The sequence below is a fragment of the Drosophila eugracilis genome, unplaced genomic scaffold, assembly GCF_018153835.1.
Source record: "Drosophila eugracilis isolate 14026-0451.02 unplaced genomic scaffold, ASM1815383v1 contig_2154, whole genome shotgun sequence".
Lineage (NCBI taxonomy): Eukaryota > Metazoa > Arthropoda > Insecta > Diptera > Drosophilidae > Drosophila > Drosophila eugracilis.
Window position 1 is genome coordinate 13,376,437 of NW_024573038.1, and position 140,592 is coordinate 13,517,028.

The 140,592-nt window shown below is 37.3% G+C and overlaps 13 protein-coding genes across 43 annotated transcripts in view; 5 read left to right on the plus strand and 8 right to left on the minus strand.

Annotated features, from left to right (window-relative positions):
* The first annotated feature begins 25,606 nt into the window (after positions 1–25,606).
* LOC108118197 (transcription elongation factor 1 homolog) lies at positions 25,607–26,259 on the plus strand. Its single transcript, XM_017230758.1, has 2 exons — positions 25,607–25,977; positions 26,031–26,259. Exons 1-2 carry the CDS (start codon positions 25,862–25,864, stop codon positions 26,161–26,163), a joined length of 249 nt encoding a protein of 82 aa, XP_017086247.1. The 5' UTR covers positions 25,607–25,861; the 3' UTR covers positions 26,164–26,259.
* A 448-nt stretch (positions 26,260–26,707) lies between these two features.
* Positions 26,708–27,387, plus strand: LOC108118193 (nucleosome assembly protein 1;1). Its single transcript, XM_017230753.1, has 2 exons — positions 26,708–26,996; positions 27,059–27,387. The coding sequence occupies exons 1-2, from the start codon at positions 26,963–26,965 to the stop codon at positions 27,349–27,351; spliced, it is 327 nt and encodes a 108-aa protein (XP_017086242.1). The 5' UTR covers positions 26,708–26,962; the 3' UTR covers positions 27,352–27,387.
* A 185-nt stretch (positions 27,388–27,572) lies between these two features.
* On the minus strand, positions 27,573–34,115 carry LOC108118211 (calcium channel flower). 3 transcript variants are annotated; one of them, XR_001772921.2, is made up of 6 exons: positions 33,979–34,115; positions 33,610–33,730; positions 31,073–31,280; positions 30,901–31,008; positions 29,977–30,469; positions 28,167–28,245 (listed from the first exon to the last, which is right to left on the minus strand). XR_001772921.2 is itself a non-coding variant. In XM_017230778.2 (5 exons), exons 1-5 carry the CDS (start codon positions 33,979–33,981, stop codon positions 28,101–28,103), a joined length of 585 nt encoding a protein of 194 aa, XP_017086267.1. In that variant the 5' UTR covers positions 33,982–34,113; the 3' UTR covers positions 27,573–28,100. The 3 variants fall into 3 exon arrangements, 2 of the variants coding, with proteins under 2 accessions (XP_017086267.1, XP_017086268.1); XM_017230778.2 differs by lacking the exon at positions 29,977–30,469 and having other exon boundaries at positions 27,573–28,245; positions 33,979–34,113; XM_017230779.2 differs by lacking the exon at positions 28,167–28,245 and having other exon boundaries at positions 28,767–30,469.
* Positions 34,116–34,707: 592 nt separating this feature from the next.
* Positions 34,708–36,465, plus strand: LOC108118210 (zinc finger protein 26). Its single transcript, XM_017230777.1, has 2 exons — positions 34,708–34,938; positions 34,995–36,465. The coding sequence occupies exons 1-2, from the start codon at positions 34,813–34,815 to the stop codon at positions 36,141–36,143; spliced, it is 1,275 nt and encodes a 424-aa protein (XP_017086266.1). The 5' UTR covers positions 34,708–34,812; the 3' UTR covers positions 36,144–36,465.
* Positions 36,466–36,579: 114 nt separating this feature from the next.
* Positions 36,580–43,999, minus strand: LOC108118208. 2 transcript variants are annotated; one of them, XM_017230776.2, is made up of 5 exons: positions 43,040–43,999; positions 41,218–41,963; positions 40,931–41,149; positions 40,098–40,844; positions 36,580–40,037 (listed from the first exon to the last, which is right to left on the minus strand). In XM_017230776.2, exons 1-5 carry the CDS (start codon positions 43,176–43,178, stop codon positions 39,477–39,479), a joined length of 2,412 nt encoding a protein of 803 aa, XP_017086265.1. In that variant the 5' UTR covers positions 43,179–43,999; the 3' UTR covers positions 36,580–39,476. The 2 variants fall into 2 exon arrangements, with proteins under 2 accessions (XP_017086265.1, XP_017086264.1); XM_017230775.2 differs by having other exon boundaries at positions 36,580–40,040.
* Positions 44,000–44,468: 469 nt separating this feature from the next.
* Positions 44,469–48,514, plus strand: LOC108118229 (kelch-like protein diablo). Of its 2 annotated transcripts, XM_017230812.2 has the most exons (7): positions 44,469–44,705; positions 45,608–45,713; positions 45,898–46,616; positions 46,733–47,424; positions 47,630–47,819; positions 47,887–48,074; positions 48,190–48,514. In XM_017230812.2, exons 2-7 carry the CDS (start codon positions 45,665–45,667, stop codon positions 48,212–48,214), a joined length of 1,863 nt encoding a protein of 620 aa, XP_017086301.1. In that variant the 5' UTR covers positions 44,469–44,705; positions 45,608–45,664; the 3' UTR covers positions 48,215–48,514. The 2 variants fall into 2 exon arrangements, with proteins under 2 accessions (XP_017086301.1, XP_017086300.1); XM_017230811.2 differs by having other exon boundaries at positions 44,470–44,705; positions 47,887–48,514.
* A 1,207-nt stretch (positions 48,515–49,721) lies between these two features.
* LOC108118231 (zinc finger protein 26-like) lies at positions 49,722–51,490 on the minus strand. Its single transcript, XM_017230813.1, has 2 exons — positions 51,410–51,490; positions 49,722–51,347 (listed from the first exon to the last, which is right to left on the minus strand). Exon 2 carries the CDS (start codon positions 51,341–51,343, stop codon positions 49,874–49,876), a length of 1,470 nt encoding a protein of 489 aa, XP_017086302.1. The 5' UTR covers positions 51,344–51,347; positions 51,410–51,490; the 3' UTR covers positions 49,722–49,873.
* A 478-nt stretch (positions 51,491–51,968) lies between these two features.
* On the plus strand, positions 51,969–53,797 carry LOC108118250 (CDAN1-interacting nuclease 1). The gene is made up of 3 exons (XM_017230839.2): positions 51,969–52,393; positions 52,465–52,950; positions 53,046–53,797. Exons 1-3 carry the CDS (start codon positions 52,128–52,130, stop codon positions 53,293–53,295), a joined length of 1,002 nt encoding a protein of 333 aa, XP_017086328.1. The 5' UTR covers positions 51,969–52,127; the 3' UTR covers positions 53,296–53,797.
* LOC108118251 (zinc finger protein 706-like) lies at positions 53,798–54,982 on the minus strand. Its single transcript, XM_017230840.1, has 3 exons — positions 54,791–54,982; positions 54,326–54,475; positions 53,798–54,170 (listed from the first exon to the last, which is right to left on the minus strand). The coding sequence occupies exons 2-3, from the start codon at positions 54,467–54,469 to the stop codon at positions 54,081–54,083; spliced, it is 234 nt and encodes a 77-aa protein (XP_017086329.1). The 5' UTR covers positions 54,470–54,475; positions 54,791–54,982; the 3' UTR covers positions 53,798–54,080.
* A 628-nt stretch (positions 54,983–55,610) lies between these two features.
* On the minus strand, positions 55,611–56,677 carry LOC108118181 (zinc finger protein 706-like). The gene is made up of 3 exons (XM_017230740.2): positions 56,493–56,677; positions 56,052–56,201; positions 55,611–55,892 (listed from the first exon to the last, which is right to left on the minus strand). Exons 2-3 carry the CDS (start codon positions 56,193–56,195, stop codon positions 55,803–55,805), a joined length of 234 nt encoding a protein of 77 aa, XP_017086229.1. The 5' UTR covers positions 56,196–56,201; positions 56,493–56,677; the 3' UTR covers positions 55,611–55,802.
* A 325-nt stretch (positions 56,678–57,002) lies between these two features.
* Positions 57,003–63,208, minus strand: LOC108118249. Of its 2 annotated transcripts, XM_017230837.2 has the most exons (5): positions 62,491–63,208; positions 59,698–60,071; positions 59,012–59,171; positions 58,677–58,822; positions 57,003–57,943 (listed from the first exon to the last, which is right to left on the minus strand). In XM_017230837.2, exons 2-5 carry the CDS (start codon positions 60,025–60,027, stop codon positions 57,026–57,028), a joined length of 1,554 nt encoding a protein of 517 aa, XP_017086326.1. In that variant the 5' UTR covers positions 60,028–60,071; positions 62,491–63,208; the 3' UTR covers positions 57,003–57,025. The 2 variants fall into 2 exon arrangements, with proteins under 2 accessions (XP_017086326.1, XP_017086327.1); XM_017230838.2 differs by lacking the exon at positions 58,677–58,822 and having other exon boundaries at positions 57,809–57,943; positions 62,491–63,203.
* Positions 63,209–66,560: 3,352 nt separating this feature from the next.
* Positions 66,561–120,527, minus strand: LOC108118204 (glutamate-gated chloride channel). Of its 23 annotated transcripts, XM_017230763.2 has the most exons (18): positions 120,302–120,438; positions 115,039–115,380; positions 100,056–100,119; positions 89,455–90,438; positions 88,814–88,834; positions 88,067–88,155; positions 87,530–87,604; positions 87,002–87,066; positions 86,711–86,931; positions 85,351–85,433; positions 83,898–84,035; positions 83,250–83,402; positions 78,613–78,827; positions 76,879–76,929; positions 74,352–74,945; positions 71,158–71,160; positions 70,591–70,701; positions 66,561–70,447 (listed from the first exon to the last, which is right to left on the minus strand). In XM_017230763.2, the coding sequence occupies exons 4-18, from the start codon at positions 90,426–90,428 to the stop codon at positions 70,301–70,303; spliced, it is 2,940 nt and encodes a 979-aa protein (XP_017086252.1). In that variant the 5' UTR covers positions 90,429–90,438; positions 100,056–100,119; positions 115,039–115,380; positions 120,302–120,438; the 3' UTR covers positions 66,561–70,300. The 23 variants fall into 23 exon arrangements, with proteins under 23 accessions (XP_017086252.1, XP_041674126.1, XP_041674117.1 ...); XM_041818192.1 differs by lacking the exon at positions 74,352–74,945 and having other exon boundaries at positions 66,562–70,447; XM_041818183.1 differs by lacking the exon at positions 71,158–71,160 and having other exon boundaries at positions 66,562–70,447.
* Positions 120,528–123,146: 2,619 nt separating this feature from the next.
* The window catches only part of LOC108118220 (serine/threonine-protein kinase BRSK2), a 25,419-nt gene continuing 7,973 nt past the window's right edge, over positions 123,147–140,592 (minus strand). The window contains exons 2-17 of one of the 4 annotated variants that reach the window (XR_005993720.1): positions 133,517–134,008; positions 132,814–132,908; positions 131,026–131,252; positions 130,807–130,957; positions 128,811–129,026; positions 128,302–128,501; positions 128,014–128,238; positions 127,473–127,957; positions 127,004–127,162; positions 126,763–126,929; positions 126,578–126,682; positions 126,442–126,517; positions 126,208–126,380; positions 126,015–126,145; positions 125,359–125,529; positions 123,147–125,303 (exon numbers count right to left, since the gene is read on the minus strand). Coding sequence is in view for 3 of the 4 variants with exons in the window: in XM_017230796.2 (XP_017086285.1) it covers positions 125,445–125,529; positions 126,015–126,145; positions 126,208–126,380; positions 126,442–126,517; positions 126,578–126,682; positions 126,763–126,929; positions 127,004–127,162; positions 127,473–127,957; positions 128,014–128,238; positions 128,302–128,501; positions 128,811–129,026; positions 130,807–130,957; positions 131,026–131,252; positions 132,814–132,908; positions 133,517–133,604 (2,583 nt within the window). In the remaining variant the exon portion in view is untranslated. Of the gene's footprint in view, positions 125,530–126,014; positions 126,146–126,207; positions 126,381–126,441; positions 126,518–126,577; positions 126,683–126,762; positions 126,930–127,003; positions 127,163–127,472; positions 127,958–128,013; positions 128,239–128,301; positions 128,502–128,810; positions 129,027–130,806; positions 130,958–131,025; positions 131,253–132,813; positions 132,909–133,516; positions 134,009–140,592 lie in introns of all 4 variants that reach the window. The other 3 variants (XM_017230798.2, XM_017230797.2, XM_017230796.2) reach the window with 3 other exon arrangements.

Genomic DNA, 140,592 nt, shown 5'->3' on the forward strand with positions numbered 1-140,592 from the left:
TAGCGTTGAGTTATTGTTGGAAACCATTTTTAAGGTTGGTTCATATAATGTTTTCTTTGTATTTTACGATTCAGTTTTTCGGGCGTGTCCTTGCCAGCTTTTGGCCGCATTAAGTGCACAGTTGCGTGCACACACGCCCAACCCGTTCGAAGGTGTAAAAGTGGGCGTGGTCGGTTGAAGGTGACGCCACGGGGGGTCGTCCAGTAAGCAATTTACCTCAAATTGTTGCCATTTGTTTGCCCGGCGCTTAGGCCAGAGAGCCTCGAAACACAAAGTTGCATTAATATTGTTCTTGTTCTGGTGTGTCGGTGTTTAAATTGTTCATCAAGTTGTGCAAATTATGGAAATTGTGAGGTAAGTGAGGTAACAAAAAAAAAAACAGGGCGACAAGTCGACGGGAATCTGGGATAATAGCTGGTGGAATGACATGGTAAGGAATTTCTGTGAATGGAATTTTATGCCGGTATTTGCATTTCAATCGATGCAGGACAAAGATACTTTCACCAATGGCAACCACTTTTGAATAAAGATATTTGCTGGCTTGCGGGAAAATTCTTCGTTCAATCGGACTTATCATTTTTATTCATTGAACTTTTATGCTCAATCAAAAGTGCATATATCTTAGAGTGTCTAAGAAGAATAAATATATGTTTAATGTTTCATAAGTTTGCTCAGATTTCTTTGAGTTAAATAAAAACGCAATTTATTTGCTATTTGACTAAGGAATATAAGTTTTCCTAAAGATTAAGTTTGTAAAGAAAACCAAAAAGCAAATAAATTTGTCTTTCTTAAACAAAGAAAACTTATTTTATGATTATAATCCCCTTTAAATTTTAACTAATAGTTTGAAAGTGCAGCCCTTAGGCCAGGGGTGCTCAAAATCGTTTAACGGCAGAGCATTTACAAACATAAATACAAGAAAGACTGCACATATGTATGTAGTGCCGCTTTGCTGTTGGTTTGCCTCTGTGCACTGAGAGAAAGAAAACTACCTTCTTTTTGCTTATCATTTCATCACTCAGTTCAACACTCGCGTCGATGGTCCACTACGAAATAAGCTCCAAAGTGCAAACAGAAATTACCAGGAATGAGTTCCAGTGTAAGTACTCAAGGATGATCGAGAAAGAAAAAATAACAGTTAGCGACGGAATGAGGCGAAAGAAGAAAACGAAAAATTTTTACTGTAATATCGCCGGGAGTGCTCAAAGCTTATAGGCGAACAAGCACAGAGAGCATTTACAAAAACTAATCAGCACTCAAAGCAAAGACGTTGTGCACCCCTAGGCACCTATTTAATCTCAATAATCCTTTAAATTTTAAATAATAGTTCACAAATTTAACATTTAGGCCTTAGAAACTTCCCATATTAAGCCTTTCTTTTGCTTTATTTTCTAAATCAAATTCATGCTTGATCCTTGAACATTTTCTTTGTACATTTTCTGTAATTTCTGGACTTTGAGTAAGAATTATAAAAATGTTTTACCTTGAGCTTAACAGCCCAGGCAAGCCCACTTGTATTTATCAATAATAATTTTTTTGCCCGAGCTACCGTTAAGTGAAATGCACTTCAGGCTTTTGCCTCTTGGCCAAGTCCTTCATGGTTGAATGCACCCGTTTCTGTTTGGGCTTAACCTCGCCTGACCTACTCCAGCAAGAGCAGGAGCAGGATCCCGAGCAAAAGTCTACAGATGGCGGCTCCGGGCAGAAGGAAAATGCAATTTCCTTTCTCCATTTTTCATATGCGCATTAAGCGCCTTTTCCACATTTCAATTTGCCGAGCAACCTGACTACTGCACACGGCACAGTTGTGCTTTTGGCCTGGCTCACAACTATTGCCACCTGGGCCTGTAAGCATATAAAAATTAATATTTGAATGAGTAACCCGAGAGAAGCTCAACTGACTGGGCTATGAGTCCAGGACCTCAGGATCCTGAGGCTTCTCAGAGGCACCTGCCTCCAGAAGTAGCACTCTGGGCATATATATGACCGAAATGTGGCTGCTAAAAAATGCATGAGAAGTCAGTCGGCTGGAAAAAACTGGGTGAAAGCTACGGCTGCACTGACACAAACAACTTTATTTCCACTTAAGTTGTAAATTATAAGAAGAACCTGGCGCCAGGTTGGCCACCCACCAGAGCCATTTGCCATTGTCCTTGCCCTTTGACATATTGTTTTCGCAATTGTCTGACCACAGAAAAACAGAAAGGGCGGTCATTAAATTAGGCGAAGGCCGAGGCCATCAAACTGTCCAACAGAAAAAAAACAAAAAAAAACCCCATAAATATAATCGAGGAAAATTCTCACGCATTCACCTGTGGCTCCGCAATCACGTCCCCTTACTATGGTATATAGTAGATATAGAAGGAGATCTATAACAAAAGCGAGTTTCCCCTTTAAAGACGTGGGCACACAATGAGGCACAAACAAAGGAACTGAGACGATGTCTCGCGGTGCTGCTGCCACAAAAGTATAAGAAGAAAATGTACAAAACTCGAACAAAAAGATGACACAAACAAAAATAATTTCATTTCTATTTCTCGTTACCAATTTCTATTCTTCTTCTTTGTATTGTGATAGTTCCCCTTAAAAATGGGTTTGACATTGTCTATGGCCAAAGTGTTGGGCCAGTGGCTGGCTACAAGAAAAAAAGTCTTACGAACACACGAATATCGTGTTAAGCACACGTCGTTCTATTGTTTTGATAATTTTTTTGGGGTCTAAGGATCGTGTTATAAAATTGATTATACACACTTGCCCCGAGCACAACGAGATAATACAATAGGACAGTCTATAAATATAATTTATTATATGATTTCTTTGAATATTAAAGGTAGTTTTGTGGGAAGACTCTCTACAAAAGCAGGTCTAGTTGGTGTGTGACCTATGAGTAAGCGGAAGTTCGTGGGTAGTTTTCTACTTTTTAGGTTCATTTAAATATGCCAAATGACTGCCACTTCCTCTCAATTGAGGTCTCAAGTAAGCAAAGAATCCGGATAAAGTTTTAACTTCATTAGGAACTAAGCTTAACCTCTTTAACCCTAGAAAGGCCAAAGAATCTTTATATTTACTTATCTAACTTCAATCTTAACGCTTAAAGTATTTTGTTAACCTTCTAAATCAACAAAAATTAAACTAAAATATTTATAAATTACCCAACAAAAACACAAATTGTACTCTTATAGGGTTAACTGAAAAGTTTTCTTTAGTGCAGACTTTATTAGTTCCACTCACTCACCTGAACTTGGGTTGTATCTTCAAAGTTTTTTTCAAGACCGACCCGAACCGAGCAATCATCGTCAAGTTTAGCCCAGGAATCCTGACAGTTTTTTGCCAACCACTAAATGTCAAAGTTTGTGAACCACCAAGTTACCAGGCAGGAATGAGACAGAATGAGAGTGAGTGCTGAGTGAGAGGGACAGCAGCCACGTCCTGTCTCATATGTGACATTCAAGTGTCATCAAAGGAAACGTGATGGTTTGCATTTTTATGAGAATGACAGCTAAATGTGTGTGCGGAATCCCAGTTCCAATGACTTGAATGACTTTCAATAACAGTAGACGACTATACTACAGTAGAGCCTAAGATTTAGCATAATTAAATTTGGTAAAAAGTTTTATGTCGGTTTTTTTTTTATTTCTGTATCCCCCAAGCAGACAAAGGATCTGCGTTGACTGGAAATCAGCATAAAATAATTGAAAATGTGTACGGTTCTGGTTCTATTTGAATAAACGCAATTTGAATGCAAAAGCACGAAGTGCAAACAAGATGCCAGACGTGAAAGGATATACAGGATGGGTGGTTATTTCGGGTGAAAGTTAGGATCCAGAATGGCAGGATGACAGAGTCACCTCTTGTCTGCTGTTGATAGATGGATGGCATCACTGAATGGAGTTTCTTTTTTTTTCAACAGCAAGGTAAGGTAAAGTCGGAAAAAAATAAGGATGGGCGGGTAATCTTCATCTTTGGTCATCTTAAAGTGCCTTAAATCTCAGTTCGTCCTCCTCTTACATTGTGATTTTCCACGTATTTCCTATCGCTAATCAGTCTCGTTTTCCGCCCCTTTAACCCTATACTGAAAACCTAATCTAATCTCATTTGCCACTAGCAGACATGAAAAGACCAGCTGTGGGCCTAGACCTAAGCCTATTGTTCCCCTATCAAAATCGCACATTTTCCGCACTTTCCTAGTTTCCACTCTTTTGGCAATTCACAAATTTCCACACCTACGCACACACAATTGAGCGTGCGGGCAAGTGCAAAGAGCACTGTGGCACTGTAGCACTATGGCAGCAACAGCAACAACAACAAAAAAATTGTTAATGCCATTTGACAGTTGACAATTATAGCAATTGTCATAGCATTTAACACGAGAGCTGAGCACTATACGAAAAGGCGGAAAGGGATGGATGAAATAGTCCATTGTTGTATATACACTGAGAAAAAAGGGGTAAAACTTCTGTAAGTAAAACCCTAACCTTTCCTAACCTTGACTAATTTTTGTTCATTTAAATACTTTCTATTAACATTTTAACTATTTTCTAATAATTTACATTAAAATATATATTTTATAAAAATAATAATACAGAATTTTTTCCCAGTGCAGACCTAGGCACGGGACTAGAAAAAGCAAACGAGGGTTAAGCGACAGAGAGAGGCGGATGTTAACCCTTGGTGGGCCGTTCTCACCCCACTATTCGTTTTGTCCTGTCACTCATTTACCCTTTTTTGCATGTCAGCGGGCATTAGTTGTCCTTGCTGCTGCTGCTGCTGCTATCCCTGCTGCTGCTGCTGTTGTTGTTGTTGTTGTTGTAGTCCTTAGTGCTCTCGGACTATGCTTATCTGCACCAAATTTGCACAGTCATTGTCAGGACTCGAGGTCCTGGCTCTAGCCTCGCCACCCCTCATGAACCTTCATTTTCGACCAACTATCCTTTCATTTTTGCTCTTTCTCGCTCGCCCTTTTGTTGGCACTTTTTGCCAACTTTGCATATGTGCAAATAATTTAGCATCCCAACTACAGCAAAAACATCAACAGCCAGCAAGGACAATTGTGGATTTACTCGAGATTAGGGATCTTTGTTAGTTGGTCTGCGGGTCTGTTTGTTTGTCTACTCCTTTGCTGGCCAAATAAAAATTATAGTTGGCCAGTTTCGCAGAGAATCTCAATGTTAGTTGCTTTGTTAGAGGAGGAGTTGATGGGAGTTACTGGTTTAGGACAAATACAATTTGACTATGGAATGAGTTTGGGCCAACTCGCAAGGGGTGGTGATGAGCTGGTTAGTTGTCCAAAAGTGTGATGAAATAAATGTGCTGATGATGGTTATGTGATGTGGGTGCTTCGAAGGATAAAGTCTCAAGGGAAATCTTATAAGTACTTATTACCAATAATGGGTTTTGGCTGCTTTTTATGCAAGTAAAGCTTTAAAAATTCAGTTTTTAGTAACCTAATTTGAAAATCTAAGCTCACTTCAGCAACTTTTTACTTTTATTTCTTAAAAGAACCTTTAAGACGCTCTGGTAAATAATTGGTTCACTTTTTCAATGCATTCTTAGAGAGATACTCAAATGCAGATCCCCTTAAGAAGCTCACTTTTAAAGCCAAGAAGCATCAGAAAATCCTTTTGGCTTTTCCCCCCTCCTTTAGCTTATTTTCCTTTATATTTTTACTGTGGATTTTCGCACCCTTTCCTTTTCAAGTTCATCATTCCGTAAGCCAAAATCGCACAAGAGCCGCCTTGAGGGCTTTGCCTTTGGGGCTTCACAAGAAGAAAAGTCGTGTGAAGTCAAAAGTGTCTCATCGCTGCTTATCTATACTGCAGAAATTGGCTGCTCAAAGTTCGACGAGGCGGGGCAAATATGAAAACTTTCGGTTCAGCCATGCGAAATTCCCTTTTCCAAAGGCAATCTCTCATCTTTATCTGCACCGTACGGGGAGAGATGAATGCAGCTTTCATAGCCCTTCGCTCACATATGCGACTCAGCACTCCAACTTGTGCCAAATGCATAAAAATTCAGAGGGCGCGGAGCCTGGATGGCAGAAGATGAAGAACGGAGAGCTCCTTGACAGCAAAACTGCATTCGGAACAAGAAATAGAAAGCAGAACAAAAGTTACACGGTGAGAAAATTGTTGGTTCTTTTATGTTTAAAGATTATTAATCTTAACCATATTCATTCGTTATACTAATATTTGGATTATAATAACATTTTAGGCATATTTTTTTGATCCTACAATATAAAACCTATCAATAACATCTAACTTACTGTGTAGCATAAAGTAGGTCAGTTAAGGGAGTTGCCACAGAGGGACTTAAAGCACATCCTTGCTTATTGTGCAAACAACAAAGTGTTCGTCCATTTTCAACACCCACTGGTGTTCGGTGTTTTGGTGCTTGGGATTCTGGAATAATGGCCGAGCGTAGTAACAACATTTCAAATGCAAAATCCCATTTTCCTTCTAATTGCTTTATCGCTCAACAAGCTGTTGGATGTGTTTCACTCACACCCTCTCATCGCTTCGCTCATTTCTCACTAGCTCACTGCTCACTGACAGGATAATACCAACACACTTTCACAATTCCAAGCGATTAAGTAGGGTGGCTCGATATGTTCGGATATTTCGGAAGACTATTTTGTGATATGTTTGGTAGAATGGCTTATAGCAGATCAAGGTTTAAAACTAAACTATAAAGTTTAAATTAATTTTGTAAGATTTTATATAATTATAATTTGTAGTTGAACGATTATTACGACAAATTAAAACTACAAGTTATAACTTCCAAGTTTTCCTATAAAACCAAAGACTAAAGTCAACTCAAACTATCAACCGTATCGAACCACCCTAACGATAAGTCCCGTTTTTAAGCCCCCCCAAGTTTCTTGTTTACGTTTGTGCTCTGTCAAATATGTTCGAATTTTCTAACGATTACAACTACATTGGACGCCTGGCTCTGCTGACCTGATTTTCCATTTTTCGCTTAGCCGTTTTGGAACATGTGCTCCTGTTGTTGTTAAGACCCTTTAGGGAGCTAGCTGGCCAGGCTTTTGTTTACCAAATGTCCCAGGGCTAAACGGATTTGTCCAACCTGCCATCGTCAACGGAGTCAAGGGTACAGAACCGGCTGCAATCCCTCGATCAAATTGTTTGTTAATTGCAAAAAATTTTCGAAAATTGCGCATATTCTAGTTTGGCATGGCCTTTGTTATCAGAGGGGGAGTCAGCTCTGTGTACGTAGTGAGTGGGTGTTTTGTGGATGAGGTGTTTGGTCTATTGATCCGATGTGGTTAATGGCCGTTCCGCTTTTCGTAACAGTTGTCAACTGCAGTTTAGCTAATGACGGAGGCAATTTCCTGTATGGGCTCAAAGAGGAAAATTGCCGGCGGAACATGGCATTTGATGGTTCAAAGTCTAAACTAGAGCAAGGCATTTAGTTGGGTTTTATTGGGACCAATACTGGCAATTAACAAAGGCAAAATTAAGTTGGGCAGATTTAAGAATTTTAGATTGTATATGGTTATGGGTTTAATGGAAGAAATCTTAAATGTAATGTAAGTAAAGTTAGCAAAGCTTAATCTTATTAACTTACAAAAGAGGATCAAAATATATTAAAATAAACCCTTAACCAGATACTCTTTATCTACTATCATCACCCAATTAAACCCATTATTATCATTCTAAGGATAGGATACATCTATCAGCACTTCCCCAGCAGCATTTGTTAATATCATTAGGGAACCCCCATAAATCCAGACCTACACTAACCATCTCGCAGCCAATAATTGAAATGTCAAATCCCTGCTAATGACAAATGTAAGAGCCAAAAAAAAAAAAACTTTCCAAACCGCAACCAAGCAGAACCCGGACAGAAATTAATAAATGACACAGATTTTAGCACTTTAGTCGAGAAGGGAGGAGGAGGAGCAGCACTTCGGAGACAAAACTGCTATAAAAACATAAGTGACAAGTGTGGCAGACACATGTGAATGAGATTTTCCGGGGTACCCAAAAAATGAACCATGAAAATCTGAAATGTAGTGGGAATTTTGACACTTTTGACAGGCGAGCTGGGTCTTAAGTAAGCGGCCATTTGATAGCCTCATTAGTGCAAAGAGAGAGAGAGCCACCACAGAAGGAGCCCACCACTGAAAGTGGCTGTCAAAGTGCTTAAGGAGGCTCCGATTCCTTGAGCTGTTTTGCGTAACACAAAACCGAAAGGATATCGACCATGACGCACATGCGATACACGACCCCCGCCAATATTCAGAGAGCTATAAATATATACGTACATATACCAACCAACCAGGCCAGAAGGTAGGCGTTGTTGCTTTACAAAAAAAAAAAAAAAAATTATTATTCCCGAAAAACCAAAACCAAAACCAAAACCGAAACACGAAACAGAACACAGAAGTGGGTTGGTCCCCTACACAAATTCAGAGGCTGACACAAACTTGGCTCCTCGCCCGGGGGCATTTAGTCATATTGAAACATTAAAAAAGTCAACACCCCCACATGGAAAACTAACAAACAGAACTTGACCGTATGGCTTTGCGGTTTCTGGTTATAATAAACAAGTCAAGGGGTAGTCGGTCGCCAGGCACTGTCCAAATGAATAATATGCCACAGGAAAGGAAATCTGGAGCAGTTTTTGGGGGGGCTTTGTGGGGAATTCTAAATGCCCTGCAGGTTGGCTACGGCAAAGGGAATATCAAAGGTTAAACTAAATGGTAAACTATGAATGGGTGTTTGGGAAATTGAATAATAAAGTATTTTCAATAAGAGTTAAATGGTTTTTAAGGGCCAGAAAAGGCCAGAAATTAAAGAAATTTAAAGATTAACCTAAAAATGAGAAAAACTCAAATAAAAATTATGAAATATGTAATTTTCTTGACTTACTGATTACCATAACCTTTATCCTTATCTAAGGATAAGTTCCTATATCTCTTATCCTTATCGTCTTACCGCAACTAAACGTTTGTAACACGATCAGAGCTATCATTTAGTTGGTGACTTGGCCTTTTAGTTTTCGTGGGAGGGGGGGGACATGAAACTCAGGGTAAGGCAACGCAGCAAATGCCCAAAGCACCCATAAAAATGTCAAAAATTTCTATGTATTCATAAACACACACACACACACACATGTTGTGCTGGCAAAGAGGAAACTCAAAGTCGATGGCAAGCGACCCCAAGGAGTAACCCAAAACCCCAAAAACACGCCAACGCAATCCAACCACAAAGTTGTCCAGGACACTCAGCACTTCAGTCCATATATATATTCAAATATCTGTATAGGAGTATGTATGCTTGTTAGTTTATATATGAAGTGTACATAACTTAAACATCCCAAAAACCGAATGTCCATATGTGCATTTAACATGCAAACTACGCCCGATATGAAAGGCAGCTCTTTGTGGGGGGGTTGGGGGAGGGGAGACTCTCAAATTTCCGGTCAAGCAAGTGAATCCTTACAACCAAACAAGGGACATTCCATACTTTTTGTTCGCTTTTTTTTTTCCTTTGCTTTATTTTTTGGGGTTTCCTTTTGCTTGACGCCCACAAAATTTCTGCTAAATTAAATTATAAATACGGGCAAAAAGTCGACGATAAAGTGGCCCGAAGGCAAAGAGAGAGTCTGAGGGCTTCCATTATGATTCATGGCCATGTCTGGACAGTCCCCACAGCCCCACTTCCGTGAGTTAGTTAAAGCTGGCCCAAAAGGAGATATCTTTCGCTTTTGGCCGGAGTGCGTGTCAAATTGGTGAGGCGAGCCATTCAATCCTTTGACAAGTCTGCATAGTTTTTGGCCCCAATAGATAGATAGATAGATCCTTGATGCTTGTGCTTGAGCATATTTGCTGGTCGGGATTTGTGTGTTTTGTGGGTTGATTTGGGTAAGGCCATTGCCAATAGGGGTGTTTGGATAAGCCTGATGTGGGTTGATAGTTTCGGAATAGGTTTTTCGGTGGGTTTAAATCAAGTTATTAAAGTGAAATGGTTTGGCTAAAATTGAGGAAGCTCTAGCTTTAAAATACAGAAGTCTTTAAAACTTAAACTTAAATTAATTTATTTTATGCCATTTGCAGTTATAAAACTCTGCTGTAGAGAAGGAATTTTATATAAAATATGAAAATACTTTTAAATTTTTAGCCAACAATTAATTCTGACACAAATATGCAAGAAAAATCAATTTGGAGACTCAACAAATGCAATTTACTCTCTTATTTTGCCATAAAAACATTTTAAATAAATTTTCCCGACAAATTTAGTTATTTTTCTAACAACAAGAAATTTCAATTGTTAGCCTAAAGTATTGTTTAAAACATATGTTTATATTTCAAATAATAAAAATGCCCTGAATTCCCCTTTTAAAAAGAGAAAATTGGCATATCAACATAGTTTCCATACCCATTGTTCCCCTTGCCCACCCAATTTGCCTGTCAATCATCAACAAAGTTGGCAATCAGGATCATAGAACTCTTTTAGAAATCCAAACCGTAATCCTTCCACTCCATTGTGTGTCACCTCAATCAGCATTCCAAACAACACCTCAGAACCCCAGCGCACCCACACCGAAAATTTCCGCCAGGAAGTGAACAATTTTCGCACCAATTAATCAAATTAAACAAGGACATTCAGCGTTGGTGTAGAAAGGGATAAAAGGTTAACCTTTTACAAAGTTAATTGAAAATTTTGCGGTTGTAGGTTATCGCCGGAATAGGGGACAATCGCAGAATGGCCAAAAGGATAAATGTCGTGGGTGCAGCTGCAAGGATTTTGAAATGAAATGCAGCCCCCGACTGGATTCCAGACTTCGCATCAGGATCAGGCTCACGCACTGCGGCAGGACAATTACGCAGACGATTAGGCACGCCGCTAAAATCCAGAGACAGCAGCACTGGAACTTAACAACGTAAAGGACCTTCCCAGGACACCCTCGCCGCCTACTCCTCCTCATTCTCCTTTTTTGGGATCTGCCAAGTTTTATCAGCTGCAAAACAGTTGCCATTGAAATGGCGCAGAAAGTCGTTAGATAGATGGCCCGAAAGCAAAACAAAAAAAAAAATAAAGGAGCAGCCAAGGAGTCGAACAAAGGCAGGGACCACAAAGCCATAACCCCAACCATTCGAATCACTTTCAATCCGCAGACCTATCCCATGGCCACGCCCCCGTCCATCAGGATGCTGCCGCTGCTCTCGTTTATAGAAAAAACATTGCGAAAATTGCTTTACAACTGATTAAACATTGAGCGGAACGCACGGCACGTTTAAATTTGGGTTAAACAGATTATATGAACTGGAAGTGTTATGAAATGATGTGCCCAGCCCAGCCATAGATGCGTTCGATAGTTGCTCCCTACTCCCACGAGGATACCCTAAGCTATGGAAGGGGATTGCTAAGATGGGCTAAAGTCCATAAAATCGAACGTGATTGAGTTTTTAGGAATTAGTTTTAGCTTAATTTTGATGTATTAAAATTAAACAATTAATTTGCTTTATCTTCTTTTTAAAGGGTAAAGTTTAGGACTTTATAACCGAACTTTCTTAATACTTTAATAAATAAAGTTATTATTATATTAATTCTTTAAAATTAGTTTATTCAAAGTCTGTTTTGATGTTAAATCTATAATCTATAATTTATCTTAACTCACTTCGACTTATAAAGCTTTTTACAAGCTTCTTAATAGATTCCCCCAAAAAGAGTATCCAAGAATCGCTTATTCCTACTTCACATCTTCTCTTTATTTTCTCCATTTTTATTTTGCTGTTCTCGCACTGTTGCTCAGCTCAGCTCAACAGGACTCAGCCACAGGACTGAGCTCCAGATCCAGGACCTTGGTCCTTGGGCAATCCTCGCAGCTGCGGCGCCTCTTTTCACGCTCGAAGGGTGCAAGTTAATGGCCGGATTCGATTTGCTCGTGTAGATGTTAACCACAGTTAAGGATTTTCGGGTTTTCGGGTTTCTTTTACTTTCCTGGTCATTCTCATCGATGGGGTGTGGGGAATTGCAGGACCTGGGTTAATGTGACCTTGACTGGTTATCCGACTTTGGAAATAAATTTCAATTCAATTAAGCAACTCGCAATATTCAATACTTTTCAAGTTCATTCAGATATATGGTTTTATCTAGCCCCCCCGCGTAGAGTTTGATTAATGAAGTCTTAAACCGCAAAACCGAAACTCAACTTTTCCGCGCAGTTAACAACAAGAAAAAAAAGACAGAAGGAAAAACTAAGGAAGTTTTAAATTCCCTCAACGTTTTGCCATTAATATCGCATTTATCAATATCACAGTTTTTCATTTTGTCGTCCGGTAAAACGTATTTCACTCTATCCACACCCATTTACCCAACGGCCCCCGCTAAACTCCATTTTCCTCTCCAGCATTTGTGCAATTTTCTTCGCTGCCAGTGTTTGCCAGGCGCTGGAGGAAAGATGAGAAAAAAAAAGCAGAAAAAAAGGGAAAAACCCATTTCCATTATACAATGCCACATTTCTCTTTTCCGGTTTATACCGTTTAGATCGATTGCATTTTATAGTTTGTTTTAATGTTTTTTTTTTTCTTTCTTCCTGCGTCCTGTCCTTTGTGATTGCTTTGGAATCGGCGGTGGCAGGGCTAGGAAACCAGGATGCCATAGGACGAAATTGTCTCCAGCAGAGGAGGCCTTCTCCTATATCTTTTTTTTTTTTTTTTTTTTTCGGCCGCCGGAAGCGCTACAAAAAATATATTTTCTGAAGTCTAGCAAAAATTATTTTATTGCTTCCCTCGATTTTTCCGTCTCCTGATTCATTTAAAGTGAATTTAACTTCCGTTTTTGTGTGCGGACACACAATGCCCCATTGTCCTGACTTCTTGTCCGAGAGCATCAAAAGATTTTAAGTGTTTCTTTGCCCAATTTATGTTTCAATTTCATCTTATTTTTCATTTCTTGATTTTTTTTCTTACAATTCAATTAGGCAGTGCTCTGGGTGTGTGTGTTGAGTCAAAAGTGAGAGGACTTTGCTTTTTGACCATTTCCTGTTATTTAGATACCTCCCTTAATGGAAGAAAATGTAGTTAAAATTATATAAATAAAGTTGGCAATTCAATTTGTTAAATTTGAGGGAAGGGACATGATGAATATACATGTACATGTTGAATATATACATACATACATACATACATACATGCTGTTCTGTGGTTCAAAACGTCTTCATTCTTCATATTCTTTCTTCTTTCTTATTCCATCCTAGCATAATTTCTACTAGTATTGGTGACATATGCTGATCGTGCGAACAGGACACACATAGTGTCCGTTAGCAAGGGCTTTATGCAATAGTAAGGGAGAGGAATACATTGTGCTTACAACTAAGTGTTTATAGAAAAGTTAATGTGACTGTTTGTTATACTTGCTAGAGTGACCGCCCGCTACATACATATATTACTTCTGAACTTAATAACAGTTTGTTTCATTTTTAAGAGAATTTTCTTCTTTCTTTCCTTCAAATTTATTTTTAAAGAATTTTTCTTCTTAGCAACCCTCCACTAAGAAACCACAAAACTCCCATATTTTCACATTTTTCTATCTCATACGAATATCTCTACCCATAATCTCAAGTTTTTTGTTATATGTTGACTCCATTAAATAAGCAAAAAATCTCCTCTTATCTTTGGCAAAACTTTTCCTGACCCCAAACGCAATATTGTTTATGCCCGTCAATTATCTCCAACCCCACGAAAAAAGGACACAAAAACCCACAAGAAGAAGCTGAAACAGCAGCAAGCTAGCAGAAAAAATAGCAAACTAAGTAAATCTCTTCCATTGCTAACAATAATCTGACATAATGTTTCAATTATGCGTCGTTTAGCATTATATGGATGTCCCAAATCCCCACACTTTCGCCATACCATTCCAAGGAATAAACAAGGCTCCTCTGGCTCCCGGAAGAAACATTTGAAGAGCTAAGCAAATCTTAGTAGAATAAACATTTTAGCATTAAATTTACATAAGAAGCGACAATGAGCGAGGAGGCGTGCCCTAAAAAGGGCGGTGGAGGAAGGACCCATCTTACTTACCAGACATTTTCATAAACATCAGTAGCAGAATTTTCTTTTTTATTTTATTTTTTTTCTTCTTCTCTCACTTCAGCTTCAGCTTGATGTGTTTTCGCGTATTTGCATAAACATTAGCAAAACAAATTTGCACATTTGACTCACACCCCCTGCTCCACGCCCCCCTTTAGCCATCACTCTCCACTCGACATATGCAAACAAGCCGCAAAACAGCAACAAAAGTTCACGGGCGTCAAGGAAAATGAAGTTAGAGAGCAAAAGAACGGAAGTCTTTAGGCCAACACGACTGTGGAAAAAAAATCCAAACAAGACGGAAGCGGAAGTGCGTTAGGAGCGGAAGGGCAAGGGGAAGGGAAATGGGAATAAGGAACTCCCCAGTGAAGAGCCAAATATGCTAAATCAGCCAAAAATGTTTATAATCATTCAAAAGATGAAGGCCATAATGATGAAGGCGGTTGGGATGAAATGATATCAAGGGGATTGGGCTAAGCAAACTATTTGATGATCTGGATGAAAGTTTTTATTCTTAAGTAGCTTAATTTGAAGGATAAACCATTTAGGAACCGTTTTTATATATTAGTGCCTAAAATAATATAAATACGTAAAAATCAGTTCTAATAATAAATGTTAAATGTTAAAATTTGCATTCAGTAAGAGATTCTTTGGAAGAAATTTAAAAATAGTAATAATAATATTATCTATTAGACTTCATATTAAATGCAATTTAACCTTAACTTACCATGGAAACTAAAATTTACTAATAATTTTCCCTAATATACCCTACAATCCTCATTCCTCCAACTTATGACTGCCTTTCGTCTATTTCATCTGTCTGCCTCTCCCCAGTCGCTTGGTTTTCCGCGTTTTTTCTTTTCCTCATGTTTGTGTGTTTTCTTTAGCAACTTTAGCGCCATTTTCCGTTTGCTTCTGTGGCAAATTTTGTGGCACTTTGGCGCCCAAAACTCGGAACAAATGACAGCCAAATATGCGTTTTATTGAATTTTATGTGCTGGGCTCTCTTAGCCGCCGCTTTTTCGCACTGCGCCTCTCCAAGGATAACACTCCTCGCTTGTTGACTTGCCCAGACATTATTTCCTTACAGCTTTTTTGGCGCTTAGCCGGCATTTTATTTTTCCGATTTTCCTGCATTTTTATTTTTTGGCTACGGATATAACACGCTGCGAGAGTGTAAAATATATTTTTGGAAATTTTCGGTTTTGGCCTGCCAAGTGAGCATGAAATGCGCCAAAGGACTTTTGTTTTAGTCTTATTTAGTCCCGTCGTCGAGAGCCCTTGAACTTCATATTCGAGGGAAACTTCATGACTTTTGGCAACGAACTTGGTAATAAATTTTGATCAAGGGAAATTGCAGGATGCAATACGGAATTTGGCATTTCAAGTGGAAAATTCTTGTAGTACAATTGTGACTATAAAAGGGAATGTCTGGGATAAGCTTAAAGTTTATATTATTATACAAATTTGTACATAAGCCTGAATTTTAGGATCTAAATGAGAGGTTCTATACGCCTATGCTTTGAATGCTAATTTGTTTTTGTAAATGCTCTCTGCTCTCTGGGCTTGCGGTATTTCATCAACAATTTTTCGTTCTCCTCTTTCCGCCTCATTCTGTCGTTGACTGTTCTTTTTTCTTCCTTGGTCAGCCTCGAACACATGCACTGGAAATCATTTCTTGTAACTTCTGTTTCGCACTTTGAAGGTTATTTCGCAGTGGACCATCGACGTGAGTGTTGAAATGAGGGATGAATTTGTAAGCAAAAAGAATGTGTTTTTCTTTCTCTCAGTGCACAGCTGCAAACCAACACAAAAGCGTCACTAAATATGTGCATACTGTCTTACTTAATATGTGAACGCTTTCTTATATTCGTGTTAGTAAATGACCTGCTGTAATACGAATTTGAGCACTCCTGATTTAAATATTAAATATTCCTCTTAATAAAGGAGTAAATATTGCGGTTGAACTAAGTTCCATTTTGGGAAAGACTTCTAAGTAATTTTCAAAAAAACTTTTACAACATAAGCCCATTTAAATAAATTGAAAATGCCCAAAGACTTTGAAAACTAACGCCACTTGACATCAACCAATCGAAATGAAACCTCAAAAACTAATTAGCACAAGTCAAAGGAAACCGAAAACATTTTCATTTGGACATGTGTTCCGGCATCTTCTGGTAATATGTAATCAATTAATCAACGCCTGAAACGGCACCCACAAAAACCAAATTTTCAACAAATTTCCAAATCCTTTCGACAGTTGACCGCATCTGGATGGAACTTTCAAAGAACAACAACAAGGCCGAACTCTGAAGAAGCCGTGTTTCTGGATTGGGAAGGGGAGGAGGTTTTGAGGAAATGCATAAAATTTCAATTTTCTGTAGCATAAACAAGGCAAAGGATCAGGCAGCTGAGGGAAAATCAAATCAAGCCCAGAGGCAAAATTTAATTGCGTTTAACCTGAAATCAAATTTTCAAGACGATGCTGACCAGGCCTAGATTCAATCAGTTCACAGGACATTCTAACTGGAGGCGAAAGGGCTAAACAACAAATCGAAAGGGTTCCTTGTTTATCCAAATATTTATGCACTGAGAGAAATAAAGGTGTAAGGGAAAGACAATGTAAGGTTGTCTTGGGTTTCTTACCACATTTTGGCTCTTGATGAAAGTAATATCATTTTGCCTGTTATCACTTTTTATCCCTAACTTATAATTGAAATATATATCGTTTTAGTTAACTTTTTTCACTGTACCTATACATCTGGTTATTCTTTTTCCCACACAAGAAAGGATAATAAAATGCCTGAGGCGAAGAAAAATAAACAACATGCGTACGCCCGGCTGGCTGCATCCTTCAAGGATGGATCCCTTTAGGGAAGTCAGTCGTCGACATGGGAACGAAGTAAAGGCTTAGACTTAGATTGTGGCATTGATTTCATTTTCAGCTGTCTATCAGGCCAAATGGGCAAGAACATTTAACACAATCAGAGGCAAGGATGCCCGTCAGGCACTGTTGGCTTTTCCCTTTTTTTTTATTTTTATTATTATTTACTTTCATTTTGATTACTTTTTGGCCTCTGGCAAAGTTTTTGCCCATTCACACTTCATTTGATAAAGCCCCCAAAGGTCTGCAGGAGTTAAGGATCAAGATGAGAGAGCATTCACCGAAAGTTTTCCCTGGCAACATTTTGTACAAATCATCGACTAATTTGCTTTACTCTTACACCGAAACTAAAGGAGGAAAAGTTTTTTATGGCCGGCAAATAAAATTAGCCGCCTTATCAACAGGTGTAGAGGAACCTAACAGATGTCCCACTGCCCCCGCTGGACCTTTGTCATATTTGTGGTTCCAGGTAAAACTACATAAAAATGAAACCTTAATTCCTTGTAGTACCCTTTTTCTAAACCGAGTTTGATGTTTATCTTTGGAGAACCAATTCCTTTATTCCTTTTTAGAAATCATAAAATTTTTGGTATTAATAAACGCGCGCCTGTCAAAAGAAATCTAATGGATTTTAGGGTTTCGCTCGAGATACAAATCTGTGGCCTGACATCATTGGTGGATAGTTTATGGTTCGGTTTGGGCTCTACTTCAGTGACTCACATATGATCGTTGAGTCACAGGCGAAGACAGCTGGAGGATGCAGGATGGAGAATGTGAATATTTTGTTAGATATTTTCTACAGGTGATGCGGGCAGAAAAATTGAGGAAACTTCGGTAAAAACGATTAAATCTGAATAGCAAGAAGTTGTAGAAACTTTCCCACAGAAAAAGGATAAAGGAAAAATTCCTCACAGAACCTAAACTTAAACTTCTCTGATATTAAATGCTCCAACTATCCCCCCAATTAATCCAATCAACCCCAGAAAACTATAACTACTCCAGCATCCAGCATCCAGCATCCAGCACCCCAAATATCCCCTTGAAACACTCCACGCAAATGCAGACCCAATTAAAATTAATTTTATTCAATTCGAAATCAAGTCCCAGCAGTGTCTTTTCAATTTCTTGCGATTCTTTGTGCTCTCGCTTAAGGAACGATTATTTAATCTAGAGCTATTAATGCCGTGGGGTCCTGGTGGGAGAGGGGAATACTCCCCAGTTGGCCGTATCCTTGGGTTTTGTGTTGTGCCCGGAATGCGAATCCAGTTAGTCAATGCTTATTGATGTTTAGTTGCTGCTGCTACGACTGCTGCTGCTGCTGCTGCTGCTGTGGTATTATTTCACTTGCGTTTCCGCTTTTGGCTTTGTTTACTTTTACGCTTGGCCCCAGACAAAAGCCCCCCAAAGATCCGTATACCGCCATTCTGATCCACATCCCAGCATCCTCATCCCTTCAATAAACCGAAACAAGCCGCACTATGTTTTTGGCATTTGGGTTGCTTGTTTTTCCCAATGTCTCTCGCTTTTTTTCCTCGTTTGCTTTCGTTTTCCTCCTGGCTTTTCCTCCTGCGAATCCCTTGACAATGCAATAAATTGCGCAAAAATTGGAAAAATAGAATTTTAGCCGCACCACCATTTCCAATAACAGTGGCAACAGTCAATACAGTTGGTATTGGAATAAACAAGAATATGAAAATGAAAAATTAATAAGTTAATAAAAAATTTCTAAAAGTTTTTCTTACTGATTGTAGTTTAGGTAATCTAATATTCTACATTATTATAAAAGATATAATTTTTATATGGTGATTTACAAAGACAATTTTTTATCCTTACTTTTTTAACTCTAAAATACAAATTAATTATATTATTTACCTTTCCTTTTCATTAACTAAAAGACTTCTGGGTTGTTGACAAAAGGAGACTTTTGTTTGTCTTAAAAATCCTTCTTAAAGAAGTTCGCCTGTACGCAAAGAGGAAAAGCTCTTCTGGCTTTCACGCAATATATCCACCTCTTCCCCCCTGTGTCCACCTACCCCGCTCCCTCTACGGAAATCAAGTGCTAAGCTTCCCACAACGCAATCAATTGATTTCTATTGTTTTGTTAAAATGTCGTGCCGTCGTCCCCCTGGCCTTCTCCCTCCCCCCTATACCAACCCAAAAATCTATATATATATCCCCATACCCCACCGATATTTCTGTTCTATTTGAGCTTTCATTTGTTGTCGTTGTACTGGGCCCCCCCATCCTTTTTTGTGGCATTTTTATAAATTGCTTTGTTGTGGTCTTTATTGAAATTTTTGAGGTTACTTTTGTGATTGCTGGCCCCATTCCGATACAGAAAATAACGAGAGCAACACCAATAAAAACAACTTCTAAATAAAACTGTCTATTATTTTTGTTTATTTGTTGATTTTACATTTGCCGTCTGTCGTCGCACTTTTTGCATGTCTATTTTCTAGCTATTTTTTTTTTTGGATTCTTTCCTTTTCTCTTCTTCATTTTTTTTGGTTGAAATATTCATGAGTTACGTTTTGGGTTGTAAATGAAAAACGTTCTTTTGGGGATTTATGGTAGCGACTTTTTTTCCCAGCGCTACTTTCAATGGCTTGATAATTTATAGTTTCGGATATTCGGCTAAAAGGTTTCTTTATTTTTTATTCAAATATTTTTTGGTAGCTGCGAATCGAAACATTGAATCTGGTTGTAAAATGTTTCTTTCCTTTTTTGGTTTTATTTAACAGGACATAAATGTTCGGGATATGGCAAAAAAATTGAAGGCTTTGAGAGAATGAAATTCATATTGATTGTAGGATGAAGTGGTTAACAGAGTTTTTTATCAAAACTAACAAAATTATTGGTATTTATAAAGTTTTTAATTGGTTATTAAATTGTGAAATTGAATCAATTATGGAATGTTGTTATGCTGTTTTTCACTTTAATTTATTTCGGTACACAGCAGGGGTGCTCTACGCCTATGCTCTGAGTGCTCATTTGTTTTTGTAAATGCTCTCTGCATATGCGCTGGCTCTCCTATAAGCTTTGAGCACTCGCGGCGATATTACAGTTACATTTTTTTCGTTTTCCTCCTTCCGCCTCATTCCGTCGCTAACTGTTCTTCTTTCTTCCTTGATCATCTTGGTACACATGCACTGGAATTCATTCTTTGTAACTTTTGCTTTCACTTTGGAGCTTATTTCGCAGTGAACCATCGACGTGAGTGTTAAAAAGAGTGATGAATTGGTTAGCAAAAAGAAGGTGTTTTTCTTTCTTTCAGTGCACAGCTGCAAACCAACACAAATACGTCACTTAATATGTGAACGCTTTCTTATATTTGCCTTAGTAAATGCTCAGCTGTAAGACGATTTTGTGCACCCCTGGCTTAAGGATTAATGTCAACCCAAAAACTACCAAATAATCCCGAAAAGTAGCAAGCAATTTTCCCTAAAAAAAACATAAAAAGAACAATCCCCCAAACAATATCAACAACAAAGTCATCATCTACTGTTGCATCGCAATTCCCCGATATCAGTCCCTAACTCCGATAAAGATGCAACATTACAACGATTATATCGTAAGGTAAAGAAAGATCTTCTACCAAGAAGAATGCCTTGAAAGACAAAAGGGCGGGCGAACAAAATGTCATGATTATGGCAAATTTTCGAAGTCCTTTGTGGCTTTTCAATTGCGCTTTTTTCTTCTTCCACATCCACACGACACACAGAGAGTCGGCGGATCGGCCGAGTCTTTAGAATTCGAAACTGACAATGTCCAGCATTGAAAATCATCGACTGCAAAATCTCGAATGTCATGGACGGCGCGGGACAGGGACGGCCCGTTGCTCTTTCTAAACTGTAGGCAAGTTTCACAAATTAGAGGCTCTGGCCGCCTGCCGTGTCGCACTGCAAGGATGTCCCCTTCAGGGGCGGTCCTTTTCTTCAGTTTTATCTCCCATTGTCCAGGTCGGCTAGTTTTATGGTTGACGCGAGCATCTCTTTGACTCCGACCTGACATCATTGTCCCCGTTTTGCAGCTGCCTGTATATCGGCTGATGTCTTACTTCTTGTCAGCTTCCCTGGTAGCATTTCTTGAAAAAAAAAGAAAAATAAGGGAATAAGATATCCTTTTTTGCGCAATGTTTGTTTGTCGTTCCGATGTCCTTTTCTCAATCCTCCTGTAGGTGGTTACTAATTGGGTTATTGTCAAATATTTGATAAGATTAGGCGGCAGCTGCTCCTACTGCTGCAGCGGCTCCTGACCAATTAATATTTCTCCTGGCGTAATCATGAGCTGGAAAATTTATAGTTCCGTGGAAGCGCCGTCGTGTCTTGCTATCCTTTCCTGTTCCCTACCACAAAGAACACTACGAGAAACTAGTTAGGACCCAGGAATTTAATTAGAAAAAAATATTATAAAAAGCTAATTAGCAACTTTGATGTAGAATATAAAGTTAAAGAAATAGCCAAGAAATCCTATACAAAAATTATCCTAAAAACAATTCTTAATTTCTTTAAGTGCCCTCAAATATTAACTAAAAACTGGGATGTAAATGAAGGCCCACCAGCGGGTCGAGGAGGCGCCTTGGCGTCATCATAATTTAAATCGCGGCACGCGCACTGAGCGGTTGTAAATATGGAAAATGGGGAAAACTATGCCCAGGGCACATTTGCGCCAACGTCAGACATAATTTTCCAACGAAACCGAATGAAAATGAGCATTACCCCCGCTCAGGTCGGCGGTCCTTCTGCCGCATATCAAAACAGTTTTTACCTGTTGATCGGATGGGCTGGGCATGGATGATTGGGATTCAGATTGGAAATGGGTTGGATCCGAGCCTGCGGATAGGGCGCCTGGCGGAAGGTTATGACAATGTTATACGCTAATTGGGCACAAAAACATTTTTGAATTTATGGAAATTTTATTACACTACCGAGCAAGGTAAGGGTTGTAAAGGAAATGGTTATTGGTAAGGTTTTTAGGGTTAGAGCAATGTTATATATTAGCTGATAATGGTAGATATATATATGATAATGGTGAGGTTATTAGGATTAGGGCCATGTTAGCTGATAGTACGCGATTTATATAAACTATAATGGTTAACAGATTCAAAATTTAACATAAATCTTGACACCTTCAAAGGAAAAGTAAAAGATTTTTGTTTTTAAATTAGATTATTTTTTCGATTTTAAGCAGCAGAAATTGAGGATATATCTAAGATCGTGCAGCTTAGTGTAGCAGTTTAAAATATAATATCCATTCCTACCTATCCCCTTAGTAATATTCCACTATATCTTTGTCACACATATGTCCCCAATATGAACATAATTCCCGATTCCTTGCGGGGTCGCCTCCTCTCGATTTCGTTGGCAGCGCCTTATGACAGTTTTATGGTTTTGGTGCAGCGCCCAGCCCTACGCTACTTTTGTTTAAATGCAGGCAACAAAATCAGAGGAAGACAACGAGGAAAACAACAAGGGAAATTATGCATAATTTAATTTGTATATAATATATGCATTTTCCGAGCCCAATTCCTACGCTACAAAAATTCCTAGAAGTTTGTGGCGACGGAAGCCGCTGGCGACAGTCAGCCTTCCCCAATATATATATTTCTGTGTGGGGAGGAAAATTTATTCATGTTTCTCGTTTTTTATTGTGTTTTACTCGTAATTTGATTTTGATTTGGGAATTTTAATTAATAATCATGTTTTTTTTTCTCTGCCTTTGCAGTGGGGGGGACGCTTTGAATTTTTGATGAAATATTGTTATGAATGCGCTGCGTGTGCCATGAACATGTAAATGGAACTCGAATTTGACTCGGAATTATAAAATTTTTGATGGTTGGGGGCGGCTAAAAAGTCACCAAACAATATCATAATAATTTTATGGCTTTTAGAACATCTAATTGGCCAAAAAGAAATTTTATGGCTGAGCTATTTTAATTGTTAGATTTTGGTTTAGCGGTTTATTGGGGATTCAGTGAGGTGTGCAGTAGATTTTGATATTTATTTAATAACAAATATTATTATAAAATGAAAAATAAACCAACAAGTCCGAAAAACACTTTACCATGAACCATAATAATTACAGAAATTTCAGGGAAAATACCAGAAAAGAAAACAATTGTCGTCGACTTGAAAGCGGAACTCGTGTATTGCATTACCCGTATTGAAAATGAGAGAAAAAAGAAGGAAAATCTCAATTAGTGTGCACTCGAGAGCGTTCTGAAAAGAACAGAAGACCAGAAGCTGAGAAGGAAATTTGCAAAAAAGATCAATTTTCCAGCGAAACGGAAAGCCGGGGCGCACATTTTAACAGGATAAGATGCGTTTAAGCAAATGAACGGACAAAAAGGACAAAGGACGTGAGTCCGTCGGGCCAGGCCATTGAAGTTGCAGCCAGAGAAAAGCCAAAGCAACAAAGCGAAATGGTCAAGCCACAAAAGGCAAACGGTGCGGAGCCAGCAGCTGGCCAAGATGTGAGCAATAGAGATTAGCCAAGACGAAGAAGAAGAAGAAGAAAAAAAGGAGCAGCATATCCTGAACACAATACCTTTTAAGCAAGGGAAGCAAAAACCAAAAACGGAAGCAAAGTCTTAAGACGGTTACTCGCTTTTCGATTTAAAAAACATCTCAAATTAATCCCATTTGGCGGAAAATGTACATACACCGGAAAAAATATCAAGAGAAAAAAGCATAACGAATGGAATAAATGCGGCGGCGAAAAAAAAAAACCAGCTGGGCATTCTGTAGAGGCGGCATCCTGCTGCCAACTTTTAGTACAAATTTCATGCTGGCTTTGGGTACCAAATTTTCGTCTGTCAACTTGCCGACAGTCATTTTTGGCCAAGAACTGTTGACACTTTCAGCTGTCTTTTGATGTCCTGGTGCTAATATGTTAAGCAGCAGGCCATCCAAAAACCGGACCATTTCAAAATTCATGCTGCGAGCTGCAAGCCGAGAAATTCCTTCACACTCCCAGGATTGAGCTGTCATCGCAGAGTTTGGTCCTGCGGCGCTTTAGCCAGAGAAAATTCGGTATCTTGAAAGCGTTTCGCTGGTTTCCAAAAAAAAAAATATGATGTGGGAATATATATACAAGAGTATATATCTAAGGTCTTTTCATTGGAAATCTTCACTGTGTGGAAACACTTGACCCACATCTTTGGGCCCAGAACTAGTTTGCCTGCTCAATCAAATTGCGTAATCGATACTTTGCCCCAAAGGCAGACTTACGATCTAAGATACAAAAGCGGGGACAAAAGGATTTTCTGCTACATTGAGTTACGTAAAAAGAGAGATCTTAAGGTATTCCCTAGGATCTCTAGGCAGATGCTCAGCTTATGTGGGCTCAATCAATTGAGGATCCTCTCCATCAAGAGGGATCAATATCAAGAATGGTTTGGAATTTTTTCATCTGGAAACCTCAAACAAAAACAGACAATCTAGAAGAGAATATTAAACGGATTATTGACATTCAGTGAATGCATTAAAAATTATTTTATTTTAGGGAAATCAATAAAGTTTTGCTTAAGAAAACTAACAAATTAAGTTGGTGAAGAAATTATTTTTATTTATTTTAAAATATAGATTTTTTAATTCTGGCAATTGTCAATCATTAAGTGATTGAATTTTCCTGCAAATTTTTGGAAAGTTTTATGAAAAGTCGTTAGGAATTTATTTATTTTTATAAATCTACGAAAATATTCAAAATATTAGTTTGTCAGAAAAGTCCTGCGGTACTTTCGCTAGTTGGCGCTGAAAGCGCTTAGTTCTTGTTTTATTCGTCGCATCAGGTCATACTATACCTTTTTGGAAACCTCATTTCACTCGCTAACACGTGTTTGATTGATTGTCTTTTCTTTTAAGTCGATCGTGAGTTATAGCGTCGCAATCATGGAGCAAAATAAAGAGAAAATACGGCATATATTACATATATTACAGGACGATTTTATGAAATGAGCTGAAATGAGCTATCCAAAAAGGTATAGTATGACCTGATGCGACGAATAAAACAAGAACTACGCGCTTTCAGCGCCAACTAGCGAAAATACCGCAAGACTTTTTTGACAACCTAATATTATATAATATATGCAAAGAGAGACAATATTATTAAAAAGGTTTATATATATTTTAATGTTTTGTTTTTGTGAGACATTTCAGCACTAGGCTATAAAAATGAGACAGTTTTCAAAAACATTTTTTAGTTCTTTCGGAATCGTTCGCCCAACACAATCGAGATGAGATTTTTTAATTTCTGCCTTTTTCTCGTGAGTTGCTAAATACATATACTAAATTCTTATTATTAAATTGAATTTTCTGTGACAGTGCCTAGTTTTGGCCTTGTTCACATCGGTGATGACCTTTCCATCGTATTATGACGCGCCACAGACAAACCCTCAGGAATATTATGATCAACATGAAGATTAAATTTAAAATCTTTAAAAGAAAACAAATAAAATATTTAAATAGTTAAAACTATAAAGACTATTGTTGGAAAATGTTTAAAAACTTGAATAGTTTTAGTTCAATAAATAAAAACAAAAACGTGAACGTGTAAAGAAAAATATCTATTATTCAGATTATTTTGGATTAAAAACTAAGTGAAATCAGCTCTGAATTTTTGATCAATGACATTACAAAAAAGGTTTTAAGTAAGTTATTTTTACTAATTTCTTTAAGATTAAAAAAGCCGAATCTTAACTAGCTTATGTTTTGTTGTAGGGTTAACAAATTCCAGGTTAACTTTGCTATTAAAAAGCAATTTGAGTGCTAAATCTGATATGGGAAAATAAATAACTTTAATTGAAGGAACCATCGAAAAATCTATCATAAGTACTTCAGCAATGAAGTGCATTAGAGAGCTGTTATAAACTATTATTTCAATTTAGTTAATTTATTGAAATTCAAATTTCTAAATAATTATCAATGGGTCGTCGCAAGTCGAAACGCAAGGGAGCCCCAAGGCAGAAAAATATTGTGCCGCTGCCCATACTCTTCGACTGTCCTTTCTGCAATCACAAGCAGGCCTGCGAGGTCAAAATGTGAGTTAGAATACCAGCATAGAGTTGTTATATCACTAACTTTTTAACTATAGAGATCGAATCAAGAATTTAGGCCGAGTTAGCTGTACTGTTTGCCAGGAAATGTATCAAACCTCGGCCAATTATCTAACAGAGCCAATTGATATTTATAACGATTGGATTGATGCCTGTGAGAAGGAGAATTAATATTTTTAGCGATGTTCTAAGAAACTTTTTATAATTAAGAGGGGGTGACAAGTCGACTGAGCTTATCAAGAATAAATATTTCACGACTTTTTATACTTATATTATACATTCTACATTCTATGCATTATATTTTACTTATACTTCATATTGTCTCTAAACATACTGCATACTTTTAGGTTGCAGAACAAATTTTAAGGGTTTACCAGCCATTCAGCCTTTCAGCCATTCAATGCGAGTTTAAACAAATTTTAGATTAAGATTTCTTAGAAGGCCAACCAAAAAAAAGTCAAAAAACTAAAAAAAAATGTAAGAAGTAAATCAAGATTTCTTACAAGACAAATATGACAATTTTGTAAAACAATTTAATCTAAACTATACACAAAGACAACCGTGATTTTGCTTTCAAGCCATACATTTGGTCAATGTCAGTACAAACATATATATTAAGTATCTCCAATTAGTACATATCTGTAGTCTTATAAATTAATTAGGCAGGCCAATTTTTAGCATCAAGAACTCTGTTCTAGCTAGCCAGAATTCCCAAGCATGCCTTGAAAGTGCTGACCTTGATCACTCACTAGAAACCTCAAACTCAAACTCAATAGCTATGCTAATATTTTGTTAGTTGCTATTATTTAGAATTTTAGGGCAATTCGTTGATCTTGGGTTAGTCAAACACTGTCTTTTGGGTCGAACGATTCGCCAGACATTTTGCCAACAAATTTTTGGGTATATAAGCCGAAGCTAAAAGTTAACTTAACATCGAAAGCTTCTCAAGCCACAATCTCTATTATCAAACATGCAGTCCAACAAGGGTCTCCTCCTGGTCTTCGGTGAGTTTACAAGGAAATACGCAGGATTAGTTAGAAAATCTAATATAAATCCTAATATTTAGGTGTCCTCGTCATGGTGATTGCCGCCAGCCTATCTCAGAAAGTTGTGGATCAGGAAAACGATGCCATCAGTGATCGTCGCTTCCGTTGGGAATTCTCGCAAGATTCCGATGAGTCTGCCAATGATTTGCAAGAAGACGACGACGACGAGGATGATTCCGAGCTGGATGATGATGATGATGAAGAAGATGATGAAGATGATATCGGTAGTGACGAGTCTGACGACTTGAATACCGTGGAGATTATTACGTACACTGAACCAGCATCATCTGAAAGTGCCTCCAACGAAGCTTAAAAAATAATTTATCAACATTTGTTTTTATAATTAGTATTTGTTTTTATGTTGAAAATTTTAAATAATAAAAAATATTTTAATTTCATAATTTTTACTACCCCACAATGACATTTCATTAACAAAATATTTTGTATAATTAATTTTATTTAACATAATTTAAAGTATGTATAATTCAATTTTAATATGGTTTACATACAATATTTATAGTTTTATTTGCATTTAATTTAAACATTTTAGTATTATGCATTTAAATATATTTAAGGTATATTTAAACTATGACTAAACATAAATTTTACATGATTTTCTTTGTCATCTCGCTAGTGATGTCGTTCAATAATTTATTTGCAATTTCTACTTAGTTTGAAACCAAATATATTGGAATGATGGGACACAGGCAACACAATTTTTTATAGGATATACAAAACGCAAAACGCTCAATTATACATTTACATACATTTAATACAAAGTTGTTTTTTGTTGATTTTTTTGGGGAGGGTCATCTGATTAAATAATTTTGGATTGCTCTAGAAAGAGATCAGAGCTAATCGGTTTTAAAAGGTGTTATCATAAATTTGCATTTGGTTATTAAACAATTGGAAATTGCACATGATTATGTAGTTTGCCTGCTGATGGTCTCTTGGTTAGGTTTGCCCTTCTTCAAATGTTGCGTTTTGAGTCTTGTTTTCTCACGGCACACCCAGCTGCTCTCCAAATCTTTTGATATCGCAAAATATCAGCTAACTTCCAGATCACACATTGCTATCCGTGCCCACGGCTCCAGTAAAAGAGAAGGGCTGGGCATTGTTAACAATCCCCGCTCGATCGTTAGTCTGGGCAGGTGTGTTGCCTCCAAAGGTTTGCTGAGCAGCTGCCCGCATATCCTCAGCGGATGCTCTGTTGATAAGAAAATGAAAAAAGTATTAGATTGGAATTTGGAAAAGTAATAAATTTAAAGAATTTACAAAAGTGCTCAACTAAAAACTGTGATGTCGCCTACATAGAATGAAAGAAAAAATGAAAAGAACAGCCAGAATGTTCAATGTTTTTGTTTTTTGCTAAATCAACGAAAAATAAACTAAGGCAGCATAAAATAGAGTTTTGAAATTTGTACAAAAATACCAGGATCTACAGGAATCAATCAATCTAAATCTCAAAATACAAAAATTAAAATACATCTTTACTACTCAAAAGTGGTTTAAAAAAATTCTACGAAAAAAATGTACAAAATCGTTAGGATTAACAAATAGGAAAAGCTCAAAATGTATTTGCCTTTGGTGATCTCTTGGGCGCAGCTAAGTTATTAACGTAAATCGTATTTCGCTGTTGGCCGCCGTTGGTTGTAACTTGGCTTTAACGGCAGGCAGGTATTCTTTTTTGGACAGTTTTCATGTGGCATTTACAAAAAGTCTTTGATATTTGTTTCATGCGTTTGTATTCAATTGCTAACGAAATATTTTACATGATTTCATTTTTAGTGTTGCGTTCATTGATTAACAAATTTCAACAAAATTTATTACGTTTACGTTTCATTATTAATTCAGGTGAGATTCTCAGTTGCTGGCGAAGGCTACAATTGTAACAAGTTCTCGCGAGTATTTATCAAAACAAACTTTTCTTAAATTTATGCTAAAATAAAACATATACAATAACTTAAGTGTAAATAAATAGCTTTTTTGGAATGCTTTACTCTAGTAAACCAAAAAAATAAAAAAAACAGGCCAATAGGCAACAATAATTATTAATGTAAAAGGTTTTCTCTCAGACTTTCAAAGTTAAAACGATTGGAATAAATACTTAAAATTAACTTAGTTTTAAAATAACTTTTTTAATAAAAGCATATACTTTTAGCAAATAAGAAATCATACGAAGACCCGAAAGAAGCAAACCTATTAACAAAGTGATTGTCTAAAATGAAAAACGTCTAAGTAAAAAGGCTACAAATTGAAATGGACATTTAGTTTTGTTTACAACATTTAAAAAATATAACTGTTAAATCCTCAACTTGTTGTATATATATATATATTCTATTTTTTGTATGCTTTTCTTGATTATGTTCAATTTCAATTTGTGACTATCTTGCGAGCAAATTTTAATCTCAAACAACTTTTTAACATTTAATTTTATGGTTTACATCGAAGCAAAGCATATAAAGTTAATACTTTCTGAGTTGTACATATTGCTCTAGGTTCTCGACATTCACTTGTCCATATCTATCATCATCAGTGGCTTTTTTTTGTATTTTTTTAATTAGCATTATTTAGCTGTTTGTGAGAGAGAGTGTGTGTGTGTGTGAGTCTGGAAGCTGTGGTTTACTTATAGGTTTCTCTTGCATTCGGTTAGCTTTCAAATATAGTTTCTCACTAAAAATATATGCTTGCTGCAGTTTGACATGTGTATTACATTATTGTTATCAGTAGTTTCTCTATGCATATAATATATATATATATATGTATATATATACTGTAGTATTCAACAACACCAACTGCTCAATCGAAAGACATTTGTTAAAAAAAAAAAAAAAATACAAATTTGAACACGAATACGAATACGAATTTGAATGACATGCAAAAAGGGAGGGACGAATGACGAAAATGCATTTGCCCAAAAAACACTTTGATTACTAACACTCTCTGGTTTCAACAATAATGAAAGAATTTCGTTCAATTTCTTTTTGTAATTGGTGGGGTGTTCTGTATTCTAGTTCTCTGATGCCCTACAATGCTGCTTCTTTTTCTTCGTGATTTTGGTTTATCTTTTCCTTCTCCTAGTTACATATTTTTTCTCCTTGGAACGAACACTAAAAACTAGGCGCCGTAAAATATTTGTTACTCGATCAATATTTTGCATCATTTGCATTTCTAGTGTGGAGTGTGTGTGTGTGTGAGTGTATCTGTGTCTTTATCTGTATCTTTATCTGTATCTGAGGGTGTAAGAGTTGTGGTTTCTTGTTTGGCAGTTACTAATCGCGCGGCTAGGAATTTATGTGGGACGCCAGACATCGGGATCTTCCATGAGTGTGATATGCTGATCGCCGCCCATCTGCATCTGACCGCCCGCCTGACTGCCGGCCATCTGTGTGGGCGATGTGGCAGCGGCGGCCATGTCCTCTCGCGAAGCTCTACGTAACGTATTAGTTTTATATATTTAGTTAAAGCGTTTTCACATTGGCAAGCACATCGTGGGAAAATATAGAGAAAACATTTGGTTTCGATTAGCAAAAATGGCTTAGCTTAGGCTAACTAAACTCGCTCGTTCATCCTCCGCTGGCTTAGCAACTAATCTTCTAAAACCCCACACTATGAATTAAAATCGTTTTGAAATTCAGAAAATCGCCATGAAAGTTAATAATGCTCAAAGCATCTTAAAAATATTACAAAATCCATCACAGAAAGATCCATTTCTAGTAGTCTTTTCAGTTTTTATCTTTACGATTTTATATTTATATTTTCTGTCTTATCATCAATCGCTCAAGTAAGTTTCTTAGAGAAAGGCATAGATTTTCTGAATTCAATTCCGATTTTTGTCAAGTGCCTAGTGCCCCGTACTCACTTCTTGCCTAACGCCATCATTCCGTAGACAACGCCAGTTCCCAAAATCAGGCCACTGCCGAATAAGCTGGCCAATCCAAAGCACAGGATAATGGGCGGAATAGCCATGCTAAAAATAAAATGTAAAGATTAAAAAATAATGCAACTAATAAAAATTCCATTTGATAACTCACGCAATGTAGAGTCCGGCCCTGAAATACAGGGGCTTGGAGTCCACCTTATCCGCGATCATGTTCACCTGCTCGAAGCAGACAAAGCAACAAGGTGCCTCCAGGAGCATCACCACAAAACCTGCCACCATTTGAATGATGCCAGCCACCAGGCAGGATACGCTGAGAGTGAGAATGGAGAATACATTCCACAGGCCGAAGAGAATGGCAACTAAAAAGAAGAGATAAGAAAATAGATTAATTAGGATATTTTCATGGATTTTATTAGGGAAATTCGTATTAATTGATTGTGAAAATGTCTTATTTTCATAGACAAAAACAGACGTCATATATATATTTCTTTCCATGAAGTAGAAACAAGGTTACTGTGAATCAGCAAAGCTGATAAGTTTTATAGGAATTCTGCTATCAAAGCGAACTTTACATACAACTGATAACTGATTTTAGCAAGAAATAAATACAACTATTAAAATTGTACATTTTTTTAAACAGACAAATAAGTTCATGCCTTCTAATAGCTTTTTAAATACTTATTAGTAGCTTAAGTACATAATAATGAAATATATTTTATAATAAATTTTGATTTAATCATAAAACATATTTCACAATTTTTACATAAAAAATCGTAGGCGTATTTCCTTATCGGAAAACACTAACCCAAGAGACTGACCAAAAATTTAAATCACAAACTCCCAATAGGCACATTTAGAAATTTGGCAATTTAATCTAATCGACAATGATGACTCATATATGGGTCAATTTCTATTGGCTTACGAGCCCACATATCTTTTATTTATAAATTAACCACAATAGCAAGCCACAGAAGCGTGACAAACAGCAAAGAAACAGTTGGGCAAATTGTTAGCTGACGTTCATGGAAAATGTTCTAAATTCCAGTTGATATTGCTAGGGGCGTACAGGCAAATTACATTAAAATATTTTATCAGCTGCTGTTGGTCTATGATTAGAGCATAAACAAATAGTAAACACACACACAGACAGACGACTTTAAGTCTAAGATAAACAAATGCCTGGGCGTGATAATTGGATAAAGGTAGCTGGAAAAAGTATTACGGAAGATCACGAGGGTAAACTCAGTTCTTGGAGACTTAAAATGTTTTAATTTATAGTTAAAATTCTTTATTATTGGGTCTCTTTAAAATATTTTTTATTTGGCTTTTGCCGGTTTTATTTTTCCTTTTGCGAAATCCAATCTGGGTTTTGGGGTTATTGCGGTTCATAAAGCCAGACCAACTGACCGAACCTTGGGGGAAGAAGTCGTTGCGCTCTGCGGGACGACCGGCTTATAAAATTATTTATTAATCATAGACTTTTGGTTTTATTTTACTCAAAACACAACCGGTTCATTGTGGAAGCCGCACGAGTGAGTTTTGCTCCCTTAATTGAGGTATTCATCTATTTATATTGATTTTAAGTGGATGGTGTTCGTTTGTTGGGCAACAATTGCTTGATAGAAAGTTCTCCATTTCCCTAAGTAAGCGATAAACATTACCAGGAAATGCATTAACAAAAGATGAGATTTTTCTTAGGCAAGAAAAACTGCAATGCTTAGTTCCTTTGAAAATATAAGCGTTTATCACAGAGTTATTATTCCAATAAATTTTTATTAGCAATCAATCTTGTTTCCATGTAGAAATATTACATTTAATGGGAAATTTTTAACAATAAAATACGTAAGGAAATAGTATAGATTAGTATACTCGACTAATCAAGATTCTAAGCAATGTATTAAGATGTTGCAGATATGACACGTGGGGCATCCCAAGGGTTAAGGTTAAATGAGTGCAGATAGCAAAGTAAATACGCAAAAAGCGAAACAAAGATAAGAATAGAGAGGCCACGAAGAAAGCGGGGGATGCTGATAAAACAATAGGCAATGCGAATTCCGAGTGAACGGCCACAGAGAATTACATTCGATGTGGAGAAAAACAGAGCGCCAAACTTGACACAGAAAAGCTTCTTCTCACACTTGCAATTTCCTCTACACAAAAAGAAAACATCATTGCCTAATAGAACTGCGCAAGTCTGCGAAATAACAAAAATGATTCTAAAAAGAACTCATTTTCACAATTTTACCATTCTATCATGTTATCAAAATCGTGATAAAACTTTTTCAAAAAAAAAAATTTCTATATTTTAAACAATTTTTGTTTATTTTCATAACAGCAAAGTTTGTTTTTATATAAAATTTTAATTCAAGTAATCCAAATCATACTGATTTCGTTTAGTGTATGAATTTCTGTATCCTTTTTGTGTTGTCTTTTCCGTGTTTCCTTTCTTCGCTCTCTCACTCTCTTTTCCTTTATCAATGTCAGAGAGCGTGCGTACACACACAAACACACATACGAGCACAAACACAAAGACTCACCTACACCTACGAATAGATAACAGCAACAACAACGGGTGGTACAAAAAAATCGATGCAACATATTTTTGGGCCGACCAATGTCATGGATATGTTGTCTTACATTTTTGGGGATTTATGGATATATGAACGTCTTAACCTAACTCGGACTTACAGAAAGCGGCCACAATGCCCAGCAATCGACTTCCATATTTGAGATACCAGGGCTGCTCTGGTCCAATTGGATCTTGTTGATTCGGCCGTGCCAGCAGGCCCGTTATCTTTTCCGCAAACGACTGATCCGATCCGGAAAAAGGTAGCGGTAATGGTAACGGAAAGTGGAAAAATCGAAATGCAATTAGGAAAAATCGAAGCACAATTTTGTATTGTGACGCGGCGGCCGCTTTTTTTAACACGCATACAATGCCACTACATCACACACGTACGCACACCAGGTAACGCGCGGCTCACACGCACACACTATGATCACTGCGTCAGCATTTTATTAAAGTTTGTTAATCTCCTTCGATTAACAACTACCTACCATGGCTATTTATTTGGCTAGTTAACTAGGCTTAAACTAATTTTAACCAATATTATGTGCACTTTTCACGTCACACGGAACGAAAAAACTTCTGTTGTACTCTGCGTTCTGCTGCACATGAACCGAACTAGTTCGCGATTCTTAATGTCGATAACTCCTATCGATAGTGGAAGCTATCGAATTGATAAAGTAGTTCACAAGTGAAATATAAAATTTTAATTCTTACTTACTCATTATATATAAATATTTCTAATAAAACTAAATGTTTTTATTAAATAAGTTTTGTTCGAGGATCGGTTAAGTGTTGAAAAATGTTTTTAGAAGAAAAGAACTAGCTACTGCTCATCACTTATCGATTACTAAAATTGTTTCGATATAAGCATTCAATGTATTTTCTTAAAATTTTTATATGTTCAAAATAAACTGCTCCCTAAACAAGTGAGTAAGTTGTGCAAGGCTCATCTTCGGTTAGAAATAAATCTCGAGAAACACATACTTAAGTTGACTGAAACACTGTTCCTATGTGAGTCTCAGGAACTTAAATTAATGGATAGCGTTAAGCTTCTAAATACAATAACTTTCCCAATCTGAGAAATTATCAACAAAATAGGAAAGTGAAAGATTTTCTAAGATTTTTCATAAATTGTTGTAATCGATAAATTTACTCGATTATCGATATAGGCATCAAGAGTACCGAAATCGATATTTCCCAAAAGTGTGTGACAGTTTAAGTCTCATCGATACTATCGATTGGTCAACATCGAGAAAATCATTGATTATTTTTCAGCTTAATTTTGTTCTTAAGTTCGTAGAATAGATCACAAAATAAAAAAAATGGAAGATGGTAGAGCGTGCAAATTGTGCAGGGATAATAAGGCGAAGGAGATCGATCTCGAAAAGCCAAAGTTTAAATCGGCCAACAATCTGCTGCAGAAACTCTTCGAGTATTACAAAATCGATGTAAATTCGGGACGAATTTTTTTTTGTATTCTATATTTAAATCTTCCATTTTCCAGATCGCTATTCTAGGGGATAGTTCGTGCCTCTGCGAGCCCTGTTTTTATAACGTCTTACACATAAGCGAGTCCCTTGAGAAATGGAGCTCGACCCATGAAGAGATACAAGTCAAACCGCTCGAAATAGACGATTCCAATGCATTTCAGGTGAAGTTGGAAGAATTTGAAGATGAAATACACGAAGAAAATAAGGCCGAATCTCCCGATGAATATGAAACGGAAATGCAAGAAGAGGAAGGTGATGACCTATCGGGGCAAGACAATGATTTGGATATGACCGAAAAAGAACCATCCACCCCCTGGACTGGAGACTTTTTTAGCGTGGGATTGGACCGAGATGGCCTTGCGATATGTAAGTTCTTCAATGACAAAACCAAAACCATGCGGATTCTGTGCACCTGTTGCAACCAGGTTCTCGAAATTCTTGCCCTAATTCGGATTCACATTTCAAAACCCCGTCTAAATCCGACCTACTACTGTCGAGACTGTTGTTCAGATTTCCCCAGTCTTTGTGAATTAAAGACACACATTCGGATGATGGGTCATTTTAAAAATAAATGTGGTGGAAAGGAAATGGAATTCCTGTGCTTAAAATGCCATAAATTATTTCCAAAATACTTCGAAGTCCTCAGGCACGAGAACAGTGATCACGGTTCAATGGATTACATCTGTCGATATTGCAATAAGCGCTTTAAAACCCGAAGAAATTATGAGAAGCACCAACGGGACCATAACCCCAAACTGGAAAGACAGGAAAAATATGAATGCGGTGGTGAAGGTTGTAATCGAACGTTTCGAAAGTGGGAGCGATATGAGGCACACATGAGAAGTCACAAACCTCATTATTCCCAATGTCCCTATGTGGGATGCAATACCGAATTAAGTCCCAGAAATCTAAAAGACCATATACGATCACATGTAACGGTGCAAGCAGAGCGGGGTCATTTTCTAACTCTGGATCCTTTGAAGCGGGAAGAACCGGATCAACGAAAGGTGCCTTACGGCAAACATAAAATGCATAACCTAGGGATTCGATTTTTGTCGGAAGTTCCTGCTCCGCATTTCAGCGACGGAGGACAGTTCATCAGCCTGCCCAAACAGTTATCTTTGCAGCAAGGAAAATACATCAATTGTGATAACAAATCCTAGTTAACTGTTAATGATAGAATTTTTTTGATTTGGAATATTATTTTTCGTCAATACCTATACCATTTCTTTATATTTTCATTTTGATAGTAGAGAATATTTACGTTATTTTGACTCGTTATTTCTTTTATGCAATATAACGTTGAAAACTTATCTCATTTGAATTTAATTTTTAAGCATTCTAATTAAGATATGCAATGAAATGTTATTTTTAAGAAGTCTTAATACAAAATCATTAGTCTTGTAGTTTTAAATTTAAGTTTCTTCCCAAATGTATATTGTAGGCATTATGTTTTTTAATAAATGTTCATTGAATATTGCCTTATTAAAAGTGAAAGTTTTGAATTCGGAGTACGTTTTTCCTGCAAAATCTGTAAAATCTCACAATGTAAATTATAACAGTATAAACTGCTACCCTAAAAGAAGAAAGAAAATCCAGTTTTTAAAACTTGGTACATCAATTTATTGCCGGAATTTTAGGGAAAAAATAGAAATATATATTGCCACAAATTAGTTACTTAATGATCTTTTTACGTTACAATTGTTCTTGATTGGAAAGTTAACTTTGTTTTTCGTTTTTGGTTGTTTTGGCATTAAATTCTACAAATTGTATTTTTGATATCGTATGCTTTTGAAGGCAGTTCTTACACTAGAATAGAATTACACTCAACTTAATAATTTGGATTGTTCAATTGTTCAGATCGAATTTCGTTTTGGTTCCATTATCTTTTCAGGAAATCTATTCTGGTGTAATCACGACCCAACATTTTTGTTTTGGACGTGTTTACAGATTTGTTTTTGGTTACAATGGTTAAAATGCATAGCAGATTTAGCTCGGAGCGAGTATTCGGATCACTCGGATCGTCGGGCGGTGATGACTTTCAGGTGTTGGCAAGATTTCAATATATCAAGTCTTCGCGCATCCAACGTTCACTTAAATTAACTTAATGTTGTTGGTTGTAGTTCCATGGGCCCTTCACTAAAGATATTTAATGCTATGTCTATGGTTCTGCACAAAAATGAAAGTAAACTAAAATTTTAAACAGTATTGCAGTTTATGAAAATGAGTCGCGGTTTGATTGGATTCAGTTTTACAATTAAAATGTTTCACTTTGATTTTGTGTGTGATTCTTTTTTTTTCAACAAAATTTAATAATATTTAATTCTCGATTTTCTTGTAGTTTTTCAAGCTGTTTAAACAATGTTCTTCTTGTTTTGTAATTTGATATTCATTGCTTGCTAGATAAGTTTGATGTTTGTTTGTTTGTTTGTTGATTGGCCCAGACAAATGTCCAAAGAAATTAAGTTGATTTTAAAAGGAAAGAAAGAAGGCAACGAATCAAAATAGATCCAAGTTATTACCAATTTAATTGGCCATTTGTCTAAGGCGGTTGGAAACGGATTTTGTACTGTTTCCATGAAATAAAAGTTTAAACTATAGGTTTTTGTTTAATAAAAAAGGAAATATAATCCAAATCCAAATTAAAAGAGAAATGTTTAAAACAAATTTGCAGCTCAATATGTAAACATATAAAGTAAAAATTAATATGGCTTTTCAAAAAGCTTTAAAAGTCAATGGTAAAAGATTTAAAGCAAATGCAAATTTTTTCTGATTTTTGGTTGTTATGACTAAAGAACTAGTTTCGAATTGTACACAAAAGACCGAGTTACAGGGAACTTACTTTTGATTTTCGGTTGCTGTTAAGTGATAGACTCTGAGATTACGACTTTGGAGACATTGCTGATCATTGCTTAGTCTAAAGATAAACGCTAATAGGCAACTGTTGCACACATTGGAGACTATGCTTGATGGAGAAAATTGGTCAACATGCTGTGTAGTAGACATGCTTACGAATTATAGGAAACTTGGCTGGTAGAAAACCTTAACGAACTCTACGCGTAGTTATCAAAAGACTTAACATTTCTTAAAAGGCTTCTCTTTTCTTTCCTTCCTGTCTTATGCACTAGTGTGGCTCACAAAAATATACTCCTCTTCTGGTTTTTCGTAAAATTACAAATCGCTCAAATTCTGTTTAACCTTTTTCTTCGTGTATATCATACAAATTTTTATCATGATTGAAGACATTTTTCAAGCCTTCAATTTTAAACTAATTTAAATTCGTTAAATGTTTTGTTTTACTCATATTTAGCTTCGCATTCCCAAGTTGTCAAAAAAATCACATTTGACCAAACATTTTGCTGCTGAGATATGCCTGATATTGACCCTGATTGTGGGAAAGTGGGTTTTTAATTTTGAACGGTTCGAGTTCGGGGCATTTTTTGATTGATTAAAATGGTGTTGTGATTCGCTTATAAAAGTTTTTGTAGTTTGCCAGCCGTTTGTTAAGATCACAATTGTGCTAAGAAATACTATATCACAATTTAATTATTTACATTGTTATTATTTGTATTCTTTCTTACACATCTCTCTCTCTATATTTCTCCTCTATCATTCTTAGGTGGGGGCGGGCAGTAAGTAATACGGCCCAGAAACTTTATTTTTTTATCATTTTATTCTCGCCCTTGTTGTTTTTATTTTCTTGGCAAAAAGTCAACGATGGACTTTGAAATTTGAGCACAACAATCTGCACTCGGGGCGTGTTAAAGCTACGCTTTAGTTAAGTTAGATTTAGTTTGTTGGTTTTCTCTAAAAATACGTTCAAACGGCGAGCACTCGGCTCGAAGTAGGCTTGGTTAACTTGGCTCACAATAAACACTTTTTAGCTTATACAGGCAGGATTCTAACATAATTATACTGCTCAATCTGTTCGTTATCATCTGTTGTTGGATCTTAAAGTCGAACAGCGATTGTAGTGTTTTTTTTACAAAATATTACTTTACATGTGCTGAGCGGAAGACTCTCGTTTTTGTTTCTTTTCTTTTCTTCTTCTTTTTTTTTGGTATGAAAATCTTGTTCGTTTTTCTTTTGTATTAAAAATGTCTTATACAATTGATCGCATTCAATTTTTGAGTTTGAGTGTGCTAGCAGTTCCCTAACGTAGAATATTTGTTGTGTGGAAAAGTTGAATCTCCAGTTTAGAGATCGGGAAACTTTACTCGTATACATAGTCTCCAAAGCCTAGGACTAGACATGATTAGTTGTCTAAATGTTGGTAGTTGTAGTGTTAGTTTTATAACAAATGAACTTGTTAAATGCAATTGGCATGCTTTCATATTCCTGCAAGTCTCCAAAGTTTTTGTTCCCCTTAGCGCGAGTTGATAAACTCCACAGAGTTTGCTTGTCATACTATTCGGTGTTCCCGGTAACTTGGTCTTTTGCTGGGAAATGCATCAATTGAGAATTTCGAAAGAAAGTTTTTGACTCGAAAGAAAAGTTTAGCAAAACACATTTGCTATGAAGTTCTTGGTAAAAGAGAAATTCGTCCACGAATTAAAATTTGGCGTAAAGTCAACGCCCAGCTGCTGCTGCTGTTGTTGTTGTTGTTGATTTTGCAACTGCTGCTGTGGTTGCTGCGATTGTGCTCGCTTCAGAATCCTCAAATTTGTGCCCGAAGCCATGCGCTGCAGCTTGTGCATATCCTGAGCATCGGGAGCTGATAATGTTGCTCCTCCTACGTCACTGCCTGCTCCAAAGTTAAGCGACACCGAAGCTGGTCGTGGTCGTTGTTGTTGCTGCTGCTGCTGCTGTGGTTGCTGCTCGTTCTTTGGTGACTTTTGAGCTGCTGCCGCTGCCGATAGCATGGCTATCAAATCCATGCCCGTTGTGGGCTGTTGTTGTCCCAGGATCTTGACTGGGTGCTGTGGATTAAACTGCTTATCACTCTGAGACTTGGTGCGCATACGCTGTTGCTGCTGTTGTTGCTGTTGCTTCTGCGCCTTAGCTGCCTTAAGTTGTTGCTGCTTCTCCTTGCGTATTAAATCAAAGGAGCTGACAATCTGCTGAAGAATGAGGGTTTGTTATATCTAAAAAATTTATAAAACTCTATTAGTTCTTACCTTATCATTACTTGCCGATTGCTGTGCATCGTTCTGACTTTGGCTATGGAAAAGCTGACGCTTTGAGGATATTGTGCCGCCTCCAACGGCTCCGTTTGACGATGCCACTGCTGTTACTGTTGTTAGTGGTGTTGTCTGATTGCTGCCCGCAGCTGCGTTTTGTTTATTGCGTTTCCCATTGCTATTGCAGATGTTCATCGAATTGATGGCAGCGGTGGCGGATGCGGGAGCTGCTAGTCCCACTCCCTGTCCAGCAGCAGGCACCTTGCCATTGAGATTATTCAGCTTGACACCATCCAAATCCCCCATGGACTTGTGTCTCTGGCGACGTGACTCATTTCGAACTCCTGCAGCGGCATCCTTCTTGCAATTCCCGTTAAAATTTGTCGGCGAGGCCGCTTTCGGCGATTGCTGGCCAGAGCATTTGCGGCGACGAGGTTCAATACCAGCCTTCCTATCATTCACCCATTTCTTCAAACGCTTAACAAACGGTATGATCATGAAGAAGGAGTTGGAGTTCTTGCCCAACTTGGCCTTCGATATGGCATCGTTCTTGTTCACCGGCAACGCATCGATGCGAAACCAATCGCAACACTTGATCTCGTTGCGGGTGCGGGGTGCGAACTGTGTATCCATCGGTATGTTTCGCACCACGTACAGCCGCGTGTACTGATAGTTGATGAAAGCCTCAATGTAGTCGTTGGCATCAATGGTGTCCGTGATATCAAACCCGGTCTCTTCATAAACCTGCAACAGCCAAGAAGTTCAGTTAAAGCATTATTAATCCTTACTATAATAAATAGTAATACGCAATCATTTTTTTCCCGACTTGCCTCTCTCGTGGCGCAATGAGCTGGATCCTCGTTCTCGTTGATCTTTCCCTTGGGAAATCCCCAGGAGTTGCGGGCGAAGTAAGACTGCACTAGCAAGCAATGATTATTATCCTCTGACACCAGAATAGCTCCATATGTGGGCACCGAGAGCTTATAGTTCTTCCAATCGTCCAGGATTTCATCAACGGTGCCAAAGTGTTTGTTCAGAAAGGGAATGTGCTAATAGGAAAACCATCAGTTAGATTTTATTTAAAAAAAAAAATAAAAAACAATAAATGAAAACTAACTTGGAACAATTGCATGGCAAATTGCTTGATGCCCACTGTTGGAAGCTTTCGCTGGACACACTTCGGGGTCTCACCATCCTCGCCAGTTTCGGGGGCACAAAAGAAATCCAAATAGAACCAGTGGGCCAACTCGATTTGGAAACACATTCGTATTAGATTATTTAGCTCCATGTCCGGTACATTGATTATAAACCGACTGGCCAGATCATCAAGTATATCGGACGGAATTTTCGATTTCTCTGGCAATTTAATGCTGGACGCCTTTGTGGTGTTTGTTCTTGGTGCTACTAATGTAGCAGATGCCGATTTTGCCAATGTTGAAGATGTGCCTGGAGCATCCTCCGAAGATGAGCTGCCGTAGGAGGAATTCGTTGATGTTGATGAGTGGGTCGATGATATGGATGAGTTGAGGCGTTGCTTCTGTGTGCCACATTGCTGTTGCTGTTGTTGTTGTTGTGCATATTGATGTTGCTGCGTCTGCTTCTTCCTCTCGATGGCAATGGGCGCTGTGGGCGTGACGGTTTTGGTGAAAACAGCTCCATTTTTAAGCAATTGGTTTAATACATCATTCTCGCTCTTAATATCGAGGTTTCGTCGTTGTGGTTGCTCTTGTTTTTGTTGCTCGAGCGGTTTGATATCGCTGCTGCTGCTGCTGTGGTTTTTGTTATTGCTATGGTTGTTATTGTTATTGTTGATATTTAGCACTGTTTGTAACATCAGCGAACCGAGCAGATCCAGCTTGTCGACTTGAAGTAAAAAAAAAGCAAACACAATTTTGAGATAAGCACACGAGACCAAGAAACTGATAGTGAAAAATAATAATCAAAACAACCTGAGATAATGGAACTACAAAAACAACTTAAAGATATCTAATTCTCGTATGATTTTTGGATTTCACTTTTTATGTGACCCTGAGTGGTGTCAAAGTCACTTAGGTAGTTTCAGCTGACTATAGACTTTTATTTATGGTAATAATGGATTAAAAAATTAGAACTTTATAGATTTTGTACACTATATTATTATATAATTTCTTATTTTAGAGTTTATCCTTAACACATTACACACTACGAATAAAGTTTAGTGGAGTATTTAATCTTTATATTTAGCTTCAGTAAATCTATTTTTTAAGTTTCATGTCTGTATCTTTGTCTACACTACTTTAAAGTTTGTCCTTAAAAGGTAAAACTAAATTGGTTTGATAAACAGCAACTGTAAGTACCTAAAAATAACCTTCTTCGACTATTGGTTGCCAAGCTGTCTAGGAATTTGAGGCAAATGCTATTGTAGCACCTTGAGGAACTGCTGAGTAATGGCAATCGCCTGGCCAATGATCTATCTGCGCTGCCAATTGCGCAACAACAAAACAGTGAGACAAAAGGCAGAAATACTACTATTACTATGCTATTGCTATTGCTATCGCTATCCGTTGTACTCCGTTCGCCTGGCCTCTAAAAAAAAAAACAATTGAAAACAGAAAAAAACACTCGGCGCAGCGCAGTTCAGCGACCTCCGTTGAAAAGTGTTGCAACATGCACATGGACACTCGGTTGTGTGGGTGTGACTATTTGTGCAATGTGTGCTACAGTCTTACCATTATAAAGTAAACTATTAGTTACATAGAAATATTCGATTTTATATAAGAAGGTTAGTTTCAGATAAGGTTTTTTATAAAATCTAAAGGTAGTTTTTTTGGTATCTTTAAGAAGTAAGCCCTATTATAAATACAAATAGCGCCTTGGAAAAGGTGTACTGTTTTAAGTTACTGATTATAAGATACATAACAGTATATACATAAAATAATATTAAGTAAGGCTTTACTCACAATCTATAACATCTTTTTCCGTGCTTTTGACGCGCCTGACTTTATAGCTGGCCGAGGAAGAGGCACGGGAGGAGTCAGCGATGGTGGCAGAGGCTGTGACGGCAGCGACGGCGTTATTGATCAGTGGTGCAATTTCCATAATATAATTCGATATATACGCTGTTTGTTTATGTAATTCACTTTATTGGTTTTCTTTATTTCGTGTTTGTCTTTTTCGCAAAATATTTTTGTTTGTTTGTTAAATCACATTCGCGTCTCTCGTTCTCTCTTTTCTTCGTCCTCTCTTTTTTGTCAGTACGCTGATGTATGCGTGCGAGAGTGTGTATGTGGGTGTACGACTATGTGTTTATGTTTGGGTTTTCGTGTGTGTGTGAGTAAGCGTTTTGTCACGTATTTTTACAACGGCGTTGTTTTTGTAGTAAATATGGCTGCCAAGTTTCGAAAATTTCTGCAATCGTTCGCTTTTGTCGCACAAATTTTAATTTCCAATGCAATTGCTGTACTTGTACTCTAAATAATATATCGATTGCATTACATACTAATGCTTTCGCTATTGTTCTCTCGCTTTTCGTTCTCTTTTCCTTAACTTTTTTTGCATTTGCGTTTGTTGTTTCTATTGCTATTTCTGTTGATTTTTTTGTTGCTTCGTCGTTTTTATTGTGGTTGTTGTTGTACCACTCCATCCACAAAATAATTGAGTGCGCTCCACTTTTGTGGGAAGGAGACGGAGAACTCTTTACACACACACAGTCTCACGTTTTTTTTCGTTTTCTTTTCTAGCCTTATTCACGTACTTTCCACTTTCCAATCTCGAATCAGTCGCAATTAACAATATATTTACACGTTGCACTTATATTTATTTACTATTTTGCACTATATTATGGGCTTTTCAACTTCTTGAAAATTGCCTTCCTCGTCGCGTCGCGTATAGAAATTGTGTGGCCACCATTGGAATAATACTATCTGGTTATTTCGGAAAATACCAAAATATACTGTAGTATTTTTTAAATATACTCTTTAGTTAACAAGAAACCAGGGAGCCTAAATACAGTGGTCTCTAAAGAAGTCAACATACTTATGTATAAAACTTTAAAAAAATTTCTTCGTCAAACTATTTAAAAATGTGATTAATTAATTATTACAATTACAATTAATCTAAAATATTTTCATTAAATATATTTTCTATGTTATATTTCTTAAATCAAACACTTCAGATTATTTACATAGTTGGTACAATAAAATTTGAAATAACCTTAGATATGCAACACAATTTGAATGTATTTGTAAAAATTTTGCATTTATATTAAAATAAACATATAAAACAAATATTCATATTCGACAATTAAGAAGCGTGGCTAGATGTAACGATTTTAAGAATACCGTATTTGCTGTTAACTAACATATTTTCAGTATATCTTCTCATAAATCCGCTATATGTTTTGACGGTACAGAGATGGTCACGCTGAATACCTTCGTACCGTACCAATCGTGTGTTTCGACTTTTCCAGGCCCAAAAAAAACGATTTTTCCCTGCTGAAAAGTGCACTTTGCGCAAGGAAAATCTTCGATGTGGTTGTTTTAAACCAGCAAGATTGCATTTTCGAAATTTTCCGCCTGCAGCTGGCCCTGGACGTGCTTTGTATCCGTGGAGAACAGAGACGCAAAGGTTGGGACACCTACATACATGTACATCAACATCTAAACCAACATCGACCGCGTGTGTGTGTGTGTGTGTGATGTAAGGTGGACCAGGTTGCTTACAAAATAAAAGTGGCCCAAGTAGGTGGTGTCAAATCTAAACAGAATAGAAAAAAAAGTTGTAATACACTAATTAATTGTAATAATTCTGTATTATATTGTATAAAACTGGAGATTTAAAGCACATAAAGTTCTTAGCTTGCTAAGTATTTATACTTTTCAAATTGTAAATGTAAATTCGGAATGAGTTTACCTTTACTAAGTCAAATATCCAGTTTGATAACTTCAAAATATTTCTGAATACCGGGTGGTCCACCTTAGTATCCATGGATCCAAGATTGTGCATCTGTGTGCGTGTTACATAGCCTGTCTGTGTGTGGGCGGTGCAAAAGTTGGTGGAGGAAAAGGGAAATAAATCAGAATCACCTCCTTCAGTAACGAAAAAGTGGATTTTATATATGCTGAAATCAACAAAAGGCAGAATTAGTGATGATTTGTGAACATTTTAATTGACAAACAGAAACAAAGTTCCCAAAAAAGTAGGTTTCGTTCCATAACAACGCGTGGTACAAAAGTTCCTTGAAGAAAGATAAATCCAATTGGAATTGCCTCATTTTTAAATTACTTAATTAAACCAATGCTCATATCTATAAGCTTTGACAAATATGTATATGTAGCACCTTGGGGTTAAAGTAATCTAATCAATCAGAACTTAATTTTTATAGTTCTTCCAAACGGAATTGTGATCCATTATTAAATATTTTCGACTCCGTCTACGATTCACTGTCTTTGTGGTATAATTATTTATGTTATAAGTTTTAACCTATCACTAAAAGTGAACTAATGGTTTTACTTCCTTCTGACGAACAGATAGACGCCGTGTGGGGTTGGGTTGCTTCCGGCCCGCTGCGCTTAGCAGCGAACAGAATGGGCGACTTGCCGGGCTCGGGCTCCACCGCTCAACCACGGGATGCTGGTAAGTATTATTATAGTATTTTTTCCACTGTTTGCACATCTAAATATTTGAAGTAAAAATCGTTGGGTTTTTATATTCTTTTTACATTTTCTCGTATTTTTAAATTTTATACAAATTATCACTTCTAGCCCTTAAATATATTTCAAAAATAATAAAATTTCGTTTTAATTTTTTCTTCTAATAGCTGTCACCGGAACAGGTGGTAACTCCACGGCTGGTGGCGGCTCCTCCGTTGGATCAACGGCAGTGGACCGACCTCCGTCGCCCGCCCGACTCTCTCACACGTCCGAGAAACATCCGAAGGTCACGCTTACGGAACTCAATATGCTGCGACGGCATCGGGAGCTCTGCGATGTGGTCCTGAATGTGGGCGGACGTAAGATCTTTGCCCACCGGGTCATTCTATCCGCCTGCAGCTCCTATTTCTGTGCCATGTTTACCGGTGAACTGGAGGAATCGCGCCAGACAGAGGTCACCATACGCGACATCGACGAGAACGCCATGGAGCTGCTCATTGATTTTTGCTATACCGCCCACATTATCGTTGAGGAGTCCAATGTCCAGACACTCCTTCCCGCCGCCTGTCTACTGCAACTTGTTGAGATACAGGACATCTGCTGTGAGTTCCTTAAGCGGCAATTGGACCCCACTAACTGCTTGGGTATCAGAGCCTTCGCTGACACACACTCCTGCCGGGAACTGCTTAGGATCGCCGACAAGTTTACGCAACATAACTTCCAGGAGGTAATGGAGAGCGAGGAGTTTTTGCTGCTGCCTGTCGGCCAGCTGGTGGATATAATTTGCAGTGACGAGCTGAACGTGCGCTCCGAGGAGCAGGTCTTCAACGCGGTCATGTCCTGGCTCAAATACAATGTCGCCGAGCGCAGACAGCACCTGGCGCAGGTGAGCTACTCTTGAATCGTAGTCCCAAACATTTAATTTGCTTACAAAATATTTATTTTTTATTTAGTTTAGTTAAGTATCTAACAAGTAAATAAAACACTAATGCTTTCTTTTAGGTTCTCCAACACGTCCGTCTGCCTCTACTCTCTCCCAAGTTCCTGGTTGGCACAGTGGGCTCTGATCTCCTAGTGCGCAGCGACGAGGCCTGCCGAGATCTAGTGGACGAGGCTAAGAACTATCTGTTGCTCCCACAGGAGCGACCCCTAATGCAGGGTCCGCGCACAAGGCCTCGCAAACCGACTCGACGAGGTGAAGTACTTTTCGCAGTGGGCGGTTGGTGTTCTGGCGATGCAATTGCCTCCGTAGAGCGTTTTGATCCACAGACTAACGACTGGAAAATGGTTGCCCCAATGAGCAAACGCCGCTGTGGAGTTGGCGTGGCCGTATTGAATGATCTGCTATATGCTGTGGGCGGTCACGATGGACAGAGCTATTTAAATAGCATCGAGCGTTATGATCCGCAAACGAATCAATGGTCGTGCGACGTGGCGCCCACCACTTCATGCCGTACAAGCGTTGGTGTGGCTGTCCTTGACGGATTCCTTTATGCGGTGGGTGGACAAGATGGCGTTCAGTGTTTGAATCACGTTGAGCGCTATGATCCCAAGGAAAACAAGTGGTCCAAGGTGGCCCCGATGACCACACGACGGCTGGGTGTGGCGGTAGCTGTCCTTGGAGGATTCCTCTATGCGATTGGTGGCTCCGATGGACAGTGCCCGTTGAACACTGTGGAGCGATATGATCCCAGGTAAATAAAAAAAATATATCTTCGTAATTTTTTCAAAATAAATATGAGCTATTTTAGCAGCAAGACCCTTTGAATGTAAAAATACATTTTCCAAAAATAGTACTAGTTGCCCCAGATTATTGTAAAGGGCTAACTTCATGTTGTTTCACCAAAACCTGTTTCTTGAATTGATTTAAAATTTATTATTTTATTTTATAATTTATAGACATAACAAATGGGTGGCCGTCAGCCCGATGTCGACGCGACGCAAGCATCTGGGCTGTGCCGTTTTTAACAACTACATTTACGCCGTCGGCGGGCGGGACGATTGCATGGAACTCTCGTCCGCCGAGCGCTACAATCCACTGACCAACACCTGGAGCCCCATCGTGGCCATGACCTCGCGTCGAAGTGGGGTGAGTTTATTTTTACACCCCCTTTGCATTACTGAATGATATTTAAATAAATGAAATGTGGTTTTAGGTTGGCCTGGCTGTGGTAAATGGACAGCTGTATGCGGTGGGAGGCTTTGATGGCTCCGCCTATTTAAAAACCATCGAGGTCTACGACCCAGAGACGAACCAATGGCGTTTATGCGGTTGCATGAACTACCGCCGACTGGGCGGCGGTGTGGGCGTGATGCGTGCCCCTCAGACTGAGAACTATATGTGGTGCGAAAATAGTTTTAAGCAACAAAATCCATGAAACTATTCCTATCCCTTGCATTGCTGATGAAATGTTTGCTTGTTTCTTTTTCCCCACATCAAAACATGCTAACCGATTCAGGATACGGAAAGATTCTGTTGTCTGATGGGAGCAGCAGCCGACGACGTTGCCCTCGCAAACGTTGCCGCCGCCGCATTTCTACTAACAATATCCGCAATCGAAGCCAAATCTAATCGACTAAACACACCTTTCCTCCACCCCATTGTCTAGCAGTATAATCGCATTGTATTAATTGTTAATTGTTTATTTGGTAGAGCCTAAAGCGAGTGTTTGTTAGACTTTCCCAGACTAGTATTAGAGTTAGCATTGCCCTTTCTTTTCCACGAAACACCTGCAATCACTCATCCCCATCACTTTGTACGTAAATATATATGATTCTATTGTATTTTAAGCAAGTATATTTTATAAAAACCTAATATCTTAATGTTGCTGGTGGAATTTCATGGAAATCGCTAGCTCATAACCATGCCTTCTTTCAAAAAAAAAAAACAAAACAGAAACGGAATCAAATATTAAACTAGAAACGAATTCGATTAGTTGTAACTCTTTAAACTATGAGCTCGAAAGTCAAGTAACAAATTGGTATTAACATAATCTAGCCTTAAGAAAAGAATTCAAGAAAGTTTGTCCGAAATAAGACATCACAATGGTGCAATATTTCGATCGACCAACTTAAAGCTGTATTAGTTTTTAGTCCAAATTCACTTCAAATCAATCATTGCAAAACGTCTTCAATTATCATATAAAAAATATCAACTGAACTTAATAATTCAAAAGTTTATAACGAATGAATGTTCAGCTTGCCAAGCTAAAAAAAAACCATGAAGATGAATACAATGAAAAAAGTTAGACCTATCCCAAATAAGAAAAAAAGAAATAGTAAAATTAACAATTACCATTACACAGCCGTAAGATCAACTTTAAGCTCGTAAATTTTAATATTGTTACTCCTAGATCGTAAGCCAGTGAAAACTTTCAGCTGGAAATAGGTCACGTTTTAAATATAATTATTGTTAAACAAAGTTTGACCATCGAGCTGAGAAACCAACTCGAAATAGATAAGAGAGCCAAAACCAAACGAGTCTCTCGATAACAATTTATTTGTTTGTTGCCTTTTTACACCAACACCTATTAAACAATTATTTATTTTCAAAATTATTATTTATTATACACTTTTGAATCTCATTTAGTTTATTTCTAATGTCATTATTTTACACTGTTGTTGAATCGAGCAAATGGGAATGAACTTTGCTTCCAAATGATAAATAAGAATAGCATTTACAAAACAAAAACCAAGCTTATTTATATTATAGGTTTAAGTTAATGGCGAACACACATACAAATATTCGCATACGACACTCTATACACAATAACAATAACAATTTATAGTTATTTTGTGTCGAAACGTGCTTAAATAATAGAAAGTGTTAACCTTAAAATGTATCGTAAACCCGTGCTAAGTGTAAGGATATATGATAATAAAATAGATCGAAATTAAGATACAAATGAGTTTTATATATATTTAAAAAAAATAGTCGAGCTCCCGACTATTTTTTTGTTATCTAAATCTCTGCATTTTTACGGACAGACGAATATGGCTAAATGATTAAACTCTATGCTAATCAAGAGTTTAGATTCCAAATAAATAAATAAATGAGTTTCCCTTAAGAATTGTTTTTAACAAAATCATCGTTTAACAAAAATCATTGTATAATCTTGTTGAGTGTTTTCTTTATTGTAATTATTAATTGTGGGTTCGGAGGTGTACCTTAAGACTATTAGACTGCGTGAAACCCTTTGAGCAGAAGGAACACTTGTACGGTCTTTCTCCTGTGTGTGTACGTACGTGTATCTGCAAGGATGAAGTTGTTGAAAAAGCCTTCGAACAGTGGTTACACTTAAACGGTAGTTCTCCTGTGTGTGTTCTTGTGTGTACGTTAAGACTTGTAGTTTGCGTGAAACTCTTTTTGCAGAAGGAGCATTTGTATGGTTTTTCTCCAGTGTGTGTTCGTATGTGTACCTGCACGGATGAAGCTGTTGCAAATGCCTTTGGGCAGTGGGTACACTTAAATGATTTTTCTCCTGTGTGTGTTCGCAAGTGTACATTCAGGCTTACACACTGCGTAAAACTTTTTGAGCAGATAGAACATTTAAACGGTCTTTCTCCCGTGTGTGAACGAGTGTGTACCTGCAGGGTTGACTTTGATGTAAATGACTTGGAGCAATGGGAACACTTAAATGGCCGTTGTTCTTTGTGAGTTTGTTTCTGTAACTTAAGATCCCTAACCTGCGTATGCAGTCTTTTCTCATTATGCTCACGCAGGTGTATCTTCAGAGTTAAGTTTCTTGTAAAAGTCTCTGAACAGTAAGTACACTTAAGCAGTCTTTCTCGTGTGAGGTTTCTCAAATCATACCCAAGATTATTGTTCGGTACATAATTAGTTACATCTTGAAGTTTTTCTTCGTGGATTTCTGAGTGTTTTTGAAGAGTTGCATCATTGACAAAACTTTTTGCACAGACCGAACATTTAAACAGATCGGGGCTTGTGTGAGTTTTTAAGTGTCGAACAAGGCCTGCATTTTTTGAAAAAATCTTTGAGCAGTGGCAACACTTGAATTTTTTTCGTTTATCTTTTGATTTTGATGGTAATGTCTTTGGGCAATAGGAAATTTTATTAGAAAGTTTGACATTATCATTGGTGTTAATAACTTCCCCTCCCAATCCATTTTCCAAGTTATTATCTAAATGAACTTGACACTCGAACTCCTCAGTCTTGCACTCCGAAAAGGGATAGTCTTCTTCCATTATGTCTTCTGTAAGTGGTTCGTTTTTCACTTGGCATTGGTCTCCAAATTGTTCGTCCCACCCTTGCAAAAGGTGAAGGTTTACTTCTTCCTTAATATGGCCAACAACTTTATAAGGTCCCCTATCAAATTCAGATCCGGTTAACATCTGCCCCTGGGGGTCCTTGCCAGTCCTTAACTGACTGAAGAGCAGGGTGCTTCTCTCGTAAATATGTTTTATCTCGAACGCGTCTTCAGCATCCTTCAGGCAGCATATGCAAATGGAATCTGGATATAGATCTCCTTCTTTAAGTTTAAATCCAGTGCACTCAGAAATCATTATCGCAATGGAAACTCCTACGGAACTCATTCCTTCAAAAATATTGATATTGCCGCAGCTTGCCAAGCAAACACGGCAAACTGGCTCCATTGCTCTGGATTTAATTCAATAAAAATTATGTATGTATATCAAACATAATTGAGTTTATTTTCTTACAGTTGTAATTGTCAAATATTAGGCTAGACTGAGTTCTAAAATAGATGTTTGTTTACTTTATTCTATAAAATGTTATTAAAGATGTGCAAAGCAAAGGATACTATCGGTATCGGTGACGAGTTCACAGTTCCGGAATATTTTTTTGACGAAAAGAATTTGTAAAAATAAAAATTTTTAAGGCTACGTTTTTTATTATTCACGAACATCTTCGTTTTAAATTTAATATATAAAATTATTTAATTAACCAATTAACATAATGGTTTTAAGTTTTAACTAAAGAGTTGATATCCAATTTAAGTTCTTATATTTTGTATTTAATGTTGAAATGTTTCCTTAATTTTATCTCTGAAGTACTAAATATATAAAATTTAAAGTATACATTCAAAAGTACAATCAATTTAAATTTGAAAAAAGACCGGCACAATAAATATCAAATGGAATGACAATCGATAGTTGCCCAGCTTTGGTGCGTACACTATGTTATTTTTTCGATTTGGAATGCGTTGCTAGCGACAGTTTCATTCAAGGACTTTATGTGTATCAAATCGTTAAATTGGAATGTAAAGTACTTCTTCTGTAGATTTCAACATCTTGCCGATTTTGAAACAGAGCCATCTGTCATTTCAAATCTATCGATAACTTAAGAATACTCCCGATTAACACTTGCCGCTCAGCTGTTTATCCTGGCGCTCTTTCCCATTTATATAGGTCTTAAAAAATGTCCCAAGTCCCTAATTTAGCCTTGACCGGCGCTAGTGTGCAGCTAAAACGGAAGATCTTGAGCGCAGGGGAATATAACCGGATCTGCCAGTTTATAAACGGCTACCACGGATTGGCTATCGACTGTGAATTCGAGTTGAGAACGCGCTTCTTCCCGGACGTGGAGCCTATGGCCTTATCTTGCATCCTGCAATCGGAGCTGTTCATCAAGTCCCGGGGTAATCACTGGAAGCAGGACCAGCGTGGCAAGAAGCTTCTCAAAATGTAAGATGCTGTTTGGTATTGAGTACATCATACATAAGTTTACTTTAATACAAATAATTTCTTACCAATAGCTACGAGGACCAGAAAAACCTTTACGACAACGCCCTGCTAATCCGTATGGCCTGCGTTGAATGCCTAAATCCAGTAGCTCTCTGCAGAATGCTGTTGCAGGAAAAGTACAAACTGCGCCACCGTTCGCACATCTCACGTTATCTAAAACATCCGCATCTTATCGACGATTCCCGGTTGGCGGCAAATGTTCAGCAGTGTATGATCAGCGACAATCAAGAGGGTTCCATTACTGATCTACGGCGACGGATAATTGGCGAAGAATATGAACTAAAGCTCAAAACGCTGGCCAAAGAGGCGGGGATCCATTTCTACGACGAGCAGGATTTGAGGCGAATGGGTTATGATAAGACGCCGGACATCAAAATGATCCTGCCATTCCTTTTTAAGGGTTCAGTGATCAACTGGATCGAGAGCAAGGCCAATTTCGGGGACACCAAGGGACACAAGTTCAACATCCAACAGCAGCTTCATAGCTACTGCAATCGGTAAGTATTTTTATCTTCGGATTTGTCTATACAATATTTAAGCGTCTGTTACAATATAAATATATAATCAAAATATTTTTGTATGATATTGTTAGGTTTGGGCCTGGTATTATAATCTATTGGTTTGGCTACCACGAAGACACGATTCTGCTGCCGGACAATAATATTGGAATTACTGTACTCGCTGATTTTCCCCGAAAAGAAGATTTGGTTTTCATGCAGCTCGCGCAAGAAGAGTGTCCATCTGAAACTCCAGGCATAGAAGAAACCAGTTCTGTTAGTAAACTTTTAGAAGAATCTAAAGAAGTACAAAGTCCAGCCAAAGAATTAATCAAACCATTATGAAAGTTTATATGTTTCAGAGAAATAGAAAGCACAGGTAATGTCATTTCGTATGTTATAATTTTTTTTTTTTACCAACTGGACGATATGTGTTTGTCTGATCAATGATAATTAGAATACATTTACGAATATAGCCCGAAAGCAATCAAATTATAATTTAGACCACTATATTATTATATCACTACGTATCTAAGGACAGTAATGCTTTGCATTTAAACTCTAGCGATAAGACAATGCTGATGCAGCAAAACCATTTCTCTTTTAGATTTAACAATATTTCTCATTTTATTGTATTTAAAAATTCCGTTTTACATGATTTATCCAAATGTTTATAGTACAAAAAGGTTTACTTTACTTACATTTTTGGCATAAATCGCATATAAAACTTGTAATAAATATTGTAATAATCGTTATATTCATAAACAAACTTAAAAACGGATCACTAGTAATTATCGTGACTCAAATTTCTTGTCTTTCCGCGCTAATAAAAATCAAAACAAACGTATTATTTTTACTTTGTGGTAGGTGGCATTGTATTGTACCCATTAAGTCATGTGTTATTTTCAATGTATTAACAAAAAGTCAGCAGTGTTTATAAAAATTCAGCTGGGCCCTTTGCGATGGAAACTATCTTTTAACTTGCATCATCCCTCTAGGCTTCACCCTAATAGTGGCTTTGTTATTCGGGCCGATATAAAGTTATTGTTGAAAAGATTTCGTACTGGTAGGCATTTCGTCGATCTCGTTAAGCTTGATATATGTATATATTCACACAGAAAAATCGGACATCAGACTTCCTTTAGCTCCTCGGGCATGTCGTTCTTGGGATGCTTGTTCTCAAAATGCTGCTTGTAAGTCTTGGGATCAGGCATTTGCGACTGAAATGAAGAAAACACTCTATTAGATTTTCAATAAAAAAAAATAAATACATTTGGGTAATACTATTATTACTTCAATATTAAATTCTAGATAAAATAGTATTGCATTTTATAAAGTTGGAAATATATTCCGTGTTCTACTGTAAATCGCTCACCTTGCAGACGGCGCACACATAGACAAGTGCCTTCTGAGCCGCCTTTTTCTGATCGTTGGCACTGTGGCCCTGCTGCTTCTTCAGTTTCGCCTGTTTCTCGGAGGCCTTCGCCTGCGACTGGATCTTCTGGTGTCCGCGTGCCATTTCTTTCTGTAAAAAGTGCAATTAAATATTTATTACAAGTGTTTAGCTAAAATGTCATCAATCATCATAAACGGGATTTGAAACAAAAACGGTAGAGGCGCAGTTACTTTCACTTTTTCTTCCACCCACTTATCTATGCACACAAGACTTGGAAGATTATATGAACAGGAAATGATTTCCCTCATCTCTATATTTCCATCGATAAGATATTATTTATACTTAAGACAAACCTGACACGGCACTGTGCTCCAACAACAACAAATTACCCTTGTGATAGAAAATGTGAATTTGGGACCACGTTCTGCATTCATATTAACTTACCTAATTAACCTGATTATATTTGATCGTCTTTACTAAGTACTGGTGATGTAGCCTTTGGAGTATGTCAAATTCGTTGCGAAGAATCTGTGCTGAATTGGTACCCGAAATTATTGACAATTTTCTTTGGAATTTTATTAATTTGTTGAGGTTTGTTTCGCAGCCTGGTAGAATGAGACCAGATGGAATATGGAAAGTAATCCCAAATGCACCGCAAAACTATTGATGCCATGGGGATGTAGATATTTCATTCACTTTATTTAGGACTCAAACCATTTTCGTTAATGTTATCAAATCAGAATGTATTTTTTGTTAGGTAAAAAATTCAAAAAAGTATATCCTAGAAGCTATTCAAAATGTAAATACGTTATTTTAGGTTTTGATAAATATTACAATCCATAGTAATAACATATTATATTAAGTAGTTTACATTATAAAATTAATATAAAAGATATTTTGATTTGGTTTCTTAAGTTAGGAATAATGCCACAAAAAAACTATTTTACTTTACTATATTTATTTATTTTTTATTTATAAATTGTCATTTACATTTACACAAGTTTTTATAGTACAAAAAGATTGGTTTTCCTTCGTGTTTGACATAATTCGTATAAAATTCTTCGTTGTAAAACAAATATAAAACTTAGCACAGAGTATTAATTCTAGCTAAAATATCTTTCTGATTTTTAAGGATAAATAGCATAAAGAAAACATTCCTTTTTATCTTGCTAAGTGTTAGTTCCTGTGTATTGCGGTTGCCATTCATTAAAAAATTGCATTCTGTGTTAATTTAAATGTAAAAACTAATCCAAAAAGCCGGGCATTGTGTATACAAAAAATTGGCAAATATATTTATTATTACTATTATCCATCCTCTTGGCTTCGGCTTGATTGTTGGATTCTCCTTCGGGCTGATGTAAAGTTATTGTTGCAAAGGTTTCGTACTGGTAGGCAACTCGTCCATCTCGTTAAACTACATATATATATTTATATATGCGCACGGCCGAATCGGCCATCAGACTTCCTTCAGCTCCTCGGGCATGTCGTTCTTGGGATGCTTGTTCTCGAAATGCTGCTTGTAAGTCTTGGGATCGGGCATTTGAGACTGAAATGGAGGAGATATTCGATTACATTTCAGTTAAAAATTATTATCTACAAAGAGCGATAGGTGCAAAGTCGTAACAAATCGTATTAATGAATGCAAGCAATAATTTAGTCACTTTGTTTTGTTGGTTTTGCAAAATATTCACTGTATCTAGATTACCTTGCAAACGGCGCACACATAGACGAGTGCCTTCTGAGCCGCCTTTTTCTGGTCGTTGGCACTGTGTCCCTGCTGCTTCTTGAGTTTCGCCTGTTTTTCAGAGGCCTTCGCCTGCGATTGGATCTTCTGGTGTCCGCGTGCCATTTCTTTCTGTATGTGCAATAAAAACGTTAATACAAGTGTTTAGCTAAAATGTCATCAATCATCATAAACGGGATTTGCAACAAAGACGGCAGAAGCGCAGTTACTTTCACTTTCTCTCCCACCCACCTATGTACACCTGACTTGCTAATGATGTGACCAGGAAGTGATTTTCCCGATGTTATATTGTTTATATTTAAGACAAACCTGACACGACACTGTACTGCAACAACAACAAATCACCCCCGCAAAAAAGAAAATGTGGATTTGCGAACACGTTCTGCACGCATCTTAACTTACCTAATTAACCCGATTAATTTGGATAGCCTGTACTAAATGCAGGTACTTCAGCCTTTGGAATTAAGTTAAATTCGTTGAAAGGAATCTGTTTCGAATTGGTACCCGAAATTATTGACAATTTTACTCTGAATTTTATTAGTTTGTTGAGTTTTGTTTCGCTGCTATGGTTGAATGGGACCAGATTTCCAGAACAGCTGAAATGTTCAGCGAAATTAATGGGGTTGGGGTCTTTGATAGACACTTACTTTGACTCAAACCACCTTTTAGATGTTTTTTAACGTAATCAAAAATGCCGTTATAGCAATACTGAATATCCTTACGTTACGAAACTTTTATAATTCAGGCGTTCTAGGAAATCTGTGATAAAAATGATTATAATCTTATAGTAACTAAGAATTCAAGAGAAATATTTATAACTTAAGTTCCCCTTTAAATATTTAAGGTGTTTCCAGATTAAAAATCTTATTTTATAATGTACAAAAATGTATATTTATTTTGGTAAAAAAAACTTAACAAATTACAAATGTTTACAATTATACCAACATACTGGCATTATTATCGCAAAATTCGTAAATATTATCAACAAACTGCATTTCCTGCGTATTTTTAGCAACTGGAGGGGTATTCTTAATTTCATGTGAGGGCTGTGGCATTTTTACCACGCCTCCTTTACAGACAGTATCTGCCGTTGTTTCTTCCAAAGTGAGACGTTTTAAATTATTGATCAGAGATATATCATGTTTTATCTCATTCTTTAATTCAAGAAGTTCGTGTTCCGTTTTGATAATGTCTTCAGCATAGGCTTCGATATTTTGTTGCAATTCCCCGACCGATAGCTCCATTTCCGGTCCCTTGTAACGTTCGTTTTGCAATCGGTACAGACGACACTTTTCAGAAAGCTGACGTGTCAGTGCATATTCCTTCTCATAGCGAACATTCATGTCGGCATGAAGGGATGCCAATTTATTTCGAACACTATTGCGCAATGGCTTATCCTTTCGCCTTCTTATACAATTATTATTAATATTATAATTATTATTGTTGGCCTCGCTGGGAATAGCTGTTCTGAATGTTTCTAATGAAGTTTTGGTTATCTCATGACGACTGCGCCTGCGATGTCGCTGTTTTGAGACCCGATTCTCGGCAAGTTTATAAAGCTTGGCTTTGACAGCATTATCGGTACCCCTATATAATTGATCTGGCATTAAAACCATAACCAAATCATCATGCATCAATTGCTTTTGGTTAAGCAAGCTCTTCTCCTTCAATTTGTTAGGCACTTTGGGTGGCGTTTTTGCCGGTTTCGGTAATGCCTTCTTTCCTTTCTTAAGGTGGAGTAGTTTTTTTAGCCACTTGATCATGGAAAAACTCGTGTGTGGTTGTGAAAGGGGTACTAATTGCATGGCCAGGGGATCTTTGAAGTTATCACGATGTTTTAATGATATACGGAGCTGCAATAAACAGAAAACAAATATTAGTAAGTTAAAGAATTAATATTATATATGAAAAGGTTATTACGATATTATCTGCTATTAGTGTCAGATAGAATTTGGCTTGAAAAGCCTAGCCATATTTTTAAAATAAATATTTTACTAAAACCATTCATACTCTATTCTCATTCTCAATAAAACTATTTACCCTTTATACAATTACAATACAGCAAACAATAAAGTCACCTTTTGCCCCCCAACTCTTTCTGTCCATTAACTAGATAAGATCATCAAATAACAATTAGGAGTCCGCATTCCTCGAATAACATTAATCCCATTGCTAATGGCTGGGATCATAAAAAATTTACAACATAATTAGGCCGAAACGAAAACACGAACTTTAATATAAAAATCAATAGGCAAATTGATTTCACTTGGTGCGTCATAAACAAATAAATACGAAAAGCCAGAGCATAAGTCAAATGCGAATGGTACTATATATATATGTATATAGTAGGCGCGGGTGTGACTTTGGAGTGGGCGGAAAGCCCAGGTAGAATGGGTTTCGAGAACGACATGAATTTCACATTTCTTGGCTTGCGTGTGGCGCCAGGAAAAAAGCGCTTATTATGCAATCACTGTAGACGTTTTTTTTTTTTTTTTTGGGCCCAGTTTGCTGGTGTTTCTGAGTTTTTTTTTTTTTTTTCTGCACGCCAGGTGGGATTCCCCTTGGTCCCCGGATTGTTGCCATTACCTCATTGTGTACACGGCTCCAAGCGCGCCAAACGGGCAAAATGGCCATGTTGCCATCGTAGCTCCGCTCTATGCCGCCCCAACTTTCCGTTATAATGTAATCGCCGTAGACACGCGATGCTGCCGCCGTATTCCTCTGGCCGCCATCTTGTTTTTTCAACGTCCGGAAAACAGAACGAAAATTCAATGAAATAAAATGAAACGAAACGCAAACGGGAGAAAATAAAAGTAATTGTAAATAAGCAGCATAAATAAATAAAACGCAGAGCCTTATAGTTTTATATGGAAAATAGCAGTCACGACAGGATCGGTTGGGGAAAAAAATGATTGACTTACCTTTCGGATTATTGCCGCAGTAAAGCCCATTGCCATTGCTCAGTTCGTCATCAATCAGGGCCTTGATTATGTCATCACAAGTCGTTTTGTTCGTCACTCCCGATACGTAACGCGCCTCGCCATCGTCCATCCAGATGGGAATTTCCTTGTGGCCTTGTTCCTAAAGGGTGGCCAGAAAAAAAGTGGGCAAATTTGAAGATCAATAATCAGGGTTGCCAGATGGTTAGAGGAGGATCTAGCGGGTTTCTATTGTAAATTAGTCCATGATAAAATTTCCTTGAATTACTTTCTACTTTTAACTATGAACTTACTACTATTAATATTCCTGCAGATCTACTATTATTGAACTAGTTTTCCTTAACTTTAACAAGAATCTTGAAGAAATTAACAGTTCTTTGTAATATTGGCCTTTAATCTGGATTTAAAGTTCCAATCAATACCTTAAACAACCAACGCACAATCGGAGTTTCCCATGCCCATTTAAGTACAGTGAAGTCTCCCTTTGAGGTCGCCTGTTTATGCATATGACTAACGCCTAAGCCTGCCCACCCAATTAGATGATTTGTTTGATTTCAGCGGAAAAGCTGCCGCAACCGAAAATCAGGGGCATGAGTTTAAGAGGGGTTTGCTAAGGGTAGTGTAGGGCTTTGGTTAGGAGAGGTGTTGGAGAAGGAGGAGGCACTTACCACAGTGCTATTAACGCCGTAGAGGGAAATGGAACGGTGGCGACGACTGGCCTGACCAACATTTCCGTTTTCCCTGCCGTGTTTATTTTTGCATGCTTGCCGTGTTGATGGTGCTGGCGCTTTGGAAGGCGGTGCTAATGGTGGTTCCCCCACCGATTCATCCACCACCAAACGCTCCTCGAATGCAGCCTGCTTATTATTATTATTGTTGGTGTCTTGATTTTGACATCGTCGCGGCGGTAGAATGGGGCTTTCGGGTAGATTCAAAAGCGATGGACAGCTGTCCAGATTATCATCGATGAATGTGGAGTTCTGTTGTTGCGGCGCCATATTCCTTTCTTGCACGTTTCGAAAAACTCTCTCACTAATTGGCACTGCAATGAAAATAAAAAATAAATGAAAAATAGTTAAGTATATATATACGTATAGAAAGAACATGCAATATCCTTGTTAGACATTTTGTTGGTTCAGCTCAGGGGTGTTCGCCTACGCCTAACGATCAATTTAGATTTGTTGCCCGCGATTAAATAAATTATGCAGTAGCCCTTGTCGTACAATATGTACTCTACTACGGAACATATATACTTATATATATATATATATATATATATAGTTGCACCTAGCCATAGACACGACGCAACCCCATCTGGATTCCTAGAAAATTGCCTACCAACGTCAGTTGGCGCCGGTGGCCCATTATTCAGGTACATTGCCGGCGTTTAGCCTGTCGCAACATCTACTATCCCTCATGCCCCCCCCCATGCCACATACCCATCCCCCGATCCCATTGCCCATCCAATTCCACATCGCAATCCTATGAGGCCTACTAAGCATACCATATTCCCCAGTTCAGAGGCCCACATAATTTGTTGTTCGGGGGGCGTTGTACGGACCTTGCAGTTTGTATGCAAATTCTCTTTTCCAGCCGAAAAACATTTTCCTTTCTGGTTCATTTTCTTTTTTTTTTGTTGTTGTTGTTGCTTTTTTTGCATTGCAATTGGTGGCCTGACTGACTTATGAATTAATGCTAATTTATGCCGCCGGAAAATGCAGCGAAGGAGCTCAAATTATATAGATTGGTGGCGGTTGGGGAAAAGTGTTGAAATATTTTTGGCTTTTAAATTATAGGGAGTAGGTAGGGGACTTAGAAGATTAGTTTTTTCTGCTATAAAGTTTTATAGACTTAGAATTGGTGTTAGAAAATGAATGTAAAATTAAGTTTTGAGAGCTTATATCTATTATATCTTCCATCATTGATCTTCCCTGCACTTAAAGTAATCAAATTCCGAAATGTATTTAAAAAAAAACTAATATTATGCGGCAACACCCCAAAGGACCTTATTTGTGGTCAAAACTACAATTGAAATGGAATTTACGGAAGTTTTCAGAATTCCCTCATCAAATATTTATTTGCTCTCTGGACAGGTGGCCCAGCAATGGGCCACGCCCCCCATGTCTATTAGAGAAATGAGTTATGAGTAAAGCAATTTGCAAAAGGATTTCCACCTACAGTGGGCAACCTGCAACTGCCAACTGAAAATATCCTTGACTGTGTGTTGGCTGCCTTTGATTACGCTGAACACCTGGACATGCCAACAACGTTCATTTAAAAATGTAATTTCCAATCAAGATAAGTTCAAATGTAAATTTCCATTGGCGAGGTCAATTACTGAACTCTGACCCGCCTCCCGCATTGCATTTAATTGTTTCGTGGATGGCTGGCCAACCTGTCACCCACCTTTCCCATCTTACATTTATGGCCAGGGGTTGGCTGGCCAAGTTAAAGAACTACCTCTGACCTCCCTTCGAAAGTTCAATGTCTCTAAAGTTTAGCCCAGAGTGGGCATATTATATTTTTAACTGTTTTACAATTTTAGCCCAGCCCCGAATTAATTGCTCTTCTGCAATCAATCCCCACTCAATACTTCCTTTGCGTGTTGGTTAGAAATTAATTTTGTTTGGGTACTGCGCATTGGTTTCTAAAATACAAAAAAAAGGGGAGGCCCACCAACGCATTCGTGACGTTAGCAGTTCTTTGGGGGGTTTGGTAATGGGTGGCGTATGAGTAATATTGCGATGGCTGTGATTTGATAATGTAGACAAATCAAAGTTTGAACTTCCCTGTAAGAGGAAGTTACTTTAGGAGTTGGACTAACGCTTATTTATAGATTTCTTTATTTTTAGACTTTTTTGGGCAGTTTAATTCTAAATTTGTATTCCATGGATTGTTAATCAAAGGAAATTTAAGTCTTTAATTGAAGTTTTTCTTTGATTTTTTAAATTAAACTTCTTTTTTTGTTCATTCTTTAGTTTTACTATATGCAATATTATTTTTGTAAATAAAATTAACAAATTTGGTTACATTTTTTGCTGTCTTTAAGACCATTAAGACCATTTCTAACTATTTTTATTTATTAAATATTTATTTAAGCTGATAATTATGAAGACAAAAAATATAAAAAAATTAAAATTAATAAGATTAACCTTTTAAGTTCATTTTTGGATTCAAGTTTGTTTAATTTTCAATCAAATACGCCTTTAGAGTTCCTTCTCATTCTGTACCTGCTTTTTTCTCCATTTCCAACTATAAACCTTAAGACTATCTTCTAGTTCTCTAAGAACCCTCCTTTAAGTTAAAGTTGCTTATAGCTGTAGCTTAAATTTTGGCACCCGCAGAACCACAGACTAATGAAATCAACTGTGAATTCTCCCAGTGCCAAGATTCAAAGTCAGCATGCTCTCTGGTTCCTAAAAACACAAAATTCTTAGCCAAGATCAGCTGAGATCGCTTACCTTTAGTTAGTTTCTCCAAAATGCGTTGATAATAAAAAAACACTTTTCAGTTTGATCCTTTTGGGTTTTCTTAGTGAGTTTTCCTTTTAGTTTTTGGGCAACTTAGTGAGGAATTTGTTTCTCAGAATTATATTTGGCAGTGAGTTTCACTGGTTCACACATGCTGCAGCTGCAAGGACATGCTAATCCTTTGAGCTTTGACACTTGACTGAAGTTCAAATTTGAATTTGCTGCTATGTAAGTTGAGCTAGGCAGCGACGTTGACGCTAGCAGAGACGCTGACTGCACTCCTGCCTGCCTACCGGCCGGATAATAAACGAGTATATAAAAATATTTCTAGATCTAGACAGGTGCTAATATTGCTATCCCTGTCGCTAGCACTCGTTTCGAGCCTGGCACTGAAAAGTCCTTTTCGCTCCTTTCGTACCGCTCGCATTCAAATGTTCTTCACACGGCACAGGTCCTTCCTGGTCGAGGACTCGTCGGTCGTGGTTGCCAGGAACAACGTTGCACAACAAATAACTGAACGGCGTATCCTTGACGACGGCAAGTGACTAACTAAAATTTTATTTGCTACCACACAAAACTTTAAAGCAAAAAAAGAGCTCGAAGGAACGAACGCACACCAAGACACCTGGCGTTGCGGGTAAAACAGAGAGCGAGACCGTCCGAGGGTAGGTTCCCCTTGCTGCCCATGCTGCCCCTGCTGTCGTCATCATCATCATCATCATCATCATCATCCTGCCACGGCTGCCACCGTCTTTTGGCCAACCACCAGCCACCACCGAAATTGAGTAAAAAAAAAAACAAAAAAATATACGTCGGAGTGTTCCTACCAATTTCCAACTAGCCCTAGCCTTCTAGAACTTCTCTCTTTCGGCCACGACCACTACCACTATCACTACCACTACCATTACCTCTCTGCCACGACCACTCCCTCTGCTCTTTGTTGCAGTTTCAGCTATTCCGTAAGCGAACTATAGCGTGTGCTAACCGCCAGCAGCACCACCAACACCAGGAACCAACAGGAACCACCATCAGCACCAGCACAGTAAGGCACTGAAAGAAAATATGATTAACTTTAGTGATCTTTCCAATGTTTGAACTTAGTCTCTGGGTGTTTTTGATTTCACTTAACGAAATATCATTTTAGTCTCTGAATTTCTGACTCTGCTTATAAACTTTATCAACTGTAAGGTGATTTTTTGTCAGTGTACCAATGCCATGACGCGCACTTTGCGTTATTTGGTAAAACGAGATTGTTGATAACGTGCCACCAACAACAGCAACAACGAACTATAAAAAACTCGCGGTACATAAAAAACGAATTTCTGCCTTGTTTTTATCCAACCACCCCCCTTCCCGCCCTACTATTTCCTTCACCCTTCTTCGCCCAGCCTATATAGCCACCCCCACTGTTTTTTTCCCTGTGTATTTTATTGTTAATGGGCAGCATTTGCTCGTCGATTCGATTTTTTTCCCTTGAATTTTTTCCTTTTGGTTGTACATTTGTTACTAGCTGACTTTTTTTTTTTCGGCCAGGATCAAAAAGTTTTGGCCCAGCAAGAGGTAGAAATACTATATATGGTATCGAATGTGGGAGGGGTTCAACAATGCTATCTAAGAAATAGTGCTAATGGATTTGGCAGCAGGCTTTTGTGTCCTTATGCAGGGGAAAGTAAAAGTAACTTTTGGGAAAATTGTGCAAGAAATACAGAAATGTTTATCGGATTTATGACTTTTATGACTTTTTAGGACTTTTTTATAAGTTTTTAAGATTTTTTAAGACTTTTGTTAAGTTGAAAAGGAGTTCTTAATATTAAAAGCAAAAAAAGGAAGAAATTTGTGAGACTTTTGGTAACCCAATCAAGATCGATCTAGCCTGGCCTTTGAATATATTTACCATAACTCCACCCTCTTTACTTAGCCAACCCATATATTCCATTTGGTCTCATTAGGATTGGGCAATACAAATATTCAATAATGTTCAAGCTCATTAGGAATCGATTGGCTAGAAGTACTACTCATAAGGCACATTGTGAAAACTAGAGGAGGAAATGTAGAACTACCTCTTGCAGAGTTACTGGCAGGTGCCAACTTATCTGTGTAATATGACAAATTGACCCTTCTTGCAAGTCATTACAGCTTTGCTTACTAATGCTCAGGCCATTGCATTTGGAAACTAAACAATGTATGTAGTGGCCAAATACCACCCCCTAGAAAGTACAGGGGGAAAGAAAAAAAAAACCAATTAAAAACACGCAACTTGTCCATTTCCAAGGAAAAAGCGCGTGAAATTTCGACGCGTTTTGGGCCAAAAAAGTGAATAACGATTATGTAAATGATTGATTTGGAGTTGGAGCGGGTTAGGCTGTACTTAGTCTGCTTATAGTGACTAGGGGTTACTTAGGGGTGGCTCTAACTTTCCCGATGCGGTTCAGCGATTTCACGGTATGGCACCGCGCTTGGAATAAACAAACATAATGCTCGTAATATCCTTATAATGGCACTAGTAACTCTCCGGGGGGGATTATTATTATTACTATTGCTGCTGGCTTTTTCTTAGTGTGGGAAACTTTGCTGGTGGTTATTAAATTTTATTTGGATTTTCTAGGGCCGACTAATTACCACACCCCCATCGCCATGCGCCTTAGATCCCTAATTTGGCAAGTCCCTTTTTGTCCATTCAATGTTCCTGCATGCAATTGCCTGGCGCCACGTGTCAGCGGGGGCATGGAGGCGCCAAAAAAGGGGTGGAGGGGGTTGAGTTGCATGTGTCGCATACTCGTATATGGAAATTTCTTAATGACAGGGGAGTTCAGCATGGCGCCCAAGTTCATTGTAGTGGAGTTCAGTGCTCAAGCAATGATTGAGTTTTATTGTTGATTGTTCAGCAGAGATTGCAGGTCAGGCATACAGGGTTAGCTGTTGGTGGTCAAAGTGTATGTTGTATAGAGGGTGTCCTTATGAAAGAGACAAGGAAGTGATATGTTTTTTGTGAAGTGAATGTAGCTCCCTTATACTATTTCTGACTGGTTCTAACCTTATGGATCTTTTCTTCTTTCAACCTGTATTACAATATCCAAATCGATCTATCTTATAATTTAAGAAGACAGCATCAGCTGGTTTCTCCTCATTGTTCTCTCGTTGTAGGCCTTAACTAACACATATGTTCTGACCCTGACATAAATATTTCCTTAGATCAATTCACATGTGTTCGATTCATTCCACACCCTCCAAAAAATTGTAACGTATTTTACCGGCCATCGCCAGCAAAAATACTTCGTTAGCATTGGGTCTTAAAGAGGGGCGATTGTTACCTTTTGGGCCACTCACTCGCTGAGGTATAAAATAATTACAAGTGGCAATCGGCAGACGACAAACGGCCAACTGCATCCAGGTAGAACTTGGCCCTTCCTCGGTGTCTTACCTTCAGGTTTACCTTTACCGCGTGCCATCATCGCCGGCTGCTGCTGCAGGTGCAGGAGTCAGCGAAGCGAGTCCCGATCCCAGTTAAACTCGGACACGTACTCAGAAATATTGTATACGAGTTTATGGAATGCACAAAAAATAATATTTACTAAATATGAAAACTGTTATAAATGAAAAATAAATAAAGAATTAAGTACAGTTAACCTTTTTATTATGTTAACTAATATCTGTTTTAGTTATGAGATCAAAAGTTAGGTAAGTTGTTAGATCAAAAAAGAAGGGTTGTACTGACCTTAAAACTAGTTTAACTTACTTTGACTTTGAACTGAAATAATAAACCTAAAAATATATAAAAATCTTTAATATTATATAATTATTCTCAGTGTAGCCACACACATTCTTAGAGCCAAAAGACAGTTGCAATTCGTGCTGGGCGGAAGGAAGCTGTTGCGCGGGTCAAAACACTTGTCCGGTTCCGAGTTTGAACCTTTTGGGCGAACCTGTTTGCAGGTTTATCTGGCAAGGGCGGGCTGTGAGATCTGGCCAACAGTCAGGCACACAGAGAAATATTTTAAGTATATTAAATATAAAACTTAAATATTCTAGATTTTTTGTGAATAAATTATAAATTATAAACTATAAGAAATCGTTCTTGTTTTCATATGCTAAGTCATTGGAGTAAGTTAACTATGAGCAGTATTTTTCTCAGTGTAATAGCCATGTAGCCCCATTACATTCTGTTGTCATTCCTTGGGCAGGTTGTTTCTCATGTGTGGTGCTCGATTTTAGGGGTTGTCCCGTCTTAACGGCAACTGCCTTTGCAACTGCGTCTGTGACTGGTGTGCATTGACCTGAAAACTCAGCGCGCCTTTTTCCTTATTTATATGTTGTTTTTATTGGAGGTATATCCACTATATAAAGAGAAAGAGATAATGATCTAATATTGCTGATTAATACATGATTGTAGATCGAATTTAGAGGTTGCTTGATGCTTTTTTTCGACGTAGATTGATATAAAAATTCTGATAATTTTTCTAGAATTTATTAAGTTGGGAAGTTCTCAAGTTCATTTCCATAAAAACTTACTTTTACCTTTTTTAATTAACTTAAAAGGTTTAAATTACCCATCCAACTCCCTCATCCCATTAAAAACCAAAGGTTATTTCAAATTTATTTAATAATTGTTTTTCGTTTTCTGATTGAGACGATCTTTATTAATGCGAAGCTGCTTTGTTTATTAGTTTTCTGGTTTCGTTCGTTTGTTGCTTTTTTCTTCCAATTAATCGATTCTTTTTTTCAAATATTTTTCTCTCATTAATGACTAACTTTTGAGTTGGTTTATGTAGTTGGTGTATTTACATGATGTTCGTTTCGGGAATGCATTGTTAATAAATTGGGCTTTTTATTATGCTCAAGGTTGTGCATTATAAAAAAGTTTTTTATTATTATTATTATTATAATTATTACGTTTGGTAGCATTTTGTTTTTATTTTCGTAATTGATCTTTAAGAAATCTACTCGTATGTGAAATAAATTGGACAACAGAAATTGCCCCCAATGGCTAGCTCTTCTCTCTTCTCACTTTTCCATTTAATTCTTTTTTTTTTTTTAATTTTTATATATTTTTTATTTTTAACAAATCTTTAGCAAACAGTTCAGTTGGACTGTTATGGATTTAGCAAATATTATTTATAAATAAATTAGTTTAAAGTTATTCAATAAAATGATTTAACTACTAACTCTCTGTGGCTTTATTATTATTTACACTCGGTTCATGGCATTTACAAATTATAAAGCTTCGGGTATTGAGAATTTAAAAAGTGTTTTGCAATCTGCACTTTCCTTAAAGCATCTCTTGACTTGCTCTTTTTAGTTTTCTGTTTTTTTTTTGCTAAATTCATTAATGCTTTTCTTTTTTTAATGTGTGAACTTTTATGGCTTTGTTTTTAGTTCTAGTTGGATTTTATTAGATTTTTTTATAATGTTACTGGTCTTTGGTTTAGCTTCTACTTTGGTTTATCAGCAGTTTAGCTTGTGAGGAGTTAAGAACATAAAATCCATTATCATATCATAACAAATCAAACTTTGTTTCGCTTGAAACCATCTAAGCAATCCATAAGTTTTAAATCTCTCAAAGAAGGCACCGTCACCCAAATCGATTGCTAACTAACATTTAACAGAGTTATATGGGTTAAGCTTTTTGTTTTTTGTAGGTTAAAAACCAAATTGAATATATAGTTTCTAAGGGTCCATCTTTAACGTATTTCTTTTATTTGTACATTCCTTATATTGGCCACATATTCAGCAAATTTCCACTCACATTTCCCCTTAACCCTTTAGGCAACAAAAAATATTTATATTTGGACGCGATGAATTTGAAGTTCAGTTTTTGTTTGTATTTTTTGTGTTCTTTATAAGCAGCTAATTATAGAAAAGGATTCTGAATGTTTCGGCTTTCGACTTTCCTTTCATCAGATTAACTTTTTTTCGGTTTTTGTAAATTGCAAAAAGATTGTCCTTGTCTTTGGGTTTTTTTCTTTTTTAAAGTTATATTTTATTTATATATAATATATAAATATAAATATTGTTTAAATGAGAAATAATTACGAAGAGCTTGCAAAATGGCGAAAAGAAAGTTTCCCAAAAAATCTACAAATTCCTAAATTCATAATTCGATTTACTTGCAAAAAGCATTTGGTGTATACGCGTATTGTGTTTTATTTAGTTAATATTGTTTAAACAATTGCTAATCGTGGCCCTCAATAACCTGCTCTCAATTAATTTTTAATAAAATTTCGTATGCAAAGGTTTTGGTTTTCATTTGTTGTGTGTTTGCTTTTTATCACAAGGTTTAAATTTGGTTTAGGTTTTAATTTGTTTGAATTAGTTCGTGCTTTTTTGGTTTTTTTTGTTTTGTTTTTCGTTTTTCTTTTATATATTTTTATTTATCTGTCAAATGTTTTTGCTGAAACATTTCTCGACATACATTTTATCTAAAATACTTGGTTGTTAGGTTTTGTGAGTTTATAGTTGGGTTGGCATATTATAGTTTTATAAAGTTTCTTGTCATATTTTTTTTTGTAAATATTTTTTTTTTTAGTTAGCTTTCATTTATGTTTCTTCTATGAGCTTTGATATGTATTTTAATAAAAGTTTTTTTTTAGGCAATTCCTGCTGCTACTTAAAAAGGCGTTGATGGAGTAAAACGAAAAATATAAAACCAAAAAATATTTTCATTTCACCTGATTTTTGGTTTAGGAAAGCATTTACTGTGGTCTACTTTGCGGCGGTTTCATTTTTTTTCTTGGTAATGCCATAATTAATCAGTTTCTGCTTTATAAATCGAACATTTATTGAAAATAAAATAAACAGAATTGAAATAAACATTTAAATAAATATTATATACAGTGATTGATTAACAATTTGTGTGTGTGTGTGTCTGTCCTGTTTGTTTACTCTTTGACATATGCGGAGGCGATTGAACTCATCAAAACTGGGTTTCAATTTCATAATATTTGACTAGAGCTGTTTTGTAAATATATATAACATCTATGTATATGTGTATATAAACAGATTTTGCATCATTTTCATTTCGACTACTCAGATAGGTAAAGCCTTAAAGCTGTTTGGTTTGCGTTTCATATTTTTAATGTTCTTTTTTTTATAATTATAGGCTAGGTCTTTTTATCTTCTTGGATCGTGTTCTGGTTTTCGTTTTTTGGTACTTTCAGCATTAATTTGTTTTGCTTAATAAATTGTTTAAATATTATATATTACAATTGCTAGACAGTGTTTCTTTTGTTTGGTATAATTAACTAATGCATTTTCGAGCATATGCAAAAATTTGCAAATTTAATTTAAAGTTTTTTGTTTCTGTTTTTTGTTTTGTTTCTGTTTTTTTATTTTCTTTCTACTATTTTTAAAAAAGGCAGTCGAAAATGTTTCTTTCGTATGTTTGCTCATTTGCATAAATTTAACTTTCGTAAATATTAATTATTAACAACTTATTTTTTGCTTTTCTTTTTTTTTTTTTATTCCCCTTTAACAACTCAGTTTAAACTAATTTTTGTTCATTTTTGACGTTTTTATCACTGGTTTTGTTTTTGTCATTATTTTTTTGCCATTTGAAATAATCGTTAATCAGTAATTAGATGTACTTTGTGTTTCCCTTTGTTACATTAATATTAGATGACTTTGCAAGGCCCTAGAACTTAGCAAACGATTTTCTTCATTTTCTTCTACAAATTACTTTACGAATAATGCGCCTCCTCTCCGACTTTTCAGTCTGCTCTTCTGGCTTTGCTTCGGCAAATTTAGCGTGTTCAATTTATCTATTAATGTTTATGCATTATTTTTAGTGTTTTTTTTTTGCTTAATTTTACGAAAATCCTTTATAGTGTACAAAGAAGAATATCAGAAAAATGGCATAAGCAGTTGGAAATGTAATTCTAGCGATGACATCGATCGTCTTGGCCACGCGAATCGGATGGGGTGGCTCTTTTTTACGCACTTGAACGAAGCAGGTCTGAAAGGTAAAGAAGAAGTGGTTAAGAGTTATCTAAAAGTGGTTAGAAAATAAGTTTCTTCTTTACTAAATCTTAAACTAATATCATTTTTTCATTAGAGAAACTTATTTTCAAACAAAATTTGACAAAAGGACATTCTCACCTCCGTGGCACATCCATTATTAGCTGAATGGGTGCACGGACTGTTGCTGCCGCCGCAGGTGGTGCATGCCACAATTTCGTTCGGTGCACCGGCGTCTCGTCGCTTCTCGCCCTGATAGACGGCGGTAAATTTAAAAAACTTATATGTTAATTTTCATTTTGGCCATGATGTTGGTTGGTGGTTGTTGGCAATTTTACAAGTCAAATACAATTTGTGAAAAAGGAGTTATTTACACATACATACGAGTACATACATATACACACACATACGCATACGAAAAAAGGAACGTAAAAGTTTGGTTTTTGGCAGTTGCAGTTTTTGGTTGTTTGCATTATATCGTTTTTGCAAAAACCCAGCAAAAAGCGTATAAATATGTTTAAAAATATATGAAAAAAGGTAGAAAAAAAGTAGTTGTTGTTGTTTTATTAACAGTTTATAGAACAAGAAAAATGTAAATTTAAACACTACGGAATTTATTACAAAAAGCGCTTCAAATGCTTTTACAAATTTAACTACGGAAATTGATTTAAAGAGAAATAATTAATATTGTTAATATTGCATACTTACGGGCTTTAAATGTTATTAGTTATTTGATTGTTTTTAAGTCAGTGGGGCAGCAGTTGAAAAAGCAAAAAAGATCAAATTCGATTTTAGTACATGGCTTGCTATTTATAACCACAGCGCAATTTAATTGAATTTTTTTTTTTAAATTATTTTTTACTAAGTTTTTTGTTTGTTTTTTTGTTGCACGTTCAGAGTTTTTGTATTTGTTTTTGTTATTTTTGTTTAAGCTTTAGCAGTTTTGTATAGAATTTTGTATGAGAATGGCATGAGAATTTTGCTGTGTTTTCATTTTTAAGTGATTGGAAATTAAAATTGGCACTAATGTGATGAGAAATGAAATTTTAAAGAGAAACAAATCACTGTTTGGGGGTTTAAAGAAATTTTAAAGTTTCTGTTTTATAATGTTTACTGTAATGTTTGTTTACTGTAGTTTCAGTGTGATGTGGAATGCCTGTTTTATTGTTTATGATTACAAATTTAACGTTTAATTTGAATGATTTTCAATGAACACATACATAGGTAAGTTGGGTTAATAGTTCTGTTGAGTTTTGTGCATTTCATTGTGTGGGTTAAAGCGTGCTCTGTATTGGTTAGTACTAGGCAGAGGTGTTGGTTTGAAAAATACTACAAAGCTCATAGCTTCTTAACTGGTATACTATTTACAGGCTTTAAGCACACACACACATTGAACAAAATGAACTAAAGTTGTGTAATATTTATATCTTACAATACAAGGTTGGACTCATAATTAATTTAACCTACTAAATTGCATAACAGCTGGCTGTTTACTTGCACTGTTTCAGGGTAATAGCTGGCTTAATTAACATCAAAAATTTGTGAGCGGTATATAAATAGTCCAATGGGTCGTAGGTGGCAGGCTAAGAAATTAACTGCGTCCGCTGGTAAGTATGCTACAATTTATTGCAGCTACAGTGGCACGTACTAGCCAAGTTGCAGCTGAAAACGCCAACGAAACGAAAGGGGTGGGGTGCGAAAAATCAAGGGTAGGGGCTAAGGTAGAGATGGGGGGGGGAGCCTTTTTGGGTCTGGCATCTGAGTTGTCTTTGTTTGCCAGCAGCTGGCGGCCATTTGCCGAGTGCACAAATGCAGCCAAAGGTGGTTGGCGAAAATGGCAAAGCCAGGAAAATGGGGAAAATGGAAAAACAGGCTGGGATTGGGAGGAAACAGTTACTTAGGTAAGATGTATTATGCGGGTGTGTTTAAGCAGCCAGAGAGCCGGATAACGTGGCTGACCAAAATTAAACACGCTGGCTGTGCCAGAACTTTGCCTCCAGTTAAGTTTCCTCAAAATCAACAAGGCATTCTTAATGATCATTTCGGGTTTTAGATCTTTAGAAACAAAAAGTTAATATTACTAGAATAATATTCTCTAGTTTATATACAATATAAATATTTTCAGAGAGAGTGGAAACAAGAAATTGATGATCTTACTTATTAGCTAAAAGCATTTAGGGTAAAATATTCTTTGATTTCTCAGCCAATAACAGCTCTCATAAACATCTCCTGAAGTCCTCCCCAAGATGCTTATTTGGCAATTTAATTTTATTAACACAATACTCTGAGAAGCACTTGAAAAATGTATGACAGGGCGAAGATTTATATGCCCAGTGCAATTAGCATTGGACGAGTGAAAGTATCTTCCCTGGTGAATTTTGTTCGGCTTTTTCAACTTTTCGTATTTGCTTAAGGCTTTCCCGAAGGGGGAAAGTGCTGCTTTAAAATGCCAGGCCAGGCTCGAACTTTTCACACTGAAAAGTAAAAGAAATCCTTGCGCATCCTTTCGAGAAATTTTCTCGGCTATTATGATGCATGTGTAACGACGCGTTTTCCTGTTTTTATTTTCATTTTCATTTTCATTTTGGTTTTCGTTTTCGTTTTCGTTTTCTTTTGCCTGTTCGGCCGCATCCTTCACCATGCCATTTGTTTGTGCTCCACTCTCGTGTCGTTGGTTTTTCCGGTGCTCTCGGGCTCATTACGGCATTTTCCACTTTGGGGCGCTCATGAATAATTATGTTGTCCTGTTGCGGCCCAGTCATCCCGCTGTCCACCTGCACGGGCGCCAATTTAAACGCGTACACCATTTTTAATTTACATGCTAATGGTGGAAAAACATTTTCCCAGCCACCTTTCTTGTTGACGGTTTTCCGTTTCGTTTCCCTCTGTCCAGGCGGGGTCAGTTCAGGCTATGCCTGGTGTAACTTCTTCATGGTTTTCCGTATCCTTTCTGGTGTTCTGGTTATGTCGGAAGTCGTTGTCAGCGTTTCACAAATTCCCATAAAATAGTTTTTGAGTTTTCCATTTCGTACCACGGTCTTTCATCACGCCCACTTGAGTTGGTTTTATTTGGTTTATGCCGTTTTGCATTCCAATCTTGATGGCGGTCCCCCTCTTCTTCCATTCCGATAAGTTTGATTTACTTGAGGACTTTGGAGAGGAAGTTTAGTGATTTATGCGCTGGAAATTGGTGGCGAATCTTGAGTTGAGTTTAAGTTGGGTTTTTAGTTTTCCTGATATTTGAAAGTTGTCCAAAGATTATGTGTTACCAGTTTATGAACCAGAAACCCATTAACCCATTAAATCCCAAGTATCTTTCTTCTATGACCTAATGACAAAATCATTTGTTCAAGGATAATTAGCTGAGAAAACATCTTCATTGCTGGCATTCGATTTGGCCAGACATCTTTGCTTGGCTTTTGGCCCTAATTGGTTAACCTTTCGTTTCCTTTCGGCTACCAATTCCTCATGTCTAATGCAGTTACTCTTGTTAGTCTTTCATTTAAAGTTCAATTGCAAGTTTTGGGAGGCAAAGAAAAGAAAAAAACAGAAAGAAGAGAAATCCAACTTTCAGTGTGCGTGTTTGAGGGTGTTTTTGGGTGCATTTTGTGGGTGTTTTTGCAAATGGCAAATGGCAATCAAAATAACCGCAGGCAATCAAGTTTAGTGAGGTTAGCACACGGCCAGGGACGAACTTCGAATTTCGCCTTTTGGCCAAAACTTTCTTCTTGCTGACGTTTTTCTTTGGCTCCTTGACTGTTTTTTTTTCTGATATTTTTTTTTTTACAATTGTTATGGTTAGTTATTAGTCGGTTGTGCAAACAACAACAACAATAAGAACGAATGTTTGGATTTTTTTTTCGGTTAGTTTCGGGAGCATTTCTGGTGTGTCCTTTACTCACTGTAGTTTCCACATTTTCGAAGGCATCGCCATAAACCGAGGCTGGTGAATTGGAGCGTGAAGCCTTCCGGCGCGGTGGTTTCAATGGCAAGGATAACTGACGTTCTGTCATTTTCATATCCTGAGCGGGTTTTGTTTCCGCTTCCTGATCGGTCTCAGCCTCGATCCTTACAACCAAAGCTGGTGTACTGGTGGCCACCGATCGGCGTAGCTTGGCCGTGGTCTCTGCTTCCTCCTGCTCCTCCTTTAGCTCGTCCTTGAACTTCACTTTGGTACTTGTAACCGCAGTTGTAGTTACACTTGGTTCTTCGTATATATGCTCAGTCGGTTGACCACTAGGATGTGGTGATATGGAAGTAGATGGACTTCGGGCTGCCTTCCTTTTGATAGAGCGTGCCCGTAAATTCTGGACAGCAGCACCAATGATACCGCCATGAGCCTCCTGCCAACGCATACCGCCACCGAATAACTCTTCCGGATCGGTGGTCCTTGGGGTGCCTGGTGTGACCACCGAAGAGGATGGGGCTGGGGTGCCAACGGACATGGGTGTGGCACCGCCCATCATCGACATGGCCGGTGTGGCGGCGGCGCTTGCCTTTTCGGAGGACAAAAGCGGCATGAAATTCGCGTTCGATTATTTCCTACAGAGCAGGTTGGTTGAATGGGGATAGTTTGGTTTTTGTTTTCTATGTTTTCTATGTTTTTTTTATTTTGTTTTCTGTTTTGGATTGGTTCTGGGCTTTGGTTTCTTTTTAGTGATTTTATCTTTTTTTGGTTTTGAACGCGAGGAAGAGAAAGACAATTTTCGGAGAGAGACACACAGGTGGTTTTAGTCAGGATAATCGAAGGCCACAAAAGTAATTGGGTTAATTGATGGGCATTAACAAGAGAGGTTTCTTGGACTCAAGCAGTTGTTGTTAAGAGTGGTTAGTTAAGTTGGTTAAGTTAAGGCCACAAATTAGTGGAGACTTGTTTTTGTATTAATTTTTTATTTCTGTTCTTGTTTTTTTTTGGAGGGAAACTTGATTTGTAGATTTTGCAGAAAGTTTAAGAAAATTGTACTCTTAAATATTTAAATTTTCTTTTCATTTCATTTTCCGCAACTAACCCAAATGTATTAAAAATCAAAATGTTTAGTGTGGGAAAATGTATTAAAACCTTTTTTTAAGCATCGCCCAAAAGTATGCTCTGAATGGTAGTTTTTCTTCCAACTTTTTAACATACTAAATATATACCCCATTAACCCATGTTTCTTGTGTCGCAGTCATAGATTGCATTAGTGTTTTTATATATTTATTGAGAAACATACAGATGCACACAAAATGCACTAAAACTAAACGCCTAAACGAAAAGCTTTCAAGCACAAAACACAGACAACACAAAATAACCAAAAACACAAAATGCTTCAGCTACTACTTGTTAGTACCATAAATAATATTGGCCAACATTTCCGGCACCATATTTCGTTTTTGTTTTTTTTTTTTTCTTTTTTTTAAGTTTCAGTAAACCAAAGAAATATATTTGTTTTATTAGTGGCAGAGGGCGTGTCAGTAAATCAATAAAGAACTTAAATTATAAAAATTTTTTCAAGGCAAAATTTTGTATTTACCAAAATTTTAAAAACCAAATAATGTAAATCAGGGGCAAAGAACAGAATTGATTTATAGCATTTCCGATATCATTTTTTTTTTTTGCATATATGTAAGAAGAGAAAGAATTTTTTTCCATATTAATTGGTAATCAATTTTTTTTTTCGCTTTTTTGTTACAATTTTTCGCTCGTAACATTTTTCCCAATTGTAAGTGACCTTAAAGTGTGTTTTATTGCTATATATATATACGATATATATATTCTCTTTTTTTTTGCATTTATTTTTCATCATGAGCTTGTATATGTTGTGGTTGTAGTTGTCGTTTCTGCTGTTGGTTGTGTGGAAATTAGTTTCTTCAAAAACAATTAGGCTAGGCATATCAAGTATGCGCAGTGTTGGCTGTCAGGTGTTTAAGTACATAACGAGTTTGTTTTTATGGTTGGATTAAGAACGCAAAAAACATAAATAAATAAATAATGAAAATAATCATTGTAGTTAATATGGAGTTATATACATTGAAAGCGAGTGCGAATCTACTAGGTAATTATTTAAATTTGAATTATATTTATTTTTTATTTTTTAAGTTGGTTTTCCATTTGCCTCGAAAATCAAATTTGTTTTTTGTTTTCTATTTTTTTTTTTTTGGGAAACACAAAAACCAAAATCGAAACAAAACTTTTTCAATGCATTTCATCAAAAGCGAAATTCGCATGCCATTTTTTTCTTAGGTTTACTTTTCGCAGTTTGGGAAAGGAGAAAAGGGACTCTTAAGGGGGGGGTGGAAAGGTGTAACAGTGTCTGTGAGTTGGATTTTATGTGTGTGTGTGTTAAGTTTTTCTTTTGCTGCTAAATGGTTTTTGTTGTTAAAGTTCTCTGTTTTCTTAGGGGGCTGGGGCGGGTTGGGCGGTTGGTGCATGAGTTGTGGTTGATAGCTTACCAAAGGACTTGCAAGAATTACTCCGATCCTGCTTAGTACTGCTGGAAGACGCTGCAAAAATGTACACAAAACAATGTTCATACTCAAAACACACTTTAAGTTTGGTTTGGTTGTCATTTTGATTGGGTTTAGTTTTGGTTTTTTTTTTTCTGTTTTGTTTTTTTTTTAATGATTATTTGTTGTTGTTGCTGTTCAGTTCTCACTTAGCTGCTAATTTTGAGAGTAAATTAAATTTTGGCTGTTGGTTATTCGAATATTTGCATATCACTAAAATTGGGAACAATGTTCGATTGGTTTTTCGTTGCTTCTAGGCTTACGTCTTTTCACTCCCTTAAGAGGAGAATTATATTGAAAAAAATTAAGGATTTTTATGATGCATGGTTCTAGGGAAGGTATTAATTTAAGTGGCATTTATTAAAAGAAGTTTCTTTAGTTTACTTAACATGCCACTTAAATGAATTCCCATAAATAGGATTACAAATTCGTAAATCACATCAAACAAAAATGCTCAACGTGCATTATTAAATGTTTTGTTCGTAATTCAAAAAGTGCCTACGTAAACACAAAATGCATAATGATTTTTTTTACTTTTATTTTGTATAATATTCAATTTTAGTTTTTGTTGCTTCATTTTCGTTTTTAGGGAACAATAAACATACCTACCTACGGGCATGTAAAACGCTTCAATTTTCTTTTTTTTTATTCATTTTATGTTTTGGTTTTTTTGTTAGAAAATATTTGCAAACTAATTGGAGATGAATAAAAACGCATTGTTTTCCTTTACGAACGTTTGTATTATACAACATTTAGAAAATAATTAAAAACATAACAGAAGACGACTGTTTAGATTTCTATCGTAAGAAGAGGGGATAGTTTGGCATTTCTGGGGTTAAATGTTAAATGTCACTTCATTGGGTTAATATTATAAATGCAAAACAAAAAATACAACTGAGCATCGGCACAATTAATACACATACATAGACAGTATCTTTATATAGGACAAAAATCAAAATCAAAAACTAGGTTTATGTGTGGATAAAAATCAAAAATCAAAAGTTACATTTTCGAGTTAAAAACTTTTCATTATTCGTAGGACACATAAATTTAGTTTTGTTTTTTAAAGTTGTTAGACAAAATGCTAAGTTTTTTTTGGGATCAACACAAAGTGAGTTTGTTATAGCGAGCATTTTGTTGTTGTTGTTGTTGTTGTTGATAATGCAAAGATAATGGCAGTATCTATTAACTAAAGACTGGACAGTACACACGGATAGGTGATCAAAAGTTTGGCTTACACGCAGATATATATAGTAAAGGAGAGATATATATAGAGAGAGAGAGAGAGACAGAGAGAAAGAGGGGGACGCAACACAATAACGGTAATCGAATTGTTTTTGTCTGAGTTTTACTTTTTTTTGGTTTTGTTTCATGACTTGGGCTCAGGTGTGGCTGGCTTCTTAAACAAAGGAAGAACAAATAACTTGAATAACTTATAGAGTACGAATGTTGGTTGTAGTGTTCGCTGTGTGTTTTTCTTTTTATTTCATTTTGTTTTGTTTTTTGTTTTGTTTTTTTTATATAACATTTTGTTGTTGTTGGCTTTTGCACGCTTATGTAAAATTCATATTTAATTGCTTTCAAAATGCATACGAAATTAGGTTTTTATTTTTGTTTTTTTTTGGGGAGAAAATTGGGGCTGCCTGGGTGTGAATCGGATTAAATGATTATTTAATTTACCTGTGTTACGGGATTCTCGCCGGGACGATAGACGACGTTGTGCAGGGGCCGCTTACGGCCCACATAATTGACGCAGACGAACTCCAGGAGGGAGGCGTAAATGAAGCACATACAGACGCCGTCCCATACGTTCATCGCCGTCAAATTAGAAACAACCGGCAGAGTGCTCCGGAAACCGTTCGAGGTAGTGAAGAAATTCAGCATTGTTGTCACGCCTTCCAGTTTCCAGTTTCCAGTTTGCAGTTGTTCAAAGTTGTTTCAAGTTGTTTCGAATACGTTGATTGTCGGTCAGGATTGTGGGATGGTAATTGTAGAGAAACTTGCATTAGCTGTTTGACACGTAATTAGAAAAGCATTGCATACTTTTGGGGCTGGGGTAGCAAACAGAGTGTCAAGGACGGAAGGATGTTTATGTCTTTATGTCTTTTTTTTTTTGTTTGTGCCGCTTAGTTGAGTTGTTTAATTAGTTTTTGGCATATATATATACAAAAGTTTTTTAGTTTTTAGTTATACCGTCCGGTGCTCGCAGAACGGAGGTAGTTATCATATTGTGTTCGTTTTTATTTGGTTTTATTTTTTGTGGTTTTTAAAATGTGCAAAAGCTAAAGAAAAGTAAACAATTCTACCAAGTCGAGGAGCAGCCTTATTTCTAAACATTCGATTTGTTTATTTTATTTCATGTTGTTGTTGTGGTGTCACTGAAATCTATGAGAAAATTGATGGTGTTTGTGGTGCTATTTGGGTTTTTAATGGTTTTTAAATTGTTTTTAAATGCTTTTTAAATTGTTTATTTTTGTTAAATGTTGAAATTTGTTTGTTTATTTATAAATTTGATTAAAAGTATTATTTTTAATTTATAATTTATTGTTTATTTTTTATTTTATTAATTCATTATTTAAATATTTATCGTTTACTTGCAGATTTTTTATAAAATATATATTAAATTTTTATTATAAAATATATATTAAAATTTTATTATAAAATATAATATTTAGTAACAATTATTATTAATATTTACTCACAATATTGTAAGTTAATTTCGTTAAAACACTAAAATTTCCCAATTTCTGAGTCATATTTAATACATAATTTACATTACATTACATTTACATACATCAATGTAATAAGTATATTTGTAAAAATAATAATGTAAATTTCAATCTAAAAGCTTTTCAGTCATAACTATTATTCAAATATACATTAACTATTAATTAATCACAGTGATGTGTTAAAAAGTAAAGCATTAATATATTATTGTAATGAAAATTACTAATTTCTTTAAACGATTAATCAATTTTTCCCTTTTGGTTTCAGTTTCAGTTTCAGGCCAAATCGAATTAATCAAGAGGAAAAGCTGGCATTTAATATTAATTATTCAGCTCGTGACCGCTCGACATAAAAATGCAATTGGCTCTGAATATGCGACATTATCAATCTTGGTTGCCTAATTAGTTGCGTCAACAATTCGCTAGCTAGTTGAGAGCTGGGAAACTAACTAACTGGCTTGGCATGCTACAAGGAGCTCTGGCTGCATCCGCTTCGCTGCCTTCACGAACCACATCGATTTTCAATTTGCCAGCGTTTTTCGTAACCTCCCTATTACTCGCTTACCCAAAATATACTGAGGAAAGGGAAATCTCGACGCTGCACTCAACTGCAAATGCTTGAAGGAAAAGCTCAAGAGCCAAGCGGGTCACAAATGAGGCAAGAAGATGCTGCTGCCACGCTAAGAAGGAGCTGCTGTAAAATGCATGCAATGTCAGCACTTTGACTAACAAAACGGCATCGCTGCTGCCTTGAAGCCATTTCCCCGCTTTTTTCACTATTTATTTATTTAGTTTCCTTTTGTCATTGAAATGTCGTTTGATTGTGTTTGCTCGGGGCAGACAATGACATCCACAAATGGAATTATCCTTTCTCCCTAGCCATCCCCCCTTTTTTTTCAATTTTTACAATGATATTTGAGTGCGCTTTGACGTCGTTTTGTCATGGGTTTGTTTCAAGTGCATTATTATTGCAGAAATTATTTAAATCAGTGAAGTTTTATCAATCGTTGGTGTGTGTAAATATAGGAAAGTTGGAAAAGAAATCTCTATCAGAAGACCAGAACAAATGTAAATCAAAGGTTAGACTTATCACTGTGGATTCCATTTCTCACTTTTTAAATATATTTAAATGTTTATAAAAAACTATTTCCAGATCAGTTACTAAAAAGACTTATTCTTAGTGCATAAATTTCACTGCAATTTAAAGTCAAGTCAAGCTCAAAGCTTTTTATAATCCCCATCTGCTAGTTTTCCTTTCCTGCCCCAAACTTTGTAGTTTTTGCATTACACGCACAGAGAGCACACTTTCTGTTCTATTTGACTAGTCCATGTTGCCCATATGGCTTATGCATAAATCATCATGTATGATGTGGCCACCGTTCCATGTCATCATCATCATCATCATCATCCTCATGGCAGGGATGTGGTATGTGCCACAAAACCCTGGGAAAATACCAGGATACCGTGTCCGTGTGTCTGTGTCTCCTGTCCAGGAGTCAGCTGCCAACGACGTAGGATCCTGATGTTCCGGCTGACATTCCCTTTGCGTTGCCCTCATTATTTTCATTTCGGTGTTCCTTTCTCACTTTTGGCCAGAAATAAAGCATAGTAATTGCATTATCCTTGCTCTACTCGGCATAAAAAGGTAAGGACAATTACTGGTAGATGACTTTGACTTGAATTTCAAATTTTAATTCAGTTTTTATTATTGGGAAATTTAAGTGCTAGGCATTACTTTTTTACGACATAATAGTAAGAGGTTTTATGGCCAAAAGACTTCTGATTTTTCTTGTCCTTAAAAAGTAAAAAAATAAACTTGGCTTACTGGAGGGCTGTAGAAAAATCAGATCTCTTCTTTCTTAGGTGATCTTCTTATTTAAGTGATCTATTTATAATAGATATATGTGGCATTATCTTTTGTATTTCTTTATCTGATGAAGTGAAATTCAAATTATTTCTTATTTTTAGTTAATATTTATGTGGTTCATTTTCTGTTTATAAGTTTTTCTTTACATCAACTTAATATTTCTTGTTTTTAATATTCTTTTCTTTATTATAAGTTTTTTTGATAGAAAATACGTATAAATGTAATCTGTTTTATACTAATTAATCATGATTTAGAGTAGCCATTTTAACATGATGTTGATGTAGAATGCTTTAGTTGACTTTTCGTATATGGTTTCATCAAAGCTTCTCAAAGAAAATAAAGCTAAGAAAATTGCCTAGTTTAAGTTTAAGAAGTCATGCAATGCATTAAGGAGTTGGGCGTTTACCAAATACGAGTGCAGGAAGTATAAGTATAAAATACAAAATGACAAAATCAACATTGGTAAAATCAGTCCAACTAATGGATCGAAACGAAAAAGGAATCCATTTAAATCGAGCGGCTAGCTAAACTTGAAGATGAGTTCAAAATGGTCCTAAGCTTTTTTTTTTTTCTAAACTAAAACAAAAAAACACTTCTAGATTTGAATATTTATTTTTTGGCCAATTGTCTCGTGGTTGCGTTTAAATTTGGACTAAAAACTTACTGGACGGCTACGTTTCGTTAACGACTAAGTTGTGATTTTTGGATTGTTTTACATTTCTTGATTGATTTTTTGGAAGACTTCGATTTTGGTTAAGTTTTCTAGTTGCTTCATTGAGAATTTGGAAGTTTCTTTTTTTTTTGGTTTTTTTTATTGTTTTTTTTCTACGTACCGATCATAACCCGGGCTGGGACTGCATTCCATTCCAGCCAAAATGTGATAAACGACGAGGTGACCAATATAATGCCAGGTATGAAAACGGTTGTAAAATAATACGCACGATCACGGGTAAATGTCAACTCGACCTGTAGGCAACTGTAATTACCTTAAGAAACAAGGCCGGAATTATGCAAATTCGGCCAAAGGTTAACACACGCATACACACACACAGAGACAGACAGAGAGATAGAAATAGAGATAGATAGAGAGGCCTAAGATTTTACGAGAAGGTAGTTCTCTTCAAGAGCCTAAAACTAGACTATACCTTTTCTGCAACTGGTTTTGGCTTATTTTGGCTAAACTCTACACTGATGGTAGAACTGAAAAAGAAAACTTAATAAAACTAACTAAAATTGTGGTTCGGTAATTTAGGACTTTGGCTTTGAGATTTATTTTTGGTTGGGATTGGTGGCTCTCATTCAAGGATTTGAATCCATGCAGCAAACCTTAAAGTGTGGGCATACTTTTGGGTGGGCACTGTATTTGATAAGTATTTTATTCTTTTATGCTACTACTGTTGGCCGCATTGAAATGAAATGGTAAAGTGACAATCAGAAATCATAAAATTGTACAAATTACATTACAGAAGGGCAATCGAAAAAGGCAAATGCTACGAAAGGCGGAAAGAAAATCAATTCTCAATGGCGTACAAAATTGATTTTTGGTTCGGTTAATTACTTAAAATTACGTATTTTTTTTATTAAAAGTTTTGTATTTTTTTTTTTTTTTTGGTTTTGTTTTTAGTGTGAGAGAGAGAGAGAGAGAGCGAGGGCAAAAATTGTTTATGGTTTTGGGTTTTTGTTTATTTTTATTTTTAAATTGATGGTTTTTTTGGTATTGTTACCTATCATCGATCTAGCTGGCACGGCATTCCATTCTAGCCAGAAAGTTATAAAGGACGACGTCACCAATATAATGCCGGGTATAAAAACGGTGGTGAAATAGAATGCACGATCTCTGGTAAAGATTAAATCGACCCTAAGACAGCTGTAGTTCCCTAGGGGCATTATTTTGGGTTTTTGGGATTTGTTTTGTTGGTTGTTTTTGTAGCGTTTTTGTTTTTATATATAAATATATATAAGAGAGGAGGAGTGGGAAGGTAGACAAAGAGTAGACCATTAGATAGGCATTGGATTTATATTTTGTAGATTCTTTGCTAAAATGTAAAAGCTGCAAAAGCATATCTAGCCGAGTTCTGAGTTCTACAAAAGTAAATCAATTTTAAAAAAAAATATTTATTAACTTTTAAAAAGCCAAGCCAAAGAATGGAGTACTAAACTGAGAAGGTCTTGTTTTTGTTTTTGGTTTTTTATACGGAACCTAAAAGTTGTTGTTTTTTTTTTTTTAAATACCATATTTTACCATATAAACTACGTTTACTAAAAGAGCAAAAATGTTCCGGTTGTAAATTCTTTTGGCTAATACAAAAAGTATAAGCAAAATGAAGTGATTGGCTATTGAAAGTCGAAGAATGGAGATTCTAATGACTTACCTCTCCAGCTGTTTTGATCGCAGGCCGTTGTTTGATTCTTGATCAAGTACGCATTTAGTGTGGTCAGCGAAGGGCTTTTCCGCAGAGTGTCCTCATCGTTTTTCCAGACGTATTTGATTTGGGCCTCCTCATAGGAAACTGTACAAAGATATAGAGAATGTTTATATTTAGCTTTAGGATTACATAATCCCTTCATCTCCATCATCCACATCATAATCATCATCTTATTAATTAATTAGATTAATGTAAATAGGCAAATGCATATTGTCTGAGCCATTTGTCAGGGTTAGGGCCCACACCGTCAGTAAATTAAATCATATTTGACAAACAAGCCGTGACAGGCAGCCAAAAGGCACAACACTTCGATGGCTCTTTCCCACTCATAGATGTGAATCTCGGCAGGAACCACCGACATCATCATCCTCTCAAAGTAATTTACGATGTTGCTCACGTTCTTAGCCAATGTTTCTAAGAGGGGTTTCTGGGGGAGGAGGGGTGTTGTTAGGGTTGGGAACCGGAAACAACTTTCGAAAACAATGTGAAGACAAAAAGCCCAGAACAGCCCAGGCTGACTATGTGTGTTGGTTTATCTGTGTGTGTGTGTGTGTGTTTGGCAGGCAGTCAGCCTTGTTAGTCACTTTGTCAGCTTTTGTCGTTTAGAGCCCCCCTTCCTGTGCTGGTGCCACGCCCCTTTTAGCCACATTGCCTTATCCATTGTTGCATAAACACAAACACATAGAAGAAAACACACACAGGCAAATGCAGATGGAGGCTAAGATTTCCCTTGAGTGGCAGTCAACACGCTCGCCTGCCCATCTTTTTATCATCAGAGGCATCAACATCTTGAGGTTCCCTTTCAACACTTTGCAATTGTCGCATTATTTATACATTAATCCTGCTCACAGGCTCTTCAATCGTATTGTTTAAAAAATACTTAACACTCAGCACTTGGTTTTGACATCTTTCGTTTTGATTTTCAATATGTTGGAAAATTTAATTTGAGTTGTCTTTAGTTTAATCTTGATTTAGTCGAATTTTAAACATTTTCTAATATTAATTTGTTTTTTTATACGTTAAGTGATTAATTAACATCTTAGATTAAATCCTTAGTTCTAGGCTAAACGAATTTATAAATCTTTCCTTATAAATAACGACAGTATAAAAATACTAAAACATTTTTACAGCTTTGTTTTGTTTAGTCTGCCCTCAAACCCCTTTTCAATACTTGTTGTTCCTCTGTTCGCATGTCCGTGAGCGAGACGAATGTACACACAAAACGATCTCTTAAGGCTGACTTACCTTATAGAAAGAGAAAACAGTATATCAGGATTATATTTACAACTAAGTTGTTACCTTACAATGGGACTTACACATATATCTTATGCTAAAAGTTATACAGTGGGCCTTATCAGTACTTGTCCTACCACACTAATAATAATATATTTCTACTTACTGCTCTCCATGGAGAAGGAACACTTTGGATCATCGAATGGAAATATATGAAGACTTCCCTGGCAGGATAAGATCAGGTGACGTCTGGAAAAAGAATGCCACAAACAATAGGTTAAATTTATATTTTAAACTTACAGTGTAAATGTTTATAACCAAACAACAAACTTAAATGCAAAACAAACAGCTTAACAAGGGCCCAAAGGTATCTGATTTGCTGTTAAATATTAAAGAAATTAGTTTGTTTATTTCCTATGATTTCAAATTTAAAGCCTTTGGGCACTTGACCATATCACATTTCTTGATTAAAATGAAAACTAAACAGAAATATTTACACATACTAAATTCCCGTTTTATTACAGCTTTTAACTATTTTCCCTACTCCTGGCGATGCATATCTATCGTAAAATATTTTGTGACCTTATAATTCCTTGAATTTTCTCCCCGAGCAGTTTCATGCTTGTCTTTGCCACTTAATATCACGCTTTGTTCACCAGCATCAATTCATAATTTTCCACTCCGTGTCGCTGCTGTCGTGCTTTCCCAGCAACTTTTTTCCAACATTTCCCCTTGTCGGCTATGCAAACAGCAAAAAAGGGAAATGCTGGACCAGAAAAAGCTGGAAAAGTAAATGGCAACTGCAACTTATTTTAATTGCTGGACGACACTTTTGCGCTATGCAGTCAATTGGAAAAGTTCTGTTGAATTAAAAATGTAGACAAGTTGGGAAAGGGGTTGGAAAAAAGAGGGCGAAAACGAAGACAAACATGAGCATCCAACGAATGCTGGCCATATTGTGAAAAGTTCCTTGCCTTCTTCTTCTGTTTCCCCCCTCTCTCAGCGCGCAGCATAGGAGTCTGAAATTTTCCAGCTGGCCAGGATATATGTACTTTGTACCTGGCCAAATATTTACATACCTAGCTACTCTTTTTCTTCTTTTTTTTTTTATGCATTTTTTTAGTCATATTCACCTATTTCTCTGCGCTACCTTCTCCGTTTCTTGTGCTATTTTTCATTACAGCCTCGTGTGTTTGCCCGGCTAGCTTACATATTTTGTGGGCCCTTTCCTCAAAATTTTCCACTAGCCAGAAAGAAAAAAGTAAGAAAAAACGATGGAAAATTGAGCAAAGCAGAGACAAAAAAAAAAAACATAGCAGCAAAGAGAATAAAAAAATATTGCCGCTCTGCCTGTCATCTTGCTCTCCCTAATGAATATGAACTTTGAGCGAAAAATTTGCATTTTCTGGCGCCATTAAAGCCGCTTAGCCCGGCCTCGTCTCCAGTTCTACATTTTTTTTTTTTTTTTTTGTGTAAAAAATTCATTCATATTCAAATCGAGCAACAACACTGAAACGAACACACACCTCATTGCGTACGTAATGGTCCCGTTCCGAAATATTCTTAAAGCGAAATGCATTGGTATGATGGGATCCTTGAAATCGCCATGCATAATGAAATACGTATCCGGCGTCCAGATGCTATCATGATGATGCAGAGCATTTAAGAAGTCATAATGAGACTTATTGCCATATTGCAGTCGCGGATCGTTCCATTGCTGGTTCAACAGAAATTCAACCTCGTATTTCTGTAAAGCAACTCAGTTTTTATATCTTAGAAAATACACATATTACTTTTACTATTATTTGCGGACTTACCAAACTACTTTCATCGGGCGATGCTAAGCTCAGGAGCAGCACGTTCACGTTCACCGTCAGAGTGCCTATTAAAAGGGATTTCAATGCAGTCTACTTTTGAAATAGTTTATTAAAATAATATTTAAGTGCTAGAAGAAAGGAAAATTCTAGTGAATTTTGTAAGTTTTAAAGAAATGCTGAAGAAGTGCCGGAAGAAAGAAAAAATCTACAAATGTAATAGAAATAAATGTCTGGCCAATATTTAGTTTGTGGAAAGGCAAAACTGCTTTCATGGAAAAGAAAAAAATGTAGATGGGAAATATTAAAAATAACCCTAAAAAACTGAATTTAAATCTTTTTTTGTGTGCAAAACTAAACTTTCTGCTAAAATCGTAAACTTGCGAAACTTTTCTTAAATTTTGTATGAAATCATCGTAATAAAACATTCTTAAAATAATAGTTATTTCTATGAAAGTAAAAGGAAACTCAAAATATTAGATACAAGTGCATCTACGTATAATATACAAAATCCTTGAGAATACAACCAACCGCGATTGTGTGGTCTCCGTGCATTTTGATTAGTTGCCATATCGGGCGATTGCAAACCACAGCAAAAGTCTTCATCTGCAAAAAGTGAAGGACGTGATTGAAGGATTTAACTTGAAACCAGATGAAAATCTCTTTGTTAAACTCATCAATATTATCTCTCTAAATTGTGATTTTATAGTTTTCCCGCAGTAACAAAGAATGTAAAGTATTGATTTCCCAAAACATAAACATATCGAATGTAATTGCATTGCATAGATGGTCTGGCTGAAGGCATTGTCCTCAGAAAACCCTCAAAGTGTTCACTTCTTTTGTGCATCAGACATCCAGGACAGTGGAGCCATTAAGTTTAATTGATTTTATAGTGTCCATACGTCGTGGCGCTGGCTCCTCCAGTTGTTGTCTGCTGGTTGTCATTTGGCAACCCCTCTTAATGGCACAAAAACTAAGTACAATACCCGCAAACACTCTACACTTAGTTAAATTGGAAATTGAATCGAAACATTGTGGAAATGGCAAATAAGTTGGGAAACTTCTTACCATTTACAGGCGGCAGTAATCGTTTATCGTAGCGCTTCTTCTCAAGTAGTAAATCTAATATCTCCTTATCCGAACTGGACTCATCGAATCTGTGTGGAATATCAGAAAATTAGTTTGAAATTTATATATATTGTTATTAAGAAAATAACAATTAATGTTAATTTGTGTTAGTAATTATCAAAATATAAACTTGTTTATTATCCCTGGGAATCTTTTATGTACAACAGTTTCGTGTGCTGTTTTAGACAGATGGGAAGTTTGTTAGTTTGTGGATAAATATGTTTAACAAGAAAGCCAATTAACAGATTAAAACTTATAATAAAGCACTAAAATTAGAAATTTTCCTATTTAAAAAGTATTAAAGTATGTTTATTAAGTCTTATCAAGATGACAAGACTGTCTTTTAATAGCAAAAAAGAAACAAATAGTTCTCAGTTCTAAGATAGATTTGCTTTGAAGTTTTGGTTTAGTTTGCAAAGCATTTTAGTTTTAGGCAAATCATAAACTTGTTTTTCCAAATCACATGCATAGCATCAGCAGAACGAAGCTGAGAAAAACCAATTGCCTTAACGGGAAATCAAATAAACTCAAAAAGTGCAGAATAACGAAACTTCATAATTTGAGTAAAAGATGAAACCAAAAACTCTAGTTTTCTCATTTTCCATATAAAATCTCTGTTTTCGGTTTTATTTTTTTTTTAGTTTTTTTTAAAGAAAGAGAGAGGGAAGGAGGTGTGCATTAACTTACTTCGACCAATCGATGCCATGACTGAAAGAATTTCAAAAAGGAAAAAATAAATAGAACAATTTTTGTACGTGTTGTGGAAAGGATTGCCAGGCGATACAGATTGATAGATACGTATATATGAAGAGACAGATAGATAGTTAGGGGATAGAGAGGCGGTTTGGTAGTATGTGTGTGTGTGTGTTAGGGTGTTACAAAATCAAATGATGGAATGAATTTGGGTGTTTTCATGAAAGCACTGAGTTCGCCTTGATTTTTTCTACAAACTCACAAATTTTTTATTGAATATATTTCATTATTTATATCTTTAACAAATATTTTAAACATAATTTTCAATATTTATCTTTGATATCGATAACTTATATCGATTATAAAAAACTACCATCTGCCGTTTGTGTTAGTAAAAATGGCGGATATCGGTTTCGATTGCCCATTGCCGTTATCGACAATGGCGTACTTCGGTAGCAAGCAACCCTGTCAAGATTATTTCACAGGAAATGGCTACCCCACCGGCAACGGAAGCTTCCAATTACATTAAAATATATTTCAATATTTTTATTCCTTACAATTGCTGATTTAAAAATCAAGGCGAACATTGCAACTAAGTGAACTCTGTATTGATTTTAACCGGGCAAAGCACTCACATGGGATGCTTGTCGAGGGCACCCGTCTCCGATTGCGTGGCAGCTGCCGTGGACGCGGTGGTCAGATAGCAGAGCATCAGGATGACGCTAGAGGCGGCATAGAAGCTGATCGACTGGCTATAGTGCTTGTAGTGCTGGCCAAGATATTGGAAGGCTGCCGCCGATGTGGCCGCTGCCGTGGCGCTGACATTCGCGATAATTGCCGCTGACATGGTGGCGGGCAGTTGGGACTCGGCATACGGATGTCCTTGCCACGGCCGGTAGGCTATTGGCTGGCGATCCTGGGCAGGACTCTCGTCGTCCTGTTTCTGCAGCGTTTTCGCTAGGGCGGCAAGGGCGTGGAAATGCAGGGATAATGCCGAAATGCCAGCAATTGTGGCTGGTGATTTTGAGTGGCTTGCAGGATCCAAAGCGGCCGGATCCTGACGCCTCCGCCGACGGACATTGTGATGCTGCTGCCGATGCTGCTGCTGCTGCTCGTCCCTATCCTTATCCCGTTCGGCGATTTGAATCGTTGTTGCCGCAATATCGATTCCGATTCTAACCGCCGTATCGACGACAATGGATCCCTGCCTCGCCAAAGCGTCCTCGCTTTCGTCCTTGTGCGTTTCAGCCACTTGACTACCGTACTTGTTGTTCTTGTTGTTGTTCTCCTGACGTGGCTGCCGTATCGTTAAAAGCACTTGAGCCGTCGCTTTTAGATGTTCGGGCCCAGTTTCTGGCTGTGATTGTGTTTGGGCCTCTGATTCTGTTTCTGCTTCTGTTTCTACTTCTGTTTGTGTTTCGGTTTGCGTTTTATGGTTTTGTTGATAGTTATCCTTGATTTTGAGGTCCTCAGCTTGTTTCTCGTTTGCTCTGACAGCGGCCTTGCCTCTGGTCCCTGCTCCTGCCTTGCCACGGCATTGGTTGTGCCTCAGTTGCTTGCTTCTCGGTTTGTGGGGCTGCTCTTTGGCCGCTTCAAAGACGCAGCCCATGTTACGACAACTGCAAGGAAATGCGTACAATGAAGAAGGTTTTTTGTTTAGGAAATATTTATGAATTATTTATGAAATTTGTACATCTTATTCGGAGAAAAGGTGGTAAAGATATCTTTTTAGAAATCATTTCAAATACCTCATAAATCAAAACCATTTCTAAATGGACTGTAAAAACCCTTTGCTGAAATCATTATTTGGCGGAAAATCACCACCAATACCCCCATTAGGTCGTTTTTCAATTTAGCACCGCCAAAAAACTAATTAACCTCGTCGAAAGCAATTCGCGTGGCTCAATCTAAAATAAAAATCTATCGTCACCCACTTGATTGTCGTGTCCAATGACTTGGCTCCATCAACACTTGCCCCCGCACACACACTCGTACATATACGATTTGATTGATGTGGCAATATTGGATTGTTTCGGCCCAAAGGCCACGCCCACCTGCGTGCACAACTAACCGTAAATGTCAGTTGCCAAATAACAGGGTTCCTGAAACCGATTTACGACTGAGAAAGAAAAACTTTAATTTTCTAGGTAATTTCAAACATAAGTTGGTACTTCTCAAAGTTGTATAATATTAGTACACTGCAGAGGTGTTTTGGGGGTTAACAATATGGACAAGGGATTACTGTATGATTATAGTGTATATATCGTCATATAAGGTTATTCATATGTACATACATATGTAAGCTGTAAAGCAGGGGTGCCTAATTTCGTTTTACGGCGGAGCATTTACTAATACGAATACAGAAAATATGCACATATACAGTTGTGTGTTGGTTTGCAGCTGAGCACTGAGAGAAAGAAACACACATTCTTTTTGCTAACCAATTCATCACCCTTTTCAAAACTCACTTCGATGGTCCCCTGTGAAATAAACTCCAAAGAGCAAACAGAAGTTAAAAGGAATGAATTCCAGTGCATGGGTTCGAGGATGATCGAGTAAGAAAGAGAACAGTTAGCGACGGAATGAGGCGGAAAGAAGAAAACGAAAAATTGTTGGTGGAATAGAGCCGCGAGTGGTCAAGCTTATGGGAGAGCAGAGAGAGCACCACAACAGAGAGTATTTACAACAAAAAAAGGAGCAGCTAGAGCATAGGCGTTGAACGTCCCTGCTGTAAAGGCTAAAAAGTTAGGGGGAAAAGTAGGTATAATCTTACAAAAGAAAAGAAAAATGTAACAAAATTACTTTTTTGAATAATATATTAAGGATTTTAAATATTTATGTAATTTAATGATCATTTATTAATTTATGTAACATATTTAAAATTAGACTCAAAAATTAATATGTAAATTCAAAAAGTTTGTACAGCCTCTCTTATGGTTATCATTTTCCCAAATATTAATCTGCTTTTAATTCAACGTATTTAGTTTTTAATCTCCAACCATCCCAAGCTAATTTTCCTTAAATGTATTTCCGAAAAAGGTTTAAATTGTAGACCAGAAAACTAGCTACATAAGAGTGTAAACGTTTTAGGCCAGAGCCCCAAAAACCGAATGTCTGTCAGCCAGTCAATGGGCCAAACGAATTTTTATTGTTGCCTGTCAAAGGCTGTCTTTTGGCTGTCTTTCCTCGGCTGCTGTTGTTGCAATTTGTATGTAGTTGTTGCTGTTGCTGTTGTGGTTGTCAGTTTGTGGCCAAGTCCGGGAGGAATGCAATTTTCATTTCGGCCAAAATGTATATGTAGCTATCAAGTAGGTACAACTTTGGGTATATTTTGACATTTATTCAACATGCAAAGAACTCTAACGGCCATTGCACCAACCGAAATGAATTCCGACCACAAAAATTCAATTTCCGCCTTTGCTCTAAATGAAACTGAAGAATAAATAGACATTCATTGAGAACGAATGATTTGGGTCTGATTAGTTATGTATATAACTTTGTTGCATGCATGTTTGGACATATGTATTTATCAAGAGGAGGAACAAAATAATCGGCTTATATATGAAGCAGTTTAAGAAATATGCATAAGCTGCTTAAGGAAAAGAACTTTATTTTAATACTTTCAAGAGAAGTTTACAGATTAAGAGTCCAGAAAACATGGAAACAAACCGCAGTCAATTTAAACTTGATTGCCAGAACAGCTTATTCTCAGCCATATGGAAAAGCCAGTGAAAAACTTTGACATGAGTGAGTCTCGGTTTTCTATCCTTTTTCTCGTTCTCAACCAAGAAGGAAAAACCGCAGAAAACACACAGACAAACCCACTAAAAGCGGGCACTCAGTGGCTTTGGGCTTTTGTATCCGCCACCATATTCAGGGTCTTCATTATACATTTATTCGATTTTTACGTGACTTTGGCCATAAAGCACAAAAATAAACCCCAAGACAGCAGATACCAAAAGTAATAGGCTTAGAAACTAGGAAGAAGGTCTAAGCAAAGGGCCTTGTAAATGGGTCTCATATACAAATTGGTACCGATATAGCTTATACGTGTTTTTTCCTTGGCCCCATATCTCTGTATATATATGCTCCCTATCCACATATGCCAGGACAATTATTGACCTCAATCTATTTTAAACGCTTGTTCGACTTTCTTTTTGTTTTTTTTTTTGGGGGGGAGGGGGGTTGTGCACCAAAAATGTCAAAAAACTTTAACTGAATGCGAACTTTTCAGGCAAAGCAGAATTGGCTTAGACAAAAAAAAGAAGGGTAAAAAATACAGAAATTACTGACCATAGATCAGTTCATACCGGGCTTCCTTTGAATCCTTCCTGGCCATCCCCGCTGATATCCTTGATGCCTTCCGGGGCATAAATTTACACAAACCGCGCTCGAGAGTCCGTCCGGCGACTGCAGTTGGGGCCAAAGTTAATCCTGCCATCGTCTGGCGGCCGGAAACGGCGCCAACTGACAGCCCAAGCCAACAACTAACCCGAAACACAACCAATCCCTCCTGCCACATTTTTTTTTGTTTCCTTGGGTTTAGTCTAGTTCGTTGTGCATTTCATTTTACGCTCTCAACTTTTTCATATTTTACTGGAGCAATTTTTCATATTCCATATTTGCAACTTCGTTCTGTATCTTATTTTTCTTTTTCTTTTTGGCGTTGGTGCGACTTGTTCAGTCAATTTAATAATTTGCTGCTAGTTTTTGCCACCACTACAAATTAGTTGGGGGATTTTCAACCAACATTATTTGCATACTTTTGGGCGAGCGCTTTTGTTGCGGTCGTGGCCACATGTCGGATACTTAATATCCCTTAGACCGACAAACATTTCGAGCACGTTTTGTGCTGGATCAGCTTTAATGTCCTAATTTGCAATTTCGCCCAAATCAAGCGGCAATCCAATTAGATGTTAGTCCAACACTTTTCCCAGCCAGCCGGAGTTAATTGAAAATTCCATTAAATTTGATGGCAGACAAACTATCTACCAGGATGAGTAATTGCAATTTACAGCTGCTGGTTAGTTAGTTAAGAGCTTACAGATTTACAGGAGCATTTAAGTAATCTTAAGCTCTGATTAATTTAAATGATTCCATAAAATGTTAAGCAATTTACGTTACCTAACCTTAAGTTCAATCTTAACTTCTAGGCAAATGCCTTTTACTAGACAAAAACTTTTAAAGAAAATTTGTAAAATTGCCATTAAACGGACAAGTCTCAGTCACAGACCAGTGAGTAAACTCAGTAAACAAAATAACAATAAAAACTTTAGCCACAATGACAACAACAATAACAACAAGCAACAATTACAAACAACTTGTTATCGATTTTTTGGGCGTCAGTGTTTGCCATGGCGCCATTGTTCGAAGTCACGAACTTTCCAGTGACAGAAAAGACAAGAGCAAAAATAAAGTTGATTAAACCCATTGAAATTTTTACCCCGGCTTTTAACGTATCCTATATAGCCACGTATATATATATAAAGATTGTGGGCGGCCAAACAAGAAAGGCTAAATGGGGGCATTGTTGTGTTGAAGGCAGCTCTACAAATTATAAATGTGGACAACTCAACAAATTGTGAATTAATCCATTGTTCTGAAAGAGTTACAATCACACAGAGAGAAAAATCCCCCTGAAAATGGTGCTTAATCAGTAAGTTAAGATACTTTTTTCCAGCGAAATAGTTTTATAAATAAGTTAATAAATCGAAAATCCTTTTTTTTTAGTACCATTTTATGTTTGCATGCGGTGAGGATTACATCGGTTAACTCTCTTAGTTCTGGTTCAACCAGCTTTTACATCGGTTTACTGCACTTCAATCAAACCTACACAAAATGAAATCCATATTTAATGAGCTTAGCAACCCGCTGGCCATAATGGACCATAATCTGTTGCATTAAAAGTTATTAAAATGTCATGGCATAGACCAAAAATTGATGGCCAGGCAAATGTGGTAATTGAAGAAGGGCACTTGACCCAGTTCTGTGTTCTCAGATTGCAATTGGAAATTGGCAGGGCGGACACTGAGAGCAATCTGCATGCTGCCATGCCTAATTAAATAACTTCGTGGTGGGCAAATGGCAATGGAATTCTGTTGGAATGCAGGTGGTTTTGCAGGAGTGGAGATAGAGATGGTGATGGTGATCGAGTCGAGTGCAGTTCATTCGCATTTCAATTAAAATGGAAGTGCAGACAGAGACACAAACAGGCGGCGGGCACTCAACAAATGGCAAACCACTCAGAGGGACGCTAAGCCGTTTAGGCTTAAGTCAGCTTATTGCTCGGAAAAGTAGAACACGCGACGACATAGTTGACACACGACGACGACGACCTGTTGGAAACCGAGAATTTTCCAATAATCGAACGTGCACGTTTAATTAATGCCAGCCAAGTGTAATTGAATAAAAGTTCTTCTATCTCCTGGCGTTTATTTTTTTTCAATTTGGTTGCTTTGTTTAATTTCAATTTTAATTTAAATACCACCCCCAGGCTGTTCATAACTATGTATAGTACAGCTTAGTACAGTAGATATACCATCAGATATACAATCAATACACCCTTATGAGAAAATATAATCATGATAAGAAGGGATTTACAGGCACGTACCATTGCAGAAAAATGTAAAACTAGCAAAGATCAATGTAAGCATTACAGAAAAATGTTAAACTCTCACAAACAATAACACTAACTAGCTAACATTGCAGAAAAAATGTTAAGCTAGAAGAGACTAATATAAACATTACAGAAAAATGTTAAACTGTCCCAAACACTAACACTAACTAGCTAACATTGCAGCAAAATGTTAAACTAACAGAAACCAATGTAAAATTTTAGAAATTCCAAATCGTATGCTATTAACCAGGGACACATTTAGCCAAATTCCACTGTAGATGCTTATGATTCATCGCTGAGGTGAGCCATTTAACCCAACTAATTGCACATTTTGACAGTTTGCGGTGCAAACGTTTGCGCAAAGTTAACGCAAAATGACAAAGTGCAAATGTGCAACGGTCGTGTGGCGATAGAGCAGGAATTGTGGTTTGACTTGGCAATAGGATGGGGTCATCCACATGATGTTGCACTTATAGTTGTGGTGTGGGTGTTACCTGCATTGAATACCCGTGTTTGCCTGCCTGGTATCACATATTGTTTACAATAAGTTTGGGTCAGCTCGATGCTGACGATGTTGACCAATACCAGAGAACACAAAACGTCGAACACAAAAAACATCGACGTAGAGAGAGAGAGAGGAAACTTTGCTATTTTCCTTTGCCCCCAGAGAAATACGAACAGAGAAATCGAACAGCTGGTTGAGTCGAACATGGCTGGCTTTGGGAATTGGCAATAGCTTGTTTGGTTATGCGACATGTTTTCAGTTGAACACTTCCGAAAAAGTTTTACGTACATATTTTATATACATATGTATAATTAAAAGTGAATGAACAAATTGCGGTGGATATTCACGGATGACCGCGACCGCAGGTCCTTAAAGTGAAGCGGAAGTGTGTCACGCCCGCAAATGTTGCGTAAACAGTGGCGGTCAGAATATTGACACTGGAAGATAAATTTTCGATATTTCAACGGTATGTTGTTTGATTTTTGATAGGAATCGTAATAAATCTTTTTAATATAACTTAATTATGAATAATATATTTTATAAATTTGCTAGAATACCCAGGGATATTATAAATACAAGCAGAAAATGTAGTATATTATTTTATATAATTTTTTCTTTTGATTTTTTTCAAATATTAAGTTATAAAAATGCTGTGTGCCTTTAGTCAAACATCAGCTGTATATTTTTTATTTAAAACCAGCACTCGTTCCAATTTCATTGATTGTTTGAGTAATTAAACAATCGAATCGAGCAATCCCCTTGATCCCATTTTCAGATCAAACTTTTCGAGGCTGCGTCCTTTTCAGTTTCCTTTTTTTTTTGTTTCATTTTTACACCAGTACCCCGTTTCGTTAAAGGGCTTTGCAAAGGAATTGTTGTTTGTTCGAAGAGAGTCCTTCTAAAATGTCGAAGGGAAGAGTTCGAATGCTCTTGGTCCTGTCACTGCCACTTAAATGCCATGCATCATGGAAATTTATGTGAATAAATTATAATCAAGCAAAGAAAAACTTGCAGACCGTAATAATTCAGATTAAAAAGTATTTATACACATGACACAGTCAGTTGGGAAAATTCTGGCTGCTGAGATGGGAGTTGGGCATGGCTGTTGGGTGGGCTTATGCTGCTGGTCACGCGTGGTGGCCGCGTGTGTCCAACGCTGATTTCGCCATAATAAATTGACATTTTTTGGACATTTCTCTGCTCTTCGCTCTGGTTTTTCGCCCTGGGAACTGGTAGCTGTCTGTCATTTAAGCTTCTCTGTTTTTTATTCTTCTTATTTTTCCTTTCCCCTTCTTGTTGGTGGTTTCTGCTGTTGTTACAAGGTCCCAGGGCAAGCCGCTTAAGGAGATATTGGCTGAAGAGTTGAATTGAGGACGATCCGAAGGATATGCAGACTGACAATTGGGAAATTTCGATTTTAAGTTGAATTAATTCTTGAAAGTTCTTGAAGAATGTAGGGAAAAGTAATATGATTTGTAATTTTTTATGTCTGTTAGGTTTTTTACATTATTCTTACTACAGCTTGTGCCGCTATAGCGCGCTGTTTACAATTCTTGTTCATCCCTCTACTCGCTTGTCCGTGAGCGAGATGGACATATATACAAAACGATCCCTTAAAGCTAACTTATATGTTAGAAAGAGAGAAAGAGAGTTTACCAGAATAGAATTTACAGTTAAGTTGTTTCTTATTTGTCTTATAAATATCCGTTATGCTAAAACTTATACAGTGGACCCTTATAGTACTTGTCCTACCACACTACGCATGGATCGTAACTTTAATTAAACACCTTAAGGCTTTCCAAACCAAAGAAAATCTCTGCCTAGACCACATGCAAATAAAGCTTATGCGGGTTTTTCTTTCGAAAATCTGGACAATCAAAATTCTTGGCTTTCCCCCTACCACAAACAAGAAAAGCCGCAAGAAAATAACAGGAAAAAGCAATAAGCATTCAAATAACAAGTAGCATAAGAACAGCGAACAAGCAACGACAAATAATTTGGCACAAAGGCAAATAAACAAGATAAACAAACACAACAAACGAACAGACAAACAAACACGAGTAGGAAGACGACGTTGAAGACGACGCAGCAACAACAGCGAGGAAAGTAAAGACAAAAACGAGCCAAGTACGAAAGCACATAATGAGCATAATGGGCGTGTTGAGAGGGGGGGTTGTCGGCTTGCTGGGGGGTCACATTGCCCCTATGCTATGTCGCCTACACCCGAATAGCAATACCCTTTCGCCGCACCCCTCCATGGACATTACGAGTGCCAAAGAGCTTTTTGTGTTGGTTTCTCTCTGTTAGTGCTAGAATAAGCGCCACTTTACATGTACACACACACTCCAATCATATACGCACACATATGTACACTGGGGGAAAATATTGAAAGAAGCATTTTTATTTTTTTATATATCTTCTTTTGGCAAATATTAATATTATATAATGACATGTTTAAACTAAAAAAAAGTATAAAAACTAAAACTAAATTTTGAATTTCTTGAAATCGTCTAAAGATTGTTCTATCAGCAATTTTTTCCCTGTGTAAAATATGCAATCTAAATTCAAGACTAATTATTATTGATTTAAGAACAAAGTTTCTGCGTCGTCTGTTTGGCATTCTTATGTCTTTTCTTTCAGAAATTTTTATGAAACAACTTAATACCAAAATCAGATTATTTATTTTCAGTGCAGTAGCTACGGGGCATGGGTGAAGGAGATATTAGGGGATGTCACCCCTACTGGCAGGATGCAGTTACCAGCTGCAGCTGCATCTGCGAAACGAGGGCAGAGGCACGTCGCCAACCATTTAAACTAATCTTGAGGCAGTTTATTTATATATCTCAAGGGTCGTTTGTCCTAACAATGTGCCCTGCTTATATAGGAGCAGATATATATACGCAGATACGTGAATATATATACCTTTATATATATATATATACCTGAGATAAGCTCAGGTAAGCTATAAAAAGGGGAGCAAGCTAAAGGGGGATTCTATATGGGGCAACTCCCCCACAGCAGATGCACTCGAGATCTCCCTTTGAACTCACATTTTGGGACTGTTAAGGAGTGTAAAGGACATTAAAAAGAACCTTGTAATGGGGTTCTGTTTCTGGAGATAATAGGAAAAGCTTGCAGTAACCACAAAAGATGGAATACTCCTTTGCGTCGTGTTTTTTCCAAAGCTTAAAAAGTTACTTTACTGAGATACCTTCGCCCTTATTTATTGCATTTCAAAACTTAAAAGTACATTGCGTTTCTCAAAATTAATTTACCTTGTTTAAGCTTTACTAGATCCTCATAATCTGTATGAAAAGACGTCCATTAAATGAATTGAATAGAGTACCCAGACTTAGCAGGCACTCCTTGTACCTGCAGTTCAATGGTTCATAGGGCTGATGAGGTCGGCAAGGCACACTTCACTGACCTTTGCCTTAAGTAATACCCTGGTATGGAGGCTATTTAATTTCTATATAAATATTTTGCCATAGACCACAAATCTGCGGGTCATACGCCGCAAGGACACGACGCCGCAGGACACGCAGCTCCTTGGGAGCTTATGAGACCGCCAGGCTCGCCAATCCTCGCCAAGCCTCAAGTGCATGCCCGGCTGAACTTGTATTAAAGCAGCCGGAAATTAAACACACAAAAGTTTTCCAAGACTTAGCCCGCACCTTCACAAATACATATGGACTTAGCTACACTGAGGGGAAAACTATCCATGTTTACTTAGAACTTGAGGAAGGGGTTTGTGGGAGAATATTAAAACTTAAAGATTTTAAGAAAGCCTTTCTTAATAGTAAAACTATGATTCTTGCAGTCTAAAATCAATATATCTTGACACTAAATCTTTTGGTCGATAAAGTTTAGTATTCATTTTGAATATTTTAAATATTTCTCACTTAAAAGTGAATAAATTCAAGTCCTTCAACGACTTCTCTATCTGCAGTAGCTCACTGCTTGTTAGTGCTTCGAATTTTTATGGCTCGCACTTTATTTTTTTCATATATTTTTTCAAACGAGATTCTTTGCCAGCGAATGCATTCAGAGTCTGAGATCCGTTTGAGCTGTTGGGGCTTTGAGGAAGTGATTGAAAGGAAAAGTTTTGCACTTACCAGATTTAACCCGGCAGCCAGTTCAATGGAATCCTCTATCGCCCTGTGTCTGGATGGGATCCCGCTGAAAGAGATAATCATGTTAAAGTCAACCAATTATTAAATTGATATCAACACCAAAGGCCCGCACATTTTGGCACTTCAGGATTGTTTGGTTATGTTTGGATTAAGTCCCCATTGTCCTGGCCACAGGAACTACAGAAACAAGCAACAGACGAGGCCTGCTTTTAGATGAAATTGAACATACGAACATATGACTCTTATAAGAAGTGGAAAAGGGGCAGTGGCAGTAGGTATTACCAACCAACTTGGAATTCCCCAGCATGTGCCTCGGGCGCAAATGATGGAAATCACTTAACACGGAGTGCGGGGCAGTGGATGACGATGACAACGAGGATATGACAGGAGTGGGTTGTAATGGGTTGGTTGGTGACTGGAGAAGGAGGCTGAAAGGCTGTGCGAGTGGGGATTGTGTCTGAGTTCTTAATGAGCTTTTGTCTGCTGCATACTTTTCAGCGCCGAGACTTCTGCGTCTTGGGCTTTGTTCAAATATTTGACATGCGGGCAGGGGACGGGGCAGGGCTGTCCCTTGGCTATTATTGCTGAGTTTCTCAAAGAACAGTGGAGAACTAATGAAAAATCAGAGCATGGAAACTAACTTCGAATAATTAAGCTTTGATGGAACTCGGCACATCATTTTATTAGTTTGTCAAGGCAAAAATAAACAGCTTTTTGTAAACAAAAAGTTATCATTACAAAATTGAAAATCTCTTAGTAAGTTTTAATTATTATTTAAAATATTTCATATCTTGATTGCATTAAAACCTCAACAAGCTAAATCCTATAAGTAAAAGCCTACTAAAATCATAAATCCCATATTTTCCGAGCTGTGGACATTTCCACTATACAAATTCTAATATATAGGACATTAAATCAATAACCAAAAATTTATTATCCTCTGCAAGCAAATCTGAAATTTATTTCTTGTTACAAAACACCGAATTTCATTAGAATCTCAGCCCGTAATGAGTGCCAAGTTAATTGCCCTGCTTTTGCTTAAGATCTCTCCTTTCCGACTGCCATAACAATATCAATATCTTGTTTATGGCTCGCAAACACAAAATGGAAATTTCCCCTGGACTTATTTAATACACTTAAGCCGTCAACTTGGTCTTGGTGCACATGGCCACATGGCCACACGTCCTAAATCACTTACGGCCAAGTTCAATCAAACGAGTTAATAACTTCCGCAATGTGGCAGCCAAAATTAACCATAATTCACATGCTACGGCCAACTAAACTGACCTATTAGCCTTCTCTGGACTTCAGACTTTTTTGGGGGGGGGCAGATTTGGGAGAGGTCCAGTTTGTTCGCTTGAATGGATATTCCATGGTCTGATCTGGGCCAAGACTACTGGGCGGCGGCTACCGACCTGCGGGGGATTGGGGACTGTAATATGGTAATTTTAGCGCTTGTCTCTCCACGGACTCACATGGCAATCAGCACACACAAGCCCAGGTACACAAAGAATAAAAATGCCGGAGCACATGTCACATTTGCCACATGAGTTAACGTAGCTCATTTATCATGGCCCCCGTCTCGCGTCCTGCGTCCTGTAACCTGCGATGTCGTGGCCATATTCCACTGTCTCCCTTAGGCGACGGCAACGGTTCAAGGTGACCAAGGCATTTGCCGGCCAATCTGTGGTCGTGTTTTCACGTGCACTTGGAAATGTGCCTGGGCAGTTTAATCAAGTACAAAAAATCAAATAATTAGAAAGAGTTTTGGGGGTTAGTCTTTAGCGTGTTAGGTTGCTTAATATGATTTTCGATTAATGGTTTTTGATTAAGGAAATATGGAAAATAGTTATTTCCAATCACAGGATTGCCATAGTCAGGTTACACATTGTTTTTCTTAGAACTTACTTCCTTTTTTCCCAGTGTAAGTATGCATGTGTATAGACTGTACCGCCTAACACCAAAATCTAATTGTAGCCCCAAGGCATAGACATAGGGCAGATGGTGGAAGAACTTTAATTACGATGGCCACGACTCCTCAAACTGAATGGACTCCATTCCCAGTATCACAATGCAATATTTATTAGTGCCTGTGGCTGGGCTCCCTGACTCCCTGACTCCCTGGTATATAATAAACCTACTACTATATGCATGCTAACATACACAGTGTGTATATCGTATGGCATTATATGTCGCCTGACTAAATTTAGATATGCAAATCGATAAAAAAAAAAAAAAAGAGAAAAAGCATACCAAGGCACGCACGCATATTTAGTGCCCAAGTTTTGCCTCGAAACGTTTTTCCAGGTAAACTTACAGCCAGGACTTGGAGTTGGAGTTGAATAGAAAGGGCTCGAACTGAGGGACATGTGTATAAAGGTCGCGCTTTTGTTATAATTGTATAAAGATAGTGGAGGCCTTATGCCAGCAAAACGATTTACAAACCTGCCACAAGGATTCGCCCCCAACTGAGGCTTAAGATTTAGGCTGGCCTGATAGCATTTCACATGAAATGCCAACTCATTTGTATTTCTTTCTAAGTATAGTAAATGGATAAAGTCAACCTGAATATATAGTTAAATGCTGATTTTAGTTTATATGTCGGATTGGTAATGTATGAGAACTTAAGTTTGGGGACTTATATAAAGAACAACTTCTTTCTTCAACAAACTCTTAAATAATTTGAATTATATATCTTTAGGTCCCTGCCAGGTGTTGGGTCTTTCAGGAACTGTCCAACTTGGCTGTTTACCTTTAATTATAATGTTCGACGCCCTCTTCATTGTAATTATAGGGATCCAGGCTGAAATATGGTTGCCCGGGCAGTTTAGCATTGTGGGAACTTTAACTTTTGTTTTACTTTCACTAATTGAACCAATTGGGGCCACACAAACACTAACATGTACATAGGAATCTTTTCCCTTTTCCCTGAAAGAGAGCTCTCTCTGTGTGTGTGCAATATTTATGGGCATATATTGATTAAATAATTAGGCCTCTGCAAGAGACCAATTCACAGGGTTTATAAATGAAATTTATGTCAAATGTCAGAGAATATAAATTTTTTTTTGTCCAGGCAAAGCTTGTTTTTGCAGTTGCATTTCATTTAATAAAGCAAATTGCACAGACTGGGCGACTTAATTAATAATTTATATGCTGCTTGTTAACACTTTTTTTTCCTACTTCGCGCTTATCCTTTTTTGTGTGTGTTTATTTTCCCTGTTTTTTATTTGTTTGGGCTCTGCCCGGGGCTATTTGAGCAGGGCTCATGGAATAGGGTTAAGTCTTTGAGCCAGACTGAGATGTACAAAGTGAATAATAAAGCTGCAGCCAAAGTAGAGCAGTCTCGGCCAAAGTGTGTGGTAAGGTAAAGGTAAGAGTAACACGAAATTTCGGTGGGATTTGGTTGGTGGTTTTATCATAAATAAAAGGAATTGCTTAACAAATGAGAGGTTGTGGGAGTAGTGATTTTATTGCTCTGGAAAACATGTATTTTGAAGAAATAATGAAGTAGCACACGCTCTGCTTTGCTGGCTTATTCAAACTTGTTGAGAGTCTCAGTAAATATTTTAGTATTTGTAGCATTTATTTATTTAAATTTAACAAATGGTTGTGACAAATAGTGAACTGCTCCCGCGGTAGTTCTAAGCCCTTAATGTTAAATCACTGTTAAGCTGTGAGCCCTTGATGTTAAGTTTCTGTTAGGCTGTAAGCCCGGATGTTATATCTCTTTCTGTTCAATTTTGATACTCAAGGGAATATTTAAAAATAAACTTAAACTAACCCCACAAAACAATGATAATTAGCCAGAATTATTATTCAAATGAAAATCAAAAGCAAAAAGCAAACTAGACTAAAATCTAGCACTGCTTAATATAATAATTTAATAAAAACTGATTCACAATTTATGAAATAAGTTGTGTTAGGACAAGTAATATTAAGGCCCACTGTATAACTTTTAGCGTAGGGTATAGGTATAAGATCCACCGTAAGACAAAATAAGAAACAACTTAACTGTAAATATTATCCATATATACTGTTATCTCTTTCTACCATGTAAGTTAGCCTTAAGAGATCGTTTGTATATACATGCATCTCGCTCACGGACAAGCGCGAGCGAGGATGAACAAGACTTGAAAAAAGACTTGGTTTCTGACTCTCGAGACAAGCGGTGGTGAGAATAAAAGACATGAACAAAAAAAAGCTAGTAGTGAGTTTTATACTATTGCAAAGTGTGGATGGCTAACTCTGCTGTGAATGCTTTACTGTGGCTTTCATCCGCATAAATTTATTAATGATCGGCTTTTTATTTTTCCTTTTTTCCAGTCAATTCACCTCTGCTGCTCATAGAGGAGTTCATAGTTCATGGAGAGGGGGTATGGTGTAGGGGAAAGCCGAAAGGCGCTTACTCACATATTGATGGATATTTATGGCGTTCGTGGCTGGAAAGCGGAAAAGCGGAAAAGCTTCAAAATACGTGCATGATTAAAAACCTCGTGCCATAGCACACGGATATGCGGATATGGCCAGCGGACATGGCTCAATCAAGCCAGCCAAATAGCCAAGGGCGGCGAGGCTATTCTAAATTGGCTTTGTAACTGTTTGAATTTGTTTATCCAGCATTTTATTTGGCCGCATCTGCGGGGTCATCTATCGATTTTCCCATCGCAACTTTGACTATTTAAAGTCCCAGCCTCTATTTTTTTTGTTTTCGAACTTTGCCAAATATTTGCGCCTATTGTGTGTGCTATTTGTCTATTTACGAAAATATTTATTCTGCATTTGCCATTCGATGTGTTTTGGCCGCTAATTGCTTGCAGGGGACAAAACAGCAAAAAGATTTGTGGGGTTTGGGGACTAATAGTTTGATAGTGGCAACTGTTTAATGGATAAAAACTATGAAATTCCAATGGGATTAGTTCTTAAATAGACCCATTTAAAGCTTTTGACTTATCTTTAAAGCATTGAACTAGGAAAGTTTATTGGGTAAGTCAATAAAATTCATTTCCAAGTCATTTATTTATTTATTAATCTTTGAGTGACATGTCTAACCTTTCACAATATTTATCGAAGTACTTTTGGGATTTTTATTTCTTTCTATAAATCATTTTTACTTCAATAAATCGTATCTTTTAGTCCCAAAAGCTTAAATTTAAAGGCCATTTTGTCAGACAGCTCAGTTTCATATCTTTCACAAACACATTCGAAATGGTTATAGTAATTTGATTGCTCAAAGCAAATAATAAATTCTGCAGGAGAAGAGGCATTCCCCTTGCAGTTGGCAAATAGCAAAGTTAATTAGTTTTATGCACAACCTTTGTTTGCGGAAAAAATACTGCCAGACTAAACGGGAAAGCAGAGGAAAATCTACAAAAACTTTTCACATTTCCGTGCAAGGACATGCGTGACGTCGTTGGGTGACCCCTCTCAGACTTTCACACTTGCCACTTTCTCACACGTACATACATGCATTTCCTTAGCTGTTTTTTTGGCCAAGACTCAAGTACAAAACAAACTTGCACGAGTTTTTGAGGAATTAAGAATATATATATATATATATATTGTATACAAAGGACTTAGCTATGATTAGCATTTCAATAGGGAAGTCCTTCTCCAAGGGGTTATTATTTATAAGAGGCGATTACTTTTAATGCCCAGGCAGGCCTTGTGTTGGCCACTATAGTTGGTTACTATAATTAGATGGCCAATTATGGCGTTGAAAATTGAAATTTGCAGCGACTGCAGCAGTCAATTTGCGATACAAAGAACAACGTGGCGTATACGTAACCTGCACTCGTTCTCGTGGACCCTCTTAGTCACGCTTTGGCATCTCAAAATCCCGGGCATAGTTTCTTGCACACACAGGCTAGCCAGGCAGTCAGGTAGCCATAAAAAAGCGTGTCATCCAAGTGATTATCCTTGCGTGTCCATGGATTAATTTTAATGCTCAAAATGACGCACGATTTGGCCTAATGCATATGGTTGTAGCCAAAAGGGACCTAGTAGCCCACCGATCTGGGTCACCTAGCCACCAACCTGATCACGAACAAAGACTAGTCAGAGAGAGAGAACTTAAATTTACCAGCAATTTAATAAACTAATCCTCATTGAGAACTATTTAATCAACCCGCTACTAACCACAATCTGCCATTCAGCTCATTCGGAATAATGCTCAATTTTCCTGTTACTAGGGTCCATTCTGATTGAATTTTAATTAAAAAACACCCACGTATATGGTATATATATATACTATATATAAAACACACGTCAAACAGTTTGGTAATAAAGTCAAACGGTTCATTTGGCATTTAAGGCAATTAAACTACAATGTTTATATCAATTAAATGGGTTTTCGCCGTGTTCTGGTTCCACCGAAATGTTTACATAATAAAATAATTAAAAGTAATTGTATTGCATTAAGCGATAATCGAAATGGGTGGGGTTGAATATCGCGGCATTGACATTATTAAAAATGAAGAAGAACGAATGATAAATGGTAAATCGAATTGAAGGTTGTGTCACAGCATTTGTCAAATAAATTTTACATTTTATCTTATATTAACATGATTTCTGAAGGTATTTTACCAAAGAAATATAAAGTTTTACCCTCCTCCTAGAAGATGATCTAAGGATAAGATAAAAGCCTTGTCCAAAAGCTAAGAAAAGAATTTCCCACGTAACGCAGCGAGTGCAACATCAAAGTGCGAATAAGAATAAACTCAGAAAATCCTTAAAATATTCTCATCTCACACTCGGTCGTAGTATATGTATTGCACTAACTTATTACCATACACCATTTTCCTCGTACGCAGCAAAAATTGTTGCACAGCATGTGGCGAGGAAAATGTTCGGGAAGGAGGCGCGGTCACAAAGCAAGGAGGAGGACATGGAGTTAGGATCCTTGCTACAGAGAGCATATTTGAGTTTCCTGCTGCTGAAGTCCTGCATAATAATCCTTCACACACACACACACACACATACTTACCTTGTGTTGAGGGGAAATGTAAACGAAATTTGTTGTATTGAAAGCATGGCTTGGATTTCAACGCCCTGCAGTTGACACGCTGTCCCCATTTTCCAACCATTTTCCACCTCCACCTGAATGTTCAATGAGTTTGACTTTTTACCTGCTCGAGACTGTTGCTTGGTACTTGGGCTTTGGGCCTGAGATTGGTATTGGGTTTTTGATGTCAGCAGCCCGCATGCAGAAGCCAAAGATTAAAGGTTCATACATATCATCACATTTGAGTCAATACGGTTTGAGGCATATATCAATAAACGCCGTCATTCATCGTGCCGCCTGCCAAAGTGGCTATAAAATGCAACTCCCTTTTAGCCCTCCAGCTTCTCAGATTTTCCCCTTTTTTTTGGTTTTTTTTTCCGTCACCCCACTCTATCACTTCCCGCTCTTGAAAGTTGTTTTTCCAACGCGAATTTCCTTTGCAACGGACATAAAATCGCACCAGCATTGGAAAGGGTAACTCATTTAAGCTGTGACATGTGATGCCTGCCTGCCTTGTTATGTGACGGCCAAGGGTGAAAGTTTTGCATAATTTACGTTGAGCGCGAAATGTGAAAGTTTTTGCATCCCCCTTACCGACACTTTCTGTTTTTCATACATTTTTTTTTTTAGATGTTCGGTGTCAGGCCCGAAGGGCACAGGACTTTGAGCCTGGAGAGTTGAAATATGTCTTTTGCAACATTAATTAAACTTATTACATGGCGGGGCATTATTATTTTACCGCATGTTTGTAATAAGGAACAGAATGGTTTGTTAATGGTAAGTATTAGTAACTTGATTTAAAACTGATAAATATATAAGAGTAAAGAAATAAAAATATTAAAGTAAAAATATGCCCAGAAACATTATATACATCGAAATACCAATCTACCACCCCAGCAGGTCAGCAAAAATGTTCACTTTCTGGATTTGCATGTTTTGTTTATTCGAAACTTTGAGATTTGATATGTCCTCGTTGGAAAACTCATACAGTGACAGGTCTATATCCCCCTGCCATAGAGCCCACGGCCCAGGTATCGTTTTCCATTTTGATTCTGGCACAGGAAAAAGCACAAAAAAATATCGAGCAAATATAGAAAAATATATAAATATATATATGCAGCAAAGGGGCAAAAACAACAAATCAATTTCTGTTTGACCAAACGCTCCACTGAGCTGGACATTGAGCTAACTGAAAGCGGCGGCAGTCGGCAATCGTAGGGCCAATACAGTGCACTATACTTCGAGCCAAGTTACCACCACCACGTCCATCCTTGCCTCTGATTTGGTTTATGCCCTTTTATACTATACTACCTGCAAATAAACTTGGTTTCGTTTGTGCTCCACCTCTGGTTCTGGTTCTGTTTGTGGGTCTGGTCTTGGTTCTGGTTCTCATTTCACCATTCTGCCCATGGCACTGGCACTGACACTGATTGCTTGTGAGCCATATGCCCGACTTGACTGCAGTCAAGACGGCCATTATTCACTTGCACTCGCCACTTCAGCCGGTTCGTTTTGGCCCAAAAAAGAAAGCGGTGAGGCAGCGGAACATTGGGTCCTCGGTCCAACTTCACGGGTAATAGGCGACCAGTAACAAAGGAAAGCGAACAGCTTTTCACTCGATTTTCCAATGAACACTGAGAAAATCTAACAGTCTTAAAAGACTCTTTTTTTGGGTAAGTTAATGAAGTTTAATTCTTAATTTATTATTTATTAAGTACGACTGTTAATAGCTTTTCTAAAAATGTTGGTCAGCCAAAAGGCTGGAAAATGTGAAATGTCACACCTCTCAACTTTTCTTTAATTTAAAGAAAATATTAAATGAAAATATTTGTTTTACTGTACTTAATCCCTTGAGGGCGGCGGTGGTGGTGGTGGTGCGTTTGTAGGCTTGGCCACCGCACCGGATGTCCTGGCATTTCCGGCCCACTAATACGGAGTAGCAATGAGTCAGCCATTGTTGGGCCATGTTTGCCTTTGCTTGCCACGAGTTTTCTTAGTTTTTCATTAGCATTTTTCTTGCAACTCTATGGGGAAATATTGTCGTCAATTATGTTACATAATCAACAGAAACAAAACAATTCCCTTCTTACTTTCACAGACTTTGACACGGTTTCATTTTCCAGAGTTTTCTTTTGGGGTTTTCCCCAGCAGATTAGTATTAATGATGTTAAGTTTGCACGCGCCCCAAAAAAAACTAGGCTAACTTAATATTTAGGTTAATTTGGCTAATTTTTCTTAGTTTTGGCACCAAGACGAATGGATCAGGAAACCAGAGCCAAATTACACAATTATGATTTTAGCAACGGATGTGGGTTGAAATTTGCGTGGCTTTCTCATCAAAAAAGAAACTTTTCTAAATCAAGGCCATGGGTAATTATATTCAATGGGAACAATATGAAGGCTGCAGAAATGTAGAAACTTCTTTTTACTGACCCCCCAAAAGTATGCAAATGTTTGGAAGTTCACTTTGAAATGCTTTCACTTTACCGCACTTAAAATATTTTATTCATTTTATTCTCTTAAGCAAATTAAAAATGTGATATAATTTCAGCTGAAAGTTATACCTTTTTTAGGGAGTTTTCAAACGTTGTTTTCGTCAAGTTGTTATGCTGCCTTCAAAGCCTAATGAAGCTGAATTTATGGCCAAGGCTTTATGGACACATACACAGTTCGCACATACTCGTTTTATGGCCAACAAAACAGAATAATGTGGCTGAAAAGCAGACAGAATCGGCTAATGTATGCAAAAGTATGGCGGATGGAAAACGAAAAAAAAAAAATAATAACAAAATATATATTCTAAGGGCTGTTTGAGGATGTCAATGCTGTGCATGCCGAAAAAGTTGGTAACACAAAATGGATTTTGTCTGCATTAAAATAACTTCTAGATAAAGCGAGGAAATTGCTTTTGAATACATGCGCATATATATATATATATTTGATGGCAAATTGAGACATTTTCTATGGCATTTTTCAAGTCGTTAAGTCTGCAAGGAGCAGACATGACGTATACGCAATTTTCCACATTGTTTACCAGCCAGCATCGATCGCATAACCAAGACATGAGCACTGGAATTGTGCTTAATTTACTTAAGGGTTTACATATTTTTTTTTTTACTGCAATGCCAAGAGCAGCGTTGTTCTGCCAACTGAACGAGTGCCAAATTGAAGGGACACCCACATAGCAGCTCATAAATCTTGAGTACCAGAAACTAACTAATACTGAGCTGAGGACAAGACATAAATCCAAATTTGGCAGCGTTGAAATCAAAGTTTCCAAGCACGCACAGTTAAGAGAGAAGAGCGTCATATCCCAGTTATAGTTTTTGGCCAAATAAGCCCACTCAATATGTTCAGATATCTGGGTCAGAGCATGACTTATGGGCTGCTCCTTAAGTCGTAAGCCGCTTTAAGAGTTCAGCAAACACCGAAATGTTGGGAATAAAATGAAAATCTTTAGTCTACGAAGGTCCCTTTTGCCGATTCGTAACCTTGACTAAGGTTCCAGCCGTACTTCTAGGCTGGCCACACGCACACATAAATAATTAAAATGACCTCATAATGTTTCGATTTTCTCGCTTTTTTTTCCCAAGCTGCTTTTTCATTGTTTTCCCTGAATTTTCTTCTTTTTTTTTTAGGCTGCTCGGTGGACTTTTTGGCGCTTTTTCGACTTTTTGCCGCAGTCATTAATGTAATGGTCTGCATTATTTGCGAACATTCAGAGTGTTAGTGTCCATCTCCGTCCCTCTATGTCTTCCTTTCGTACTCTGTTCTTGGTCCTTAGGCCCAGACACTAACTATATGTATATATGTATGTATATGTGCGAATGACACGCAACGCACTGGGACACCCTTTAAAATGAATTAGGAGAGTCGGAAGATCATGTGTTATATACAGTCAAGCCTCGGTAGGATGGGATTTTAAAAGAATGATATTTATCTGTAATCTGTGTTCCTAAAGCAATATTTTATCTGAAAGGTGCTTCTTTATTATTTCTTTATGATCACTGTCACTTTTGTTCAAATTATATCCTTTGAGCAGTCTGGCAACGCCGAAGCAAAACAATCGATAGCTTTAGGCTCTTGATGTTATGTTTATGTTAAGCTGTAAGCCCTTGATGTTAATTCACTATTAACCTGTAAGCCAGAATTTTAAATCTCTTTCTTTTCAATTTTAATATTCGTGGGAAGCGGGCTTTTCTACATCATTGTAATTCTTAGAAACCAATTTGAAGATCCGCAACATTTATTATTAGTAGTAGTAGTATTAAGACTCCCTAAGTTATTATCAATATATCTTATATCTTGACGATTTACATGTTAATTCAGATTCAACACCACAGTTCGAGTTACTGAAGTTAGACTGTGTATTTTATTATCGTTCCTTTCCTCCTGCTCTACTATATATGTACTTGTAGGCTCCTTTTAGCATTTTATTGCTGGTCACTTTTATTTTCGTCCTGCTGCCGCTCAGCCTTCGATAGGAAGCTCTCCTTTTTGCGACTTGTTTTTCCTTTTTTTTTTTTTTTGAGCTACCGCTTTCCTCAGCAATTTTTGCCCTGGGCAGTCATTCATGACGTGGCCACCATTGCTAGGGCCTAATCCTCCACTGCCGTTTTGCCTGCCAAATCGGCTGTGCCATCAAATTAAACGACAACTAAATTGGCGCACATTTTGCGCTATTTGGCAGCCTTTTGTCCGCTTTTCAGGGTTTACATAAGCGTACAGCAACAACAAAAAAAGGGCAGCAAATAAAATCGCTAACAATGACAACAGCTGACATTGATTGGGCCAACGAAGGCTGCACCCCCCGGCCAGTTCTAATAACTGTAATAATAATAAGTAGCTGATAATTTGACACTAAGCCACGAGGTTGCATGCGTAATGCGGCAGAACATAACCGGAATTGGTTTTGGCCAACAATCAATTGGTTAAAAAGGTGAAAATTTGGATAAGAACTAGATGCAACTTAAGGGGGGATGATAAACTTATCACAGATTTACTAAATTTAATGCCATTTTAATGATTTAAGTTTATTAATTTATTTATATTTTGTACACAAAGTTAAAGGCTGATTAATTGGCCACAAATCAAACATATTATCAGATTAATTTATTGACCCAACACGATTTACATTTATATTATTTTTATGGAGTTAAAACTTAAATGAAAACAACTCAATAAAACTGATTTAAATGTCCTAGAAAAACCTTTAGACTTGCCAGACTTTCAGTTTACTTTTCAAAACAATTTTCTTTTCCGGCAAATCCCAAGCCTCACTAATTCCAAAATTGCCAATCAATGCATTAGCATTTCTGTGGCCCACGCTTTTGATTTTCTATAGGGATTCAGCAAGTAATTGCATCAAAATCAAATCAAAGCGACCTTAATTTCATTCTGCTACTCTGCGGCAATTCATTGGAGTCCTGCCATGCCATGCCAGGCCAAAGCAAAAAAAGGTTAAAGCAACCACTTTCAGGGTGCGAAGCCCTTGGAATCTCTCTTTTGGCTCTCTCTCACACCAATTCATCTGACACTTTCGCTCCTTTCACCTCGCAAAATGTCGAGTGCAATTTCCCGACTGACTTAATTAGTTGCTGTCACATTTTCTGGCAGCCTGTTCGGCAAAGACAGACGAAAGCCCCGAAAAGCCCGCAGCCCACGAACACTTGCAGCTAGTAGCTCCCTTGGCGCACATGGAAAACTTTCAGAATAGATTAAATTTGTTCTGGCTGCGGTGGTAGTGGTGTGTGCCGGTGGGGGAATCACCGCAGCTTCTCTCCCCAACCCCCTCCCAAAAGAAAGCGCCGAATTGCAAGAAATGGCTAAATTGAGTGCACACAAAGGGTGAGCTAAAAGGAGCGGCAACGGAAGTGGGAGCTGGGAAGATAGTTGTTGCACAAGTGCAGTTTTCCTGCCGCTACTGGTGCTCCTGCTGATGCTGCTTGCTGCGGCTGTCCAAACATAAAAAGGATAACACATGCAGCCGCCACAGCAGAGCCAATAACTTGCCAGATAGTCCTGCCAACAGGATGAGCCTTTTTTCCTGAGCTCCGCCGCTTTACGGCTAGTGATCAGTGTTGCCAAAAAGTGATTGTGAAAAGAAACTAAGTTAAAGGAAATTTTTGTAAACAAATTTGTTAAGTTTTTTAATATAACATTACAGAAAATAAGTTTAGGAAAAGGAAAAGGTTATTTTTTAACAATTTTTAGACTAAAGTTGACTAGAACTTTGATTTCCTCGAATCATGTTTATTAACAAATCCAATTCTGTTGCCATATTTTAACCATTTCAACTATAAAACCATCATCTTTGACCATAAATCAGCTGAGCTGTCAGCTTTGGTCCTGATGTTCGTCCAGTTATGACAACAAAAGGACGGGCCAACGCGAGAGAAGAAAGAATACAGCGAGGGGCGAGCAGAATAGAGGCTCCGTTGTGGAAAACCAAACGGGGGGAAAAGGAAAAACTAGTTGGCTGTGCCTTCGGGCCATTCAATTGTCCGCCTGATCCCAGTAAAAAGAGAAGCCAGTTAGCCCCAGAATCTCCTTCTATTTGCCTGCTGGCCTTTTCTTTCTCTTTGCTGTTGATTTTCCATTTGGCCAGGACACCGCCTCCGCTTTTCAACCCCCCCCGGGCTCAATGTTTAATGTTCGGCTTTCAGTTACCTTTACCTGTATGTAGGTCAGAATTTTACAATCATCTACAAATGCCGAGAATATCTTCTATGGAATATGCTTTTCCACAAATATTAAGCATAAGTCAGCAAGAGCACGAAACATTTTTGTCATACAGAGAAAACAGTGTGGTAAATGGTAAGCTAGGAATTGAGTTCATTTTTTAATAATTCCAATGGACAGAAAACATATTTTTCTTTCTATTTGCTTTGTGTTCTTTTCAGCCAATTTTCCAACTGTTTTCTGTATAATAAACCCAATTGAACTTGCGTGGTTCAAAAACAAAAACGAAAACGAGGTGAATTCCTGTCATTTCAGGCCACAATTTAAACTTTGGCAAAAAATGCAATTGACCGGGAATTCCAACGAAAAGATACCCATGAAACAGTATATTTAGCGGAGTGAGGTAAATCCCTATTGACAGCTGGAAAAGGACAAAAATAAACAGAAACAGATGGCCGAATCGGTAGAGAATATAGGACACGTCAAATTTACAATCATTGAATGCAATTTATCATCAACCTATAATGCAATGGATGATTCTATTCAACGCGAAATGAAAGCCAAACATTGCAGCGTCATTTTACCTGCGTGTTTGATTATATGACCCCTCAGCTCCCTCGATGCAGTTTAGCCAGAAAATTCAATTTGGCGCAACGTGGTTTTTCCCAAAAATGAAGAGAAATCGGATCGAAAGCTGTTTTTCGTTTCGCTGAGAACATCGATTGACTGCCGAAGGCAAAATAAGTGATGCAAAAATGTAAATATCGCATTTAAGCTGTGCCACTCGCCAGCTGCAGCGGCATGTAAATTGCTTAACAATTTTCCGAAATAAGTTAAACATGAAGGAAAGTGCTAGGTAATAGTTTTTGCCAACATAATTTTAAAAGTTTTAACTGAGAGTAACCATGTTGGAGATAATAATAAAGGAAGTGGTTTCCTTATCTTTATCGGATATCATTTTTAAAGTCACTTTTAAATTTTAACTTTTATGCAATTATTGCCTATAATAATTCTATTTTCTGTCTAAGGAAATGTTTAACACAAAAACACATATTAATACCCTTAATTTACTAACATGATAACCATCGAATAGAGAGTCAAAAATTAAAGCATTAAAATAAGCTAGATGGCAACGTGGCGTATGTGTAACATTTACTGCACTCGCGGCTGACGTAAATTGCCATAATTACAGGCCGGTTCACGAAATGAAATAATATGCCCATCGCCTCGCCTCCTCCTGACCACAAAGGACACACTCCTTGCGGCCGAATGGCTGTGACTTACCTAATTAGCGACAGGATTTCCAGCGGCAGTTGTAGTTGTTTTTGTAGTTGTTTTTGGGCCAGGCTAGGTAGCTAGCGCCATCAAGCGGGCGACAGACGGACTAGCCAACAACGTTCATTTGGCCCTTTGGGCAATTGTTGTTAGCTGTTGTTAGCTGTTGTGGTTGTAGTTGTTGTTGTTGGCCAACAATCTGGCAACGCCTTTCAGCCCCGCTTACAATGTTGCGTTGTTTGTATTTTTTTTTTTTTACCGTTTTTGTTACGTTTTTTGCTGCGGTTGTTGTTGTCGTTGTTGTAGTTGTAGTTACTTTGCTTGTTGCAACTTATGTGCAATTGCCGCTGGCTGTGGGCAAGTGGGAGTGAGCAAGAAAGGGGCGTTTGAGTGAGCAAGAAGGGTCGGGTGAGTGAGCGAGAGGTGGCACGAGGGGTAGGTGGGCTGTAGGGCGAGGTCTGAACCGAAAGTTGCAAGGACACGCATCGCATCGCCTGACGAACGACACACACAGGATTTCGCACTAACACTCGCGAACAACCGACACCGTACGACACTTTGAAATGTATATTTCTTTTTTTTTACTGTTTTTTGTTGTTTTTCTTTGGATTTTGCACTGGTGTTGGGGTGTTAGGTCCTTTGAAACAACCACCACCACCCCTTGGAAAACACAAAAACAACAACAACAACTGCTTTTGGCTTCTCACCCCATCCAAAGTTTTATTTCATTTCTTATTTTATTTTGGCCTTATTTTTGGGGCCAACTTTTGACGCTTTATGTTTGGCCATGTGATTTGGTTTATTTCCCTACCTTTTATTTTCATGTTCCTTGCTCTTTGTTTTGTTACCACATTCGCACTCGTCTTTTACGATTGTTTTGTTTACTTTGAAGTCTTAACTGCCCTGTGATGTATGCTAAAGTTTTGTGATTTCTTTCTTTCTTCTTCTTCTTTTTTTTTCGTATGCCACTCAGTTGCTCATTTGGCGCCACTTTTTGGCCAGGAAAACTTTTTGTATTTTCCCTTTTTTGAGTAAGTGATGGCCGAGCTGCTTATGTAAGTGGCAGCAATTTGCCAAGCAGTTAGCTGGCGGAAAATGGGGGGCATGCTGCAAAAAACACTTGCCTTGAGGTGGAAACTTATGGAAAGTGATGTAAAGCCAGGGTCCCAGATAAAAGTCTTTTTGGGAGCGACGGGCAATGTCTTGGTTGAAATTTATAATGGCATCTGGTAGAGTTGAAGAGGTCGAGAAGAGCTCAAGTTTTATTTTTTTATTTCTTTAAATAAGTTAAAGTCGGCAAAAGAAAGAGCAAGTTCTGGGATCCATGCCTGGCAAGATTTTAAGTTGTGATCTAAAAGTTTTTAAAAGATGGCTTATTGGTGTGGCATTGGCAGAAAACCGCAAGTGGGAAATTTACATTTTAAAAGAAATCGGCAAAAGGAAAATGAATTTGAATTCATATTGTTAAAGAAAATATTAAAAGTAGTAAACGGAAACATTATTTGCATTGAAAGTAAGACAAAACTAGAGAAAAATAGTTAACCAAACTCAAATTATTTTAAAATATTTTCTTAAATTTAAATAAACTTGCGTAAACGCAGTTAATTTGTTTTTCTATTCCCAAAACTTCTTTGGGTAAATAATTGCCCAGAATTCCCCCTTTTCCAAAATAATATTTTATTATTCATTTTGTTTCAACTCAACCACCTCGATGTATAGCCATACACTCGCCATTTCCCAGCTATTCATTAATAAATAATTTCTTGCACTTCCTATACTGGCATATATATATATTAACATGGCACATTTGTGGGTGAATGTGTGTGAGTAGGCACTGCTATATGGCTGTAAAAATCGTGTTTGTCTTCTGCCTCAATGAACTATTTTTATTTATTTATGCACTAGATTATTGCCAGGCGTATTCGCGTGAAAATGGTTCGCTTAAAGGCAATGAAATTAAACAAAAATAACCCGTTTGGCTGTGAATTCAATTGGCATTGCATCTCTAAGTAATTACGACTATTTTTATGCTTCTACGCATTTATGAGGCAATTTTTGGAAGTTTATTAAAGGAAATAAGATAGCCATAGGAGAAGGTCAAAAGAGATAATAAATCATAGCCTTAGCCTTATGCATTTTCTCTTACAGAAGACAATGTAATAAAGGGGGATAGAATAGTTCACACGCTCCGAGCAAAGATGTTAAAAATAAACCAAAGCAATGCAAAGAGAAATGCAAAAATGCGAAGCATCAGACCAAAGCAAAACCGACCAAAAATACCATGTCTACATGTGATGGTTCGGCGTTCAACAAGCCAAAAAACAAGCGATACTAAATCTAATTTAATTGTGTGTTTTTATTTTTTTTAATGTTATTCTCGTGTGTGAAAACAAATTCAACCGCTGAGTTGTTTTTCATCTCATTACTGCGAGGGTGGCGGTCAGAGAAATGCCTTTTGTTTCAATGTCTGCCTGTCCTTAACACGGCATTGGTATGCCGGGTATTTCGTTGAATACGACATTTTTGTCTACCAGCCAAACACGCCCCGAAATATGCAACATGTCTTCCTGTCCCCGCCATCTTATAACGCCCCCATGTCGTCCACTATATCCCATATCCCACTTTGCCACTTTTCTTTGGTGGAGGCTCCACCCAGGAGCACGCAATGGTCGAGGACGTGGATTTAGCACTGTTAGAAATAGGGGTGTTGATCAAAATAAGGGAATTTCTTGAGCTAAGTTCAGGGATTGTAATTCAAAAAACCTTTTCCCCATTTCTTTGAATTTCTAAACTACAAAGTAGGATCGTTTGTGATATACTTTGTAGATTTTGTAGAGCTTTGGGATTCCTTTAAATTCTTAAGCTATTACTATGACCACGAAGATTCATGCACAAAGTTCTTTTATAAATATCAATGTCTAAACTTGGTTCCTTTAAATTTAAAATCATGATATACTTTTAATAACTTTCTTAAAAGGTTGGTTGAAGTAAAACTATTCCTCTATGGCTATTATCCTTGTTATAGCCAAATTACTAGAATTTCCTTCGTGTGTACTTCGCTTACAGGCTGACTCATAAGGCATTTTGGCTAATGATTGACTGACGTACTGATCAACGGACTGACTGGCTGGCGAACATACTGAATGACTGACTGACTGACTAACTGACTGACTGGCTAACTGAAGGAATGACTAAACAGCGTGTGTGACTTTTCCCAGTTGTGTGTGGGCTTTCGGCGACTTTGCGTGTAGTTCGTAATTTAAGTAATGTGGGTCGCCGCCTGAAACCTGAAAGCTGAGCTCTGCGTATCCTTGTTGTTGTTGCTAACGCGATTTACCTTTCGAGCGAAACACGCGCCACGGTTCCGTTACGTTGCCTGTTAGCTGTTAGCTATAGCTTTACCGTTACCACTGCTCTTAGCGTTAGCGTATATACTCACATATATATTTGATATATATATAGAGAGACCTGCGGTTATAGCAGCCTAATTGTCATTGAAGGCAACCCACCCAAGACATAAATTCAATTTCTTTCTGTTCGATGTGACAAGTCTTGTATGTAGGATGTCCCACCACCCACTTGCACCGCCACCCCCTATTCTGTGTTGTTGTTTTTGTTATTATTTTTTGATAGCCACCTTTTCGTGTGTTGCTTTCTCGCGATGTCGTCGTTGCCGCCGCCAAGAAAACTAGGGGTTTCCCCCTTGGTGCCCCTTTTTTTTTCTTGCGCGTTTTCTTGACTTGTTCTTTTGGCTCGACTGTCGCCGTCTCTGTCTCAGACTATATTTCCATCCCTGTCTCTATGCACTGGCTGCACCTTGACACTAATATTGAGCAAAGTAAAAAAAAAAAAAACTAAAGGAAAGCAAGTGCAACTAAAAATAGTCGAAGAGAGACCGCTAAAAGCGAATTGATTGGCGACTCTGTGTGTGTAAGTCTGTTTGGCTTTTGGGCTCTTTATGCGGACACTTGGCGATTTTATTGTCAAGTTATAATTGGTAATTGATGCCGATACCCAAACTGATTGTGTTATGATATAGCTCACTCAGCCGATTGCGAGGGATTGAAGCCGTTGTAAATGATTTTTGATTGATTTACACCCCAGAGGGGGAGTGGAGCGAAAACTTATGGTTTTACATAAACTTTGGCGAGAACTTTGGGTGGTTTTCCCTCAACTTGAGTTAGTTTTTGGACAAGATTTGCATGTTTGACAAAGTTCTGTTATTTTTAAACATTTTTTGAAATGCAGGAAATTTCTCTTTGTTATTAAATTTAGAATAAAATATTTTTAAGATTTTCTTAAATGACATTTAAAATGAGCTAAAAACATTCGTAGGACTAAGAAAAGTTTTTCTTTATGAAAGAAACTATTCTGGCTATGCTGGCTTTTTACCTAACTTAAGATTTTTGTAATGTATCAAATTTCAGATAATTTTTTTATTATTTTTAGAATATTTTATAACCCTAACTTTGAGCCAACGTTACGGATACTTTATATTTTTGTAAAATCTCAAAAATGTCCTTGGTTTGTTTTTAAGTCCAACGATGTTTTAAAAAATATATTCTTAAATTTGTTTTGTGATTTGAATTACATATATTTTTTAAAAATTAGTTAGTAAATCTTTTTATCTCACTTCTTCAGCCTTGTAATTTGTAAGAAATAAATTCTTCAGTAACCCTAAAAACATATTATTGCTAAACACGACAAACTGCACTAAATTTTTCAAATATTTTAATTTCTGCATAAAATCATAATAATCCTTGAGTGCGTATACTTAATATCCACCGCTAACACAATCCTCGTTTCGAAATCCCATTTTTTTGCATTCTAATTCGCTTGCCTTTAATTTTTAATAACCACTTTTTTGTTTTAAGCCACTCAATCTTGCAACGCTTATTGTCGCTTCTCACGCTTGATATTGTTGTTGTTGTTGTTGTTGTTGGTGGTGGTGAAGGTGCAGTTGCCACTGGCCATTGTTGTTGTTGCAAGTGGTAGTGGTGTTGGTTATTATCCCGCACCCAACAACAAGAACACCAAAAAAAGAACCCAACACCAGAGCTTTACATAACTCACTCGCTCACTCACTCACTGCAAAAAATGGAAACACTACCAAGGGGCGGCCAACGTTCAAAATTCAAAACACAAATGCACTTTTCATATCGCACATTGCAATTTTCACGCGTTTTTCAATCATTTCTTAGGGCACACGACTTCTTAGAACCACCAATCAGCGGGCATAGGCACTTTTGCATTTTTAATCCGATTTTCTTACGAATATAGCAGTATAGTAGATATATATATATATATATAGAGACAGGGCGGTGAAGTCGATATTACTACGCTGGCTTATTGTTGTTTGGCCCGTACACTATAGTGACGAATTTTCTCCGCTTCCGCAGTGCTGTTGAATTGCAAACCCGACCCGAACTGAGACCTCAACTGAGCAAGTTTTCCTTTTCATGCAGTTTGGCACGCATTTTCGATTTCGGAAAAGCAGGATGACGAAGCGCGGCGAACACCGAAAGGTCTCTGGTGCGCCGCTTGCTTTTCGATGTCGCCTCCTATTTCCCGTTCGGAGCCAAAAAGCTTTCATCTCTTATTCGGCTAACTCTCTCTCTCTATCTCTCTGGGAAGCTCTGCAGATTGGCCAGCTTTCCGAGTGCTCCAAAAGCTCCACAGCTGATTGCCGCCAGTGCATGCGGCATTTGTCCCCTATGGCCCCACTGCCTTCTGGTGCTGCCACCCAATCATCCTTCGGCCGTAAAAACAGCTGATGGCCGAGGGTCAGTCTCCGTGTCGATAGAGACATGGCGGCAAGTGACGTAATCCTTTGCGGATGCACGGGGCACAGTGGGATGGATTGGGATATGAGTAAGCAAAAATAATAGTCAGGAAAATAATAAAAACAAAACTAGCTAAAGAATATAATGCAAAGTTAAAATAATTTGGAATCTTTCATAATTTATAAAACCCAATAAAACTTCTCTCTTATTATTTGAAATATTAATTTTATTTTTAAATTGCAATTACAATTTGTTGTTGTTGTTTGCTTGTCTGTTCACTGTTTGTTTTATGCTAAGTGGTATTTTATTTTTATTTATATATATTTCACACATTTTCTTGCAAACAATATCAATAATTCTTTTAACCTAATAACAGATGCCATTTTGTTTGGTTTTTCCTTTTGTGTTTTTTTTTTTTGTTTTTGGTTTCTTATTTGGTTTTGTTGTTTCCCTTAATCTTGTGTTGGTTTTTCATTTTTTTTTGTTTAATATTTATCCCTTTTATGGTTCGATCTCGGCCTGGCTTGCGATTCACCCACATCAGACGCGATATTCCTCAAGCTTAAAATTAAATTACAAAAAATACAATCATTCAACTTATATCCGAAGATACAAAAACAAAGCGCACAATGCAGTATTTAACTTAGCCGTAATCACTTGCAGAACTAATTACAATATTACAATAATAATACATATGCTGGAACGCAGGGGGGTGGGCGTTGAAACAAAACAACAACGTAAAAAGCGTAGTACAATACACAACATTACCCTCTAAATGTAGTTTAATAAGTATGCGGGAATCGTTTATTTTAATAATGAGTAATAAACATTCCTCCATTGCACTGCATTTGCATTTGAAGTAAAGCGCTTGCTTTTGGTGTATAATGCGTGTATATATATATATATATGTATATATATTGGGGTGTATATATATACTATAGATAGAAATATGTATACGTTGCATATAAAATTATCTCGGCGCAAAGATTCGCTGCTCATGCACAGTGTCAAGCAGTTAAAATGAGTTAGTTGGGCTTGGTGGTGATTATGATTTTATTTTAAATCTTTTGAGAAGAGCGCGAAAATTTCGGTTGATCATCTAGTATATAGGCTTCAGTTAAGGTAAAAAGGTAGGCGTGGTAGGCGTTATGCAGCATTTTGAGTATTAGGTTGTTGTTCATTTTTGGTTTTTGGATTTGTTAGTCCTTATAAAGCAATTATCATCGTTATACTTTCTCTTGCGCAGCTGCGATTGGTTTTTGTTTAGTATGCAGAGTTTTGTTTGTTTTTCGGTTATGTTTAGTTTTTAGTATTATTATTAGGTTTTAGTATCAAGTGAAAAATATGATTTTTTTTACATTTCTTATGATACAGTTTCGTGGCGATGAAATGTAACTCGTAACTCGTATTAAATGCGCTTGTATGTAAATATATATGGATGTACGAATGCAGGTGAGGCATATACGAGGTGTGTTCAAAAAGTAAGGTGACTTTTCAAATTTCTCGGGCAACATATTTTCGATTATCGATTTTTTTGTTTTGTTATATTGGTACACTCTTCCCTAACATCTGTACCAAGTTTCAATGGAACATCCTCTTTTGTTTGGTTGTGAGAGGCGTAAAGTTACAAGTTGTTTTGCGAGCTCGGCGATTTTTTGCTATCGAAAAATATGGATCAAAGGATTTGCATCAAATTTTGTGTAAAAAATAAAATTAAGTGCTCTGAAACACTTGAAATGTTGACAGTGGCATACGGTGAAACTGTTCTGAGTAAAAAAAATGTGTACAAGTGGTACAAACTCTTCCAAGATGGCCGGGAAGATGCCAATGACCAGCCTCGCTCTGGACGCCCAAGCACGTCAACAACTGATGAAAACGTTCAAGCAGTGACGAAAATTGTTTTGGAAAATCGTCGAATCACTATCAGAGAAGTTGCTGAAGATGTCGGTATATCGCTTGGCTCGTGCCATGAAATTTTTTCAAACGTTTTGGGTATGAGTCGTGTGTCAGCGAAGTTTGTTCCGAAATTGCTGAATTTTGAGCAAAAGAACCGTCGCATGAGCATCGCTCAAGAGCTGTTGAATGACGTCAACGACGACCCAGATTTACTCAAAAGGGTCATAACTGGTGACGAATCATGGGTATATGGTTATGATATCGAAACCAAAGCCCAATCGTCCCAATGGAAGAGCCCAGGCGAGCCAAGACCGAAAAAAGCAAAAAATCGCCGAGCTCGCAAAACAACTTGTAACTTTACGCCTCTCACAACCAAACAAAAGAGGATGTTCCATTGAAACTTGGTACAGATGTTAGGGAAGAGTGTACCAATATAACAAAACAAAAAAATCGATAATCGAAAATATGTTGCCCGAGAAATTTGAAAAGTCACCTTACTTTTTGAACACACCTCGTAGATGTATACTTCGTATATGTTGGGTATGCTGGGAGGAGGACTTTGTTCTTGTATATGAAAGTAAATACAGTAAATACAGTAAATACAGAATATAATATGATCGATCGAGGTGTATATGATATATGCATGTATAAATATATGAATGCCATCTCTTCAAGTCGGTGAGCTTAATTTTGAATGTATGTTCAGCTTAAATGCGTTTTTCTTCTTGAGTATTTCTTTTTGCTTTTTTTTTTCAATATGATGAGCGATAAATAATCTGATGTATCGTAGTTAATGCTAGGAAGTAATTTCATTTCAATATTATTGCATTGATTTTTGTTTGAGTGTCTCCAAGTACTGTGATTCAATACTTTCTTAAATAGTTTGTTAATGTTAAATATTTGTTTATGTTTTGACGCGACTTTATTGCGGTTTATCATTAAGCATTTATTAACTTGTCGTAATTTGTCGTTTAAATATTTGTTCTAATCACGTTTTAGTATCGCTTCTTATACCCCCATCTGACTATTTTGATATTGCTGTCATACACAGAGTTTCAGTATATAGATCTATATCCTTTTACAAGTTACATACATTATTCAGTTATTATCCCTTACACTTTCGCGATTCAGTTGATTCCACAAATTGCTGGGCTGCGTCTACATTGTTGTTTAGCTTTAAGTGGATAAATGGACGGTTTTTTGTTTGGATTTCATTAGCTTTATGTCGATTTTCTTAAGTCTTTTAGTTTCAAATTATCGTATGTGTTGTAAAAAGAACTCCTGATTGGCTTGGATGTTAGAAAAAGAATCTATAAACTATGAAGACCACTCAAAAGTAAGGTAGGCAAGGATTCAATGTGATTGTTTGTGGGCTTTGCAATGCGAAACGTTTCTTACACTGACAATGCAATTTGTGCACTTTTGGACAGCTCGTTTGCCCTATTGGTTTTTTTCAATAATAAAAAATATACAAACTCCAATTGAATTTCTCTCCTAGGTTTTGTTTTTTTTTTCTCTCATTTTGTCTTTGATGCAACCCAGCAATTTGTTTAATCACTGATCCCATTCTATATATATTTCGTCCCAATCGATTTATACAAGTATTTTGGTTAAGAAAGCTTTATCTCATGCCCATGCAAAATATATATTGTTTCTGGTATCTAATGTCGTTATGTTAATGTGCTGTATATATATGCCCTATTAGCCATGTGCTGTGCCGTTGTTAGTTTTCCAGTGTCTTATGTACATTATACATGTTTTTTTTCTACTTCCCAATATCTGCTGAGTTTCCTACTACTGCACAACACTCTTTTGATCGTCATATATGCATGTCTGAAGTTTCGAAAGTTGACGCCTTTTTATTTAGTAAATATTATTTGTTATTTAGGAAAAATAGTTTGCGTTTTCCGTTCGGTTTCTTCGGTTGTTTTGTGGTTTTTATGGCTAGCAAAATAGTTATATCGATTTGGTTTGTTAGAAAAAACAGCAACGCTAAGTTAATGCAAAAGTTCTTTTGGTTTCCTTTTTAAATTTGGTTGTTACTTTAGTTAGTATTTAAAGATCAGTGCATTTGCGTAATATCCTTTATACACTCTATACAAATCGTCAGCGAATTTTCTTGAGTAGCAATCATTTGCGTAGCTAATTACGAGGCCTAGTCTAGGTAAAGAAAATGACTAGAATAACTGGTTCGACTTAGTCTAGTGCTAACTTGATTTATTCTCTCTTTTGTATTTCTTCTTTTTTTCTTTTTTTTTGTATATTTTTACACGGTGTTATTATTTGCAAGCTTTTTAGGCGCGGCGGCAACAATGTCCCTCAAAAGAACATATACAAAAAGTCACTCAAAAAATCAACAATAATAATTAGAAAATCAATTTTCGATAAAAGCTAGAGCAGCTAGCAAAGTTCTGTTCGTTCGATCGGCATTCAAAAGTTTCAGATTCGTTACATATGCTAGTTCATATAAATTCCACTATTATTGCTTTGGTATTTGATTTGGTATATTTTTTCGGTTTTTTTTTTTGGGGATTTTTCGTGTGTTTTCTTGTTTTGTGTTTTTACTTAGTTTGAAGATCTCTGGCTGATGGTACTCTAGAAAAAATAATGTTTGAGTGGCTGATTCGTTCTCTAGTAGTTGTTGGAATACAATATTTGGTTTTGTTTGGTGTTGACTAGTGCCATATTGAAACAAATGTCCTGGTGAAAAATGTAACTAAATCAGAGAAATAATTCTCATGCGATTGCACTACCGGACATCGTTGTCGCCTGACGCTCACTCTGCAGCTCGCGGTTGCGTTCGTGCTCAGCGGTCTCCGAGCTGAAAAGGAGTTGAAACCGTTAGTTATTAAAATTCTAGATTAATGAATATAATATAATATATTTTTGAGATTAAATAAGTCTAAATTTTATTTTGAATTCAAATTTCAAAATAACATTTACTATATCGATAACTTCTGATTATCGTCAAAGATCCATGACCTGGAACTTCAGTTCTTTTTAATTTAATTCTGTTTTTATTTAATATTAATATATTTTCAACTATTATAAACATGTTAGCTAGCATTTTAAACTTACAAAAGCTATTAGATTATACTTTAAGCAATTTAATATAAAATGTCTAAGAACTTTTTGCCAAAAACACATCAAATTTCCATACAATACTACCATAAAAATGTAATTTTAAAGGCAATTCTATCTTTACAATATTCTCTTTTACTATTTAATTAACTCTTCGGCTTTCCTAATTTCATACAGAACTTAAAAAATAAAAAATTTAGGTACATAATCCGGGGTACTGCTTACTTGGATCTCACTGCAATGGGGCTTCCGGGAATGTCAACTGGATTGGCATTATTGTTGTTGGTGGTCGAGGCTCGACGTCCATTGCCCGACTTATACGAGAATATGGAATCGTTCTCCATGTCGTTTTCAATCTATAATAAAATAAGTTTTAGTTAGTTACACTTCTTAAAAGGCAGTTACAAAGAACCCTTACCACCTGACGCTTGTACGACAATCTCTCACTGGACACCGAACCGCAGGAGGAGCTTTCTGAAACGGCCTGGGTTACGCTGGTCACCGTTGGCGGACTACTGGGACCCGGGAATCGCTTGGAGCACACCTGGGATTGGATGTGCTCGCAAATGCGTCGAAAACGCCGAATATTACCTATGTAAACAAGAAGTTCAATTTAGATGTTTACAGAGTTTTATAATTGCGTATTGCCAACCTGATAGCAGCGTAAATGTTAATGCAAACAGCATATCGGCTATGTCACCTTGTTTGCAAATGGCACTGATGTCAACCTAAAAATATTCACATACCATTAGCGTTTTGAATTCCGGGTGAAGGGCTGGGCAACTTACCTGGAACTTGACATGGCGCTGGAACATGACGGGTCCATTGCCATTCCGTTTGTACTCCACCCGAAACGAGGTGGGCGAGACCACACTATGAGATAGTTCAGCCATCTACAAAAATATAAATATATTATTGCAATAATATCCATTTGGTATAAAATTATTCATTTTAAATTATTAAGTCTACTAACGGATAAAAATGCGTGTATCAAATGCGCCTTGACCGTGGCAATGGGCTTGCCCTTGACCAAAATAGTGAAGGTTTCATCTTTCTCGGTTGTTATGAGATTACCAAACCAGGAGCGTTTCGTGAGCTCTGGCGAGGATTCGGGCGTCAAGTGTACTTCATCAGCAGAAACTAAAAGTAATAAGTTAAGTAGTATTAACATTTTACCTTTAAAATAGAAAATATTTTGTTAAACACCAACATACCTTGCATTTTTCTGCGATGGAATCGCGGACTTCCCAAGAAACTGTTTTTGATGTTTGTGAGCCGCGTTTTCCACAACTGACCTCCAGGTGTGTTGCAAGGTGATCCTGGCATGCCAGGACTGCTGTTGTTCATCATAGGCGAACCATTGGGATTAACAACTGTAAGGTAGAAAGTAAGGGTTAATTTAAGATCCTTAATACAGAGGAAAATGTGTATCATTTATCAAGCCAATATGTCTTCAAGTTAATTTACAATTTCACTTAGATCAAAATTTTAATAAAAAAAGACAAAATTAAACTAAAAAGGGTAACAATAATCGAATATTATCAATAGTATTAGTAAAATTGTAAACTAGCCATTTTATATCATTGTTTAGTACAGAAAAAAGAATACTAATCACATGTTTAATATGATCTTTTTTCTGCATTCAATTGCTATATATAGGGGATCTACGGGGCATGCACACACCACTATTCGAATCTGGATCGTGGAACATACTAATGGCAATTGTCGGACCTGAGTTGGCACGGTGGTGCACCGACGGCGAAGCGGATGAAGATCCGCTCGAATTGCCGCCCGGACTGCCTGGCGGTATGCCGCAATCCCCTCGCTCCCTCGGCGATCCTCCGCCACTGCGTTCCTGACGCAGTGAATCCCTTCGTTCGATCCTTGGCTCTCGCACTACGACCACATCGCCTTCGATACTCTTCTGGGAACTATGCGACGGTGTCCGACTAACAGATGAATGGTGTCGATCACGATCTCCGTATGTAGAATGTCTAGTACCCGCCGCTGGAGAAGATGGTCGGGATATGGCGTTCGCCTGCTGCTGGGCCGAACTCATCGGGGAGTTGCAACGCGTGGGACTGTGATATGAGGAGCTGCGCACCGAAGAGGAAACTGTTGTGGGCGAACGCCGTTGGTGGTTCCGTGTGCTGCTGTACGAGCGGAAGCTAAAAATTAAAAGTTTAAATTATTAAATATTTTTAATATTTTGAGGAAAACCTACTTAAAGGCCTGTCGTCTAGGCGTGAGCGGTGATCCCTCTGAAATCTGTCCATAGCTGGGTGCATTGGTGCCATTGATGCGACAAGTGTCCAGGCGTTTCCTCGGCGGATCCACTGCATCTAGTTCACTGCGGGATTTCTGTGCAATCTCATCGTCGTCCTCCAGCGCGGGTCGTCTTCGCTTTCTTTCCAGCAACAGGAAATATATAACCTTCTCTGTATTGTGACTATAGAAGAAGATACAAAATGAAGATACATTTTTTTAAATCTTAAAGGAATTTGGAACGCACCTTGAACTAAGCAGCTCCTGAATTAGCTTCTCCTTCTCCTTGAAACATCCCAGCGAACAAATGGCGTTCAACACATCCGGATCCACCGCAGTGGCTGTGGGAATAACATGTGTCTGCACCACCTCCATCATCGGTAGCTCCAGCTCCAGCTCTCCTTTCCCACCGGCTGTGACCCACGGATGGCGGTTGATTTCAGCCAGCTGGACGCGGTCGGAAATGAAGAAAAAAACGAGTTACAGGGAGGAAGTCCAAAGGGGGTGGGTAAATAGCTGGCAGCGTGGTGACCCAAAAACCAACAATCGCTTTGGGGGATGGCTGTGAAATGACTCACCACCCTACACTCAAAAAAATGTGTATAACAGGCAAACGGCAGTTTTTTGATTTTATTTTGTACTGAAACTACAAACTTTTACACATTTTTTTTAAGTGCACTCAGAAAACTAAAGAATTTTGGAAATTGTCATTGTTGGATCACCGCTGCATTTTGGGTATGAATGTGGATGACTCACCGTTAGCCGCCGGTCCGGATTCACCTCAATCATGCCGCGGAGCAGACTCTGGCAGTCCGGCGGCACAAAGTGTGGTATGTGAAAGACGCCGCGCTTGACTTTCTCCAACAGCTGGCGCAAGTTATCGTCGTCGAAGGGCAACGCACCCACCAGGAGGGCGTACAGGATGACCCCGCAGGACCAGACATCCGCCTTGCGGCCATCATACTTCTCGCCCTGGCAAGTAGAAAAGAAAATAAAGGCAAAATCAGAAATTGAGACATTTTCAAGGCAAACATTTTCTTCTTTTTGTATTCTTCATGTTTGTTCGTTTGTTTGTTTGGATTTTCCATTTATGTTTGCTTTCAGCTTGATTATTTCGGAATTCGTTTGGCCATTGTGCGTGGTCCGAAATCGTTAGGACCCATCTTTTCACCCATTTCTATCGAACTACATTTCTATCTGAATGCTTACTAATTTAAAAAGTTTTCTATTTAAAGAGTGATACGTGTAGAAGGAGGTGGGTGGGTCCGTTCAACTCGTTGACGTTCATTGACGTGTCCATCAAATGCCAAGTTTTTACCTCACTTCGACATTTCTGCTTTTCCTAGGGGACGGTTATTGACTTGGCAGGTAAATGGCACAATGACTCGCAGTTTGTTGGCCACTACAATGTGTAATTGTGGCACGACTGTAAATTACAGGTCATGTGGTTCAACTTTAAAGTCGAATGGGTAAATCTTTGAACACGAAGGGGGATACGTTTAATGATTACAAAACTATTTGCTTGGAAATGTATGTGTCCTGATTAAAAAAATGATTAAAGAACAAGGAAATGCCTTAGAAATGCAACTTCTGAATAGAATCTTTTACCCTTCTATAATAACATCATGTATTCGCTGTCATAAGCCCAGCCCCAGCCATTACTTATAGACATTTTCCAATTACAGCTACTCTCAAAACTCCAATTTGTAAGATTATAAGTCTGGTGTACGCTCGATTACCCCGGCCAAGTTTTGTTTTTGTCGGTAACCCTAAACCATCTATGGTGTTCTGTTCTGTGGCTTAGACCCCAACCACCTACCAAAGATTGATAAACGACCACTTAAGTGATTGAGTGAGTACATGGGCTTTCCACGCAATTTTCCCCTACAAATTGTCAAGGTTTTCCCTTACAGGGCAGATTTCGTTAGCAGACATCAATTAGGAGTTAGGGGGAGAACTACATATCCCCAAAGAGCTTTGACTGTTGAATATTTATAAAAGAAAAAATATATATACTAGCAGATAAGCTAAACATCACGTAGCAAGCCAGATTTATAACCCAGCCGGAGTATATATGATAAGACTGAACGGGGAAATATTTTAAAATTCCCCTTATGAATTTATTACGGGGTGCAGGAGCAATAAAGCTTCGCCAGAAGCTGCACCAGCCCAGCTCCTGCTTGAAGGATATGCTGCAGGATAATACACTAAGAAAAGTGTGCAAATCATTGGTATTTACTCTAGATGCCTTTTTGCAACTGCAATTTGCTTTTAATATTACAAAGCTAAGTAAATTTTATACAAAAACAAGACACTAGCTAGTTTAAGTTGGAAGTTAAAAGTATAGTTAATGTTTAAAGATTTTCTTAGTACAAAATGTTTCTCTTAAAACCCTAAAGAGCACTTCTGCCCTTGTCAGAAAATCGAACATTTTAAGAGGAAATCACAACTTTTTGTTGGGTGTAGAGAACGCAGGGCATCCCGAGATGGGAAATCATATGCGCACATGACGTGCATTTGCATAGAAGGGAGCCTGACGAAATTTGCATAGGAAAGCGACTCCAGGAAGCTGCCTCCTGCATCTCCACCTACTCCTAATCCTTCTCCACACCGATGCTGCATCTGAAAATGTGCTAAAAAGTTCGCCTTGATTGACGTTTATGCGTTTGCCGCACTTGTGCGAAGGGAGCGAAGGAACGAAGGGAGCCTGCCTAGAGAGCAATCTTTTGGCCATTTTTCACCAAGGACTTACCCGTATGACCTCCGGACACGCATAGTGTGGGCTGCCGCACGAAGTCTCCAGCATGCTGCCAGCTGGCTGAAGAGACGCCATACCAAAGTCCGCTATCTTAATGTTATTCTTCTCGTCCAGCAGCAGGTTCTCTGGCTTCAAGTCTCGATGGCTGAAACCACAAATAAATCCCATATTGATTGCAATTTAAAGACAGTTTTCAAGGAGCTGGAGACTTACCAAATCGAATGCGAATGGCAAAAATCCAGGGCAGAGATGATTTGCCTGAAGAACTTGCGCGCCTCCTTCGGCGTCAGCCGACCCTTCTTCACAAGGTAGTCGAAGAGTTCTCCACCGGATACATGCTCCAATATCAAATACAAATACTTCTTGTTCTCGTACACATCGCTCAGGCCAAGGACGTGCGGATGATCGATTAGTTTCATTATGGCGATTTCCCGCTCAACCTTTGGATATAGAGAGGAGTCAAGGGATTTCAATCGACTTATCGATACTGTTGCCAAGTTCCCCAAAAGTTCCCATACCAACACTCAGAGAAATAATCAATCAGAAAATGTAAGCAAATGAGAAAAAGAAAGAAAATGAGTAGGAAGAAGAAATTTGATTGACCCTATGTAAAGATAATAAAAAACCATTTTTATCTTCAAGTAACGAACGATTTTTTTAAGATTTTTAATCTATTTTTCCAACAAATTTATGGAATTTCCTTATAAAAAATCTTCATTTTCTTTACAATTTTCTAATTTTTCAATCCCATTTTCATGCTTTTTTGAAGAGTGCACTCTGCCTTAGAATGCATTCAAAGTGCTTGGTGCTTGGTCGACCATAATAGCCCTTTGTTGTCCTCCGAATGGCGTCCAATTTCTCATTGCGTGTCCCGACCAGCTGGCCCTACCACATGGACACCACACGCAATCATCAGCGGTTCTTTATCCTCATTTGCACCCCTCGACCTCAACCTCACCTTGCATTTCGATTGTCCTACATGTCTGAGCTTATGACACCCCCAAAAAACTCCAACCCCCTACAAAACCTAAGGGCAGTCAATTCTGTTTTACTCTGTTGTCGCACGCACTAATTTGTCCCATGTCCTTTCAATGTCCTACAGAAAAAAAAAGTGCACCACATTTTCGTTAGATAGATAGAAAACTAGTTTTGGGGGTGGAGAGTTAGGGGGTAACCTTTTCTATGGTTTTATTATGACAGAACAGAAAAGATAAATCGTTGAGCTTTACTGTGACTTTCATTGGAGCCGAGTGAATGGAGCCAACTCTGGGAATGAATGAAATCTATTTAGAGTGTTTGCCACGTATTATAATAGACGTGGTGCGTTCTCGTTTATGGCAGAAAATCGATTACAGAATAAATGAATATTTAACACAGATAATTTGTGGTCTATTTGTAAGGTAATTGTCATTTCTGTACGGGATAATGTTAAATGTCAAAGATACAAATGATGATTTTTTAAAGGATTGTAAGTTGAATTAAAAATGATTCTTGAGTGATTAAAGAACTTAGAGCTATCTATCAAAATTGTCTTTAAAATTTAAGTCACAAAATATCCTTTTGACTTTCCCTGACTTTGGCACACAAAATTTACAAAGCCGAGGAAAACCACAAGCTTTAAAAATCCCCCAAAATCATTTCCCCCGCGTGCTTCAAGACATGTAGTATAAGTCCAAAAGTCCAAATGGCTGTAAGTTTGACTGCAATGCTCCACCCTTGGATCTATCCTTGCGACAGCCCCAAAAACCACGTTACACTTTCAAGGAGCCGGGCAATAAAACAACGAACCACAAAACAAATTTTATTGTCACAGTTTTTTATGACTCGTACGACAGGGGAAGACAAACAACAAATAAGAATCAAGAAATAAGAAATAAGAAAGGAATAGGAAAAGAAAGCGAAAAACAAAATCATAAACAGCGGGAAAAAACAATAAAAACCAAAGGCAAGGAAAACTTTCCATTGGGCCACGACGACCTTCGACCCCAAGCAACTACTTACCTTCATTAGCACCGATTCGCTGAGTTTCTCGCGATTGATTATTTTAATCGCAACCTTCTTGCCAATCACACAATGCACGCCCAACTTGACGAGTCCTGCAAAAAGGATACTTGGAAAATCGTAATTGCCATAGATATTGTGAGGAATGTTAGATATTTCCAAGTGGCTTTTGTTTTCTGATAAGAAAAGTAGTTTTCAAGGCTACTTAAGTAGCCATTTTAAAAATTTATTAATTTTTTGGACATAAGATAGCTAATAGTCCATCACTATCATGTTAAGTACATGACATTACAGAAATCCCCAACTTAAATTTATGGGCACACTATTTTGGTCTCCTTGATCTTGGCTTGTAAATTGTGTGAAAGAAATGTGAAAAAATTTTATTTCGTGATTGAAAAAGGTTTCTAGGAGATGATTTCTGCTAAAATGCTATTAAAATATACATTTTTTAATTATTAAAGAAATAATTATTTTCAAACATTTAATAGAGTTAAGCTATATTTAGTATTAAGCTTACATTACAGGAAGTTAATGACATTCTTCAGTTTAAAAATAAGTTCAAATCACATCAGCCAGTAAAGCAATAACACTAACTAAGATCCGACTACAAAAAGCACTTTACCTAATAAATGCAATGATCATTTTAGTCGCTGCAACTTGCACCCACTTAGTAAACGCCCGTAAGAGTTTTACCAGCACTTACCCGTTTGACCCTTGCCGAGGGTTTTCTCCAGGCGATAGGGGCCCACAAATTGGCAATTCTCCGCCGTGACATTGTTCTCCTTCTGCATTTTGTTGGCCGTCGCTTCGTCCTGCGTCCTTGGTCCCCGCCGACAGGGGGGGTTCCTTCGTGTTGGCTGTTAGCTGTTTGCGGCTGGCAGCGTCAGCTGGCTTCTGGCCATGTACTCCTCCTGGAAGCCTGGCCTCCTTGCCTCCTTGGCTCCTTGGCTCTCTTCTACCAACTTGGGTGTCGCATAGCGTCAAGTGAGGTATGGGTGTATATGTGTGTGTAGACCTTTAATTACTTTTGTTCGACAAAAGTTTTATTGCGATTGTTAAGAATTCCTTTTTGCAGTTTGCAAATGATGCAGCATTTAATTAACTTTTGCCTATAATTGTACTGGTCGTTTGGTTGTTCTTGTTGTTGTTGTTGATGTGGCTGCTATTTCCACATGACTTCATCACAAAATACTAGCTGTAAAATAGACAGAGACAGAGAGAGAGAGAGAGAGAAAGAGAACAGTTAGTAAAAGAGACAAAAGCAACGGAGTAAGGTCAATGTGATTACCAATGAATATTTATGTCCCCTTTTGGCCGAGCTGAATTTTTAATTGAAATAAATGGAAACTAACTATATTACCGGATAACTATTTTTGTGTGTGTATATGTTAGTCAGGTGTTCTAATTAAAACCCCTCCAGCTGTGTGTGTTTTGCTTCTCCCTTTATCCATTTCATGAGTAAATTTATGACCCCGACAGCATCCTGCCAACAGGAAAGCCAAGGCAACACACACACACACACACACACACACACTTACACTTAAGCAGGTGAGAAGGTTATATATATTTTAGTGTGTGTTGGTTCATTTAAATTCGTAATAATCTTGACTCTTTCAAGTGTTTCGTTTTCAATTATTTGGCCATTAAGTTTAATTAAAGGTACAGTAAAGTATGTTCTTAGTGGATTTCCTTGTTCTTAATTATAAGAGACTGATAAGAGAGGTATCTTTTGATTACATAGGGTATACCTATTATAAATCTAAGCAAATTGGTTATGTAAATATTCATTTAAACTGATTTAGATTAGATTTGACATAAGCAATGTTACAATACGAACAATAAATACCCAAAACTTCTAAAGAATATTATAATTTTTTACTTTTACATATACAAATATCTGTATTTTGATTTATTTATGATTATATTAAGTTAACCTTTCATATTTATCTCTTAAATAAACTTTAAGTAACTAGAAAATTAAGAAAAACTTCTTCAAAAACGTTCTCACTCGATAATCTATTCAATCAAAGTCTCTTCGACTTTTCCGTTTTATCAGTTCCACCATTTAACTCCTTAGCCTTAAGTAATTAAACACAACATTGTAATACATTTTTAAGTTCAAGATGGTCGGGCAAAAAGAAAGAAATAATAGCTGTGAATTTTCCTCGGAGCTCCTTTGGCCATTCTCGCTTTTCAATCTGCTGTTGGCCGTGAAGTGAGACGAAATCGTTCAAAAATTTCATTAGGAGAGCACTAAAAACACCCATAGAAGCAACAACAATTGCTCAACGGGGCGTGTTGGCATAAAAAGCGAGCATAAAACTTGGCCAACTACCACTGGCTGAGAGATGGGCAAGAACAAAGACCGGCCAAGGATAGAAAAGCCAGGGAATCTGGCTGAGTGACTGGACGAGAGGGGCAGGTAAGCAATATATTTAGATGCTGACGCAGTCGCTGATAATTCTCCGAGATGACGTTGAAGTGCCAAGTCCCTGGGACGGATTTGAATGAGACGCCAAACTGACAGGACGATGGATGCTCACGCGCTCAAATTGAAAAATAAGTGCACATCAAAATGAAACAGTGCGCAAATGTGGGTACACAGAGAGAAATGTCATAATCTTAAGTAACATAACCCAGATTAAACGATCTACATTATTAAACAGAGCACACATTTTTACAAAATATTTAGAAAATATAAAAGTAAAGATATACATGATATAAAAGAAAAACAAATTCCTTTTTTCTCTGTGTACTTCCGAGGGCGTGAAAGCGTATGGTTGTGAAGGGTGCGGTTCTGGTTTGGCCCAAAACATTAGGTTAAACGGGCAGCAGATGGCGGCTTTACGCAGGAAGCTCAGGAAGGAAGGATGCTAACAAGCCTACCGCCAAGCCCTTTCCCTTCCGCCTGAAAACAATAAGAAAACTTTCACTGGGGCCAACACCATCACGCCCCCCTTATACTCTTACACACGCACACACCCCGACATCCTAACATCCTTTTGCGCCCAGGACCTGCCAGCCCACCTCCCTTCAAACCACTGTTCTGCTAACCTAATTTGAAAAATGCGCTAAAAGTTGAAAACTGACATTGTTTGGCAAGTGCCAACAGAAAAAAAGCGCCAAGATAGTACCGAACTGATGCCACGAATGGCAGATACTCCGCATAACTTAAATTTCTCATTTGCATGTATTCTTGAGATTTTATCTCTGTGAAAGGAATTCCATTCTGGGTGATATTGGTTTATTTATTGGTCATTATCTTTGGTTAAAAAATAGTAAATATTCTTATAAAAGCTCAAGAAAAGTACCTGTTCTTGGAGAATGTATTTTATTTATATTTAAAATATTGTGTTGAATTTTAAAATATACAAAATGAAATTTTGTTCTTAAATTTGTAAATGTATCAAAAAAGTATGCTATGTTTTTTTAAGAATACTTTTTCATCCACAATTTCCCTGTAAATAATGCTAAAATATGTAGACCGTCTCATCAAAGGCAACTTAATGAAATAAACCAAGTGCTCGCCCATATAGGCACAGCAAGTGTAAAAAGAGGCGTGGCCGCCAACTGCCATAAACAAGTCATCGTCATGGGTCGCCTTTTTTTCAGTATTTTTTTTCTGTAGCATTCGCACTTAAGGCTGCGGCAAAATGTCTACACAGGCTATATATACTTATATATATATACAATTTTATATATATATATATATAAACATCTTTGGATCTGAATAAGTTTGGGTTTGTGTGCGTGCAATAAAAATCATAAGCAAAACGTTTAGAGCATTTGGCGTTGATTTCGGCCTAGCCACGGGAAATTTATGCTTTTAGGTCGTGGCAACTAGGAAAATGTCACCAGGCAAAAGAAAAGCAGATGAAGAAGAGGAAGCAGACGAGAATTGTGGCAGGAAGATGAAAATGGAGACGACCGTTATTGATGTAGGCCCAAAAGGACCTGGGGATGTGACCAACTTTTATGGCTCCATGACCCAATAAAATGCCATCAACCATAATTAAGCGATTTGCAAACAATGCACAGCCATATAAAGCCAATGAATAGTGCCCAGATAGATCGTAGCTGGAGATGGGTTTTGATTTCGCATGAATTACTTTATGGAAAACATAAGGAAAATAAGCACAATGTGTGTGTGACAATCTTTAGAAGTTCGATTAATTAGGAAAATGATTCAAGAACAAGTTCGCTGAGTCATATTGGTAAGTACAGGATATTTATGGTAATGGTATGTATAAATATGAGATATTGATTCCTGCCAATTTGATGTAGCCTAAAAGTATGCTTTCTTCTTTCTGGTTTTCTTTTCAAAAGGCTCTGAGATTTTACCCACTAATTTTTTAGTTTAGTAAAATAAACAATAATCACATTTTTAACTTTAAACTCAGCCATGAATAGAAAGTTGGAAATATCTTATAGTTGCCCTCAAAGGACACCTAAAGTTTTGTAATTAAAAATCCATTATCATCGGGACCCACAATTAACATATGAATTAACAATCAAAGTTATTCCTGCCACCAATTTAACTTTGCTACTCATATTTCATGGCACCAAAATCCATCCCCCAATTACCAATTAAGAATCCCCCCAACCTTGGACTTTTCTAGTTTTCCTCGAATTTACATCTTATTAATGTTCACTCAACGATTTCAAAAACAATTAACAAGCCGAGTCTGAAAACGCAGCTGTCAGATGCTGCCCGAAACTCCACTGTTCATTAGCCTTCTCGCACAATTAACCCCGAGGGCCCAGAAGCACCGGAAAATAAGGAATTTTCCATAGTCAAGTGTGTTATCTAACCGGCAGGCAAGCTAACAAAAAATGAGCAGAAATGACTTTGATTTCTCAGGCGAGCCCCATCCACATTTGCATACATCTGGCTGAGACCTCGGGGGCTAAATTGCCTTTTCAGAAGAGCCAAGGAAAGACCCCAAAAGTTTAACCAAGTTTCTCCTTTTGGGGGGGTGTGAGGTGAATGGTGATTCCATCTAAAAGCCAGAAAAACTCAATTTCAAAAACGACAGTCAATAAACGCACCCAGCTCACACGCACCAAAACGAGGACTGAAAATTCAGTGAAGCAGTATGCCAGCCAACGTGGCGTATGAGTGTTTTGGCTTGCCCTCAACCCGGCGTTTTTAAAGTGCAATCAATAAAATGCTTTTGAGTTGTGAAAATTGTGCGTAAGTGGCTTTTCATCAGGACCTCCTGACAAGGGTTTTCCAGGGAGAGAGTTAAAGGGAAATTCAGAAACAGAAACAGCAACAGAAACCAAAAGGGGAACAGCAAAAGGGCGTTGCTGCCAAGAGAATAACGAGAACTTGGGCACAGTGGGTGTGAGGGCGGAAGAAAATGGGAAAAGCTTTCCTCCACACATCTCAAATATTCTCATCAAATATTTGCACATTTTTATGAATTTTTTAAGGTATTTTATCTTTGGGCTTCTGATCTTTAATAGCTTTAATATTATTAGCATTGTTTAAAAGGTTTTTGTTTAAACTGAAATACTTTTTAAAAATATTAAACTTAATTTGTGAGTTAAGAAATTTAACATATATTAATTAGATTAAGTTCCACAGCCAAGTTGGATAGTTTAACGTTTTTATTGTACTCCTAAATGTCTCTTATGAAAGCAGTTTGGTTAAAGTTTAGAAAACACTTTCCAAGTTTTATTGCTCTTAGCATATAGTTTTCTCTCTAAAATATGATAAGTTTTATGCTTAAACTTAACCACTGTGCCACTTTAAGCCGTTTCAGTGATGGCTCCTCAACTCGATTTCTCGTTGAATGCCTGTTATTGCATCCGTTTCTGTTTTTGATGTTGCCCCGACACCATGTTTAATCAGAATCAGACACCGTCGGCCCCCTAGGAGCGTTGGAGCGGTGGCAGGAAATGGGGCAACAGGATTGCAACAGCTGGCTTCACGTTCATCAACTAATTGCAATTATGTGGAAAATTAAAATCAATATTTAACTAACTTCCGCCCCTCGGATGCCTACCCTCAACATGCTGTGCTGTTGTCATTTGCCATTTAACATTGATTTCCATTCGATGTCAGCGCTAGCTTCTGTTGTGTCAGCAACATCAGCAGCATCAGCAGCAGCATACAATTTTTTGTTTTACTGATTGCTTTTGGATTGAATTCTTTAAATATTTGACTTTCATGTTGCTTGTCCAGTCAAAAATTTATAATATAAACAAATAGCAAATAAACAGAAATTTTAAGGCAAATAAAATGATTGGAAAAATGAATGGAATGCAAAAGGAACAGGTTTCTTGATTGCAATCTTAGAGTATTCCTTTATAAGATTACGAGTAATCAACATATTTTCTAAGAACTCGTTAGACACTGTAATAAATCAATAAAGCAAAGGATTTTTTAAAGAATTTTCCTGGTATCAAGTAGAAGTTTTCAATTAACTTAATGCCCATGAACTCCAAGTGAAAACTTAGTCAACAATAATAAACTTTTCTATACCATTAAATGCCTTTCAAGACCTAAACAAACTAGCTTAAGTTTGTCAATTAATCATTTATAGAGGAAATCAATCAGAATATTCAATGAATTTGTCACTTTGTTAGAATAGCCACCGCAAGTTGATAAATACTTTTCTTTACCCCAAAAAAAAATAGAGCCGGAAAACAAGAAACGAGAAAATCAACTGCCTGGTCAAAGCAAACAAAAACAGAGAGCCAACGAACAAGCAACTTTAAGCTGCCAGATTCCAAGCTGGCTAGAAACCGCCTCTCTTTTCATTATTAAATAATGACCAGCCTTGTGCGGGGTAATGTTAAGCAGCTTACTTGCAAATCATGGCTAATAAACCGCTTAGATCAACACGCAAAATGCAAAAGCAGCAAACCAGAAAAAAAACCTTTAACCTGTGGCCCTGCCCCACCAGTCAACTGCTCATAAAAAAAAGCACGCAGCTGGCTCAACAGCAAAAATTCGATTAAAAGCAACCAAAAACTAACACAGATGCCTGAGGACGAGTAGGAGGCTCCTATTCGAGGCTTCAGGCTCCTGGCCCGGCACAAATTAACTCGATTCGATAGGGCCAAAAAGCCAGAAGCATCCACAGCAGCTGCTCCTGTTCACAGGAGCAACAGAATGGCAACAAATAGGAACAAGACACTGGCAGAAAAGAGGTGCGGTAAAGGGAAGAACTTTTTAAAATTTTTAGAAAGTAAATTTAGAATTAAATAACTTAGTTTAAAATAGTTTTTTAACTTAACAAAGCTTTAAATATTCCAAAAGATAAACTTTTTCCCTCAGTGAGAACTACACTTTGTTAGTTTACCAGTTTTGCTCATCTTTTTTTGTCGAATCCAGCATCAAATCAAGTTTGTATTTGCCAACGGAGTGTCCACTTCTCGTCCTCGAAATGTGCAAGCGGAAAACATTTGCCAGTTTATTTGGCCCGGTCTTTTCGGCAGGACGAGGATTTCGATTACCAAACACACAAAACCGACTAACCTGGCCGGAAGCTAAAAAGATGAAATGATTAAGGTCGCAATTAGATGGCTAACACATCCGCAACGAACTCTAACCTGGCCGTTTTCAGTTCCCTGATGGCCAACAAAAATTCAATTATTTCTTGCAAAAAAAAAATAGAAAAAAAAGATGCAGCCAAATAAAATGCAAACGCGAAAAATGGTGAAAAACTGAAAATTGGCATCGGGCTAAAAGAGAATGGCGAATGGGATAGCTGGATAGCTGGAAATGGCAGAAACTATGCAAAAACTCAATTAAAAACGAAGGCTGGA

Excerpts from the sequence above, each read along its gene's own strand:
- LOC108118249 (XM_017230837.2), bottom strand. The coding sequence starts at position 60,027 with ATGGCGCCGCAACAACAGAACTCCACATTCATCGATGATAATCTGGAC. Across the intron at positions 59,172-59,697 it reads ACGGCGTTAATAGCACTGTG|GAACAAGGCCACAAGGAAAT; the intron begins GTAAGTGCCTCC and ends GCCACCCTTTAG. Across the intron at positions 58,823-59,011 it reads CTGCGGCAATAATCCGAAAG|ATGGCGGCCAGAGGAATACG; the intron begins GTAAGTCAATCA and ends TGAAAAAACAAG.
- LOC108118204 (XM_041818181.1), bottom strand. The coding sequence starts at position 90,428 with ATGGGCTGCGTCTTTGAAGCGGCCAAAGAGCAGCCCCACAAACCGAGA. Across the intron at positions 85,434-86,710 it reads ACCATTACGTACGCAATGAG|ACGTCACCTGATCTTATCCT; the intron begins GTGTGTGTTCGT and ends TTCTTTTTCCAG. Across the intron at positions 83,403-83,897 it reads CGATCAAAACAGCTGGAGAG|GGAACTACAGCTGTCTTAGG; the intron begins GTAAGTCATTAG and ends TAATGCCCCTAG.
- LOC108118181 (XM_017230740.2), bottom strand. The coding sequence starts at position 56,195 with ATGGCACGCGGACACCAGAAGATCCAATCGCAGGCGAAGGCCTCTGAA. Across the intron at positions 55,893-56,051 it reads ATGTGTGCGCCGTTTGCAAG|TCTCAAATGCCCGATCCCAA; the intron begins GTAATCTAGATA and ends CCTCCATTTCAG.
- LOC108118211 (XM_017230778.2), bottom strand. Across the intron at positions 31,009-31,072 it reads AGGGCCGGACTCTACATTGC|CATGGCTATTCCGCCCATTA; the intron begins GTGAGTTATCAA and ends TTTTATTTTTAG. Across the intron at positions 28,246-30,900 it reads ATGATGGCGTTAGGCAAGAA|AGCATCCGCTGAGGATATGC; the intron begins GTGAGTACGGGG and ends TCTTATCAACAG.
- LOC108118251 (XM_017230840.1), bottom strand. The coding sequence starts at position 54,469 with ATGGCACGCGGACACCAGAAGATCCAGTCGCAGGCGAAGGCCTCCGAG. Across the intron at positions 54,171-54,325 it reads ATGTGTGCGCCGTCTGCAAG|TCGCAAATGCCTGATCCCAA; the intron begins GTGAGCGATTTA and ends TCTTCATTTCAG.
- LOC108118193 (XM_017230753.1), top strand. The coding sequence starts at position 26,963 with ATGCAGTCCAACAAGGGTCTCCTCCTGGTCTTCG. Across the intron at positions 26,997-27,058 it reads GGGTCTCCTCCTGGTCTTCG|GTGTCCTCGTCATGGTGATT; the intron begins GTGAGTTTACAA and ends CCTAATATTTAG.
- LOC108118208 (XM_017230775.2), bottom strand. The coding sequence starts at position 43,178 with ATGGAAATTGCACCACTGATCAATAACGCCGTCGCTGCCGTCACAGCC. Across the intron at positions 41,150-41,217 it reads TTGCCATGCAATTGTTCCAA|CACATTCCCTTTCTGAACAA; the intron begins GTTAGTTTTCAT and ends TTTTCCTATTAG. Across the intron at positions 40,845-40,930 it reads CTCATTGCGCCACGAGAGAG|GTTTATGAAGAGACCGGGTT; the intron begins GCAAGTCGGGAA and ends TGGCTGTTGCAG.
- LOC108118250 (XM_017230839.2), top strand. The coding sequence starts at position 52,128 with ATGTCCCAAGTCCCTAATTTAGCCTTGACCGGCGCTAGTGTGCAGCTA. Across the intron at positions 52,394-52,464 it reads GGCAAGAAGCTTCTCAAAAT|CTACGAGGACCAGAAAAACC; the intron begins GTAAGATGCTGT and ends TCTTACCAATAG. Across the intron at positions 52,951-53,045 it reads CTTCATAGCTACTGCAATCG|GTTTGGGCCTGGTATTATAA; the intron begins GTAAGTATTTTT and ends TGATATTGTTAG.
- LOC108118229 (XM_017230811.2), top strand. The coding sequence starts at position 45,665 with ATGGGCGACTTGCCGGGCTCGGGCTCCACCGCTCAACCACGGGATGCT. Across the intron at positions 46,617-46,732 it reads GCAGACAGCACCTGGCGCAG|GTTCTCCAACACGTCCGTCT; the intron begins GTGAGCTACTCT and ends GCTTTCTTTTAG. Across the intron at positions 47,820-47,886 it reads TGACCTCGCGTCGAAGTGGG|GTTGGCCTGGCTGTGGTAAA; the intron begins GTGAGTTTATTT and ends ATGTGGTTTTAG.
- LOC108118231 (XM_017230813.1), bottom strand. The coding sequence starts at position 51,343 with ATGGAGCCAGTTTGCCGTGTTTGCTTGGCAAGCTGCGGCAATATCAAT.
- LOC108118210 (XM_017230777.1), top strand. The coding sequence starts at position 34,813 with ATGGAAGATGGTAGAGCGTGCAAATTGTGCAGGGATAATAAGGCGAAG. Across the intron at positions 34,939-34,994 it reads TCGAGTATTACAAAATCGAT|ATCGCTATTCTAGGGGATAG; the intron begins GTAAATTCGGGA and ends TCCATTTTCCAG.
- LOC108118197 (XM_017230758.1), top strand. The coding sequence starts at position 25,862 with ATGGGTCGTCGCAAGTCGAAACGCAAGGGAGCCCCAAGGCAGAAAAAT. Across the intron at positions 25,978-26,030 it reads CAGGCCTGCGAGGTCAAAAT|AGATCGAATCAAGAATTTAG; the intron begins GTGAGTTAGAAT and ends TTTTAACTATAG.